Source organism: Thermobia domestica, chromosome 6, assembly GCF_964235325.1.
Source record: "Thermobia domestica chromosome 6, izTheDome1.hap1.1, whole genome shotgun sequence".
NCBI classification, from domain to species: domain Eukaryota; kingdom Metazoa; phylum Arthropoda; class Insecta; order Zygentoma; family Lepismatidae; genus Thermobia; species Thermobia domestica.
Window position 1 is genome coordinate 98861918 of NC_137459.1, and position 144179 is coordinate 99006096.

Here is a 144179-nt window from a genome sequence, read left to right on the forward strand (position 1 = left end):
ATACGTAAGGGCTAAACACGTACTTACGGCTACAGTATGGGTCAAAAATGAGTTCCTACTAATTGTTCCTAGTTGTGCACATATTGCAACTAGTGATGGAACTTACAACTCAAGTCACGAGAATGATCCTATTTAAGATGTCACCTCACCTAAGAAACATCTGAGATGCTGTATATTTTTTCCCTTTCTATGAAAAGTTTCGACTATATGACTTTTTCTATCCTTCTATGGTAATAATAATAATAATAATAATAATAATAATAATAATAATAATAATAATAATAATAATAATAATAATAATAAACGGATAACAGAATTACAGTACCAATTAATAAACGTTACCTTTCCATACAGAAAAAATAATAATTGCCACGACTAGATTTGACCCTTGATAGCTGCAGTAAGTGTTTCCTGCTTTCACATTTTTTTTTTTTTTTTTAGAAAACGTCACAACCGGATTCTCAGGATTATTCCACAGTTCCCGTAAACATCTATTAAGATTGTGAACATTATTACACTTCGAAACTATATTCTAATAACCATAAGTATCAGAAATCTTATTATACAGATTCTCCGTTCTTCTGTGAATTGGCATCAGATCAAAAGCGCTTTCTTCAGTTTCTTGCAATTAAATCAGAGTGAGAAGATTAGGTTCCGCCTCATCCTTTAATGCTCTATTCAAATCGGAAGAGTTTCAAATGACAGTTTATGATTGTTTCGTCATTTATCGCCATGAAACAAAAATGGAACGGTATTTATTCCAATCGATTCATTGTCTCAAAAGAACATATCTTCATACCGTCCTAAATAATCTTTCAATAACAAACGTACAACATGATATACCACAATGAGAAGTTCAATGTTATGATGAGCTTTTACGGGTAATTTTCTTCTAAACCGTTTAGGCTAAATTGTTCGCATTTCATAAATAATAGCTTATTAACAACCTAAAATTCGTAAATTATTTCTCTTGAATTAATCCACAAGAGATAGTTAAACCCTAGGGGTTGAGTTTTGGAACAATTTTTCTAAAAATTATGTTGATTTTGTTCATATCTTCTAAATAAATACTATTGTGCAAGTAAATAATACAAAGCATGAACAATACTCTGGGTATTTTTTGTCTATCCATTAAAGTAAGTTATCTATTAAAGTAAGTTATCCACTAAATTTAAGATTTAGGGCTACTTAAATGGGTAAAGCAGTATTTTGACCTTTTCGACTCTGTATTTGTTAAGACATGTTACAATATCCTCTTCTGTTTTTAACTGTAGATGAAATCCCCAAAAACAAAGCTGAAGCTTCGTCTGAAAGAAATGGACGTTGGAGGTCGGTGTACTCGAATTCTGGCGGAACTACTGGGGGACGTATTTCATCACCATATTACGCCTCAGATGTAAAAAGCAAAGGTAAAAGTAAGACCTTCTTCTATATAAGTAGTCTAATCTGTGCTTACTACCCTTTCGTGAGAGATTGATGGTTATAATTAAACTAATTATTACCCTTTTGGATACAATAATAGAATAAAGTATTATAAAATTTATAGTGTATTTAAGCAAGGTCAGACTTATTGTAACTCGTTGACAAATTTCTTTTATTACTTTATAGAGCAAATGTGAGATTAGAATTGCAGGTGATCAGCTATAGACCTGAATCTCTTTATTTCCAACAAAGAAATGACGAATGTCTATGTTAAGAGTTCACAATTCCTATCTGTTCTATAATTCCAGAAATTATTGTACAGGTACGCTGTGCTACTTAGTGTAAATCAATTTTATACTTCTTTCGACAAATAACTTACGTGTATTGTTTTATCGTTTTCATGGAGTAGTTTTATGCTGTTTGAGAGTAATTTACTAAATAGAAGTGCATGTCTTCAAGATACCGAAATCCGTAAAGGTTTAGACTATATTTTGAAATGGTTATTTACTTTTTGAAATGCAATCGGTACTCGGTATGTTCCTACTTCAACTCTCTGCACTAAATGAATGCTCTATATACAACTTACAATTTTATTTTTTAGAAAACTAGCCACTTATTTGTCTGTTGGAAATCTTGTACATGTTCCCTCCTTCCGTTTCCCATTGGAAAGCCTAGTATTGTTAGCCCTTACTGAAACTGAAATGTTTGTGAGGATTTGAAATATTTATTTCAAGCCCAATGACTAGAATAACTTACGTGCCGTTACTAATCCGTGGTGTTACTGTAGAAATATTTCACTTCCAGATATCAATACGGGATTTTACACAGTGGCTATATATACATATCAAAAAATACAAATACAGCGAGAAGACAATTGGTCAGAGGTCAGGAACCAGTGTATGGACATGGTCAACATGGCTTCCGTGTCGAGAGACATAAGTTGGTTTTAATGGTCATGTCTCCAGTACTAATTATAATATTTTGATCTTTTAACATACTACTTTAAAGATATTGAATTACGCAGCAAGAATGCTTCAGTACTTTCTTTTCTTTTGTAACACGAATGGGGAGGAATTGATAGAGGCGAAAACTTTGAAGTGAGTAGTATCAAAGGAAAAACGCTCTCTGAAGTGACTTTGATAATATTTTTTGAGACATTTTGATAACATGAATTTTTAGAGATAATAAAACCGTGATGAAAATGTTTCCAAGTCGAATTTCCTTTACTTTCACCGAAATTCAAGATGACGACAAAATGTCTACTGCGTATTTTTTTTTTCAAAATAGATTTTATATTGTCGTGAGATATATTATTTCGTAGTTTTTTTGGGTCAACATATCAATTTTTGATCATCCAATTGCAATTCCAGCGCCGGAATTTGATTATCTGGTGATTTCGTTCATATTTCGTAAATAAATATTTGTGCAAATAATACAGATCATAAACAATAGTGTGAAGATGTATGTATTTTGATACATTATGAGATATTTTATTTTGAAGTTTGGGACATTTAATTTAAAATTCAACTTAGTGAAAAGCATAATCATATGGTTAATGTTGAGTCACATTTCAATTTATTTTGTTTCCAAGTTCATTTACTTTTCCTACAAGGAAGTTTTCTTGTTGTGTATTATTTCTTTCTTACACACGTAATTTCTTAATTAATAAAAGCAGCAGATTGTTTCCCCGTCCGCATTCGTATCTCTACACATTTTGTTAATCTATGTAGTATGCACTTTTAAGCAAGCCAGAAGAAACAGTCAATTATCTAGGATATTAACGCAGAAGGAGCATTGAACAAAACCGTTGGGAGAGTTTTGAAAGAGCTAGTTGGTATTGGATTTGAGACGAGTCAAGATGTAAGAGAGCGAACTACAATTTTGAACATACCAAAAGTAAATCTTTGCTCTAGCTTAGAGAGCATTTCTCTCAGCTAACGTCGTATAGCTGTTGACTACAATGGGCTGTTTACTACAAAGCAATTCGATTCTAACTGGATTAATCGTCGTTGTAATATTGGTTTTCCTGCTTGGACTTGGCTGCCTCTTAACTCCCGGCTACTTTGACGCTCAGCAGACCAAAGAGATTAATGAGCGAACGCCGATCTATCGAAAGATCGAAAGGATTCATCTAGGAAGGAACGCCGAGGTCTACAAGTAAGTACTAGTAGATTAACCGATACCAATCGCTATTCCCTTCTCATCCACTTCAACCCTCTTTTGACATCACAATCTGTCTCTTTTGTATATGTTCTATTTTATTTGTATGGAACCCAGATCAGATCCCGTACTTTATGCTCTACCGAATTTAGTATTTACAAAATCTTGGGCGCAATTTGTCAGTTCTGACATCCCCAAATGTACAATTTGCTAACACGTTATCTGACAAGGGGCGACTGGACAATAATGTGAGCAGAATGTTTCGTCTATAATTCATAAAAGTAAGTTATCTCACTAACTTAACATTGAGGACTACTTAAATGGATAGAGCAGTATTTTGACTTTTCCCTCTCTCTCTCTATTTGTTAAGATATGTTACAGTATACTTTTGTGTTTCTGATTGTAGATGAAGTCTCCGAAAACGGAGCTGAAGCTTCGTCTGAAAGAAATGGATGTGGGAGGTCGGTGTACTCAAATGTTATCGGAACTACTGGTGGATGTATTTCATCATCAAATTACGCCTCAGTTGTAAAAGGGAACGTTAAAAGTAAGAGCTTCATCTATATAAGCAGTCTTCTCTGTGCTTACTATTGAAGGTTGTATTTAAACTAATGAGTATCCTTAGGAACATGTTAATCTCCTAGAACTGCATAGAATAAATTATGATAAAATAGTGCACTTAAGTAAGGTCTGACTTATTATAACTTGTTGACATCATTTCTTTTGTTACTTTTTAAAGAACAAGTGTAAGATTAGAATTCATGGTGGTTAGAAACAAACCTGAACCACTTTATTTACTACAAATAAAAGAGAAATGCATATGTTTAGTGTACACAATTCCTAACTATCTGTCCAATAATTCTAGAATCACTTTCTATACTGTAATCTTTTTGCCATATACCATTGACTTTAAGTGACCCCAAAGCTAAAAATGCAATGGTGACAAATCAAATAATTTGACAGGCTATTCCACTGGACTACGTCGACCAATCCATCGACCAGGAGACACTTTATTCAGATACTGACAATCCTGCAGTCCATAGTGAGGTGGCTCCTCATCATGCTGGTAAAATAAGGGAAAGCTGCCATCCGTGCCGACACTGAGGGAAGAATGAGTAGTTGTAGCATGCCCAAGTAACACTCTGTATTTTAAGTACCAGGGATAACAAAGGGCCAATGACATGTGCCCCAGATTTCTGCTCACACCATTATTTTCCCTGCACCAACTATTGTACACAGGTTTGTTCACTCCTGTTGTCTGGGGATCAGTAGCGTAGATTTTTAGTGTTTACCTCCCACGTAATATAAAAATGTGCTTCACTGGTGTGTACCTTAATTGTTCCACTACCCACTAACAAAATTTATCTCTCTCAATTTGGTCATCCTCCTAAAGACGTGCTGCAGCTGCAGCTTGTAAGCGTTTCATTTATTTGTCTTTAACACCCTCCAAATGGTGGTTTGGCTGACGTGGCATTCCCATGAAAATCGGCGTGTGCGGCTCTGTGGAAATTGAACAAACGATCCGAGTCCTGCCGTAGTTGTGTCTTAGTTAGTGGGAATTCTGGGCCTACCGCATGGTGGCCTGTCCTCAACTGTACCAATTTCTTCGAAGTAAGTCAGTAACTATACCACTGCAAAGTGCAAAACTAAAGCATGTTGGGGATGCCTTTCATTGGAATCACGAGCTACAGCACGAGCACTTCTACCAGCTCACATCTTGACGATCTCGATCGGCTTTGGCTAATGGCATAATGCAACGCCTGGATATAAGAAAGAAATTTGAGTTTCAGATCATTGTAACTTCAAAGTTATTACAGTGATATGAAATTTGTTTATAGCATTGAATTTCTCTTAAAAGTGTAGCTCTGTTTCATATATCACATGATGTCATTTCCGTTTCAACTTTTTGAGCGAGATTCAAAATGACAACCGTTCACCTGACATGTACCATAATGTCTCCCCTTCTGCCTAACGTGTAGCTACAATTACTAATACCGGCTATCAACACTGGCTTTCGTTTTATAAGGGAGAGTAATTGACTTTTGGTTCATCCTGTTTATTAATCGCTCTACGTGTTACCAAATTATACGAAAACATATAATATTAACACTAACGTGTGTTGTGGAATTTCATGGTCTAACTAAAGTCTGTAAGCAGATCTTGATAAAAAAATTATTGGAAGCTCCCAAAAAGTATGCACATTGAAACTTAAAAACAATTATTAAAATCTATACCTCTATGTTGAAATTATGTATGAATATGTACACAATGAAGTCAGTTATTTATGATATTAACACTATCAGCTATTGAAGAGTTTCACTGTCTAGGTCTGAAAACTATTGTTTGATCCTTATGAAGTACGGTACTGGGAGTCATGGCTAGATAGATAGATCATTACGTTTCCTCAATGATTTTCAAATTTCTATTTGTTTGTAACAGTCTATCATTAGAGTAGTTGCTAGCAATCCACGTATGTTAACACCGTCTGAATAGAGCAAATCGGATCGATCTGGACCACAGCTGGACCAAAGCTGGATGAAGACCCTGAAAAGTCCCCTCTGTTTCCCAGGGCCTCCTGATAGCAAGGACACACGTTTTCAGTGCCGCACGATACGTGATGCCACCCATATCGTCCAACTATGGAAAATCGAACACCCAGAAAACTTGTTCTCTTTTATGAGCACTTTTTAGGAGTGTATTTATTCCCTTTTATGAACACTTCACTCAACTCTTATTTTAACACAGCAGAGATTACACAAGAAAGGCTACAAGCATGTTTAACATAGCAGAACTGATAAAAGAGTATGGCCCTTTTTAAACCACTATTTAACATAGTACAGATTACAATCCCTATTTAATACAGCAGAGAATATGAACCAGTAGCAACAGTGAATTTGTTCCCTTTTATCAAACCTTATGTCACATAGCATAACTTACACATTCACCAACTACTACATGTCCCAAAAGTACTGACCATAGAGGTCAAAGATCAAATATTTAAACCCAAATAACTCGCAAACGGGGCCACATATTGAGGTGCTGTTTCCACATTTAGTAATAGGTCATCAACTACTACATTTCCCAAAAGTATTGACGATCCAGGTCAAAAGTCAAATGTTTAAACCAGAATAACTCAAAAACGGAGCCATATATTGAGCTGCTGTTTCCACATTTAGTAATAGGTCACCAACTATACATGTCCCAAAAGTACTGACCATCGAGTTCAAAGGTCAAATATTTAAAGTTAAATAACTCGCAAACGGAGCCACATATTGAGGTGCTCTTTCCACATTTGGTAATAGGTCATCAACTTCTACATGTTCCAAAAGTACTGATCATAGACGTCAAAGGTCAAATATTTAAACCAGAATAATTCGAAAACGGAGCCATATATTGAGGTACTGTTTAGACATTTAGTAATAGGGCACCAAGTACTACATTTTCTAAAAGTACTGACCATCGAAGTCAAAGGTCAAATATTTAAACCCGAATAATTTGCAAACGGAGCCACATATTGAAGTGCTGTTTCCACATTTACTAATAAGTCACAAAAAACTACATTTGCAAAAGTATTGACCATCGAGGTCAAAGATTCAATATTTAAACCAGAATAACTCGTAAACGGAGCCACATATGGAAGTGGTGTTTCCACATTTAGTAATAGGTCACCAACTACTACAAATCCCAGAAGTACTGATCATTGGGGTCAATGGTCAAATATTTAAACATAAATAACTCGTAAACGGAGGGACGGATAAATTTGTGTGACCTATTCAATTTTGTACCAAGTAGACGAAAAGTGAAGAAGGGATAAATTTGAGTGACATATTCAATTTTGTGCCAATAAAAAGTGCCATTTTAACTAGCTCAGAATTTCTATACCTTTTGGTGCTATTCAAATAAACGTAGGAATAAATTTGTACTAACCAGAACAAGCGAAAAAGTGCCCTTTTAACTTACTCAAAATTGTATATCATTTTATACTGCTCAAATAAACGAAGAAATAAATTTCGATGACTATTTAGTTTTGTACCAACCAGAAAAGAGTGAAGCATGAATAAAATTTGAGTGGACTGTTTCCTTTCGTACCAAGTGGAAAAAGTGAAGGGTCATTATGGCTTTTGTATTATTCAAATAAACGAAGGAATAAATTTGTCCTTACCAGAAAAGGCGAAGAAGGATCATTTAAACGGACTCAACATTTTATACCTTTCTGTGCTATTCAAATAATCGAGGGAATAAATTTGAGTGGTCTATTTTATTTTTGTATCAACCAGAAGAAAATCAAAGAAGGTCCATTTTAACTAGCTCAGCATTTTATACTTTTTTGTACAATTTAAAGAAATGAAGAAATAAATTCGGTTGCCGTATTTCCTTTTGTACCAACGAAAAGAAAAGGCGAAGAAGGGCCATTTTTAACTGGCTTAGAATTTTACACCTTTTGTAATATTTAAACAAACGAATGGTTAAATTTCTGTGAACTATTTAGTTTTGCACAAAACAGAAAAAAGCAAAGAAATACCATTTAACTAACTAATATTTTTTGTGCTTCACAAATAAACAAAGGAATAAATTTGTACCAACCAGAAGAAAAGCGAAGAAATGCCATTTTAACTAGCTGAGAATTTTATAACTTTGTACTACACAAATAAAGGAAGGAATAAATTTAAGTGGTCTATTCTATTTTTGTATCAATCAGAAGATAAGGAAAGAAAAGTCCGTTTTATTTAGCTCAGGATTTTATACCTTTCTGGAGGATTCAAATAAACGAAGGAATAAATTTCAGTGGTCTATTTTTTGTGGCGCTAGATTTTGTACTATTTTGTATATTGTTGTGACACATAAAAATGCACTATATAAGGAGATTTTGCCTAATGAAATTACACTAAAAATAATGTTAATAGCCGTTTGTCTTCCGTACTAGTAAGGTTCCCTGTTTTATATATAAAAAAACAAATAGACTTGTCCTTAGGACAATATTCATATTCATATCGTATTTATTGCATTAACTTGAGAGGACATCCAAAGCATTACAATCGTCAGATCTTAAAGTTACAGATTAAAATGCTTACCGAATATTTACAAAAAAGGTCAAAAATGGATACAGAATAGTTACAGATATGGATACAGAAAAGAAAGAAAAATATATATATAGATAGATATAACTGTAATATATTATCTTATATATATATATATATATATATATATATATATATATATATATAAATTCTCGATTGTAATTAAAATACAATACAAAGAATAACGACTACAACACAATAGATAACTACTCGTACTATACATGTCTATTCATTTTTCTCATAGTTCTTCAATGCTATGTTATTTTTCACTTTAACTGCTTTGTAATTTTGTAAAACTCTTCTATATTTTATATTGGATTATCTAATAAGAGTGATTGAGGTTACTTTTAAAAATACCCAATTCGGCATCTCTCAGTGCTTTCGGAGAGAGTTGAATAATTTTGCGGATGTGCCAATTAAACTCTTTTGTGTTTTGGTATAATTGTAATACACTGTCATTATATTATTTTTGTATCTTGTGTTATATGAATGATGCTTGGAATGTTCAGGGTAGTTATCTCTATTCTCTTTTACATACATTAAACATTGAAAAACAAAAACAGCAGGAAGACCCATTATTTTGAGTAGCTTAAAGCTAGGTTTGCAGTGACTGCGAGAAGGAAGACTGCATAACAATCTGACAGCTTTCTTTTGCAGCTTTAAAAGCTTATAAGTGCTACTAGATCCACCCCAAAGGATAGTACCATATGATAGAAAGCTGTGGATTTGGGCAAAGTAAACAATTCTTAAGATTTTCAAACTAACGGAACTTCTTAATTTTCTCAACATGTATATACCCTTTGTTACACTAGCTGCCGTGATTTCAATGTGATTAAACCAGTATAATTTTGAATCAAGTTCAAATCCCAAAAAATTTAACTTTAGAATAGTTTTCTGTGTAATCTAGATTGCTATATGTAATATTAATCAATTGTATTTTACTCAGGTTTAAACACAAAAGCTTTGCAGTACACCAATCCTCAACTACAGTTGTCATATCTTCGGTTAATTGTTCTCTTTCGAAAACTGATTTAGAACTTACACAGACTCCAAAGTCACTATACTAACTACACTAACAATACAAATGTTAAGTAACTCATTCGTAATGTTCCTTTTTTTATTTTATTTAAAGTGCATTAATATTGAGAAGCTTACATATCTGCAGCAACTGAAATAATAATAGTTTTGAGAGTTGAACAATACTGTTCACAGTTAATAATTCAACACTTTTTATAGATGGTGTGCAACATTGCATTTTGAAAACTTTTCTTTTACTTTGTGAGCTGATTTTTACTTTGATATGATCTCTTCTCAGTAACTGCATCTAATTATTCTATTCTGGTTTTCCTTCTGTCTTTTCCTCTATCAGCACTGTGACCCGAAATGACCAAGCATGCTGTTTCTTCTTTTTTATTATTATTGTCGTATTCGTCGTTCTTCATTACTTCTTTTTTGTACGTCTTAATCCCTTAATAACACTAATTGCTAGTCTGTTCTACAGAATTAGGTTAAAATTGAATGTATGACGCTACTCTCTTCTAATTGAATATTTTTCGTCTGTAACCAATGGCAGCTCTGGTTGGTTAAATCTCACGTTCAAATATTTAGTTCGTGACCGGGAAACTTTGTACTTTAAAGTCGCCATTAGTATTTTGTCAATCTATACTAAATGTAAGACCTAATTCACTAATAGAAGGTCCATTAACCATATAACTATGAGCCTTATTTAGTGACGGGAGAGGCAATTAAAATTTATTTAGCAATGCCACTTTAAAGTGGCCCTTTCTCTGGGTGCCACAACAATATACAAAATAGTAAAAAATCTAGCACCACAAAAAATAGACCACTCAAATTTATTCCTTCGTTCATTTGAATCCTCCAGAAAGGTATAAAAAGCAGAGCTAGTTAAAATGGACCCTCTTTGCTTTTCTGCTGATTGATACAAATGTATTCCTTCGTTTATTTAAGTAGCACGGAAAAATATAAAATGCTCAGCCTGTTAAAATGGAATTTGTTCGCTTTTTTCGTGGTTGGTACAAAACTAAATGGGCCACCCAAATTTATTCCTTCGTTAATTTGATTAGTACAAGGTGTTAATTATTTCCTTTTTCTGCTTGCTACAAAACTCAATAGGCCACTCAAATTTATTCCTTCCTTTATTTGAGTATAACAAAATGATATAGAATTCTCATTTAGTTAAAATGAACCGTCTTTGCTTTTTTCTGGTTAGTCAAAAATTTATTCTTTCGTTTATTTGAATAGCACAAAAAGGTATAGAAATTCTGAGCTAGTTAAAATATAGCATTTCACGTTGGTATAAAATTGAATAGATCACTCAAATTTAACCCTTCGTTTACTTGGATAGCACAAAAAGGTATAAAGTGGTAACTAGTTAAAATGTAAACCTCTGCTTTTCTTCTGATTGGCACAAAAATGGATTACACCACTCAAATGTATTCCTTCCTTTATTTGCGTAGTATAAAAGTTATAAAATTCTCAGTTAGTTAAAATGGCATTTCTTCGCTTTTTCTTCTGATTAGTACAAATTCATCCCTTCGTTTGTTTAAATAGTACAAAACGTATAAAATACTGAGCTAGTTAAAATGATTCTTCTTTGCTTTTTTCTCGTTCGTACAAAAGTAAATAAGCCACTCAAATTTATTGCTTCGTTTGTTTGAGTAGCACAAAAAGGTATAACATGCTGAGCTAGTTGAAATGGTCTTTCCTCGCTTTTTCTGTTAGTACAAATTTATTCTTTTGTTTATTTGTGTAGCACAAAAATTCTTAGTTAGTTAAATGGTATTTCTTTGTTTTTTTCTGTTGGTACAAAACTAAATAGTTCACAGAAATTTAATCCTTCTTTTGTTTAAATATAACAAACGGTATGAAATTCTAAGCCAGTTTAAAATGGTCCTTCTTCGCTTTTTTCTCGTTGGTACAAAAGGAAATAGGACACCCGAATTTATTTATTCATTTCTTTAAATGGTACAAAAAGGTATAAAGTGCTGAGCTAGTTAAAATGGACCTTCTTGGTTTTCTTATCATGGTACAGTGCGAAGCCAAAAACCTGCAAAATGAAAGTTTAAGTTCATTGTGAAACTACGCCTAACAACATAGGCCACCAACCTAACGTCTTTGTGGCACTGATCACGCCAGCATAATCTTCGGCTTTGTCCCCCTGCATACTTCATTTGGAGCAAGAAATGCATAGACCACGTGACTACAAACAATATTTCTCACAAGATGGGGTAATAGAATGAGGTCTTTTTCATTTGTCTTCTCATTTTACATCCTCAGCTTTAAAGAAAGAGAAAGAGAAAGAGGTCAACGTGATAAAAAGTAAATAGAGGAATATGAGATATACAAAAGAAAAGAAAACGTTTGCATATATTGACAAACGACACATGCTCTTCAAAGTGGACCACCACAAATTTTGTTATGAACCATATGTAATAACTGAGAATCAGCAAACCACAAATACATAATTACTCATAGTGAGTGTTGTACTACACATATTTGTTTAAACAAATAAAAATGATCGCAGAAAGCTGAAAATTTCTTTAAAAATTTCAACCATAATTGAAAGAAGAGATTACTTCTTTGTTGCTTTTCTTCGTAGCATCCATCTACATGGAGAAAGAGAAAGTGAGAATATCTTAAGAGATTCGCACGTATACAACATCGGAAACTGCTAAATGAAAAAATACAAGCTTTGGATGGGATTCGAACGCAGAACAATAGCATTCGAAGCTCCACATTCTACCGATGTAGCTATTCTGACACTGATACACTGTTCCTCCATCATTACCTATGAAAGATGGAATGGAGTCTGCAGAGAACTAGGTCTACCATGTCCATGACAGACCGCCTATACCCTATATCTAATTGGTACTTTAAAAAGCTAGTTATACACGTGCATAGAAAAGTAAAATCAAATGAGTAGTTAGTCAAAATGTTCTTGGTGTCACCTAATTACAAATCACTTTGTCTGTTTCACTCTATCTCTGACTATATAAATTGAGGAAGAAGAAAAAAATATGAGAGGTTGGACTTGCAGCAACAGAAATTCATACAACTGAAAGATTACTCATAAGATTATTTTTGAATACAATATTGTTAATGCAATTGAGTTTGAAGTACATTCTTGCTGACGCCTTAATAATAACACATCTGGCTATATACAAAAACGAAAAGAAAGGTGAGAACACACATTCTAGCGACGAGTAGTGGTTCTGTTGTATGTCTCCGGTATCGGTATATTCATCCGATTTACCTTATTACAATTATCAAACTATTGACAAAATTCCATACTCGAATCCTAAACATTTTATCGTGATTGTCATTGTATGTTGTGGAGTGTATTAATCCGTATAATAAAAATACATACTGAAAAAATAGGGTATGGGACTGAGTTTCGAACACGAGTCTGTAGAATGGAAAATTAGTCTTTTAATCACTACTCCACGAAGGATACATTCCGATCAACCCCAACGTTATCAACATATTCTAATGGTGAAAGTATTGCATCGATACTCAGGAAGGTACGCCTACATATTCAGATATTTGATTGCAATTAAGTAGCACTGAAAAGGTCTGGGAAGGGTGTAGAAAGTATTGAATTTAATATCGGACATTGTCGCCATTGACTTTCCTTACGTCTTCTAATCGCCGCCCATTGAATTAACAAGGCGAACGATGAAAATTGGAGTGCAACAAAGTCCCCAAGCTTTTTCAACTTGCTCACATATAGATTCAGCTGTTCGCGGTGGATTGTCCGACCAATCTTCACGAAGTATTCTTACAACAGCAGCCCACATGTTTTCAATGGGATTCAGATCAGCACCTCGAGATACCCATTCGACTTGCTCGAGATCAGGTTGCCTGTGGATTCATGATTGAACCACAGCTGAATTATGCACGGAACTATGGTCCTGTTGTAGCTGGAGTATATCGTCACCAACATGTGCTTTTATTTCAGGAAGCTTAAAGTCGAGAAGGTTAACATAATTTTGACCATTAAGCCAGCCTGTAATTCGGTGGACATCACCTCCACCTGCAGCCTTGCATATTCACCCCCCAACAATGAGTCGTGACATGACCCATTCGAGCTGAACGGGCCATATATTGGAGATCAAACCGTCTTCCAGATTGCCGATACACACGTGTTTGACCAAAGTTTCCAGTGGAAATATTTTCTCATCTATAAAGACAACAGTGTCCCAGTGACGACCAATACTTAGCTCCGCAAACGTCAGTCTATAGAATTTGTGATCTTCTGTCAATCTATCTTTAACACCATCCCAAAAGGCCTTAAGCCTGCCACCCGAAGTCGCCGTCGGACTCTAGTTACATCATTTGGAAAGGCGGTTGACTGTTGTAATTGTAAAACACACATGAAAGGCTGTCGACAGCATTGATCAACTAATTTTTGGTCTTGTGTCGGTGAGGAAACTCGTGGCCGACCACTTCCAGATTTTCGAGTTAGACTTCCAGTTTCCTCATGTTTTTTCTACCACCTGAACGCTGTTTCACGATATACCCTAATCGGGCGCCTGCTTCAGAAACACTCAACACCGCATGTTCAATAACAGCGATAGTACTTTCATGTATGGAATGATCATATTGCGCAATTCTTACACACTAAAGTAAAAGTGCTGGAAGGAGTTTGAATATAGGATAATGCATAATATTGCTAAACATGATGTCGTATTATGAAAGGCATGCGCAGAGCAAGTAGATGTGTCTGTAATCAACTGTTGTTACACGCAAAAACACTCACTTACTGTTAGTAACAAAATATTTTCCAATTTCTTAAGTCCAATATATTAGAATATACTAGCAGTTACTATCTTTCAAGAACATAACTTCCATCGAGTGGTGAGCGTAAATACAAATTCATAATAGCTTCCTAGTTTACTTCCATCAAAACCCCCGAAGCACTTTACAGATTTAATCTGATTTATTTGTGGAGTTCAAATATATATAAGATTACTACTTGTCCGGGAATATTGTTCAATCTCGTCTAAAACAGTTCTATTCTATTATTCGCCATTCGTATGCATTATATGATAAACAACAAAACAGAAACAAGTAAAGTGCAAATACTCTACATAATATTTATCAAAACGCTACTAGAGAATTAAGATATAGCGGAGCGATTTAGTAGAGTAGTTTACTGCCTTCACCTTCTCATGTTCAAACCCATTTGAGGTTTGTCTTTTCTCTGTTTTTTTTTCGTGTGCTTTCATAACAAACTTTCTTTCTATAATTCCTATAAACTATGATTTGTAAACCCTAAACAAAATACACATGTGTACTGTAATATTCTAATCTGGATTTTTATGCTATTCTCTTCTTTTAACTAGTTGAATGTCGTATACTTTTATAATTTCGATTAATGTATATTTCCAGTAAGTTAAGAATCGAAGTGAGAATACTGAAATCTGGAGCTAAAACCGAACCTATACGACATTGAATTCTAACAAGTAAAACGATGTGATCGACAGTTTAATATCAAGTTCTCTAATCCCTTTGCGACTAGATACCGCCACATGGATGTATTGATTTTACAATAAATTCTCTTTAAGTAATAGTTTGCACTACTAAGGTTTCATATCGATTTATGTATTTTGCTGATCAGTTTCTTCTTTTGCTTAAAAATTTCTTACCAACGCTACATGGTTGCTTCAATTAGCGGCAGAAGCTCATATGGTTCGGATTCCATGTTAATAAGTAGGTCTACGTCTCATATAGCCTCGCTGCTGAACGGACGTTAAACTCAAAATCATAATCAACTACTACATGGTTGTTGTGGGAAAAATAAGTAACTTATTATGTTGCATAAACCATATTTTTCACTATTACTGAAACAGTAAGAAAACAAAACAACGTGGGCATTTGCGACGTATTTACAAATTAATATTTGTCACCTAGTAAGCAATTTAGAAGAAACCTAGTATTCAATACATTAAATGTATAGCACAGTTGTGAACCTTCTTTTCGGATGTATATGAAATCATTTGCTTTGTTCCCTCTATTCTCTCTCTCTCTCTCTCTCTCCTTGATATTCAGTTTCTTCCAACTTCTATTTTTGCTTGTTCTTCCTCTTCCCACCTCTGTATTTTTTCTTCTTCCTCGATTTATATAGTCAGTGATAGAGTGAGACAGACAAAGTGATGTGTAATTAGGTGGCACCAAGAACATTTTGACTAACTACTCATTTGATTTTACTTTTCTATGCACGTGTATAGCTAGCTTTTTAAGTACCAATTAGACATAGGGTATAGGCGGTCTGTCATGGACATGGTAGACCTAGTTCTCTGCAGACTCCATTCCATCTTTCATAGGTAATGATGGAGGAACAGTGTATCAGTGTCAGAATAGCTACATCGGTAGAATGTGGAGCTTCGAATGCTATTGTTCTGCGTTCGAATCCCATCCAAAGCTTGTATTTTTTCATTTAGCAGTTTCCGATGTTGTATACATGCGAATCTCTTAAGATGTTCTCACTTTCTCTTTCTCCATGTAGATGGATGCTACGAAAAAAAGCAACAAAGAAGTAATCTCTTCTTTCAATTATGGTTGAAATTTTTAAGAAATTTTCAGCTTTCTGCGATCATTTTTATTTGTTTAAATAAATATGTGTAATACAACACTCACTATGTGTAATTATGTATTTGTGGTTTGCTGATTCTCACAGTTATTACATATGGTTCATAACAAAATTCGTGGTGGCCTCCTTTGAAGTTCGTGTGTCATTTGTCAATATATGCACTCGTTTTCTTTTCTTTTGTATTTCTCAAATTCCTCTATTTAGTTTTTATCACGTTGATCTCTTTCTATTTCTCTCTCTTTAAAGCTGAGGATATAAAATGAGAAGATAAATGAGAAGAACCACATTCTATTACTTCATCTTTTGAGAAATTTATGATTTGTAGTCACGTGGCCTATGCATTTCTTGCTCCAAACGAAATATGGAGGGGGACTAAGCCGAAGGTTATCCTATCGTGATCAGTGCCACAAAGACGTTAGGGTGGTGGCCTATGGTGTTCGGCGTAGTTTCACAATGAACTTAAACTTTCATTTTGCAGGTTTTTTGCTTCGTATTGTACACTCCGCATCAAGAAAATTGCGACAGCTAACTCCATGCAGTTAGGCCACCCAATATACACCTTCTCATCCCATAATCGTGTCAGGTAAAGAGAGCCCCTCTCTCTTCTCCTTTGTTCTCTCTCATACTAAGATTAGCTAACAATATGATCACAATTCTAATTTCAAACTGCGCAAGTATTAGTTTCGATAAAATGAAATTACAAAACCGAGACGAAACAATATTCTAGTCATGAGCAAGTGCAAGACCAAGACCAAGACCCGAGTGGTCCTGGTGTTGCACATCCAGTCTTTTTCTTCGTTTTGCATTGGAACTCTTGGTCTTGGTCTTGCTTGCAAGAGCCTTGCAAGTCTTGCTTTTAAGAAATCTTATGCTTTTTGTAGTTAAATTTTACTCTGAATATAAGGGATAATAAATTCTACAATGCGCCAACAGCAACGGAAATAATATATATGTTTCTAAATGTAATATAGTTTACCTTCGTGTAAGTATGATGGTAGTGTCAACATAGGCGATGACCTTTATTTTTTAATGGGTGCCCATACTCCACTACTAGTTAGATAAATCACAACGTTATCTTTTTATATTTTTAACAGATGCAATATTCCATTGGTTCCCACATTGGCAGGCTACCCCTAAGGGGCATGAAAGAAAATCATTACGGGATAGATTACTGAAATACCATGAATTGCAAAATTATTTTTAGATTCTAAAGTCATCAGATTTTTTTTTTCAACCACGATGAGCTAATCTTTGTATTGGACAACTTCCAATTAAATATTGAGATTTTGTTTTATTGATTCCAATTTGTATTTTATGGGACAGAAACATTGACATTACTCAAAAGCGGTGAAAAAATAATTGGAGGCTTTCGAAACGTATGGAGAAGAAGTAAGAGAATTAGCTTGATTGAACGGAAATTGAATGAGAAAGTGTTAGAAATAGTAGCAGAAGGGGAAAAAAGAAGAACTTTAGATGTAATTAAGAGGAGGAAGAGGAACTGGTTGGGACATTGGCTGAAGAGGATCTGTATTATGAGGGACGTGCTAGAGGGTATGATGGAAGAAAAGAGAGGGAGAGGGCAAAGAGAGGGAGAGACTGTAGTTGAAGGACCATTTTAACTAACTTAAAATTACAGAATCATTTTATACTACTGAAATAAACGAAGGAAAAAAATTTGGGTGTTCTACTTTTTGTACCAACCAGAGAAAAACGAAGAAGGACCAATTTCTAGGATTTAAATGAACAAAGAATAGATTTGTACTAACCAGAAGAAGCGGAAAATGACCATTTTAACTAGCTCAGAATTAATAAAATTTTGTAACATTCCAATAAACGATTCCAAGTATTAGTTTCGATAAAATGAAATAATAATACCGAGACGAAAAAAGATTCATAGATGTATGTAGAGAGAAACTGAAAAACACACAGTGACAAATTGAAACCAATGAATGTCTGTTACACAGAGATTCAGAAATGAGGCAGAGAGAGAATGAAGAGGAAGGAAGAAGAAGAAGAAAAAGAAAAGAGAGAAGAGATAAAACTGTGGAGCTCAAACGTAGTAAGAAAAGAACCTAACATTATTGTTCCGTTTCCAGAAATCCAACAGTAATATAGAAATAACGTTTGTTTCTACATATTTTTTCGAAACTATTCGAATACATAGAGGATGCTTTAAACATTAATTATGTCACTTTCACAATGGATAGCATACCCAATTTTAAGTAGAACTGTAGATCTCCGAGACCCATCCAGGATAATGTCAAAATTTAACACACATGCTTCGTCACCGCGTAGTTCGTTTGCAAATTCGGTAGTGTTCATTAGACGTACTGATCCAAAATACATTCTAATATAACCAGTAGATAGCGTTGGTCATATCCTCCATTTCAGACTACTAATGCAAAATGAACAAAAAAGCGATACGAAAACAAAAAGAAAGAAATAAACAGAAAATTGAAGTATTTTTTCCTATTCCTTGCTTTTCTTCTATCTTTCTTTCTATGGCGGTATGAAGAAGACAATTCCTTCACAAGATGTGTCCAATCCAATTGGCCTTCCTACGAAGGTTGGTGCCTAGAAGTGTCCTCTTCTCTCCTATCCGTTTTAAAACATCTTTGCTTTTTACTCTTTCTGTACATTTCATCTTCTTCATCTTCCTCCAGCATTACATTTCAAAGCTCGCTGAATATTTTTTCTAACTTACGTAATGTTCAAATCCCTGAACCAATTCAATACTCCATACATAGCACTTCACCAACTTCTTCCCTTGTCCAATATTAAACCTGCTAGTCAAGATCGAAAAAAAACATTTAAAAAAAACAAGAACAAAACATTTGTTTAAAACATGACAAAGATGATCAAAATATTTTACATATGTTTGAAAACACAAACGAAAAAAAATGTTTTAAACATTTTGAACAGTTTAAAACACGGTTTTAAACATATATTTCAAAACTGTGTAATAACTTATTTGTTAACACTATTTGCTCCTTACTTGCAACCGACCTTTTCATTTATTTTATCCTGGTTAAAACTATACTGTGTTGGGATTTAGAATATTTCAGTATAGATTAGTAATTCTCAACTTATGTCATATCACGACCTCCTTTTATTACACACTCTTGCTAGTAACTCTCATAAGTACTTTCTTGATTATAATAAGCTTTTTAGGTAGATTTTAAAATCTATATACTATGAAGATTTCACACTATCTATCAATATAAATGGTAAAACAAAACAAAACAAAACAAAAATTCTTACCACCCTTGTGTGTTGAGAACGGATTGAGAAAGAATGAATAAACTTGGAAGTGGTCTAATACATCAAATGGTTCTATGGCTGCCATCTTTGATTGATATTCGACATTTCAAATGCAAAGGGATATGTTACATGTTTTAAGGCTAGAATTTTACCAGAATACACTTGTGCGGTTGTTTCAGCCCTGAAACAAGTCATTTCGGAATCACTGCTTCTCAAAGTTTCCTAATTATGCCCTTAGGGGCTAAGCTCGCGTTTCATGGAGGCGGGTGAGATTTTAGTTGCAAAATTTGATTGCTATTTCAGAACATTGATGCTAATAAAATTATTTTAAAATAACAAATTTTCGAACACTAATATTTGAAGCACACTTTCTGTGATAAATTTAGAATATTTTTTGCAAGCCTATGTAATCGGTTGCTTTTCTAAGTTAATAATTTATTGAACAAAAGTAATATGTTTGGCATTGAGAGTATAACGGATCCAAGTCCATTTTCTATAAGGTTCAGTTTTGCTCAGCAAATGAATTTTATTTCATAGTGAAATATCTTACAGTCAAGAGTCCGAAATAAATGTAACTAAAACCAGGTGACAGGGCGTGGGATATTTTCATATGACAGATGCTAGACAGAAGAGCCAGTGGGGCAATTCTCGCCCTGAATTGCAGATTTTGGGGACAGTAAGGCAGTTTTAGTAACCTTTTGATAAGCAATGTCCAACAGAACAAATTTGAGATCCTTACACCGAATAAATAAGGATTTCAAACTTTTTGGTGGATTTTGCTCACCAAAAGGTTTCTTAAATCTACATTACTGTCCCCGAAATCTTAAATTCAGGCTAGGGGGCAAATGACCTCTAAACGGACGCGCCTCTCTAGCGGCAATCATATAAAACTCTATATTGCACCTTGCCACGTAGTTTTTCTTTCTTTCATTTCGGATTCTTCCTTTCTCTAAAGTATTTATGTATGGAGACTGAGAAACAACATGTACTGTATAAACGCATGCCTGCGATATTTTAATTTCAGAACCGCAATTTAACGAAGAACTTTTTTTTTTCTGAACATAACACAAAAACTTATTTCTGTGATAATTCTTTTATTTACTTTTTGATATCTGTTCTACAAGTAGTCCAACCTTCAACTACGACACGTTAACTGATAAGCATTTAAACAATACAATAAACGTTAAAACAAGAGAAAAAGATACAAAATAAATTGTACATCATCACAGATACAAAATAAATCGAAATGCTGTAGCCACGAGAATTCAAAACATTCACATGGGAAGAAAATAGACTTCTGAATGAGAAACACTTTTTGACAATATTTTTTCTCTGGCAATTTTTTCTACAAAAGTAAAATAAAAAATAAAAATATATTTAAAACAAGTCTTAAATATACACCCGTTTAAAACAAAACGTTTAGAACTTATATAAAAATTTTTTAAAACAAAATCAATTGTTTAAAACAAGTTTTAATCATTTGTTTTAAACATTCCGTTTTAAACAAAACAATCCTGCTGCTAGTTAAGAGTGGTCTTTTCTTTTTGATTGCTTCTTTGGCTATGGCAAGTCTTGATCTAATATCTTTGGTGTAGTAAGCGTCTTTCGTCAAAAAACTTCCCAGATACTTGCAATTATCGAACTCTACAAGTTCTCTTTGTTCTCCCCTGATCCATAAGGGTGCGTTTCCACGGTATATTCTCATGACTCGATTTCTAGATGTTGATTTTCATCCCATATAGTTTTCCACTGTCACTTATGTTCTCAATCATCACCTGTATTCCTTCTTCCATTTAGCTATAAAAACCGTATCATCTGGATACGTGATTTTGTTAGTGATCTGTCCTCCAATCTTGAAATATCCAATTCATATTAATGTTTCCTTCATTAAACATTTGCTATAAATGTTCAATAATTGGGACGACATTCTACATCCTTGTCTGACTCCCCTTCCAATTTCCGCACTCTTGGTTTTTCCTTCATTCAAGTGCAACTTCACTCGTTGATCAATATACTGGTTGCAAATGAGTCGTCCATCTATCCAGTTAACCCCAGTTTCTTTAAGTATTTTCAGAAGTTCGGTCCAATTGACCCAGTTGAAAGCTTTCTGTCAGTCGATGAATCACAAACACAACTTTTTCTTTACGTCAAGAATTCTTTCTGATATATTTCTCATCAATCCAATAGCATCTCTTGTGCCTTTTCCTTTCTGAAATCCAAATCAATCTTCCTCCAACAACTGTTCTATCTCACTTTCCAGCTGCTTGTTCAGTACGCGCGCAATAAACTGAAACATTGAAGTCGTCATTTCCCCTTCGTTACCATGGTGATCACCATGTTTTTTTTTTTACTTAACAAATGCATGAAGTGACAGGAATACTATGAAGCATATTGCTAATAAGAACACACAGTTAATAAGAATTTTAGAATATTTTGAGGACAAAGTTGGCAGGAAAAGATACAGATTAAGAATATTGGACAACTATTTAGGAAATTTGCGAGTGAAATCTAGTAATTAACGAAGTAACATATAAGGAACCTTTTTCTGCAGGGGCCACATCTATAGATAATTTGATAAGATAGAAATTGCATAAGTAATGCCAGCGCCATTACCACATAATGCAAAATGAACAAAATCAACTATATAAAATATAAAAACTCAAAGGTACAGACTGACGAGCGGTCGGCATTATGAAAATGGAACAAATATACTATTTTTCTACAAAGAAAAATAATTGAATACGTTTAAAATAATGTTAATTACATATATTGGCGCATTTAGATATGTTACGCCCACCCTTTAAACTATGAACACATAGTTGCTACAAAATAACGAAACAAACAATCAATCAAAAGAAAGGACACAAAGCTTGTAACCATATGCATTCTGAGAATTTTCAATCTGGACCAATTTTTGATCCGTTAACATGCATAAGATCTCTCCTTATATTTCCTACTGATAGTACAACCAGAAAACATCCAATTATGAGTGGTTCAGCATAAGTTTTAAACACTATTTCTGTAGACCTATACGTTTGGAATGTAATGTGTGATACTGATGGCACTAAATAAAAATGTTCCAGAATTATTTAAATTTAACATCCGATAATAAATAAGCTAAGTATATTTGGACACTTAACGTAACCTTCAAATGTATAAATCACAAAATCTTCTATATCAGAGGAAACATTTCACTCTCAACGGTCGACATATTTTAACACATTATTTACCGAATTGCTTGCTTTTTCTATGTTTTCGTAGTTTCATTCATTTGTTTTTTTTTAAAACATATACAAGTGTTTTCTCACTCTAATGTTTGTAGTCCAGAAGTTAACACGTCATTGTTTTCACTTTGTACTTAGGTTCTTAGCTCATATTAACGTGTGCTACAAATTTCTAACCGGAATGATTTAGTATCTTAGAAACTTTTTATATTTGGGAGCAGAGCGTAGCTCATCTGAAATTTGTAACACCTTGTATTTAGACAACTCGAGGATGAATTTAACAAATCGTCTTAGGATAAGAAATGGAATACTCAATTACTTTTGGATATTTTCGACATCACACCACACCACAAGCTATTAGGATTCGAAATGGTCTTAATTATAGAAATCTACTACATCGTAATGGCACAGAAACTTAACCATCATGGTTATCTAACATCGCAAATAGATGCAGTACTCACAGGTAGTTCAGCTCAGTTCAACTCCAAACGATGTCCTTCCACTCTCCAATCTTAATTATAACTCCCCGATTCTAGTCTCCGTCCTCAACCAGCACAACCCCTTTCCGGGATTCAGGTGCTTCCTGGTTGTGGCGAAGAGCTTAGCTCAGGTCTCTTTCTGCAATCTCTTACTTCCTTATTTCCGTATAGGAAAACTTCCTATAATTGTGGTGTGATGCCGACGTTATCTGTTTTTATTTTTTTTTCTAATCAGTATGACTATAACTTCCTTGTTTTATGATAAACAACATAAATTAGACAAACACATGTAAGGATTTTGGGTACTTTACATTACCCCTGTCTCGAAATTTTGAGCACGATTCTATGTGCCAAAAAGGAAAAAAAAAGATTACTGTCCACCTGTATAAACATAAAAAGTAAATAATAATTAAGTTCGTCCATTATCTTCGAACACTCTGTATATATATAGAGTTTTCTTTTTACTCGTATGTATGTATATATGTTCCACCACCAGCATTGTCCGTCACCAATAATATGAATATATGTTGTTTGTATCACATGAGTATTCTGCTGACAAGGTAATATTACAATAAATGTAGGTTAATGTCACTGTATCCTGTCTGTAAGAAAGAAAAAAAAACACATTGTTACAAAACACTTCGCACTCTGAATGAAACAAAACACTCAGTTTATTTCACTAGTTATGTATGAGTTTGTGTTTTTCGTCATCTGTTCCTTCTTATACTGGAATACATGTTACTTGGAGGTATGTATTCTGTCATATGTATTTAATTGTCATTATCACTGAAGTCCTCACTTCGATAATTGGTAGTAGTATTTAATCCTTTGAAAGCATAGATTCCTCAGGATCCTGTTGTTCGGCTCAGTCCACATGGTCCATTGTTGATATCTGGCATTGAAGATAAGGCATCTATGGGGAACTGCTACTGTTGCTGTTCTTTTGTTGATGATGTTGATATGTTGTTGTGTAGGAGTGATTATTGAGTGTCTTTGTTTATGCGTTTAGTAAATACATTTATTTACAGATATTAAGACAAGCACAACTGTTAAGTCTGCACCATTACTTAGAAGTAGTGAAATGAGTCCCTTTTTTAATGTTTGAATAACACGAAGTTAGAAAAAATCATTGACATACCATTAACATTAAGAATTATAGCAGGCGTAGAAGGCTTAATTGTTGGATATACATTTAATGTATCATCATAGAGGTGTATCGAAGAACAATCTGGGGTTACGTGTCAATCTGTTTTTGAAGAAACATATTTGACAGATCGAATATGTGAATTTGAAACGTTATTTGGGGTTAATTTAATTTTGAATAATTTGTATATTATAAATGACAAAATTATTAAAATGATTATTAAAATAGTAATTATTGGGATGACGAAAGTATATGATTGCATTGTGGAGCGTACCTAGAAAGGCAAAAGAAAAAAAAGATTCAGAAAATGAAGTTGTTACTTGGTTATTCTTCTTTGAAATATGCTTAGCATAATTTTAATAATAACCAAATATTTCTTTCTTTCTTTCTTTTTTTTTAATTAACTAGTTTCTTTGAAGGATGTTTTGCATACCTGTTGCCTAGTAATCTGCTGTGAAGTAGACTCTACTTGAAAATTTGCTTCGCAAAATTTATATTCATAGCCTACTCACGTTTCAATAACAATATTGTATTTCATTGTTTATTTCTTTAATCATTTTCAGGCCTGTGAATATGATTACTTAGTTCAGTTACTATCTTATTTAGCTTGTACATTTTAATAACTAGAGCTACAATAAGAATTAGTAATAGAAATCCTACTAGTATAAAAATAATTCCAATGCTATAAGTAATATGAGTATCAAAGTGAGCCCATATTGGCATAGTAGGGTTCACTGTCAAATTCGATAGTTGAGAAGAAAGGTTCTGTAATTTATCCAAGTAAAATTGGTTTCCTACATCCCATTGTGAAAATGAAAGATTTATAGGTAACTCTATGTGATGATATGTAACTTCTACGGTATGTCTACTATCTAAGATTATTTGATTTGCAATCACTGAATCGAACGCATTGTAAGATAAGAAATAAGCTCTGTGTTGATCGTCTGAATAATTTGAATAAACCGGTGTTTGGACATTTCTAGAGACAACATGAACAGTTGTTAATGCTGAAAACAAAATACCTACTGGGGTGTATAGATAAATAAATTTGGAGTTTGTTTGAGATGCTTTTACGGTACATGATTGCGTTGTATTTCTATACACCAGATCAGTTATACATCTAGAAACTGGTGTAGTTGATATTTGAGGCGTATCACATAGGAAGAGATAGCTTTTCCAAATGCATTTTTCATGAGAAAGAGGATAAAGTTGTTTTTCATTCAAATAGGCCATTTCTGGTAGTTCTAATTTAATATGTTTGTCCTGATGTAAATAACCTAAATTTGAAATCTGGAATAAGGGACGTACATCCGTAGGTAAAATAAGGGGTATTTTTAAAAGTACTGTTAGAACTTGCAAATCCATATTATATTCTAAAAGTGTCGTATGAGTAGTCGAATACAATAAAGCTAGGTCCTGTTTGAAAATTGTATGTTTCAATAGACTATGCTGTTCAATTATTTGCTTTGCATGGTCCGTATCTAGTATGCGAAAAGAAAGAATATTTTGATAAACATCTGCAAAAGTTTGAAGAATTCCCTCATGAAGCTGGTATGTAGTCATAAAAGCCATTAGACTTGCTTCGTGGGTGAGAAAATTGCAATATTGTGTGGTCACTGCCAGTTTCAAAGATTCAAAAGATCCTTGAATGGCGAGAATGACGTCATGCTGAATTGAAAGAGCTTTATTAAAATTGGTTTTCATTTGTTGAAGTTCGAATTCCATGATTTTGTCATGACGTTCAAGGTTATCTACTACGTGATTTAGACGATGTAATTGATAAGCGTTATAGGAAGAAAGGGCTAAGCTTCCTAGTCCTAGTAACGAAGCAAATAAAAATCGTTTGTTTCTTTTAGACTGGCAAGAAACAGAATTATTTTCCGAAATAATAAAATGACAAGGGATTAAATTTAATATCTTTTGTCTAAATTCGGTATCTGTTTCTTTAGTCGATTCTAAATATTGGTGGAATCGCGTGCATGAATTCCTTTTGACCGTGTCGAACTGTAAATCAAAGTGAATGTTCAACGGTTGATAGATATATTGGGAAACATGAATGCTAAGTCCCCTTTGTGCTAATGCTATGCCCAAATTTCCAATGGTGAATTGCGATTTCTGTGTCAAGGGGTCTTGTTGTGCTAGTGTATGTTGTACTGTCATGATGGTTATTAAAATTAGTAAATTCATATTTGTGGACCTGCAACAAAAGGAGAGAAAATTTTTTTTTTAGGCTAAAGCAATGTATGTTCGTAGTATACTTTACTATATAATAACGACTAATTAAAAATAATATGAATAAATATTGAAAAAAAATCTTTGAAGATTTTTTTTTATTAATGCAATCACTCTAAGTTTGTTGAATGTCTATAAATAGTAAATTCTCTAATTTCCTATATCGCGAAATAAGAAAGTTTTCGGCCTAACTAGCTTATCAAAGAAATAGAATAGTCCCAGGAAAGAAAAATAAGGGTATTGATTCCTTTGTGTTCGAAAAGGAAAACCGTAAGGCACTTACACTCACGGTGTCCGAAGAAGAGAGACTGTTATCGCGCAGTCTATTCGCACTTGCTGAGTGAACAAAAGAAATCAATACGAAAGGCTTTCACCAGAGTGACCTAATATCCCTATTCTAGACTAACATATGATCCTCTTCTTTTCCAATGTACCATCTCGATATTCGTCCAGTGGTTCTTGATTTCGCTTCTATTGGTGGTCATCTTTCGTTGATTGAAGATCTGGTTGACTCTCAAAGTTTCGGCGTGGGAACATCTTAAGTTGATAGTAGAAACTTGTTTCTTCTTTGGGCGTCGTCTGTGTCCACCGGCGTCTATGGGTGTCATCTAGCGTCTTCGCTTGTCCTTTGGTGCTGATATTATTCATCATGTTTCTTAGTTGTATATGTTGAATTGTTTCCATAGATGCAAATCTTGGAGAATTTTCTTCGTCCAATGTGTTGTGGAGCAAATTGCCTACTTTCCAGGCTAATGGGTGTTTATGTCTCAGCGTCTTCTTCTCTTACTGATGAAATCTTCTTTAAAGATCTGATGTCCACTTCATCACGTTTGACGTTATTCTTCTTATTTTGATATTCTACGACGATTTTGTTCGCACTGTTAGTGAAACCTACAACTGTAGCTTTCTTGTCATATTTGTGACTGAACACTTCTGGGATCCCTTTCTTTTTCTGATGGTCCTTCACTAAGACAACATCCCCAATCTGGAATTCTGCTTGTTTGTTTTCTTCAAGAAACTTCTCAAGTTGCTTTTGATAATTCTTGATCATATTTTGATAAGCCTCTTCTCTTATCATTTTCAAAACTTCAATGCGGTCTGCATTTTCGATGTTTTGCACTGGAGTCTGAAATTCATTTTCCAACAATGACCTTGGCTGATAACCATGTAGCAAAAAGAAATTGCTAAATTTTGTTGTCACGTTTGTAACATTATTTGACGAAAAGGTGAGTGCTGGTAAAAATAAGTCCCATGTGTGTCCTTTAGACGATACATAGTGTCGTAACGCTTGCTGAATAGTGTCTGCTGTTTTCTCCACCAAACCTAAAGATTCGTGCTGATTGACAGCTATGAAATTCAATGTGGTTCTCAACCTTTCTGAAAGTTCGGCCATTATTTTACTGCGGTGTCCGGGAAGTCTGTCCAAAAAAATTTTCTCTGGCAAACCATACTTGAGAAATACTTTCCGATATAACGAGTCAGCAATTGATTCTGCTGTTAAGTCTATTAAAGCATCTGTTACAATATACCTAGTACAAAGATCACATGTGATGAGAATGTATTTGTTATGCTTTTCAGACATTGGGAAAGGGCCTACCTGATCGATTTGGATAGTAGAAAAAGGCTGTGATTGAGCATATGTCTGTGGTAACATTTTTGGAGGTTTAGTGACTCTCTTATTTAATAAACAGGATGGGCAACTTCTAACCTTGTTTCTAATGAACGTTTTCATGTGTGGAAAATAAATTCTATGCAATGCATAGTTATATGTTCTCGTTTGACCTTGATGAGCAGAGGTTAATGGCGACTTATGAATCATATCAAACACTTTGTTTTGTAACTTAAAGGGAATACATAGTAAACGTTTGGCTACGTTTGCAAACTTATGTATTCGGTAAAGTTTTCCATCTACTAATTCATAGCATTTCGACATTCGTACTGCATTGGTGTTAGATGGAACTTCACCCGTTTCTAAATATTTATAAATATCTCCAAAGAATGTGTCCTCTGTTTGATAGCGGCCTATATCCTGTGGCTCTGTGAAATTCACTAAACATTTGTCTTGATCGATATTTTCTACTGAAAGATCTCCCGGCTGTACGGGAAGTAGTGTGTAACGGCTAAGTCCGTCAGCTATATTGAGCTCACTTTTTACATGTATTGGCGTGAATTGATAATCTGATATATATAAATACCATTTCAAAAGTTTTGGTGGCAAATTCTTACTGGTCTTCAGAAATGTTAGAGCTCTTGAATCTGTCTTCAGATAAAAATGTCTTCCAAGCAGGAAGTAACGAAATGCTCGAAATGAAGCTATAATTGCTAGAAGTTCAATTTCTAAAACACTCAATTTTTTCTCTGATTCTGTTAACAAACGAGAGTAGTATGAGATAACATACCATTCACCTGAATTTTCATCATCTGTCTGCAGCAAAATTGAAGAAATTGCTGTCCTTGACCCGTCAGTATATAAGCACAAGGGTTTGTTTTGATCGTACGGTGCAAGAGCGGGGGCTGCTAGCAATTTCTGTTTCAAAAGTTCAAAGATTTCTTGATGTTGAGCGGTCCATTCAAACCTTTCTCGTTTACGAACGAGCTTTTGAAGCGGTTCCGTGATTTCTGCATAATTGGGCAGAAATTTCCGAATATAATTACAAAGCCCTAAGTAGGATCGTAATTCTTTCGTATTTTTAGGTGGAGGATAAGTTTCAATAGTTTTCAAAATTCTGTCTGAAACTTCAAACCCAAATTTTGAAATTTTGTGTCCCAACGCTATGATTGTTTTCATGAGAAACTGTGATTTCTCTACCGACACTCTTAAACCATAGATTCTCAGTCTATGCAACAGTTGTTCTAGAACTTCTACAAATTTCTCTTCAGAATTTGAAAATAGAAATAGATCATCCACATATAAGGCTATATTGTCGGGCTGTAAATTAGCTAGTACAACTGACAGGAACGTATTAAAATAAAAAGGCGAATTTACATAACCTTGTGGCATACGAAGGTATTCGAATTTTCCAAGATTTGGAATGCTAAATGATGTAAATTTCCTTGATTGAGGCTCTAATTCTAATGTGAAAAAGGCATTAGAAATATCCAAGTATCCGTAGTACAAGTGTCCTGACATAGTTGACAGTATTTCACTGACAGGAGGTAAACTAACACTATGATATAAAACTCGTGAATTCAATTCTCTCAGATCAATAATCTTGCGCAGTTTTCCTGACGGTTTCCTAAGAAACATAACCGGAGAATTATAAGGCGAATTGGATCTTTGTATCACCCGTTGTTCCAATAACGTATTTATAAATTGCGTAACTTCCGATTTCAGTGCACGTGGAATTGGAAATTGTTTGCGTGAAAACGGAATTTCTGTGTTAAGTTCAATTTTACATTGAAAATGTCTTGCTTTTCCGATCCTGTTAGGATTCCACGTAAACACATCAGCAAAGCGGTAGCAGAGGTCTATTACTTTTTCTCTATATTCAGGACTGGCGTCTTGACCAATATTTAATTTAGAAATTTCGAATAACTGTTGTCCTTCCCGTAATAATTCCTCATCCACATAATTTTCATCTATTGATTGACAACATTGATTTGACTCTTCAATTTGAACGTCTTCCGCTTTTCCGATTACAAAATTCTTATGAAGAACGACTTTTGTGACTAAAGGGTTAATAATTTCAACTACAGGTTCGTTTTTATTTAAAATAGCTCGCGGCACTAAAATTCCTAGTTTCTCAATTATAGACATGTCTGGCTCTAAAATCACTTCTTGACTTGATTTCGAATTAATACATTTAAGTGGAACAATTATTCTTGTCCTTGGAGGAAGATACGTCCTCTTATGAATGACAAACTTTGGATCATATGCCTCTGTCAACAAACAAAATATTGGCTCTGAAACCTGATGACCCGTATTACTCTGTTGTTGTGTGTTACGAGGAGGCTTTCCATATCTAAACAAAGATAGCATCTTATTAAGGTAATCAATACCGGCGTTATGAAAAATAAAGAAGTCATTTCCTAAAAGAGCTTTCGGACCAAAATTTTCCACTATTCTAAACCTGTGATGAAAGGATCGACCGTTAATTAGAAATTTGATTATGGCTGTGTGTTTCAGCTCTATAGGTTCACATGAAACACCAACAACTTTCGTAATTTCCTGTGACAATTTAGTTTTAGGAGATAGCAATGATTTATCTAAAATTGATATTGTACTTGCCGTATCTGCAATTATTTTTAATGGTTTCTTTCTCAGTTGAATTGTAAATCTAACCATGTCCCCTTCAATTTCTAATGGAGTCTGTATCTCTTCTCCCTGAACATTATTTTGTTTATATTGACGGTGTATACTAGTATTATTAATATCTACGGGTGGGCCCTTTTTCTTGTTATCTGTACATCCACCGTCTGCATGTACAGACGTTGTCAGTTTAAATTATGAGTTCCCTGTACCTGATTCATTTGGGAAGGGTTTTGTACAGGAACATAATATGTTGTACCATTACTTTGCATGTGATGTACACCCTGCATTTGATTAAAACTAGGTACTTGTTGTACATGAGGCACAATAGTATGATGACAACAACACTGGTTGTTATGATAATTTGCGCGTCCTGATCTAAAATTACCGCGACCACCACGGCCTCGAAAATTGTTATTTTTCCCTCTAAAATTGTTGTATTGAGTATTGTTTCTACCCTGATTATTCTTAAAATTGCCTCTCTTACTACCTCGAAAATTATTTCTGTTATTCTGATGGGATTGATAATTATTTTGCGCACAGTTGGTGTTTAACTTTTGCGAATCTGAAGAACCGCCTTCGATTCTCAGCGACAATTTTTCTATTTCTTTCTGTAACTGGCTAATGGAAGATGTAACCTCGCTACTTTGAGATGATGATGAATGTGTGTTTGTGTTCTGAGTTTCCGAGTGTTCTGCTCTGTGTTGTTGTTTCTCTACTAATTCTCGAATTGATTTCCTTTTATTTTTCCTGTGCCTATGTGACGTAATCTCGTCCTCGGACTCGGACGAAGAACTGTCAGTAACCGTAGATTCTGATTCAGAATCAGATAACGAACACCTACATTTCCCTTTTCTACACTTCTTCTTATACGCTTTCTTAATACGTGCATCTATTTCTCTCTTTTTCCTATTTCTAATTTTACATTCATTTGCTTCTAACGTATAGAGAGCCTGGATAAACGCATCTAAAGTGTCAAAAGACTCATAACCTAGGTGTTGAATATAGTACGGTTTCAACCCTGCTGTAATGATTGAAATGATCTGCTCTTCTGTCAAAGTCGGAGCATGTTTGTCTACCATGGATAAAATATCATAAACAAACGACTGAATGGGTTCATGCTTTTTCTGAATCCTATTCCGTACGGTAGAGAAAAAATCTACACTATCTCTAGCATTCTTGAAACATTTAATTATCTCAGCTTTACAATTCGCGTAGGTTGTTTCATCTGTAATGTTCTTTCTCTTTAACAAAGTTCGCAATTGTTCTTTTAGTTTCCCTGGAAACGCGGTGATTATCATTTGTTTTGCTATTTTATCAGTCCAATTATTTAACCGTACACAGTCATCATATTCATCAAAGAACTGCTGTATCGTGATTTTGTGTGGTTTAAATTTCGGAACTGGATAATGGGAATTGTATACATTAACAATAGGATTTTGAGCTCCCTGACCTTCACTGTGTTGTCCCTGCATTTTCTTAGACTTATTGTATTTCCGTTTTAGGGGAGGGATTTTTACTTTTATTGGAATCTTTTTGTATCTTAACGTTCTAAATTGTCCGTCTGAATGTTCTGTATCACTGCTGGAAGTATTATTCATATCCTATATACGAACAGAAAATAAACCTTCTCATTGCGGCTAATTTTGCAACCTAAGCAAAGTACACTGACCATTAGTTTGTAAATGTAGCAAATTCCTATATGACAACAAGAATCTTGGTGTATTGTCCGTTTCTTTAGTAACAAGAGGAAATGAATCTCGCAAGACTATATAGCATTATAACAACTGACGTCTGTAATTTCAGAATACTATGAGAGAGAGAAAAAAAACATGAAACTCCTTTTACTCAACTTGACAAACTGATGTTATCGTCTAAATAATTTAAACTACGCGTGATACGCTACATTCCCATATGTATGAGGCATCGGAATCAAGCATGATGTATCTAATTTAATGTAACTTGAATGGCCTATAAAATAAGCGAGATCTCCGAAATCGAAACATATGTGGTAAATGACCATAATCTAATTAATGTTGTCCGGAATCTTAATTTTACCCATAAATGGATAAAACCGGATGCTTGCACCATAACGTGTGCTACAAATTTCTAACCGGAATGATTTAGTATCTTAGAAACTTTTTATATTTGGGGGCAGAGCGTAGCTCATCTGAAATTTGTAACACCGTGTATTTAGACAACTCGAGGATGAATTTAACAAATCGTCTTAGGATAAGAAATGAAATACTCAATTACTTTTGGATATTTTCGACATCACACCTCAAGCTATTAGGATTCGAAATGGTCTTAATTATAGAAATCTACTACATCGTAATGGCACAGAAACTTAACCATTATGGTTATCTAACATCGCAAATAGATGCAGTACTCACAGGTAGTTCAGCTCAGTTCAACTCCAAACGATGTCCTTCCACTCTCCAATCTTAATTATAACTCCCCGATTCTAGTCTCCGTCCTCAACCAGCACAACCCCTTTCCGGGATTCAGGTGCTTCCTGGTTGTGGCGAAGAGCTTAGCTCAGGTCTCTTTCTGCAATCTCTTACTTCCTTATTTCCGTATAGGAAAACTTCCTATAATTGTGGTGTGATGCCGACGTTATCTGTTTTTATTTTTTTTTCTAATCAGTATGACTATAACTTCCTTGTTTTATGATAAACAACATAAATTAGACAAACACATGTAAGGATTTTGGGTACTTTACAATATTGTTCATAAAATGAAACTACGATCACCATGGCAATGAGACGGATGTGATGTCACACTATTTCAGTCTATAATCTTTTCATAGTGGGAAATGAGGCTAATAGCTCTGTGATCATTGCACTTCTTTGTTTGCTTTTCCTTGGGTAGTGCAATCATTCTAACATCAAGAAAATATTTTAGCCATTCTCCACTAAGGTAGATTTTGTCAGTACTTTCACTGCATTGTCTCCTAATGCCTTGAGCAATCTGCTGGTATGTCACCCTCTCCAGTGGCTTTCCTCCCTCGCATGTCTTTGATGGTTTGTATAAAGGTAATCAAGAAAGTTCTATCGCTTTTTCACACACAACCTTCGTGCATCGATAAATCACTTAAGACGTACCTGGAAGACAAAAAATAGCCCCTATCAACATCAACGACCTTCTGCCAACATTCTGGAAGGTCATGGATTCTATCGCGGTAGAACTTAGTGGGTCGTGAAGCCAAAAATGTATCAAGTGCATTTTGCTCATCTACTAGGAATTTGAACTGGTGTCCTCTAAGTAAGGTGATTGTTCTAGGAATGGAACAGGTGATAATCGGACAGTGCAATGTTCGGGAAGTATGGCAGATGCGATAATATTTCCCATCCAGAACGTAGGATGATGCCCCAGGTCATCCTAGCCACTTGGGGCTTAGCGTTGTCCTGTAACAGGAGGACCCCTTTGAAATTCAGAAGTGCTGGATCCAGAGTTATGAGGTTTTCTTAAACACGGCTCAACTGCTGACAGTACACAGTTGTATGATGCTCTGGCTAGCTGATAGCAGTTTCCGATGCACGATGCTGGGAGCAGTTCACCAAACACACTGGAGGATCTTCTTCTGGTGCAGTCGTGGCTTCGTCTCCTTTGGAACCGGTTCATGGGGTGCTAAGAAATGATGACGGCGCCGTGGACCTTCGTACAGAACCTGTTTCTCATCACATGTCAACACCCTGTCCAGTAATGCCTCTTTCCTCAGACGAGACAGCAAAAAACGCAGGTGTCTGCTGGCGTTACCTTCTGGCCCGGAGTCAAATCATGTGGGTCCCATCGTCCCAGCTTGTAGTGCTTCCCAAATTGATGGAGGTGCTGCCGAATGGTTTCTCCACTCACACTGAACTGTAGTCCCAGTTCATCACATGTCTGGCCACTGTTCCCCTCAATTGCTGCCTGAAGATCTTCATTTTGTACATGTGTTTTTCTTCCGGCACGTGGTGCGTCTTCGAGTGTTTCGTCACCGTCCTTAAACTTGTTAAACCACCGCTGCATTGTCCTCGTAGTCACGACAACCTCACCAAAGACTTGGTATATGTCTTCCGCCCTGCTGCAGCGGCGTTTGGCCCCAGTTTGAACTCCTACAGCATACACTCCCTTATGACTCTCTGTGGAGGTCCTATGTTCACTATATCCTTACGCAAGTTCATGGTGTAACTGAACTGCCACAACCAGGTAGTATGTTGGATATACCCACACCAACAACTGACCTTCGACTTATCTCCATTCGCATTCAACTCACGGTGTGAGGGCCAATTGAACACATACCTCCACAAAAAGCGACAGAACTTTCTTGGTTACCTTTATATTACTTCACTTTTCAATCTACTGGGTCCTTTTTCTTCATCTTCCACCTCTTCCTCTCCTTCGATTGCAATATCTTTTGGGCAGTTCTTCTGGTCATACAGATCTTTTATGTATTCCCTGCAAATTCTAAGGATTATTTAATGTTCAGTGACTATATGATAAAACGATTTGTTGATCTTCGATTCCAACGTGTGTATACTTTTGTTAGTTTTGCACCTAGTTAAGTTGAGTTGATATTAGTTTAGTGTCCCTTTCAGCAGCGAGGCTATATGAGACATGGACCTACTGATTAAAGTGGAATCCAAAGCACATGCGCTCCCGCCGGGATCGAACCCGGGTCTCTCACGCCAAAAGCGCGTACGCTAACCGCTTAGCCACGAGGGAGCTCAGTTTTTCTCCGAAGTCTTATACTTTGTGATACATCAGATCATATCTACCGAGCCAATGAAGTTCCATTATTTCTTCACACATTTGTTCCATGTACTTTTCTTTGGCTTTATCAATCTTTCTTCTCAATTCATTATTCATCCTTCTGTATTCTTCTATATCCGTGGTTTTTGTCCTTCTGCGTTCCTCTGTCTTCTTAAGCGTCGCTTCAGTTATATCCGTGGTTTCCTGCCAATGTTGTTGTGGAGTGTGTCAAATAGAATCTGTTTGACTTTTCCCCAACTATTTTCTACAGTGCCCACCATATTGCCCATTGCACAGAATTTTTCTTCAATCTTTTCTTTCGCATCACTGTCCATACTTCTTAGTCGCTCTAAGTTCCATTTTCGATTTCTCCTACCATTTTCCTTAATTGCCTTTAACCAGGTTTGTACTTCCGATACTAGCAGATTGTGAGTCTCAAAAGATATGGAAGTAGCGCAGCCTTAAAAAATTTCTTCAAAACAGGATATCTATTCCGATATATTTACGTGTGTTTCCTTCCGATAATAATTCAGCTCTGATGAAGGATGAATGTTAAAAGAAGTCACTCAAACAAACTGTATATTTTTACGATAAACCTAATTACTCATTATTCCAATTTCTTTGCTAGTGCTATTGAGAGTCGATGAGACATATTTACATATCCATACTACTGTTTCTGATTAGTGAGCGCTTGAAATGTAAACTAGAATCAGCTTATTTCTCGCAAAAGACACTTCAAACCTGGACTTACTGATTTCAGATATTGTTATTTAGTTCTTTCACTCAATAATAATAATTTTTCCTTTGTGTTTGTGCTTTCTGTTTTTTAACAATTGCAATGTTTTCATGACTATACCAAGCTATTATCACGTGCAACTCACATTACCTCTCACCGTGTGCGTGGGTTTTCTCGGGGTTCTCCCATTTACTCCCACTTTCCTCGTTCCCCCATTTTCATTCATTATTCCATCATCACCGTCTCATTTAGCCTAGCCGGCATAACGTGGGACGTAAAACTCAAAAATTTCATTTCATTTTCACATTACTACTCACGAAACTACCTGAACGTCATGGCATTTTATGCACTTAATTTGTATATCCACAAATTATATACAGTGTAAATATTATAGCAGCATAGTATGGACCAATTCGCCTTGATTTTCACTTAGATTTTAACCTCTATGACCTATATGAACTTTATAGCAAACTATCACGAATATACCTTACTATATCCTGTTAGTTAAAAATTATAATATCGGACCAAGATAAGGAACCCAGCGTGTATATACTGCATTTGTATATTATATATTTTAATGCTTAATTTTTTGAAGAATAATACGTGTTCTATAGTTCCGCATTAGAACATTCGCTACCGAAGACGTGCCTCGTAGAAAGTATACCAGATTAACACCATATTAGTAGCATTAATATTTTGCTTTAAGAGAAATATTATTATTGTGTTTCAAACAAGTAGTGTTCAATCTTAGTAAAATTTGTTTGAAAAGTATTGCAAAATAAACTATGTTATGCTCCGTTTTATTATCATTTTTGGAAATGTTATCACATTGACGTATGTTTCAGTTTCAGGTGACATTAGCATGCATTCCAAATTTAATACTGTGGAAGAAGGCGTGGCTAATGATACGTTTAGAACGGAATCTGATTTCTCAGCTGAGACAAAGGAGCAGGAGAAAGAATATGAAGGAATTAGGAAGCAGATTATCTCCAACGTAGCATTAAATATTCATCCCGGAACTTTCAGCAAAACGAGCAGAGTTGACATAGTAAATGGAATAATGGACAGTAAGCAAAGATTTAGAACGTTACATTACTTAAAGCAGGCACTTTTTCAGAGAAATATCCATTTTTTCTTATGAAAACATCAGGAGTATTTAAAAAGTTGAAATAGTAGTATTAGATAAACTATTAAATTAAAAATATGTGTATTCAGATACCATAATATTATATTAATCTCCTCCAAAGTAGTCACCTTAGGCTATCACAACATACCTTGGAATACCTCTTTTGGAATTGTGCTCAGCTTGTCCGTAGCATTCACCATGATGTCCTCTTAGCCTGAAATCTGGTTCTCTTCAGGGGTATTTTCAGCTTGAGGAGAAAAACAGAAATCACATAAAGGCTTACCGGGAGAGTAGAAAGCCTCAAAAACATAAGCATGCTGCGTTTGACACACACAAACAGACACAAAATATGTATCAAATGCTTCGTCCCAGAAGCCTTGAAGCCTATTGCTTCGTCTCCAAACGTCTGCCAAATCTCGTTTATCGTTTGCACTTGTGATTTTTGAAGCTTGAAACAAAATTTAATGTAGTAGCATTGTTCAAAGTATTCAGTCATTTTGTCAAAAATGAAATTTCGGCGTCGTTCACCTACACCCCTCACTCATCGGCGTTCTTCCGGCCGGCAACTGACTGGTTTTACCGGCTGAAAACAGTAATAAGAATAAGAATTGGAATCACCTACATAGTGCGTCAAAGCACGCTTTCCTGCATACATTGTTTATGCCAGGCAAAGAAGTTAGGATACTTTTTGAACAAACATCGTATACTAGTAGAAATATATTTCATAACACCAAGTAGGAATTTCCCAAGCTACGCCAATGTTGGTATACAAGAAAGTTATTGATTGTAAGTGGAAGCGAGCCCATATGATGCTAGAATATCCCGAACATGTTATGCAGCATTAATAACAACTATTAGAAATTCCTAGAGCTACTCCAATGTTTGTAGGCAACAAGGTGACTATAGGTAGAAGTGATCTCAACATGGCAACCTAGAACATCCCGAACACGTTATATAGGGTTAAGAACACTTAGCAGAAATTTTCCCATGTCGTAGGCGTCGGAGAACCACCGATGGGCAACTAGAGAAATTTCTCCAAATATTAACGACGACGCAGCGATGACCCGCGGTGGCCACACTTCCGTTTTGAAAATTATATCACCAGCGGCCCACCAGCGTCAGAGACGCAACGAAACGCCAATGAACAACAAAATTACTCCCCCAAAATATGTTAAATCGCCTGTATGCGTAATTTGTTACATTAAGGACAGTCTAAAAACACTTTTAAAAAAGTAAAAAAAAGGCGATTCTAGGTGTAAGTGATCCCAACATGGTGCCCTAGAATATCCCGAACATGTTATATAGGGTTCACCTTGATAGTACGTGCTACCACCAAGAGCGACCAGATAAGGAGCTGCTCTAGTATGTAACCGTTCCCACAGATGCTCAGTACTAATTTAGGGTCTAGTATACGACGCTCGCAATGCACGTTTTTTAAACTGAATGATCACCAAGTCTAGTAAGTGTAAGACCATATGTGCTCGATAAGGCTTAGGTAAGAAGACTTAGCAAACAAGGAATGAAATGAAATCTTTGGGTTTTACGTTCCATAAATATGCCGGTTAGGCTAAAGGAGGCGGTGATGTTGAGCAGTGAATGAAATGGTAGAATGAAGAAAGTGGAAGGAAACGGGAGAACCCCGAGAAAACCCACGATCACGGTGTTTGCCCACCACAAAGTCAACACGGCGCGAGCTGGGATCGAACCAGGGACCCCAAGCACTGGAGGAGGTGAACGCTCTACCACTGAGCCACCGCGCTCCCTTAGCAAACAAGAGTAGAACATCTATATTGAATACAACACACTGGGTTCCCCTGAAGGTATAGTCACAAACTGTCCTGTTGGAAGATACAATCCAGGAAAATATCAAAATAGTATCAAAGTAAAAGACTGTAATGTCACGAGAGCACGACAGTCATATTGTTATAAATGAGTACAAGGGGCGAGCGATATTCATAGTTTATTACTACGGTATAAACCAGAATGGTACGTATGTGTTGTGTAAACTGAATGTAAACACATAATGGACTTTCTCACTCTTTTGCAAGTGTACGAATTGGCACATGACCATGACTGTGTCCGAAACAGAAATTATAACTCTCCTTACAGAACAATCTAATTACTACTGCAATCAGTCCCAAAACCAAGTAAAACTTTCTCGGTGATAAGTGAGTACCAGAGTTGATCGGGCGAGAGAAACGTATGATTTCAGACCTGATTTCAACAGTCAATGGTTTAATATTTGTATACTCGCATGTAAATCAACAATAACTTTTATACCACTGAAAGTTAACCCCCTGTTATTTAGAGCGGCCCTAACAGTTTGTCTGCCCATGTGCTTGTTGGTGCGTCGCAAAGACATTGGAGGAATATATATTGCGGGAGCCCTCTACGTTTTGTCTAGTATACCACTGATGGATCAACGACATATCATAATAAATTCAAGTAGCAATCTTATAGAATGACTACCTAGCCTGTCGCGGCCTTGCTATAGGTCTACATTCGAAGTCATTTTATTATACAATAGGCGTACGTTAGCGTCATTCTGGTATTAGACACACAGATGGTGTTCAAGACAAAAAGTACTCGTAGTCTTGTCTGACAACCTTCAATCTGATAGCAGTATGCATTCTACAAACAACGCGGTCCGCTTGCTGTCTAGAGTGACGGTGATAAGACCTTTAAACTGAGATCTTCATACTCTTAAGTGCTACGACTATTCTTCAAATCGGACAATGTATAAGGGGTATAGTGTTTTCAGCAGTGTACATATAATATGTATACACAAAGATAAATTTTGAAAATTACATAGTACTCAAATTGGAAACATTGGCTAACATGAAATTAATTGAACCACTATTTATTACAAATCATAACATATAAATAATATTGTGTGCCTACTTCGCCTACTTTTTTGGATTGAATTTATTATTGAATGGCGTATTTGTAGTTTTTAAAACAAAATTCGCCACATTCAAGATTCATGTCATTACATTTGGCAGTTCAAAAGAAATACGTTATAATAATGAAATGGAATTTTTGCCTACACGATACATTGAAAAACGATTCATTAAAGCCATTATCATTGAACTGTTTGTTAGTTTTACTTTCGGCAAATATTCTTAGAATAGTGCCCTCCAACTCTGTCATTCACATTCCTTGTGTATAAAACGTCTCAACTGTCCCTTGAAATTTTTTCACACATAGAGGGCATTTAAAACAACTTTTTCAGTTAACTGTTTAACTTTTTCGTTTGAAAACAAAATAAACGATTTAAAATTTTCCAATACAAATTTTTTTAACGAAATTTTGTTTTGATTTTTTAAACGACTTTTCTTTTAACATCTTTTTTAAATAACATTTTAGTTCAATTTTTTTTGTTAAAAATTTTAGCGTAAATAATTTATATCGATAAAATTCTAATTTGAAAATTTTCAATTGCTACACTTGTTTATCTTCAAAATATCTATTTGCTAAGCTTTTTTGGTTTAATATATATTTTTCCCAGAAAAGAATAATTTCAAATTATTGTCTGCAAAAAATGTAGTTTATAAAAAAATTGTGTACCAAAAAATTAGTTTCAAATTTTGTTCGCTTAAATTTTTCGTTTATCATATTTTGTAAACACATTTTTGTCTAAAAGCAAAATAAAATTTATTTTTAAAAGTACACGAAAATTTGTTTGAAAAATACACGAACAATTCTTTACACAAAAGTATTTTTTGAAAATTTTACAAAAATTGTTTCGAAGAATTTTACACACAAAAAAAATCGGTTTGACAAAGTTTGCACCAAATATTTAGTTATAATAACTTACACGATGAAATCGTTTAAAATTCACACAAAGAATTTAGTTTGAAAATTTATGTGTGTTGAAAAATTACAAACCTAACGAAAGAACCATTTTAGAGAATGAGACTGTTACTATGAATAATTCTTTTAGCATACAAAATTTAACATAGATCTTTAGGTTTTGTGATTAACTGTATACTATGGACCTTCCATTACATCTGCAGTCAGGTATTGCAGTCAACATAGGCAAAAATTCAATTTTCTACATGTTAAGGGCCTTCACTACAGCAAAATTAAACTACCGCTAATTTTAGAGTTTTTCTGTAATATCTTTAAAACAAATAAAAATATTCGAAAAGCAGAAACGTAGTGAACTAGACAATTTGATTTTGCATGTGATCCGTTTACCACAATTCACCTATTTGCTTTTGGTATACCGCTATTTACAGTACCCGTAAATATTGCTACAGTTGCAAATCGAAAGTACATAGATAAGTTGTGGTAACGGTATCACATGCAAAATCTTATTGTCTAGTTCACTACGTTTCTGCTTTTCGAATATTTTTATTTGTTTTGAAGATATTACAGAAAAACTCGAAAATTAGCGGTAGTTTAATTTTGCTGTAGTGAAGACCTTTAAGACAGGTACAGGTAGTTACTTGTTGAAGCTTGTGACACGGTTTTAGCTTACTACAAAAGATGTAGTGTGATAAGTATGTTTGGAAACAAAACATTCTGTTGGCTTCAGATACTAAGCCGTAGGACAACATATCATGTGATAAGAAGGATGGAAAAGGCATGTGATGAAAAGTAGCTCATGAGAAGTGACGATACATGGTAGATGTGAAGCATAATAGGCATGCACATTTAGTTCAGTTAGTCACTGGAAGCTTGTGCCTGAAGAAGATGACTAGTGCTTTATGGAGGACCAAAACTGAAAGTTATATAGAATTATATTAAGCACAGTTGCACCTTCGTAGTCTGGATAAGAGTGAAGTACTTATTCATAGGAATCATATGTAAACTTAAGGATGGCATTTTAGACACCAATACGGTTCATATGCTATAAAATAGCATTATCTTCATTCAAATGACCATTTTTATCCACCATTTTAACATCAAATTATCAAAAGTATCCATTTTCTTTCAAAACTGAACTTTTACTTCAATCACAGTAACCTTGTCTAAGCATGACGTCACACGTTGAAACCACGAAAGCATCCCTTCTCGTTCGCTACTTTTAAATACATAAGTCCTTCACCTTCTTCCAGATTACACAAGGGATAACCACAGATGCATCATTTCTCATTCTCAACTTTTCAAGACATAAACTCTCGCTCCAAACTACACAATAAACTACGACTTAGGCCATGTAAATGACAACAATTATTCAAAGCGATTTGCCTGTATATGCATACTCGCGTGTCCTGGAAGATGTAATTGAAACAATAAATCGGATTCGTATGTTTGTGCTTCACGTGACCTAGGAAATCTGACTAGCAACAGCCAGTCAGAGTTATTTGCTTGTACCGTAGGCACCCATATGTTAGTACGTGAGTGGTGCAGGGTTGGCCACCCATCGCCTATTGGAAGAAACAACATGGGAACGTAACTGGCTCTCAATAACCGTGAAAGAGAGCGAGGTATACCTTTATAGTTACTAAACATCCATCATAGAGGAAAAATAACTCCAATAACCCTGAAAAATTTCAATTTTTGACAATTTTTTAACTATCCAAGATAACGAGCTAGGACTACCAAAACTACCAAAACTATATTTATAATACACAAAACCCCTTCCAAAATTAGGAAGTCACATGACGTTGTGACATACCACGTCAGTAGTGTCAATGACCCAAAGATCACGTGACTGTGGTGAATGATCGAAGGTCACATGACACTACGACTTCATACCATATGAACGGGATCAATAACCTAGGTCACGTGATCATACCCCGCCATTTTCAGCCACTCAGGAGAAATGTTTTTGTTACAATGTGGAGTTCATACGGTATTAAATACTAAAGAACTTTGAATGTGCGTTACCTCGTTGGTCTCATTTGTGTCGTTAGTGTGGTAGGAGATTCCAAATATTTGAAAATTTGGGAAACTGTAGCGTCCTTAGTATGCAGCAATGAGTAATAAAATTTGGTAGTCTAAGTTTTCGTTCAATATGTAGACTTTGTCGGTATGGTGTCATATACCAAACTATTTATTCCTAGTGGTGTTCGATTCGTACATAATTTTACTATTTTTAATCTATTGGTTTAAACATTACACAGTTGAATCAAAAATTAAAATGAAATGAAATCTTTGTTTTACGTCCCACGGTTATGCCGGTTAGGCTAAAGGAGACGGTGATGTTGACTAATGAATGAAATGGTGGAATGAAGAAAGTGGGAGGAAACGGGAGAACCCCGAGAAAACCCATGCACACGGTGTTTGTCCACCACGAAGTTCACTTGGCGGGGGCTGGGATCGAACCCAAGACCCCAAACACCAGAGGTGAACGCTCTACCACTGAGCCACCGCGGCCCCTACAGTTGAATCAAGTTGTTAAACTCACTCTACATATATAAACTTAATCGAAACATCTGGAGTTGAAAATATGTAGGATGTCTGGCTTGGCAACAGTGAGAGAGTGGCCTCAGCGCCAGGCTTCTGCTGGTAACGTGTTAGGGCAAACTATATACTACATGAAGAACAGTAGAGCGGTAATATCAAGTGAACTGCCAGGCGGTGATAATGTAAAATGTGCGATCTCTCTGATTTTCAAAGAGAGCACATTGTTGGCGTTCGGTTAGATGGTGCGAGCGCGACGAAAGTGCAAAATGTGTTAGATACGCCGCGAGAGATAGTGACCAAAGTGATGACGGCTTACAAAACTAACTTCTAAAGCACATCGGTGAAGAGGAACAACGGACGGAAAAAACCCCCAGTGACAGGTCCAGCCCAGCATTAAAGCGATTGCCACTCAGAACCGGTGTACGACTATGATGCAAGTGCCGGAGAAACTAACGCAACACCTCCCACAGCCTGTCGACAATTAGAATCTGCTGCGAGTTGCATAACATAGGCATACAAGGTCGGGTTGCACGGTCGGGTTTCACGCTTTAGCACGAAACATATGGTACCAAGGTCGTGCAATATGGACTGCTGATGACCAGAAACGTGTGAGGTAGTCGGATGAGTCACCGTGCATGTTATTGCAAACCACAGGCCTGTTTGTATGTAACAGTTTCCCAAAAATGCGTATGATACGCAGTTTCTCCGCCCAACCGTGAAACACGGCGGCGGATTTGTGAAGCTGTGAAGCCCAATATCCTGGTTTTCAGTGACTCCTCTGATGACTCTCATCGGTCGCGTAACTTCCCGTATTTATGTCACCATTTTATAGAACTATGTGCATCGTACGGTCCAAATGTTCTCTCCAGGCAATTACGCTATATTCCAGGATGATAATGTGTCCATTCACACAATTGGATCTATCGAAGTGTGGTTTCTGGAACATCGAGATGAAATTAAACACATGCTCTAGCCCGTCCAATCCCCTTCTGACCATAATTGAACATATATGGGACGTTTTGAAGATACAAATTCGACTCAAAAATCCGCCTGTGTTCTCTCTCACGGAACCGGTAAATACATTGCACGCGAAATGATGTAATATTCTGCTAACTACCATTTAGGACCCCTATGACTCCATTACATGTCTTATTAGAGCTGTTCTTAGGTTGAAAGATGGTCCAACCCATTTCAACCTGGAAAATTGCCCTATTCAAATGCATCTATTAAATTGATAATTCTCTGTGTGTATATATATGAGGTGCGTGTGTGCTTGTGTGTGTGTGTGTGTGAGAGAGAGAGAGAGAGAGAGATAGAGAGAGAGAGAGTCCATGCGTTTGTTTTTTGGTACTAAAGCTTTTTTTTCAGTTAAACAAGTTCTAATGTGTTTCATTTCTCTTTTAGGTAATCCACTTGTGTATGAATATATAGTGGTGAATTTACCTCAATTTTCTGATAATGACACAGTCAGGTATTTACTGAGTAACAATGAGCCTCTTGCTTCAAGTGTCAACGTAAGCCCAATCTATAATTTGTAAGTATGCTCCTAAACTTTAAAGTCTTAAACGATTGTAGGAAGATGGTCTATATATATACTGTACCTAGATTGTGATCATTCGTAACTTAGCGGTTAGCGTACACGCCTTTAGGGTAAGACATCCAGGTTCAATTCTCAGCGAGAGATCATATGATTCGTATACCACATTAAGAGTAGGTCCATGCCTCATATAACCTCGCTGTTGAAAGCGACACCACACTCAAAATGAAATGTACACTATATTTTTTTAATTACAAATTTCGAGTATTCATGTCACTATATATAGGAAAATTCAGAAACGTTGTTACTTTTATTGCAGAATATCAAGAGGTTATATATATATATATATATATATATATATATATATATATATATATATATATATATATATATATATATATATATATAAATAAACTTTAGTATAGATTGAGCTACATTCAACGATACAGCCAATTCTCTGCTTCTCTTTAAGCTCAATGATTGTCACCTGTTATTTGTGAAAATCCATATACAAACCGGAAGTCACAAAAATCGACCCAACTTATAGAATTTATACGACAGATTATGCCACACATCAGTGGGATGACACCTGCGTGTGACTAGCAACTTCCTCAGTCTATTGGTTGAAGTAATATCTAGAGACGACAGTGTACATTGTACTGAAGTAGAAGCGAGTGAACAAAGAAATGGAAATGTCTGGACGTCCACATTAAAGAGTACGAGTTAACCAAAACAGACGACTGCATCCTAACCAAGATGGCTGGCTGGCCTACGAGAAAGCAATTTTTCATATTGCTGAGGTGATGCGAGTAAGAACATGCTACTAAAAGAGTTATAAGAGCGTTCCACCCTTAGATTGCAGTACAGGAGTAAATGGCAATGATTTTCCTTATGCCCATGAGGTCCTCCGTGGCTAAGCGGTTAGCGTACGCGCCTATGGCGTGGGAGACCCGGGTTCGATTCCTGGTGGGAGCTCATGTGGTTCGGATTCCAAGTTAATCAGTAGGTCCACGTCTCATATAGCCTCGCTGCTGAACGGGACGCTAAACTCGAAATCAACTCAACCTTATGCCCATTGTTGCCAAACTTAGCCTGAATTTTAGAAATAGCTTTTTCTGCTAGATATGGATAGGTTATTGTGGAATATTGTTTTCTCTATCAAATAATCTGTTTTTCTCATATAAAGAAGAATTTTCAAGTATTGAAATAAATTGAAATAGTGGAATCTTGCTAATGACAAATTCTAAAGTCGCGTTAAATATATCACATCATCTGAAACTTATACAGCTATTAACACCATATTTGGTGCCAATGTTGGAAAAGTTTGCATTCAAAAAAGTTTTTGAATTTTAAAATAAAAAAATAAAATGTAAGAGAAAGTGCATATACTATTACAAAGCAATATCTAAAAAGTTGTGGGTCAGTGGTACAAGTCGGTCAAGATTTCTGAATGGGCCAGTGGGTCGAGTTTTCTGGGTGAGCCAGTGGGTCGTGGGTCAACAGATGTGACCCACTACGACCCACCACCCACCTTGACCCACTCTGACCCACCGACCCACTCTGATTTACCGACCAGGTCTACCTACTGCATTGTAGACAGCATCTGAACAGTATATTTTTCCACAGTCGACCATAGGATCTAAATACACGTTTCTGATTGGTTGCAGTTTGCGATTGTCCAAACCTGCTGGTGTATGTATTATGTATTATACCTAGGTAGTAACAGAAGAAAATTATCACTTTGTTGGAATTAAAGAAGAAGAAAGTTGAAGAAGCAGCTGAGCTTAAATTAATATCATGTTAGTCATGGTGGAACAAATGGAGCCTGCGGGGCTTCTAACGCGTTCTTACTACAAAAACAACAACAACTACTACTATTGCTCTCACTGCTGCTGCTGCTACTACTAGTACTTCAACTACTTATACTATGGACTCGTCCTACAAAACTGCACGCGTAACGTAAATAAATCACTTTTTTGAGTATTATTTATCTTACTTTAGTGAAAAAAAAGTATTATGAAAATTTAATAAAAAATAAAATATAAAAATTAAACAAAGTTTCCCTGAGCCGGGTTTGAACTCACGCCAAAAGCGGTTATAATTACTAACCAATTGAGCTAGTAGTCTCGGTCAAGAAGAGCGACAGTAACAGGTGTTTGATTTCTGCTATATTTATGATACTTGGCGAGAAACGGATAACTTGAACTAATCAGAACACTGAATTTGGTTCCTATGGCTAGGGTAGAGATTCATTTAAAAAGTATGCTTCTGAACACCGGTGAATTTGTCGACGTTTTACTTTCAAGGCCTCTATTACCCTTCCTTTTACATTTGTTAATATTTACTTAAATGAGATAAGTACCTCTAAATGAAAAAAGAACTTAATTCATTTTTCGATATTGATATTTGTAATTGTAAAAATAGCAATATGACTTATACTACTACTTGGCTTTCAAGATACACAGCCTGTGTGTTTTCAGAGGAGCTAACTACTGGAAAAATACATTTTTAAATCACTGTAAAATCTAAACTATTATACAAAAATGAATGTAACTATGTGTGCCTGATCATCACGGCCAAATCGGAAAGTCAAATGAAATGACTTTTGGTATATAGTTGGGCCTTAATCCAAACTGGGATGCAATCATATCACTTTCATTATAATAATATCCTAAGAGAGTAGTGGGGATCCGATTTTTTACGAAAAAATTGAGTATCTCACAAGCCGTTAAACTTACGAAGCTAAAATTCAGTATACTAACTCTTCATTGAAATTAAACAGAACGTCTCATAGCATTTTAAAAATTCTTCTTTATGAGAGGAGGCGGCATTTCATATATATGAAAAATTGCTAGTGGGTTGGTTTATAAAAATAAACGAAAACGATCGATATTGGTTGAGAAACAAAGTCAGAAACAAATTGCCAAACAAAAAACACAGTGCATCGCATCATATATTCATATATGCATACCATGCTCTTTCTACTAGAATAATTGCTGAAGCTAATGTCTTTTATTTGTAGCGCTTAGGGCACAGGACACTCAAGCAATAAAGTTGTGAGAAAAATAGATATAAAATATATAGTGTAAGCTTAATTACACGGAAAATTTAAATTTGGAATGTACGTTGGTTTACTTATTTTAATATGGAACTTCCAAATTGCATGCATTTTTCCACTGAAAAGTATCGATAATTCATCAAGGAAATAATTATAGCATGATAATTTTAATTGAAATTCATCGTAATTTGGCCCATGACATACACTTTACAATTTCTAATATCGCAAAGTTCAGATCCACAGTTATTGTAACAGAGCGGTGTTTGAGCGATTGACCGTAGAAATTCAAAGCGCGATTAGCAAGAATTACACAACCTGGTTTCATCACAACTATAAACTCTTTAGTCAGTAGAGAAGGGACCGTGGATCATGTGTCAGGGTTGCTGACAATGTGTTTCGGTGGTTGGTGGGTAGCAGGAGGCCGGTGGGTCATAGTGGTTCATGGTGGGTGTTGGTTCAGAGTGGGTGACGGTTCGTGGTGGATCTTGGTGGGTGGTGAGTCAGTGGGTCGTGGGTCGAGTTCACATTGACCCACGCCATCTCGGCCTCAGATAGTTCAGGCTCGCGGTTCCGTGTTCGATTCTCTGTGGGAGATTCTTTCAAATTGTATATGTCCTCGATATATGTGTGTTCGTGTCCCTGTCGCTCACGGTTACTGGAAATACTGTAAAATGAATATTACTAAATATAATAGAGACAAGTTACTTAGATATTTTCGGTGAAACAGAAGAGAAAGTAGTCTAAGGCACCTGGTTCCAGTTAATGGTTCGAATTACTCGTAAAACCAGCTTTTCCTTCATATCCTTGCGTGCTTTTATGTCTATTTTTGTTTTCTAATTTAAATTTGAATTCTCACGACTATAGTATTTTATCATTACCGAAATCAGAGTGTTTCGTCGTTATCGTAAACGTGTACAATTTGCTACATACACGAGTGTTTTTGACTGTTTTTAACAGAGCAGTCTTAGCGTAGTGGCGTGAGCATTCGCTTCGTAATTCAGGGGTCCCGAGTTCGATTTCCTCTGCGGTAATAAAGGAAATTTTTATCAACTTCAACATTCATATTTCTGAAGGGTAATACAATGAAAAATACTCAATTTCTTTCGGTCTTACAACTTAGAGTGGAAACGGCTTTCTTCACAGGGGAAGTACTTCCAATATGACTTCACATGTCTGTCTACAACCTTCATGCGTACTGTTTGATAACGTAACGTGTTTAGCAAACAATTCATGAATACATAAGGGTCATGCTTAGGACCTAGTTTGAGTCAAAACTACGTCTGAAATGATATTTTTTCCTAGCAATTATTCTGAACGTCTTCCACTATTACCCCTACTGCTAGAAATAATAATAATATTTTCGTTTGCCATTTCCAGCACGTTCCATATATCCGTTCAACCAACATTTGAAAGTACGAACTATTCTTCTTTACAGTCGCATGTATATTTTGTTAAAATATCAATATAGCGCATACATAATTCAAAGTCTTTTATCCAAAAAAAAAGCGTGTTACTACGTATCGTGTTACCATGTACCCCTCGTTTCCTTTTGAACACTAATCCTTCAAGAGTATCTCGTATCCTTTCTTTTACTTTTCCTGTCAACCTCAGTAGGATTGTTTACATTGCAATAGAACGTAATATTGATGTTTCAAATCTTCAGTAATAATAATAATAATAATAATAATAATAATAATAATAATAATAATAATAATAATAATAATAATAATAATAATAATATAGAAAACAAATTCCGTATGAGGACAGATTGTATTAAAATCTGTAAAATCAACCCTAACATTAGGCAAAACTTACAAATTATTCTGCATTGGGGACCACCAAAACCACCAGAATACATCCGCTACGTACGTCCCTACAACTAGTTAAATGCTAAAAGAAAGGTTTTCAGTCAAATTTCATGCGGTAAGTAGGGCTACTGAAATCATAAGAGCCCAAAGAAAAATTACGTTTTTAAGTTTTACGTTCCATGGTTATGACGGATAAGCTAAAGGAGACGTCGTTGACGAGAATGAAAGAAATAGCGGAATAAAGAATGTAGGAGGAAACAGAACCCCGAGAAAACCTACATACACGGCGTTTGTCCACCACAATGTTCACTGGGCGGGAGCTGGGATAGATAAACTGACACAAGCTGCAGAGTTGAGCAGGCTACGATTAAAACAACCATAAAGAAAGCGCTCAACCTTTTTGGAACAGGGTTAACCATTAAATTCACAAAACTTCTGTAATAATAATAATAATAATAATAATAATAATAATAATAATAATAATAATAATAATAATAATAATAATAATAATAATAATAATAATAATAATAATGGTATTAATATTTTTAAACTTGTCCTAAAATTAGGCAAAACTTATAGAGAAGTCGGGATTGGTGGAGGGTGTTCGGACCCCCAAGGACACACCACTGAAACTACCTAAATTTTAAATGAAAGCGTTCCACTTAAGTTTCATGTAGAACGTATTCTATTGTACATTTTAAGGAAAATAACTGGAATAAAAGTAACTGAATATCACTGAACAGTAAGGCATACAATAAACTAATTTTTAAGATATGCAGAAGTAATTATAAAAGCTTTGCTAGAAAAACCCTACACAGACCATAATAAAATCAACGAGCTCCGAAATACAAGATAACAAAATAGCCTATAAGATTCAGTCTACAAAGCAATTGTTACTTAAAGAATGGACATACACTATTTCGAGAATCAAGATAAGACGAGAAATGTTTACGATACTTTTCGTCTCGTTTCGGTTCTCATCTCCAAAGCGAGACGATAATTTGAGTTAGCCATGCCAAGTCTCGAATGTAAAATGTTAATTCTCGTCTCGATTTTGTTTGTGTTGTTTTAGAAACGAGATTAGAAGTTCCTCTTCTCCTGGGCAACACTAAACAAAACCGAAATATTCTTGCCAAATGTCACGTTTCTGCTTGTAATGGTATGTCCTGAGCGATAATAAGCTCCTAACTTTTAATCTACTATGAGATAATAATAATTATTCTAACTATTATTATAACTGAAAATTTGATAGGTCAAGTATTGAAACATCCGAGTATTCAAATATCTTAAGATATAAAACGTGTGTCATTGCCGATCAATCACCACCAAAAGTTCTAAAGTAAAAAAAGTACTGGTCGGTCGTATATCTGATTCGATTTAAGATTACTGGTCGACTGCCTTGACCACGGAACTACGATTACTGCGCGGTAATTAATTCGTCTTTGGTTTGTTTGCAAGTATAACATACACGTTGTATTTGAATCAAAATAAAGGAGATTTGTATTTTGTTTATAAAAAAAACCTGTAATGTTGATAATCTAGGGAATACAATGATATAATGCCCTCCGTGTCCTCAGTTACATATTCCTGTGTTTTGTCAATCAATTTGACTATTAACAAGCTACTGTTTTGAGCGAACATAAAAGCTCTTTATTTATTGGAGCCAGAATAAGTAACTCTTTAGATGAGGGGTTAGCGTTGTACTTTCCTAATTCCGCGTTCCGGTTTCGATTCTTGCATTCGCCTTTCGCACTTTTTAAAATATTTCATTTACAAGGCTGAGCTCCAGTTGGATGCTGCTAATTGAAACATAATCTTCAGTGGAGAAATTCAGTGATGATGTAATCCTGAAAATAAAGGAAGAAAAATGAATGTAGAAAACGAGTTACAGAGTTAATTCTGTTAATGGTTCCATATTTGATATTATACGTTAATTTCGTGCGTTTTTAAATTGTTGTTTTTTTGACACTTTATTATTTTTTTTATCTCCTTGTGTCTCAATGTGTAAATTTCCACAAATCAGGAACTCTGTTATATTTGCAACCTAATGGGAAATACGCTTAGTACGGATAAGTTCTCCAACTCGTTTGAGTGTTATCGAATTTTGCAATTTTAATATTTACAAATGAATTACTGCATACCAGTATTTAGCATTTTCAAAAGTCTTTTAACGAATAATGAAATCGACAAGTTCTTCTTTCGAAGTAGTATTACTCATCAATCAATGGCGCCGGAACCTAGGGGCTCCCAAAATTTTCACTGTCGGCTGGGTTCTTGCCCGAAATGATGCATCCATACTTTAATTAATTTGCAGATAGGACTACTGTTAATAGTTTCAAAACTCAGCGCAAGGCTTTGTGTTTACTAAAAAAAACCTACTATGTATACCGCAAAATGTATCGGTATATTACTTGATACACATATATGTATAGTCATTTAAAGAAAGTTAACTTGTTTATACAATCCCTCATTTGAGTTAGAGGTTGATAATCCCTCCAAGATTATTTAAATCCCCCTACTGTTATCTTCTCATCGGCGCCTCTTGTGTCCGTATATTTTTTCTGGTACTGTGCTGTATACTGTGAGTACAAGTATGCAAAGACTCCCTTTTGTCATTTCGTCAGCCAGCGTTTTGCCTCACTCCTGCACGAAAACACTCTTTTTTACGATTTGTTCTTTTAACAGGTGGGAGCAACTTTATGCTGCTGTTCTAGCTACTCTACCAGGCATAATTAATCTTGGAACGTTCGTAGTTGTGTTGCACAACTCACGGATTTTGTATCTCACGAATGTATGTGGCCCACTGTACATTGCGTGAAGGAATGATCAACTATTTTATAGAGTGACACTGGGGCAAGATAATATTTATGCACTTTTATGCATCGAGAGATCGACTTATTATGCTTAGTGCTAGATTTTTGGCATGCTTGTCTAATTGTTAGTGTCTGTTTACTCGGAACCACTAACATCTCAGGCTACTATTGGTACATGGTAGCGTCGTTAATTTATTGAGGAGTGCCAACGATTTCTGTGCCAACATTTCTAGAGCGCATAGACGTTGCATGTGATCTCAGCGAACGCATTCTAAAAACTTACATTGTCAAGTCTCAGTGGCGAAATTAATGTTGTTATTGCGTGGATCGCAATTTAGTACAACACTTAACCTTGTTTACTCTCGTTGCCAGAAGCAGCTCCTGGGACTGCTACATCGGAGAAGTTCTAGAGGTGAACGTCATATTCTTCTTCAGGCAACTCTGGACTGCATCTTTCACCATGACAATGCCTGGCAACATGTGTCCCCGAATATACAAGCCTTCTTCAAGGAACGACGGATACCGCTGCTTCCCTGATCTGTAGTCTGACATATCGCACATATAACAGGTGTTAAAGTATTTGGTGGACAACTTGCTCGTCCCGGTCCTCGAGTAGACAGCTTTGATGTCCTATAGACACAAGCAGTGTGGGATGCTATTTGATCCACGGCTGTTTGATTTGATGTTAGAACGTATATTGGCTCTGATTGCAGTACGTAGATGTTTGATGCAATACTGTTTTATTACGTTCAGACATGTTTTATGTATAATATTGCGTTTGTCAGGAGAAATACAATCTACTGCTCTTGTCTCCAAACATGGCAATATCTCATTGTATGCTTTTCTCCTTTCGCTTCTAATCATTCCCATCTCTCTTCCCACATGTTTAATTGTTTGACTACTTTCGATGAAAAGAGACATAACATTGAAGAAACCTATAGGAACTCAGAATTACTCAACTTATCGGAATCAAAGGATTCAATCCAGAGAGGAACAAATTCTTGTTTGGAGGAATCAAATTGGAAAACCAAGGAAATTTGAATTGCTTAACATTGCGAAGTCTAAAGATTAGGTCCACATAAAAGAATCTTTCATGGGAATGGATCGAAATGAATCAATTCCGCGTAGAGAACGGAACTACCTATCACAACTCAGCTGTCTACTTAATGTGCTTAACTTAATTAGAACTACATAGAATGTGATTACCATTGTTCTACTGCAACTCTAAAAATAGTAGGGTCGCGGTAACTCAGTAGTGAAGCGATTACTTCTGGTGACTGGGTGTTTGGTTCGATCACATCTCGCGCCAAGTGAACTTTGTGGTGGACAATTACCATGTGCGTGGGTTCTCTCGGGGTTGTCCCGTTTCCACCCACTTTCTTCATTCCACCATTTCATTCATTTCTCATCATCACCGTCCCCTTCAGCTTAGCCGACAAACACGTGGGACGTAAAACTTAAAGATTTTTAAAAAGAAGTGCCATTACATGATTATTAGATAATATTGTATAATGATTATAATATAGATAAATAATAGCAATTGCTTTATTTTGAAGTGTAAATTTCAGAGAATTTAATACGTTTTTCTAAAATCATCAGCAGATCAGTAGGTAACTTGAAAATTCAGTAGATTTACTGAAATATCCATAGGATTGGCTACTAACATGCCCACTTGTGTGAACAACTGGTATTGAATACAGGATTGCCAACAGTAAAGTGTGCTTGTAGTCGCTCAGACTTTCAGTGCAGGTGACCGAGTAAAGCAAATAACATCCAGTGTGTGCTTTTGTCTTCCTCCCTCTGTCTAATCTTTACGCAAGACAAATGACCAAGCAGTCCATGCCTATTTCAACGTATTAAAATGTGTGTAAAATGGCTGATCAAGGTGAATCCAGCAAAAGGGAGAATTTGGAAAACCCGGTCAGTCAGTACATGGAAATTCAAATATTTTGCAGTAGTATGTGATGATGGCGGTTCATGTCTGTTGTGTAATGTATCTTCCATACCGAAAAATATAACATTGAAAGACTATAACTTAAAACAGGAGGGCGAATATGCTTCACTGGATGACGAAGTTTTTAAAGATTTTGGGAGACCTTAGATTACTGATATTTCTCAGTTTTGCTATCAGCGATTTTTCTAAAAATGCAGTACATAATCGGCTATCGTGCTTCTCTCCTCCTATTAATTATAACAGTAAGTTATGACTAGTAAGACTTCTAGTGCCTTATGCAGAGTCGTTTTGACGTATGATTAGTGTCAAACTAAAGGTCTGACAACTGCAGGAAACATGTTAGTATAACTCTTTAGTATGGCACTAATAATGGGCGGCGATTAGGGGGGCAAAGAGGGGCAGTTGCCCCCCACTTTTTTGGTGTAACCCGTTTGTGTATATAGTTTAATTTGGAAATGTAAAGTTTTTGTATGTATGTATGTTTATAGAAAAAAATGGTGCTATATAATATTCGCCGTTGCGTGAGTACGTGATGGTTATCCTCCCGTGGAGTTAAGAAAGCTGCAGAAATTCCGTTTTAATTGCCACGGAAAATAACCCAAAAATTAACCTATTGCAACAGAACAATTTCAACACACTTTCACTTCTTATAAGGATTCAATATATTAATCAGCCGCTTTGAATTTTAAGACGTTCAAGAGCAAGGAATCAAATCTCTGTTTAAGAGTACAAAGGGCTAGTACATACTTGCGTTGGTCTTGTCAATTTACTTAATAAAATATGAAATACGATATAAGGTATTTTAACAAAAAAAGATAGTATCCTATTAGTTATACAACCTCCCGTCAAGTCTCGCCCCCACTTTTAACGTCCAACGCCGCCACTGGCACTAATAATGCGTCAGAATGACTATACATACGGCTCCTAGTCTTCAACAACACACACACAAAGTCACCAAAATTTGAGTATTTGCACGAAATTTCTCGGAACGTTTCTCTTAATTAAAATAACGGCAGGACAAAGATTCATTCCTTTCTTATCAGATCATTTCAGCTCCATGACGATAGGATGAATATTGTTCATATGTACATAGGTTGGATAAAAAGTACTGGCAACCCTGCCGGCACGCGCCAGTCTAGTGACGGAGAACCGCGAGGTGGCAGCACCGGAGAAGACAATCTCAGTTGAGGAACTTAGGTGAGTGGGAACGCTGTTGAGTCAGTCAGTCAACGAGAGCAGTGGCGTCAAATTGCTATCGCGAGTGGAAGCGCTCTAAACACAATGTTCACTAAACATGAACAGTGTTCGTGGATCAAAATTGAAGTGGCACGTGGTCGTAGTGCACGAGAATGTTTTCAGGGACTGCGGGAAGCCTGTGGTGATGCAGCGTTGCCGTACCGCACCGTAGCTCGATGGGTTAAATTGTTTCGTGAAGGCAGACAGAACGTGGAAGACCGCCAACGTTCTGGACGACCTCCAGTGGACAACATGACAATTCAGCTCCTTGCATCCTTGCTGGACGTGGATAGACGGTGGACTGCGCGTGAGTTATCGGCAGCGGTTGGGGTGTGCCATAAAACTGTGCTTCACATTTTGAACGACATCCTGGGTTTTCGCAAAATTGCAGCACGTTGGGTTCCACATGTCATTACCGAGGTGCAGAAATGGTACCGATATGCACTAGAGTAGTAGAAAATGGATCGATCTAGGACAGCATCAGACAATTCACAAGCCCCTGGGAAATTGAGCACCTTACACCGTGAGCCCACGGTCTTTTACGACGTCCATTTTAGGGGTGAATTTATTCCCTTTTATGAGCACTTTTTAGGGGGTGTATTCGTTCTCTTTTACGAGCACATTTTAAGGGGTGAACTCGTTCCCTTTTATGAGCATATTTTCCAACTCCTATTTTAACATAGCAGATAACACAAAATTGCGAACACATAGCAAAGCATATAACACACAAGACTACGTAACACATAGCAGAGCAGATAACACATAACAGTACGTAACATAGCAAGGGTGTACTCGTTCCCTTTTATGAGCATATTTATCAACCCCTATTTTAACATAGGAGATAACACAAGATTACGAACACATAGAAGAGCTGATAACACATAGCACTATTTTAACATAGCAGAACATAAAACTACGTAACATAACAAGGGTGTACTCGTTCCCTTTTATGAGCATATTTTTCAACCCCTATTTTAACATAGGAGATAACACATAAGATTACGAACACATAGAAGAGCTGATAACACATAGCACTATTTTAACATAGCAGGACATAAGACTATGTAACATAGCAAGGGTGTACTCGTTTCCAACCCTTATTTTAACATAGCAGAAATTACACTGAGACTACGAACACATAGAAGAGCATAAGACTACGTAACACATAACAACCTCCATTTTAGGGGTATACTCGTTCTCTTTTATGAGCATATTTTCCAACCCTATTTTAACATAGCATAAGACTACGTACACATAGCAGAGGTGTATTCGTTTTCAATCCCTTAGCATAAGACTATGTAACATAACAGTTACTAACATACAGCAGAGCAGATAACAAACACAACCACCTCCATTTTAGGGGTGTATTCATTCTCTTTTATGAGCATATTTTCCAACCCCTATTTTAAGATAACAGAAATTACATAAGATTACGAACACATAGAAGAGCAGATAACACATAAGAGTACGTAACATAACAAGGGTGTACTCGTTTCCTTTTATGAGCATATTTTCCAACCCCTATTTTAACATAGCATAGAATACATGGAGACTATGAACATACAGCAGAGCAGATAACAAACACAACCACCCCCATTTTAGGGGTGTATTCATTCCCTTTTATGAGCATATTTTCCAACCCCTATTTTAACATAGCAGAAGTTACACCGAGACTATGAACACACAGCAGAACAGATAATACATAGCACAGCTAATAAAAGAACATGGCTTATTTTCCAACCCCTATTTTAACATAGCAGAAATTACACTGAGACTATGAACACATAGCAGAGCAGATAATAAACACAACAACCTCCATTTTAGGGGTGTATTCATTCCCTTTTATGATTACTTTTTCCAACCCCTATTTTACCATAGCAGAAATTACATAAGATTTTTTTTCAACCCATATTTTAAGACAATGAATACCTATGTAACATAGCGATTCGATACGCTCTTTGAACCGATTTGGATGAAATTCGGCATATGGGGTTTTTCGACCATGCTGAGTACGAATATCATACTTATTTTTACCTGGGTCTTACAGTTTATGTGGGATTTGCCCTTTGTATGACACTTAAAACCCAATCACTCGAAAACGGAGCCACATATTGAGATGGTGTTTCCACATTTAGTAATAGATCATCAACTAGTACAAGTTCCAAAATAATGACCATCGAGGTCAAAGGTCAAAATACTTAAAACCTAATAACTCGAAAACGGAGCCACATATTGAGATGGTGTTTCCACATTTAGTAATAGATCATCAACTACTACAAGTTCCAAAATAATGATCATCGAGGTCAAAGGTCAAAATACTTAAAACCTAATAACTCGAAAACGGAGCCACATATTGAGATGGTGTTTCCAAATCTAGTAATTGGTCATCAGGTACTACATGTCCCAAAATTAGTGGTCATCGAGGTCAAAGGTCAAAATACTTAAAACCTAATAACTCAAAAACGAAGCAACGTATTGAGGTGCTGTTTCCAAATCTAGTAATAGGTCATCAACTAGTACATGTTAAAAAGTACTGATCATCGAGGTCAAAGGTCAAAAACTCGAAAACGGAGCCACATATTGAGGTGCTGTTTCCAAATCTAGTAATTGGTCATCAATTAGTACAAGTTCCAAAATAATGACCTTCCAGGTCAAAGGTCAAATATTTAAACGCAAATAACTCTTAAACAGAGTAACGTATTGAGGTGCTGTTTCCAATTCTAGTAATACGTCATCAACTATTACATGTTCCAAAAGTACTGACTATCGAGGTCAAAGCTCAAATATTTAAGCTTTAATAACTTTAAACAAAGCCTGTGTGACCTATTCAGTTTTGTACCAAGCAGAGAGAAGTGAAGAATGAATAAATATGATTGGTTTACTTCGAGAAAGACAGCAAGGATATGCCATTTTAACTATTTAAACAAACGAAAAAAAAAACGAAAAATTATTTTAACTAACTCAGACTCTTATACCATTTTGTACTACTCCAATAAACGAAGGAATACCAGAAAAAAAGAAGTAAGGAATGAATAAAATTTAGGAGCAGTATTTTCTTTTGTACCAACTGGAAAAGAGAAGAAGAGCTACTTTAACTAGCTCATTATGTACTGTTTAAACAAACGACAATTGACCATTATGTAACTTTTGAACTACTGAAATGTTCTATTTTTGTATTAATCAGAAAAACCTGAAGAAGGATCATTTTAACAAGTTCATAATTTCGAAGTTCTACTTTTTATACCAACGAGAAAAAAATGAACTAGCTGAAGATACGAAATAATAAATTTAAGTGACCTATTCAATTTTGTACCAATAAGAAATGGCATTTTAATTGGCTCAGAATTTTACTACTCAAATAAACAATGGAGTATTTAGTTTTGTACCACCGAGAAAAAAAAGAAATTGCACCATTTTGGAGTATTCAAATAAACAAAAATCAATTAAACGAAGTAATGGATTTGAGTGAGCTATTTAATTTGAAAAACCGAAGTTGAGTATTTTATACCATCTTGTATTATTTCAACAAACAAAGGAATAAGCAAAAAAAGGATCATTTTATATCATTTTAAACTAGTCTAATAAACGAAGGCATAAATATGAGTGAGCTATTTAATTTTGTAGCTGAGTATTTTCACGAAAGAACAAAATTGTACTAATCAGAAAAAGCGAAGAAGACCCATTTTAACTAACTGAGAATTTCTGTACCTTTTTGTACTATTTAAACAAACGATGGAGCAAATTTGAGTGGCCAGAAAAATCGAAGAAGGTACCTTTATATTAGCCCAATGAACGAAAGAACAAATATGGGTGTTCTACTTTTTATACCAAACAAGGAAGAACCATTTTGTACTACTCAAATAAACGAAAAAATACCAATTTAACTAGCTCAGAATTTATATACGTTTTGTATAGGTGTCCTACTTTTTGTACCAGCGTGAAATGCCTTTTTAACCAGCTCAGTAGTATTCAAATAAACAAAAAACCGAAGAAGAATCATTTTAACTAGCTCAGAATTTCTGTACTTTTGTGCCATTCAAACAAATGAAAAAAAAAACTAAATTTGGATGGAGTATTATTTTTTGTGCCAAGCAGAAAAAGGAAAGAATTTGTACTGACCAGAAAAGGCGAAGAAGGATCATTTTATACCTTTATGTGCTATTTAAATAAACGAAGGAATAAATTTGAGTGGTCTATTCAATTTGGTATCAACAAGAAATACCACTTTAAATAACTCAGCATTTTATACCTTTTTGTGCTATTTAAATAAACGAAGAAAGCGAAGGAGATCCAATTTAGCTAACTCAGAATTTTATACCATTTTGTACTAATCAGATAAACGAAGAAATAAATTTGTGTGACCTATTCAGTTTTGAAAACAAACAGGAAAAGAAAAGAATTAACATTTCGTACCTATCAAATAAACCAAGGAATAAATTTAGATGGCCTATTTAGTTTTGTACCAACCACGAAAAAAAAGCGAAGAAGTTCCATTTTAACTAACTCAAAGAAACGAAAGAATAAATTTTGAGTGGCTTAAGCAAAGAAGGTCAATTTGTACCTTTTGTGCTATTAAAACTGAGTGACCTATTCAATTTTATACCAAGTAGAAAAAATTTTGTTTGCAATTAAAAAAACGGAGAAGGTCTATTTTATGTACATTTTGTACTACACAAATTCTACTTTCTGTACCAACCAGAGAAAAACAAAGAAATACCATATTCTGCTACTCAAACAAACGACGGAATAAGCTCAGAATTTCTGTACCTTTTTGTGTTATTCAAATAAACGAAAGAATAAATTTGTGTGACCTATTCACTTTTATAGCAAGCCCCTTTTAGTTTTATACGAACCATGAAGGTCCATTATAACAAGCTCGGTATTTTTATACCATTTTGTATTACTCTATTTCATTTTTGTAACAATCAGAAGGAAACAGCTCAGAATTTTATACCTTTGTGGTGTTACACTGAAGTCTCAATTTTTCCGGTCATTAACTACATATTTGAACGTAAGATTTAACCAACCAGAGTTGCGTTATACATTGAATTTTAACTTAATTCTGTAGAGCAGACTCCATAGCAATTAGCGTATTAAAGAAAACTGATGAAGGACGACAATCGTGACAGCATGCTTGGCCATTTTGAATCACAGCAGAAGAAGAGATTATATCAAAGTAAGAGAAGTTTTCAAACTTCCATGTTCCATACCATCTATAAAGAGTGCTGCAGATATTTAAACAACGTTACGAATGCGTTACCTAACAGTTGTATTGCTAGTATAGTGTGGGTCCTACGGTCCTGCTTATTGCTCAACGATTCAATTATTTTTTTAGACTTTCCTTCCTCGTCTAAGTTCAAAAAGACAAATATATATTTTTGCATTTATGTATTTTATTATAATGGAATATAAGTTTATGGAGTATATTTGGAAAATAATAGAACATACATCATGATGTTATAGTGCCTTAAAAACATATTATTAAACACGGAGAATGCATAGAATGTTTTTATTGTAGATATATAATATTATTTATTTGATTGGTTTTTGCTGAAGAGCAGAAAAATGACTAGCATAGAAATTGCTTATGTTTCACCTAGAGAAAAAGAAATTCAGCGTGAAAACGAAAAACCTATACTGTTAATCCAGCCGTCTGACCCCGATTTGCCAGATGAATTACGTGATAAAGTGAGAATCATATATCCAACACAAGAAATAGAAGAAGTGTATTATTTTAGACGCTATAATAGATATAATGATGAAATACTGCCGGAAAGTGATGATGACAGTGTTTCAAATATTATCTGTTTTGAACTGGAAGCTAATGAGTGCGACTGTACTAGTGAAACTATTAGTGATACATGTGTTATACAATTATTTAATGAGTATACACCAAATTCAGTATTATTATGTGAAGCATGTTCTAAACATAATGAAAATGAAAAAGATCACAACTGTTTGCTGCAGTATGATTACGAATTATTGCAAAAGGTGTGGACGATCTTAATTAAACTTGAAATGAAAAAGAAAATCTATAAACTTTATATAAAGAAGCATTTTAAAGGTTGTAATATTAAGAACACTTATACTTTGGAGAAAAAATTTAATCTGGTATATGAATACATTACACAGTGTGATTATTATATCAAAGAAATAGTAGAAATGTTTTTAGAAAAAGATAAACAATTATTTAATTCTGTAAATGAACACTGAGACACTGTAGCATATGTATTTGATTGTGTAAGAATAGAAGAACTTGAACTGTTAAATGGATCAATTTGTAGTATTGTAATATTACAAGAATTGGACTCTGCCAACTGAATTGTCAGTGAGAGTCAATTTAAATTGTTCTGTGGATGACACAAAAATATACAAAATGTAACACCACAAAGTTATAAAATTCTGAGCTGTTTTCTTCTGATTGTTACAAAAATGAAATAGAGTAATACAAAATGGTATAAAAATACCGAACTTGTTATAATGGACCTTCATGGTTCGTATAAAACTAAAAGGGCTTGCTATAAAAGTGAATAGGTCACACAAATTTATTCCTTCGTTTATTTGAATAACACAAAAAGGTAAAGAAATTCTGAGCTTATTCCGTCGTTTGTTTGAGTAGCAGAATATGGTATTTCTTTGTTTTTCTCTGGTTGGTACAGAAAGTAGAATTTGAGTAGTACAAAATGTACATAAAATAGACCTTCTCCGCTTTTTTAATTGCAAACAAAATTTTTTCTACTTGGTATAAAATTGAATAGGTCACTCAGTTTTAATAGCACAAAAGGTACAAATTGACCTTCTTTGCTTAAGCCACTCAAAATTTATTCTTTCGTTTCTTTGAGTTAGTTAAAATGGAACTTCTTCGCTTTTTTTTTCGTGGTTGGTACAAAACTAAATAGGCCATCTAAATTTATTCCTTGGTTTATTTGATAGGTACAAAATGTTAATTCTTTTCTTTTCCTGTTTGTTTTCAAAACTGAATAGGTCACACAAATTTATTTCTTCGTTTATCTGATTAGTACAAAATGGTATAAAATTCTGAGTTAGCTAAATTGGACCTCCTTCGCTTTCTTCGTTTATCTAAATAGCACAAAAAGGTATAAAATGCTGAGTTATTTAAAGTGGTATTTCTTGTTGATACCAAATTGAATAGGTCACTCAAATTTATTCATTTGTTGATTTGTGTAGCACAAAAATACTCAGCTAGTTAAAATGGCCCTTCTTTGCTTTTCTTCTGATTGTTACAAAAAATGAAATAGACCACTCAAATTTATTCCTTCGTTTATTTAAATAGCACATAAAGGTATAAAATGATCCTTCTTCGCCTTTTCTGGTCAGTACAAATTCTTTCCTTTTTCTGCTTGGCACAAAAAATAATACTCCATCCAAATTTAGTTTCTTTCATTTGTTTGAATGGCACAAAAGTACAGAAATTCTGAGCTAGTTAAAATGATTCTTCTTCGGTTTTTTGTTTATTTGAATACTACTGAGCTGGTTAAAAAGGCATTTCACGCTGGTACAAAAAGTAGGACACCTATACAAAACGTATATAAATTCTGAGCTAGTTAAATTGGTATTTTTTCGTTTATTTGAGTAGTACAAAATGGTTCTTCTTTGTTTGGTATAAAAAGTAGAACACCCAGATTTGTTCTTTCGTTCATTGGGCTAGTATAAAGGTACCTTCTTCGATTTTTCTGGCCACTCAAATTTGCTCCATCGTTTGTTTAAATAGTACAAAAAGGTACAGAAATTCTCAGTTAGTTAAAATGGGTCTTCTTCGCTTTTTCTGATTAGTACAATTTTGTTCTTTCGTGAAAATACTCAGCTACAAAATTAAATAGCTCACTCATATTTATGCCTTCGTTTATTAGACTAGTTTAAAATGATAAAAAATGATCCTTTTTTGCTTATTCCTTTGTTTGTTGAAATAATACAAAATGGTATAAAATACTCAACTTCGGTTTTTCAAATTAAATAGCTCACTCAAATCCATTACTTCGTTTAATTGATTTTTGTTTATTTGAATACTCCAAAATGGTGCAATTTCTTTTTTTTCTCGGTGGTACAAAACTAAATACTCCATTGTTTATTTGAGTAGTAAAATTCTGAGCCAGTTAAATTGCCATTTCTCATTGGTACAAAATTGAATAGGTCACTTAAATTTATTATTTCGTATCTTCAGCTAGTTCATTTTTTTTCTCGTTGGTATAAAAAGTAGAACATCAAAATTATGAACTTGTTAAAATGATCCTACTTCAGGTTTTTCTGATTAATACAAAAATAGAACATTTCAGTAGTTCAAAAGTTACATAATGGTCAATTGTCGTTTGTTTAAACAGTACATAATGAGCTAGTTAAAGTAGCTCTTCTTCTCTTTTCCAGTTGTTACAAAAGAAAATACTGCACCTAAATTTTATTCATTCCTTACTTTTTTTCTGGTATTCCTTCGTTTATTGGAGTAGTACAAAATGGTATAAAAGTCTGAGTTAGTTAAAATAGTTTTTCGTTTTTTTTCGTTTGTTTAAATAGTTAAAATGGGATATCCTTGCTGTCTTTCTCGAAGTAAACCAATCATATTTATTCATTCTTCACTTCTCTCTGCTTGGTACAAAACTGAATAGGTCACACAGGCTTTGTTTAAAGTTATTAAAGCTTAAATATTTGAGCTTTGACCTCGATAGTCAGTACTTTTGGAACATGTAATAATTGATGACGTATTACTAGATTTGGAAACAGTACCTCAATACGTTACTCTGTTTAAGAGTTATTTGCGTTTAAATATTTGACCTTTGACCTGGAAGGTCATTATTTTGGAACTTGTACTAGTTGATGACCAATTACTAAATTTGGAAACAGCACCTCAATATGTGGCTCCGTTTTCGAGTTATTAGGTTTTAAGTATTTTGACCTTTGACCTCGGTGATCAGTACTTTTTAACATGTACTAGTTGATGACCTATTACTAGATTTGGATACAGCAACTCAATACATTGCTTCGTTTTTGAGTTATTAGGTTTTAAGTATTTTGACCTTTGACCTCGATGACCACTAATTTTGGGACATGTAGTACCTGATGACCAATTACTAGATTTGGAAACACCATCTCAATATGTGGCTCCGTTTTCGAGTTATTAGGTTTTAAGTATTTTGACCTTTGACCTCGATGGTCATTATTTTGGAACTTGTACTAGTTGATGATCTATTACTAAATGTGGAAACACCATCTCAATATGTGGCTCCGTTTTCGAGTTATTAGGTTTTAAGTATTTTGACCTTTGACCTTGATGATCATTATTTTGGAACTTGTACTAGTTGATGATCTATTACTAAATGTGGAAACACCATCTCAATATGTGGCTCCGTTTTCGAGTTATTAGGTTTTAAGTATTTTGACCTTTGACCTCGATGACCACTAATTTTGGGACATGTTGTACCTGATGACCAATTACTAAATGTGGAAACACCATCTCAATATGTTGCTTCGTTTACGAGTGATTGTGTTTTAAGTGTCATACAAAGGGCGTATCCCACATAAACTGTAAGACCCAGATAAAAATAAGTATGATATTTGTAATCAGCATGTCCGAAAACCCCCATATACCGAGTTTCACCCAAATCGGCTAAAATTGTCATAGAAAGGGCGTATGCCACATAAACTATAGTACCCAAGTAAAAATAAGTATGATATTCGTACTCAGCATGGTCGAAAACCCCCATATGCCGAGTTTCATCCAAATCGGTTCAAAGAGCGTATCGAATCGCTATGTTACATAGGTATTCATTGTCTTAAAATAGGGGTTGAAAAAAAAATCTTATGTAATTTCTGCTATGGTAAAATAGGGGTTGGAAAAAGTAATCATAAAAGGGAATGAATACACCCCTAAAATGGAGGTTGTTGTGTTTATTATCTGCTCTGCTATGTGTTCATAGTCTCGGTGTAATTTCTGCTATGTTAAAATAAGGGTTGGAAACGAGTACACCCTTGCTATGTTACATAGTCTTATGTGTTATCTGCTCTTCTATGTGTTCGTAATCTTATGTAATTTCTGTTATCTTAAAATAGGGGTTGGAAAATATGCTCATAAAAGAGAATGAATACACCCCTAAAATGGAGGAGGTTGTGTGTGTTATCTGCTCTGCTGTATGTTAGTAACTGTTATGTTACATAGTCTTATGCTAAGGGATTGAAAACGAATACACCTCTGCTATGTGTACGTAGTCTTATGCTATGTTAAAATAGGGTTGGAAACGAGTACACCCCTAAAATGGAGGTTGTTATGTGTTACGTAGTCTTATGCTCTTCTATGTGTTCGTAGTCTCAGTGTAATTTCTGCTATGTTAAAATAAGGGTTGGAAACGAGAACACCCTTGCTATGTTACATAGTCTTATGTCCTGCTATGTTAAAATAGTGCTATGTGTTATCAGCTCTTCTATGTGTTCGTAATCTTATATGTTATCTCCTATGTTAAAATAGGGGTTGAAAAATATGCTCATAAAAGGGAACGAGTACACCCTTGTTATGTTACGTAGTCTTATGTTCTACTATGTTAAAATAGTGCTATGTGTTATCAGCTCTTCCATGTGTTCGTAATCTTATGTGTTATCTCCTGTGTTAAAATAGGGGTTGAAAAATATGCTCATAAAAGGGAACGAGTACACCCTTGCTATGTTACATACTGTTATGTGTTATCTGCTCTGCTGTGTGTTACGTAGTCTTGTGTGTTATATGCTTTGCTATGTGTTCGTAATTTTATGTGTTATCTGCTATGTTAAAATAGGGGTTGGAAAATATGCTCATAAAAGGGAACGAGTTCACCCCTTAAATTGTGCTCGTAAAAGAGAACGAATACACCCCCTAAAAAGTGCTCATAAAAGGGAATAAATTCACCCCTAAAATGGACGTCGTAAAAGACCGTGGGCTCACGGTGTAAGGTGCTCAATTTCCCAGGGGCTTGTGAATTGTCTGATGCTGTCCCAGATCGATTCATTTTCTACTACTCACTAGCCCAAGAATTGCTGGACTGCCACCAGAGGGAGAGTGACAATTTCTTAGGTAGGATCGTTACCATTGATGAAACCTGGGTTCGATCGTACGAACCATGTTTGAATCGCCAATCCAACGAATGGAAGCATCCCGGTTCCCCTCGGCCAAAGACTGTGCGCCCTAGTCAGGGAGGAGTGAAGGTGATGTTGATAGTGGCGTATGATATCCAAGTTGTTATCCTGCACCATGCTGTACCAGCAGGGCAGACTGTGAATGCGCCATATTACTGCACGTTCTTGCAACACCATCTGCGTCCCGCACTTCGGAGAAAGCGACCTGATCTTTTGGCACGGACCCCAATCATTTTGCACGACAATGCACGCTGTCACACAGTTACCGCCGTGACGGACCTTTGACGTGGCTGGAACTGGGAGATTCTGGAACATCCACCACATTCGCCGGATATGAGTCCGTGCGATTATGACTTGTTTTCCAAGATGAAGCAACCACTTCGCGGACAAAGATGCAACACCAGACAGGACATCCTCAATGCCGTTGGGCGGACGCTGCGAGACATAGGCAGAGAACAACGTGCTGATGAAGTACGGCGCCTTCCATACGTGTGGCAGAAGGTTGTAGACATGGGGGGTGATTACATTGAAGGAATGTAGAACGTATTTTCCCTTCTAATACAGTCATTTGTAAATTATAACAATTGTGCCATTACTTTTTATCCATCCCTTGTATATATATATATATATATATATATATATATATATATATATATATATATATATATACATAGATAGATAGATGAATTGGGATCGAGCAAATTAGCGACGTATAAAATAGAGTTAGTAACAGAATTTTATTTTTGTAGTGATGAACGTTAAAACTTATTAACTTCGACTACAAGAAAAATTGTTTTACCTATTTCACCGAAATAATTATTATTTTAAGTTTATTCTGTCTAATTTGTAGTACCTTCGTATGCACTATATGCACTATGTATATATATTAGGGATGGCCAGTTCCGGAATTTTTACTTTTCGGAATCCGGAAAGTAAAATCGGAAAATTCCGGATTTCGGAAAAATTCCGGAATTAAAAAATCCGGATTTTGGAAAAATTCCGGAATTTGAAAAAATCCAGATTTTGGAAAAATTCCGGAATTCAGAAAAATCCGGGTTTCGGAAAAATTATTTTTTCTTTTTGTAATCCTAAGAATTTTGTTCAAATGCACACGAACAAATTTCCTTTTTGTAATCCTAAGAATTTTGTTCAAATGCACACGAACAAATTTCCTTTTTGTAATTCTAAGAATGCATGATGCAAGTTAAGCTGAAACATCCTAAAGTATACACTAATCAATCTTTCCATGGTTAATGAGATCTAGTCCAAAAGTACGATGTACTCCTAATATTTAATTTTTGTTTTACTGTGATATTGTCCAGAGGTAAGACATATATCACACTGAGATAAACAACTTGACATAATGAAGATGTTATTATATGTAGTTTTCAGAAAAATCGTGAGAAACGAATTTTTATGAAGTTAAAATATGCGTCGCTTGTTGCCAGTGTGATGCAATTGATAACTTTTATGCTGGAATAGTCATTATTATTATTATTATTATTATTATTATTATTATTATTATTATTATTATTATGATTATTATTATTATTATTATTATTAATCGTTTATGTACTGTAAAAGAAAAATATGAACCGTTAAATAGTAGATTTTATCTGTTGTTTTTTGATATCTTCTAACAGTAATAACAAACTGCTTGTAAATACGCAATGATTATCAAGGACAATGGCATATTAATGTAAGGACTACTCTGCAGACTAGCAATAAATGACAGATAAACAATAGTTGTAAAAAAAGGTAACTAACTTGGGCACGTCAGGGGACATCCACATTGCCCATTATATTCGCGAGAATATAGGGACGCATTGAGACTCTAGCAAAGAGCGTGGTGTTATCATGTTCGTTTGGCTAATTTTAATAAGGTGAGCCTGATATATAAAGTTGTTAAAGTCATATTATTACTCCAAGAACCGTACGATGGAGGCATTAACTTTAATATTAATGGCACTAATGAACACTTACTTGCTCTAACGGTTAACCTCATTTTTGAGATGATTCTTAGAAGTGGGCGTGTTGGCATGCAGTTAGAAGACCTATATCCATTATTTAAAAAGCACACATTATCTGTGGAGTACTAACGATTTGCGTCACTATCGAACACTAACGTAGCACTGTTTAAAGTCGAAATTGGGGTCTGCCATAAGTGGCTTGTCAACTTCACGGATATTATATTTTCCTTGAATGCGAGAATTTTGCGCCCGGGAAATTTGCGCCCTACCACAAAAATAAAGAAAAATGCGCCCTCAATATATTTGCACTGGGATGTTTGCGCCCTACAATTCAACTTATTTTTGTATTGTGTAAAGCAGAGTTTCCCAACCGGTGCGCCGCGGCACACTGATGTGCCGCAAATGGGCCGCTGGTGTGCGGCGAGGAAATCGAAACAAAATTATTAATTCCATTGCAATCAAATTGCAAGACATTGGGAAAAACGTATATTTGTATTTCATATTACTATGAACCTCTACTATGTATCTACAATTTTAAGTTTCATACTCTGTTATTATTCCATATATTTTTAATGTTAAAAAAGTATTTCTTAACATTGTTATCACCATTATTGCTTCTTTATTGTAGCAGACTATTTCGTAACTTGAAATTTTAAAATATCATTCAATCCCTTCGACAAAGCAAACATACATACAAATTACCTACATTTGTGTCTTTAAAGTAAAAGAGATTTGTTTGTTCGTTGGTTATTTAGTGATCTTCCTTCTTAGTGAATGGTCGGATACAGTTTTCGAAAGAAAAGTGTATTTTTAAAAACCTGAGTCCTATATTTCATTGTAATTGTCTTCTATTTTTAAATTACAATGTAAAATATGCATAATGATTCACGACGGGGGAAAACCAGTAAGCCCTAATCTTGCTTTCTTCTCTCTGAAAAGGACATCAGGAATCACAGAAAAAAATTACCACGGTATTTTATAGTTACAAATAAATAATAATAATAATAATAATAATAATAATAATAATAATAATAATAATAATAATAATAATAATAATAATAATATCTATATGAGTGCCCCGATAATTCAAGTTACACCTGTAGTGTGCCACAAGTTGAAAAAGGTTGGGAAACGCTGGTGTAAAGTAACTTCCACTCACACTTGAACTAGGCTTGCCTCTCATCGTCTCAGTGAGTTACTCCATCCGTTATAATATTCCGAACAAATGAAAAAATAAAATTTTAGTTCACTAAAGGGCAATCCATACAAATACAATTTTTCACTATACTACAAAATTTACAATAAAAGTATAAATGACTGATATATAATTATTTATTAATATAATCAAAGAGTATAATTTAATCTACAAAAGGCTGTTTGGCTCTACCCAGATATCTCTGTTCACAACCCTTGCGAGTTGTTTGGCTTTTCAGGACACAAAATACAGAAAAGAAAATGTAAAGTGAATGTAAAATCAGTTCAGTAATATTATCAAGAAAACTATGTACAATGTGTTTACTTGCTGGAATTACCCTTCAAACACACAATTGCGTTCAGTTGTTCTTTCAGAAAAAATGTTCCGGGGGGCACACTTAATATCCGAAGGGAGGGTCACTGGTGGTACTATTCTATTTATTATTATATTATAGGCGTGTTATTTTGGTCTTCTCCGAGGGGGCACTCTTGAGAGCTCTGTGGAAGCCAGTGTTCCCCCAAAATCATCTCTGGAAGAAGCAGTGATTGCATTGATCCGTTGTGTTCTTTTGGCTTATATTGAAGTTTATTCTCCCCTTATATAGCCACAATGAAAATAAATCACAAATGGCATGGCTATGGGGGGAAGATTGTTTATGCTGTAATGTCAGCCCCTCCGAGCAAATGCGTAAGCTCGAATAGGTTCTTTTATTTCGCAGGGCTCAAACTTCCCGGTGGAGGTACATCGCAGGCGCAATTTTCCCTGTTCTTGAGGTAGGGCGCAAATTTCCCAGGCGCAAAATTCTCGACACCGTTCGAATGACCTCGGAAGACTATATCTTTTTCAATACTTTTTTATATTCTTTTACTCGAGATTTCTTCATGGCTTCTTATTAAAATACTTACTAACATATCCTCATTTCATTGTCCAAACCAATCAATATAGGCATGTTGTCAGTAAAATATTTCTATTGATCGAGCCCCTGGTGTGTAACCACAGTATTTCATATCATCCCCCCATTAGAAATCTTGGCTAAACGAACCAATATATGTTGCCAATAAAATAGTTTAGAATGATTGAGCCCCTGGTAAATAACCACAGTATTTCGTGACATACCCCCCCTTCTTATTACCATATTCTAGCTACGTGCCTGACTCAGCTAATTCTCTACATTCATAGCCAAGCACACATTTTCTAAAGCGGAAAATACTCTCTAAATACCTAAGCTCATTATTTTCAGCAGATGCACAAATTGGGTAACATTCTATCTACATGAATGTTATATATATGTCGATTATTGGAAACCGCTTCTCGCTATCTATTACCATATTTACAATATAATGATTAACGTTAAAACCGGAAATGGTTGATTCGTACCGCTTCCGATTTGAATATTACATTCATCAGGGAACTCGATTCTTAACTATTGACTCTGTACATCGTGGCCAAAATTGATGGTAATCCATCAGATGGTTCTTGAGACTATTTGTTTCACTGACGGACAGAATGAATATATGGCTATAGAGTTTTGATAAACTAAATTAGTTAATGAGTGACGATGGAACAAATACAAGAAAGGGAACCAAGAGTACAACCGGGAAAATTTTCGAACACAAAATTAGCCATCCAAAACCCACATGTCCTGGGTTAGAATACCATAGATGAAAACTCTACCACTGAGTCATCAATCACCCGTTTATTAGTTTTATTAATTATTATATTAATATAAATTAATGAATGCCTCCTTACGTTAATTATTGAACAATTACATTGTATACTTCGTAAAGTCAAAAATTATAAATTTGTATTTACTGTACATAGGTATGTTGACAATAAGCGAACGTTATTATAATATTTGTTTAGATTTCTTTTCCTTCACTGCCTTTCGTCTGGCTAAAAAGTAGTTTGCAGCGTTTTGGAGCAGCTGCAGGTGGGAACACGATGATGTTTGAGACATACCGGCGACGTTTTTGTGTGTGAAAATAAGACCTTCCTCATAAAGCAGTAAATAAGTGCAGTAGCAATTGTCTACGTAAGTGATAAACCGACATATCCAAGTAGAAGAAAGCAATACAAGTATATATAGGCCTATTCATTACAGTATTTTGTTTTTCTTTTAACAGCCAATAGCTAGGGATGGCCAATTCCAGAATTTTTACTTTCAGGAATCCGGAAAGTAAAATCGGAAAAATTCCGGATTTTTTCTAAATTCCGAATTTTTTCTGAATTCCGGAAAGTAAATTTTTCGATTCCGGAAAACAAAATTTCCGGAATCCGGATTCCGGAAAATTTTGGCCATCCCTAATATATATATATATATATATATATATATATATATATATATATATATATATATATATATTTGCATATAATATGTGTATATGTTTTTTATGTATGTAGATAGATAAAAATATCAGACAACTAGATATGTATCCACAAAAGTTATCCTGGTGATAAATGAACCCAATAAATTTCTACAAATTGGAAGAATTTCATTGTCAAAGAAATAGAAAAAAATCACTGGTAGTGATGTCTTTGGAAAAGACGAAATTCATTCGGTTGAGTTCTGACCCCTTAAGCCCCTATTCTACAAATGCTTCAAGTTCGAAAATGTTATTATCCTAATTGTTTATCTTCATTTTTAATATTCCCAGTAGTTTGTGTGTGCTTGAGTGTCCCTTCACTCATTTTATTTTGATTCCTTCATTCTCACCATTGTGATTAATCCGATTGGGTAGGAAAGCATGATTAACCAAGCAAACTCATCGTCGTCAAAAAGCCGAACACGTAGACTTTGACCGTTTCTGATTTTGAAAACATTGGTGTGTACACTAGCATTGATTACTCAACACCTTGTATATCACATCGTCATTAACAAATAATATATAATAACTTCCTTTAAGTAATAACTAGTTGTGACTCTTATTGAAACATCTGGGTTCGAGCGAAGCGAGCAAGAAAATCTTTACCATTTTTTTCTTTCAAATCGACAACAATATTGATTTAATAGTGTGCCAATATCTTTTCGGAGTGACGTATCGTTATTCATTTCCAAAACTTCCCTTTCTTCTTGCTCTCAAACTCCTGCTAGTATACGTGGGAACTCATGGGGTGTTTCGTATGCTAAGATAAGCGCAAATGAAGTCTGAGTGTATCCTCATCGCCAAAAGTGCCTTTACATCGCCATGACTGGTATGTGACCGCGCAGTACTCCAAGAAAGGAATGTCTGCATAAGAAATTGTGATTAATTTTGAAGAGTTTTTATTTTGACTAGAGAAATAACGTAGGTATAGGGAATAAAGGCACAAATTTGAAGCATCAGTGCACTGTAATCTCTGAAAAGATTCGTATTCTCAGTTTTTCTCAATTTATTGTTTTATATGTTAAATTCATAACTGTTAACAACTGTTACTAGCGCTTTCCACTCTCCAGGAATTTACTACCACATGTTCGCAGGACACTTTTCTAAGTCCTTAAGGTGTGCGTGAATTATTTCATTCGCCTCATTGTCCTAATTTGAGAATGGAAACTGATTACGCTGAACGTGAATATCTTTCGAAGTCGTCAAGCAAGGGCCGTAATAAATGTAAATAAGGTTCTTATTATTATATAAAACACAGAATATTTATTCCGTGTATAGCACAACATAATAAGTTACTAACCAACATGATAATCACTAACGCCCGCAGGATTTTCTTCCAACGGAGGGGGCAAAAGTCCGATGTAGAGTTTTTCGTTTTAATGTCCTATATGTATTAAGTTAAAAGTCACAACATTTATCATTGATACCGTATATCGTCTTATTTTTTTAAATCACAGCTGTACCCTATTAGTCAGAACATAGGCCTATATATCCAGACATGATGTAGGGGGAAGAGAAAGAAAGAGATATTACCAGTGTTGTAACTAATTTTACTGCGCCCTGGAACATCGATTTACTCATACCAGCCCCCTGTCCCACGCATTTCAGCTGCTGCGTTATATATATATATATATATATATATATATATATATATATATATGGTACCATGTCAGAAGGGCCCGACAAAAGGGCGAGGATAGGAAGGCCCGAGTGAAAATGACCCCGGTCAAAAAGCCCCGCGACAAACGTGCCCGAGTCGAAACTGCTCCACGACAAAAGGCTCCGAGTCAAAACGGTCCCTTGTTAAAAGAGCCCGGGTCAAAAGGTAGTAGCGAGAAAAGAGCAAGAGTCAAAAGGGCACTATGTCAAAAAAAGGCCCGGGTCAGAAAGGACCCCGCCTCAAAATGGCACGGGTGAAAACGGCCCCGCATCGAAAGGGCCCGGTAAATACAATTCCACGGCTAAAAAGCCTTAGATCAGGAGAGGAAATCTAAAGAAAGGAAGAGATACGAACAGTGGTGTAACTAATTTTACTGCGCCCTGATCGTTGATCATCTATTCACTCATACCTTCCCCACTGCCCTCACATTTCAGCTGGTGAATATATATATATATATATATATATATATAGTTCTATGTTAAAAGGCGCGTACAAAACGGCGAAGACAGGAATGCCGGAGTCAAAAAGGACCCGCGACAAAAGGTTCTGAGTCAAAACGGCCCCGCATTAAAAGGGCCCGGGTCTAAAGGTCGTCGCAAGAAAAGAGCTCGAGTCAAAAGGGTCCTATGTGAAAAAAGCCCGGGTCCAAAAGGACCCAGCCTGAAAAGGGCGTGGGTAAAACGGCCCTGTGTCAAAAGGGCCTGAGTCGGGAGGGCCCCGCGACAAAAAGATCTAGTTAAAAATCACGGCTAAAGAGCCTGAGATCAGGAGTGGAAATCAAGGTAAAGACAGAGATATGACCAGCGGCGTAACTGATTTTACTGCGCCCTGGATCGTTGATCATCTATTTTTTCATGCCTGCCCCCTGCCCACGCATTTTAGCTGCTGAATATATATATATATTTGGTCTAGGAATTAATTCGTGCGGTTTTACAAAAGATGGCGTAACTAGCTTATTGTCCCATAGTTTCGTTGATCCAAACATGCGTTGAAAACTACTGTCATTGAGAATCTTGTTTAGTATATGTCAGTTGCTTGAAGCGGAAACAACAACATTTTTTCTTCAACTGAAAATGGCGCATTTTGTGCCTGATAAAGTGTTTTTGCGGGGAGTTATTCTTCATTGCTTTAACATGAAGAAAAGTGCTACCGCAAGTCATCATATTTTAGTGGAAGTGTTTGGTGACCATGCTCTAGCTGAGCGAACGTGTCAGAAGTGGTTTGCACGGTTTAAAGGTGGTGATTTCAGCTTGGAAGACCAAAAGCAATTTGGACAGCCAAAAGAATTTGAAGATGAAGAATTGAGAGCATTGCTTGATCAGGATTCGTGTCAAACGCAGGACGAACTTGCAGAAGCATTTGGAGTTGAGCAAACAACAGTTTCCAAACGTCTCAAAGCCATAGGAATGATTCAAAAGATGTCTTATTGGGTTTCACATGAATTGAAAAGAAAGACGTTGAAAGAAGAAAAACCGTTTGCGAATTGCTGCTTCAAAGACAGAAAAGGAAGGGATTTTTGCATCGAATTGTAACTGGTGATGAGAAGTGGATTCATTACGAGAATCCTAAACGAAAAAAGGCCTGGGTGAAGCAAGGTGAACCAGGTCCTTCACAACCGAAACGAGATATTCATTGTGCAAAGGTTATGCTGTATATATGGTGGGATTTGAAACGTGTGGTGTACTATGAACTTCTGAAACTTGGTGAAACTATTAATGGACACCGCTATCGACAACAATTAATGCGTTTGAAGCAAGCTCTGGCCTGAAAACGACCAGAATGGAATAACAGGCATAATAAACTTATTTATCAAGATGATAACGCTCGACCACATGTCGCAAAACCGGTCAAAACCTATTTGGAAAATGTCGGATGGAAAGTGTTACTCCACCCGCCATATTCACCAGACACTGCTCCGTCTGACTACTACTTGATCGATTGCATGAATAACGATTTGAAAGGACAGCGGTTCACTTCTTCAGAAAATATCGAAAAATGGATCTTTGATTAGATTGCGTCAAAAGATGAGGAATTCTTTCGACACGGAATCCGTAAATTGCCTGAAAGATGGGAGAAAGTAGTGGCTAGCGATGGACAATATTTTTGTTAACGTATTCATTTACTTTGTTTTTGAAATAAAGCTTCAATTTTTATTAAAAACCGCACGAATTAATTCCTAGACCAAATATATACATACTATTCTATGTCAGAAGGGCCCGCAGAAAAGGCGAAGACAGATATGTCCGAGTCATAACGACCGCGCGACAGAAGGGGCCGGATCAAAAAGACGGGTGAAAAGGGCTCGACGACAAAAGGAACCTAGTCAAAAAGGCCCTGCGTCAAAAGGGTCCGAGTCAAAATGGACCGCGTCAAAAGGGTTTGGGTCGAAAGTGCCTTGAGTAAAATAGGCCCGAGTGAAAAAGACCCCGCGTCAAAAGGGCCCGGTAAATACGGTTCCACAGGTAAAAAGCCTGAGATCAAAGCAAAAGTGGAAATCATGCATACACAAGGGGATATGTGCCCCCTTGGTAAGTTGAAGTGTTTGTGCAAAATAAGGAATAATGTCTGTAGTTATTAGTAACAAATGGGTAATTTAAATGGTAATATTTATTTTGTTTGGTTGTTGATTGTCTACTAGATTTTATTCTCTCTCTCTTTCGTTTTATGTTACCCAAGATAATGGGGGTGAGGTTTACTGTATAACCCGAGTCCTAATTTTAATCTTGGGTCTCTATTTCTTCAAACTAGTATCTTATTCCCTTATTCTGAAACATGAAGAAAATTTCGTTAATTGTATTTAGTCTAATTTTAATTTTTTCCCACTTTTCCATTGTCGTCGTTTTGTATGCAGTACTTTCCAGCTTGTCTTACAATAGCTAGGTACAGTTGCTCAATGCAAAATAAGACTTGTAAGGCATTAACCAGTGTAGTCACCATTGATCCAAACATTCTTAATAAAATTAATCTATGTATACTGTCTATCTTGGTTTTTATCTTAACGTTTTCCAAAGTAATGGATACTCCAAATTCCTTTCACATTCTCATTCCACCATATCTTCCATCATCATTTACGTGCCTTAGTAATTGTCTCTCTTAGCCTAAAGAGCATAATCGTGGATCGTTAAACTGAACTATTTTATTTCATGTTTCATGGGTTGATTACAGTTTGTCCATGGGTCACCATTAAGATACGTTGTAATATTATTCTATTATTTGTAAGGAATGAGTCTGTGGGGCTCATAATTTTCGAAAGGCTGAGAATTACAGTTGTAGGTTGATTGTAAGAAATATTTGATAAGGTCTAGACATTAATATGTGAGGTTATGTATTGGAAGACCCTTCATATTAGCATAATTCACACTACGATTTAGCATGAATTTCCAGGTCTTTTGTTCAATACTTACGCAGTCAACAATAGTGAACTAAATTGTGTCGATTGCTTCACTGAGTCAGTAACTACTTCTTAACCTATAAAATTCAGTGAAAAGTATTTTAAATTCGGATAATTTCACACAGGAACTAAATGAAGTATCCTTAACAGTGACAATACCAGCTTTAATTAATTAGGTGGGAGTAAGCGGAAAAACCGAAAAAATCGAGAGACAGCAAAGTTTTGTATACGAAAAAGGTAATTTTATACTACTTCACCTATATCATAATACAATTTGTCTGCAGGGGACAGGCGTCGACACATCTGACGGATGCTCGTACTCCTATTCCCCTCTGGTGTTTTCGCTGATTCTTAACTTTCACATAATTCGGGGCATCACAAACGTGTTAGGGCATCGCGAACGAAACGTGTGTATGAAACTTCTACTAGGAGAACTTATATAAAAGTAAGGCGGAAAAGAAAGAGAGGTAACATACTGTATATAATAAAGTTAGAAGTTCGTATGATAGTAAGTTCAATAGTGAAATACAAAGTGTGAGTTTTGAATATATATATCCTAACATAATACATATTTATTTTTCCATAATATCTTACGAGAAGTTAAACACCAAAAATTCCCTTGCATACTCCACAGTGGAAAGACAAAAAATAGGGTAATTATGATGGGACAACGTTGTATATATAATTTCACATTATGTAATAGTTACGAACATTCATATATGTGGATTCTGTCAAAGTATTCTAATGCGAAGTTTTTCTTTCTTTTCAGACCTACACACAATTAGATTGTGATGATTTTGCGCTGTCCGCGCTAATTGTTAAGCGTTGGTTACATAATGTAATTTTTATTGACTTAAGCCACAATCTTACTAAAGTCCGCGATAATCACTGTAGTCCTAAGTGTTGGTCTAATGACTGGCGCATGCGCCTCTTCTGCATGAAATCTCGGGTTCGCATTCCACTTTAAACTGTAGGTCTACCATCTACGTCTCATATAGTCTCGGTTTTGAAGAAGAAAGCCAACATCACATTTTGTTTGATTTGGCTTCGTCTTCCTTCCAATTAGATAACCAATTACATAGGGCTGATCTCAAAACAGATTTGCAGTGCTGTCTTCAATTACTTTACGAGACTACTTTACGAGACAAGAGGAGACGAGAAAAACTTTTTATATCATCGAGATGAAAGAGAAATAATTCTTCAAACACCGAGACAAGACGAGAATTCTATAAAAATTGACGAGACGAGAAATTCTTATTTCTCGTCTTTCTCGTGGGAAACCCAACTATATTTGGGATTGAATTATGGTCTTTCATATCAAATGTAAAGGCTGCACTACTGACTATCAATCTTCTCCCTCCTTAGTGACACGAAAGACTTGATTTAATTGCCGGTACGTTTGCGTAGTGTTGCTCACAAGACGAGACGAGAAATACAGTTTTCTCCTGTTGTCTCTTAAATCAACTGTTAGATTTTCGTCTCGTTTTGATTCTAGAAGAATTATTTCTCCTCCCATTCTTTTCTCATAAATACATTGGGGATAGAAAATTTGGCAATGTACAAATTCAGTGTTAAAGGTGTCGGGAAGAAACAGATCCATATCTATCGATTTCGTCATGTGACTTATAGTTCACTCTATATCTATCCATTTGTGCATGCCTGATTTCCACTTTTTCTTTGATCTCAGGCTTTTTAACGTGGAACCGTATTTAACGGCTCCTTTTCACGTGGGCCTTTTTCCACTCGGGCCTTTTTGACGCAGGGCTCTTTTGACTCTGCCCCTTTTACCGCAGGTCCCTTTTAACTCGGGCCTTTTGTCGCGGGGTCATTTTGACCCGGGTTCTTTTGTCACGGAGACCTTCTGACCCGCGCCCTTTTGACGCGGGGTTATTTTGACTTGGGTATTTTGTAGCGGAGCCGTTTCAACCTGTGCCATTTTGAGTTGGTCTCCTTTTCACCCGGGCTCTTTTGATACGGTTCCGTTTCGAATCAGGCCCATTTTTCGCGGGGTCCTTCTGCCCCAGCTCTTTTGACGCGGAATCATTTTGACGCAGGGCTTTTTTGGCTCGGGTCCTTTTGTCGTGGGGTCCTTTTGTTGCAGAGACCTTTTGACCTGGGTCCTTTTGTTGCAGAGACCTCTTGACCTGGGTCTTTTTGAAGCGGGGCCGATGTGGCTCGGGCCCTTTTGACACAGGATCCTTTTGTCGCGGAAACCTTTTGAACCGGGCCCTTTTGACGCGAGGCCATTTTGACTTGGGCTCTTTTTCGCGTTGCCCTTTTACCTCGGGTCGTTTCGTCACAGGACCTTTTTTCTCGGGCCATTTGGAAGCGGGGACCTTTTGACTCACGCCCTTTTGGCGCAATGTCCTTTTGAGTCGGGCCCTTTTGTCGAGGAGACCTTTGGCCGCAGGACTTTTTGACTCGGGCCCTTTGTTTTAGGGCCTTATTTTTTCCGGACCCATTTGAGCACTGCCCTTTTGACACTGGCCCTTTCGACGTGGGGATGTTTATTTCTCGGGCCCTTTTTTCGCGGGGCCTTTTGACTTGGATTTTTTGTCGCTTGATCCTTTTTAACCGGTCCATTTTAACGCGGAGACCTTTTGACTCGAGCCCTTTTGACGCAGAGACCCTTTGTCTCGAACCCTTTTGACTCAGTGCATACCGAAGATACCTCGCGATCAAGGTCGAGGTTTAAGTCGCGGTCGCTACCTCGAGTTCAAGTTGGGATGGATGAAGGGCACATATAGCGAAGAGGTCCCACCCTCGCTGTGCGTTCTCAGTTTGAGGAAAAATATTACTGTAACGCGTGTGGAATTATTGCATAAAAGCCACTGCTAAACGACATTTTGGAATTGAAAGAACCAAACAGTTTATAAATAGGGATGGACGCGGGACAAGATATGAGAAATGCCAAAGTCTCGTCTCTTGTTTCGCATAAACATTCAAGTCTCATCTTTTGTCCATCTCTATCAATAAATCAAAGACTTTTACCTTTTATTCAATTTTCTGTGAAAAATACCCTCTTTCAGCACTCAGGAGAGAAATCATTTCCCAGTAAAATTTAAAAAACACACACAGAAAAAAAAAGACATGTCTTTAGGTTTCGAGGTGAAGGGGTATTAACTTCAACAAACGAAGTTTCATTACTGCAATTCCATTATACGACGTTTCCTCCCTATCGATACGTTCCTGCCTTTACAGGTGTTTCTTCACCTTATATCAGTAACGAATTTAGAAGAAACCCTTCTTTATTAATCTCGGAATTGGGAGAGGCGTGGAGTTTTTAAGTATAGATATGATTAACAATAGTTTCTTCTTCTTCTTCTTTTTTCGGGGGCGCGGTGGCTCAGTGGTAGAGCGTTCACCTCTGGTGCTTGGGGTCCCTGGTTCGATCCCAGTCCCCGCCAAGTGAACTTTGTGGTGGACAAACACCGTGCTCGTGGGTTTTTTCGGGGTTTTCCCGTTTCCTCCCACTTACTTCATTCCACCATTTCACTCATCTCTCATCATCACCGTCTCCTTTAGCCTAACTGGCATAACTGTGGGACGTAAAACTGAAAGATTTCATTTTTTTCTTCTTTTTTTAGAAATTCCACAATTTACGGACTTCAGCCCGAAAGCCCCTTACTTTGACCGTCACTGTCTTGTATAATAATAAGCTACAGTATAATTCTCATATAAATTTGAATAACTTATCTGACATTTCCATTCCAGTTGCTATTTTCTTCCATTCTCTATTTAAAACGTGCCTATTATAATGTTTGTGTTTCTTATCCCATATTGCTGGAACATTCCTTACTAGTTCTGTTAATATGTGTTTCATAATCAAATTTAATAGTGCAGCAAAACCTCTCGAGCATAGACTTACACAATCCTCTGCAGACGAAATTCTAAATAAATTCCAAACTTTATTCCGTACAGCGCTTCAGGGAGAACCAATGAGAACACGAGCCACAGCGATGCTTCCGCTGAACATCAATGTAAAAACAAACTCGGTTGTTTATCATTGCGACTACTAATTCACCCTCGAGGTCGACCTCTAGGTCGCGATGTAGCGTACATCTTCCGCATGCGCTTACTCATTTGAATCCATGGGTTTGTGCCAGTATGGAGGGTGCGACCGCGACTTAAACCTCAACCTCAATCACGAGGTCTCTTCGGTATGTTCGTACCCTAAGCCACTCTCTCAGTTCAATGCCATCCCCGATGATATCGGTCTGCTACATGAAGGGGGCGCAGGAAACGAGATTTACCTACCTCTGCAACAGACTGTATAGACTAGGGACCGGCAAATCTCTTGTAAGCACAGCAATACATTTCTTTTCTTTTCTTTTTTCTTTTTCTTTTCTTTCCTTCTTTTTTTGTAACAGCGCTTTCAGCCCCAGCATTATAGTGCTACACTCAACCGATGAAATCCTTATAATTGGTAATATTGACTAGGTAATTAGTTTCAATCACTGAATCCATAAAAGCTTAATCACTTGTTAACATTTTCTATTGATAAGAATAATTTAACAAATCGGAGTGTGACATTTGTTATATGTACGTATTATTCACATAAAAATGTGTAAAAATCATGCAGATGCAAACTACATGAGTGTTTATTAAATATCTCTTTCTTATCCTTTTATCTTCTTTGCTTGTCATATATTTTGTTTGCTTCTATCTTTAGGTTTATATTGTAATGCGATAACCATATTGTAAATCTGAATATGCACAAATAATTGTGACAGTATCTAATCTAATACCACTGTTTTCACGTCCTTTGTGCACGAGGAACATGAATCAATTAGGAATATAGTGAAAACATTTTATCTCTACTTTAATTGTGTTGGGGACTGCAGTAGCTCAATAATAGTGCGTTTACCTATGGAGCGTGGAGTCTTTGGTTTGATCCCAGTTCGTGCATAGTAAGCTTTGTCATAGTCAAATACCACATGTTTGGGTTTTCTCGAGTTCTTCCGTTTACTCCAACTTCATTCATTCCACTACTTCATATTTTTAATTTCTGGACAAACTTTGAGTGCAATTGATTTGATTTGATTTTCAGTTTAGCATTTCTTTCAGCAACAAGGCTACATGAGACGTGGAACTGCTGATTAACGTGGAATCCCAATCACATAAGCTTCCGCCTGGAATCAAACCCGAATCTCCCACGCTAAAGACGCGTACGCTAACCGCTTAGCCACAAGGCTATTCGAGTGCAATTAATAGTAGAAAATAGAATACTATTGTATTAATACAATAGCCAGTACGCGTTGTAAGAAAAATAGAAATAATACTTTTTAAAAGAAAAAATCCTTTAGTCCTACATCTCAAGTGACAATTTGTTGGAAACTAGGAGCAAAATTAAAGTTTTTTTTAAAAAATTTAAATTAATTTTACCCTAAAACAGAAATATTAAAATTAAGATACTTACAGTTAGACACTTACAAAAATATTATGAAGAAGGAGGTTGTAATAATAATTACCTCTGTCAAACGAAGAATTCGAACATTCTTGTGAACAAAGTGAAATCTATAGTTTCATGTAGTGATTCTTCTCCGGAGTATCGCGACAGACTCTAGTGTTACGCAGTGGTTTCATCTTCTTTTTTTTTAAAAAAAAATAATAAATTCTAAAATTCCGCAATATACCTTATGAAATTGAGCTACGCACCGTATAGGAATCTTTGTCATAGGGTGTGTCATGAAATTTTAGAATTTAAGAATAATGAACTATGTAGTAACTAGTTAAAATCAATTTCGATACAGACTGTTACATCAACACTTGGAGCAGTAGCAATATCCTTAGCACTACATAAAATCACTAGTTTATAAAAACTTACAATCTTACACTATTACAGATATAATTTATATTTTACTAATAAAAAATCAAGCAAGTGAATTACAATGTAGTGGTCGATCGGGAAAATGTACTGTCACCTATATACGGTTGGAACCTAATGGTTTAAGGAATCAAAAGATCCATGAGGCAAAAGTCTGTCAAGGTATTCATAATCTGCCAATCCAACAAGAACTCCTACAATCCACCTCTCGTTGATCTGCCTGTATATGATAAAATAGCTTCATCATAAATTTCCTTGTGTTATCGCAGTTACATGATTGGCCTTCGCTCTTTGCGTGCATGGGATCCAGATTTGATTCCCGGTGGAAACTTACCTGATTCGGATCCAGCATTAAGCTGTAGGTCCACGTCTCATATAGCTTCGGTGCTGAACTGGGCGCGAAAATGTAAGGTAGTCAACCATCCAAATGATCCAAATACATTTTCCCCATTAAAAAACAATAATTCCAGAAAATGTTTACTCTATTTCCCTCGCAACTTCAGAGCTAATTAAAAAGTGTTTATTGCACGCTGTAGATAGCCCTAATGACCTGTCATCGCACAAAAATAACACTCAATGTAGTTTTGCGTAGTGATGATGAAGCCACAAGTTGACGTTCTCTTTTATGTTAAATCCCATTAAAAATTCCAAGACTCCCATAAAACTAAATTGACATGTCAATTGTACTGCGGTTTCCAGTTTTGGATTATGTGTAACAAAATACATCGAATCCATACCCTGGGGTCTGCTGAACAAAACTTTTGTTTTTGTATAGTTGTGTTATGAGTATCCCCCTATCCAAAATCGCTCAAATTTTAAGGCCATAACAAAAAATTGACACTATCGATTTTCCTGGGGTTTCGATATTTAAATTGTGTGTAACAAAATATATCGAATGTATGTGGCTGTAAAATTAGAAGGAAAATGTTTTTGCAGACGCAATTGTTTGAAAACTATACACAAAACAACACTAATTTAGTGTTATTAAAGACAAATTCATAAAACAAGCTACGATATCACGTAGTTGATTCGACCACTATCATTTTAACAATTTATTCCAAAATCTGCTGCAGCTGAAAAATCAGGGGGCATTTGTCCAAAATTTAACACAACCGGGAAACACAAAGCAATTGTGTCGAAATAACATAGCCCTTTTTTACTTTAAGAAACATGTTTCTAACATCGACGTAATAATGCACATAAAACATTTACTCTTTAATTAAGATATTAAAGACATCAATGTTGCTTGGGCATTCATTTGCACGATTTGGTTATTAAGATTTGAGTCTCGTTAGTTCATAGCACTTTGGAAAACAACACTGGCTCGCGTAAATAAACAACAACGCCCTCTGGGAGAATTACCCAAATCATATTTGGTTTATTAGATTAGAGTTTAGTGTCTCTTTCAGTAACCCATCCTATATGACACGTGGCTCTATAGCTTGACGTGGAATCTGAACCACATCTGCTTTAGGCAGGAATCAGGCTAGATGAGGGGTTTAGTGAGAAGGTGGCCTTCTAGTTGTATGTATTATTTGTCGCTTTGTGTTTGAAGTCACATGTTCAACAGCTAGCATACACAACTTATGATTTTACTTTTTAATTCCTTACTCTTTGAAAGAAAATTTGTAACATCAATTAAGTTGAAACTAACGATTATTTTTAATAATTAACAATTAAAATTAAGAGAAGATAAAGTGATTGACTAAGTTAGAATTAATTGAATTCTTGTCAACTTTTTTTTTAAGGAATTAAAAATTTAACGATTAAATTCCAAGCTTGCATGACGGTAACTATTGTATAACATAATCTTAAATTTAAAAGCTTCCTATTTAGAGAATTTAGAGACTGCAGTTTTATTACACTATCTTTACCATTGTGCTTAAATTCTATACTCTTGGCAGAATAGTCCTCTCGTAAGATAATATAAACAATGGTCTTTGTTTCACAAAGTAGATAACTTTTTGTAAAAGAATAATTAACCTATTAAAAATAACTCTCACATCTTGTCTCGAATTTCACAAAACGTATCTCGTCTCATGATCAAATTTAACGCTTCAAACGAAAAATTAGCTTCTGAGCAACTTGGGTCAAAAGTAAACTTTCTTCGAATTTGAAATATACAGGAAAAGTTCTCAGCAAGATTCTCTAGAACAAATAAAGGCAATCAAAAATGCTGGAAGTTTTGGGAATACAAGCTCGAATAATATTTCCTAGCTTAATCATTTTTTTATGGAAACGGTACAAGACAACCCAATTCGTTCTCTAATCTCTTTATTGTATGGACAATTTCAAAAGTGCATTACTACCTGCAATTTTCCCTTTCCTGCAATAGTAGGCAACCCCTAAAATACAGTCGTTCGGGTGGTTGAGAATTAGATAGGCGTTGGACCAGACCTCACTTTTGTTGCAAATATAGCAGTGTGGCAAACTGCAAATAAGATAATAAAATAAATTGTTAAGAATGACAACTTTTTTTATCGTAAGAGCAATGAATGACATAAAAAGTTACAAAAGGTTCTTACTTAAGCAGTTCAAGCAAGACGAAAGTTAAGAAATAGATATCAGAGGAAATCAAGTTCTCTGATTTTTCAATAAAACGATCTCGCAAAAGAAGAAAAAGTTACATAATGTAAAGGATTAATCTAAAAGCCTAACAGCAAAAAAGTAAACATCCACACTAAGCGGACAGAGACACAAACACAGAATAAGGAACGCTAGTGGCGTAGCAGATTTCCGGCCCTCATATGCAAGATAAAGAGATGAGGCCCTAGTTGTAAACCCAATTTTTTATAATAATAATAATAATAATAATAATAATAATAATAATAAATGGGCGCAAAAATTTAAAATCAGGCGCAGTCGCCAATCCAGAAACGATGGTATCTCTCAGTATCTCTCACGTACAAATTATGATTGGTCTCACCCTGCTCCCGCCAAGGCTTTTGGTTTAATAAAGAAAGAGATTACATCAGGGTATAAAATTTCAAAACCACGTAATTAAATTCAGGGTAATCAATTTTGAATTGGACAATCCATATACATGTTAGAAATATCTTAACTAAAAATTTTGCGTTTGTGTAACGCGCTCTCTCTGCACTGAAGTACCAGCTGTCAATTGCAGTGATAACGGTATCTCATGCAAATATCTATTTTTAAAATACTTTATATATTTACTTATTTTGTTATTTATTTATTTATCACTGATATCGTGACGTGATTGGTTGATCTATTCTAGGCACTGGGCTGTGCCTCCAGCTGTTCTAGTTTCAGTGTACGAAACGATCTGTCGCGTTGGTGAACCAGGAAGAAAATCATTTCCAATTAGGGTGAAAAAAGAGGGGCAAATTATAAACGCTGTAAAGATTTCACTTTCCATGTCCATTGTGAAAATTTCACATTCGGTGTTTTCTCTCAATCAGTGACAATTATTTTTGTGCGAAACAAACTGTGCAGCCCTCTAAGTTTAGATAGTTCTACTTAACACTATTCGCCAGCTTGCAAATTCTAGTCGCGACCTGGCGCCCGGAAATTTGGGCCCTGATAATAATAATAATAATAATAATAATAATAATAATAATAATAATAATAATAATAATAATTATTATTATTATTATTATTATTATTATTATTATTATTATTATTATTATTATTATTATTATTATCAGGGTTGAAAGAAAAACAGTTTTTTTTAAAAAAAGAACAAAACATGTGTTTAGAAAATGAAAAAAATTTTTAAAATGTTTTAAACTTGTTTTAAGACACACAAAAAAACATGTTTTAAGCATTTTGAACAGTTTAAAACATGATTTTAAACATATATTTCAAAATCGTGTAGTAACGTTGTATTTGTTAAAATTTCTTGCCCTTTACGAGCAACCAGTGATGTTATTCTGTATATATACGTACACGTCATTCTATATATATATATATATATATATATATATATATATATATATATATATAGAGAGAGAGAGAGAGAGAGAGAGAGAGAGAGAGAGAGTAGATGCAGAGGTAGATAAATAGATATAACTTTCATAGGAAACAAACCGTACAAGGTAGACAAAAGCAATTTTTTTACTGGATACCACAAGTGACAAGATGTGACAGCATCCTAATACAAGGTGGTGTGTCGAAATTAGGAAGAAATTGGGAAGAAAAGTTACCCAACATAGATGGTTATCAAAAAGTATTGGAAAGACCTTAATATAGCAATGGATCAGCAAGTGTTGATAACACTGTATGTATGCGTTTCAAATACACGTAAATCACCCTCATCACTATACTCATGTATCCCATTTTTTCATTCTTCATATCTGAGCATTTGAGATTAAGAAATAAATCGCTTATACTTTGTTGTACGGAATCATTTGTTTAACCCTTTTGCTGTCAGAATTTTTGAAAACAAAGATTGTTAAGCTAAAATTTACTGTTCCTGGGTATAACTGGGTAAAATTTACTATTATGTCTGGTTATACCAAACGGTTCTGCGAACTCGAAATATTTGGCAACCAGCTGAATAGGAACCGGCTGAATAGCACCACTGCTTGCAACCGACTTTTTTCATTTATTTTATTCCGGTTATGACTACACTGTGTTGGGTACAGAATATTTCAGTATAAAATAGTAATTCTCAACTTTTTCATATCACGACCCCTTTTTATTACAGCCTCTTGCCAGTAACTATCATAAGTACTTACTTGGTTGTAATAAGCTTTATAGGTAAATTTTAAAATCTATTTACTATTGAGATTTCATACAGTCTATCGATATACATAGTGAAATAAAATTCCTCAGCACTATTGTGTGTTGAGAACGGGTTGAGGGGGAGGATGAAACTTGAAAGTGGTCTGATACATCAGATGGTGCGATGGCAAGTATCATTGCGGCCATCTTTGATTGCAATTCGAAATTTCAATTGCAAAGGGGTTATTTTATACGTTTTAAGGCTAGAATTTTACCAGAAATACGCTTGTGCGCTTATCTAGCCCTAAGACAAGTCATTTTGGGGTTACTGTTTCTAGACGTTTCCTACTTAAGCCCTTAAGAGCTAAACTCACGTTTCGTGGAGGTAGGTGAGAATTCAGTTGCAAAATTTGATTATTATTTCAGAACACTGATCTTAATAAAATTATTTTAAAATAATAAATTTTCAAAAAGTAATATTTGAAGTACACTTCACGTTGTGTTAACTTGAGAATATTTTCTGCAAGCCTATGCAATTGGTTGACACTTCACGTTGTGTTAACTTTAGAATATTTTCTGCAGGCCTATGTAATTGGTTGCTTTTTTTTCAAGTCAATAATTTATTGAAGAAAAGTAATATTTGGAGCGTTCAGAGCACAATAGATCCAAGTCCATTTTCAATAATGTTCAGTTTTCCTCAGCAAATGAATTCTATTTCAAAACGTAATATCTTCGCACTCAAGAGTCCGAAATAAATCAAACTAAATCCACGTGAAAGGGTGTGGGATAGTTCCATATGACTGCCATTACACAGGGGCGTCAGTGGGGGCAACGGGCAGCCTACCACGAATCCCAGATTTTGGGGACAGTAAGGCAGTTTTAGAAACCTTTTGATATGCGAAGTCCAACAGAACTAGTTTTGGGGCCTTACACCGAATAAATACGGATGAAATATAGATGATCGAAACTGCAAAGTTGATTAGGTCCAATTTCTATAATTTTAAGTAGGCCTGAAACTCGAAAGTAGTGAAACCTTTGGAATCCTAGGCCAAAAAATATACAAGAGAGCAATTTAGGCCTATAGTTCCTTACGGTCAATAGATATGGTGATCAAAGTCCGTATTTGTTCGGTATAAGGACTTCAATTTTTTTCTGTGGACTTTGCTCAGGAAATTTACATTACGCTCTCAACATCTGAAATGCAGGGTAGGGGGCGGATGACATCTAAACGGACGCCCCTTTCCAGCAGCAATCATATAAAACTCTAGATTCCACCTTGTCATGTAGTTTTTCTTTCTTTCATTTCTGATTCTTTCTTTCTTTAAAGTATGCAGGTATGGAAACTGAGAACCAACATGTACTGTGTCAACGAATGCCTGCGATATTTCAGAAGCAGGATTTAGTAAAGAACCCTTTCTTTTCTGAATAAAACACAAAAACTTGTTTCGATGGTAATTCTTTTATTTATTTTTTAATATCAATTCTATAAGTAGTCTAACCTTTGACTACGACACTTTCTCGCAAGTTAACTCATAAGCATTTAAACAATACAAGAAACGTTAAAAACAAAGGAAAAAAGAGGCAAAATAAATTGTAGATCACCACATTGACCTGCTTAGCCACAAGAAATCAAAACATTCACATGGGAAGAAAATAGTCTTTTGAAAGAGAAGCACTCAGGCTCGTAGCCAGCCTGATTTCTTATGGGGGGGCAGAAGTGGATACTGAGGGGGCAATGATTAAGACATGACAACATTATAAAATTGCATAGTTATTTATTATTTACAGAATCTGTAACAGCTATAGTTTCTTTTATGCATAATATCCTGTATTGATAATATTACAGTACACAAATTCAAGATTAAGTACATTGATCATTAACACACAAAGATTTATAAACAGGATATTTTGACATAGCCTTTTTTGTCACAACACTCCAATTAACTTCTATTTTATAATGACATCATTATATGTTCATTAGAATTGATTTATATTTCTATCTAAATAAAAAAAATATTTTCCTTTACATTCTCATTTTGTAGAAGGCCAACTTGTTTGTTAGTTAAAATTTAGCATCTATTTTTTCAGTACCGAGGCTATAAAAAAGCGAAGCTTGCGGTTTAAAGTGGAATACAAACCACCACATTGCTCTCGATTTCAAGAATTCCACGGATATCAAACCCCGAGATCACCTTCAAACACGCGCGCTCTATTCACTAGACCAGCGGTAAGGGCTATTTTATAGTATTATTTTGCAAATTATTAATTTCTCGTAAGCCTTTACTGCAGCTTTTTGTTTGTATTAGCTCCTAAGAATGATGAGATAAAAACTACTGAGACCAAAGCACTTGCATTTATTAATAGAAAAACTTAAAAGAGAATATTATTATATATGTATAATCGAACGTAATTTTTTTTTGTTTCATTTGTGTGTGCTTAATACGAGCTCTTTGCGAGGTACTTTGTTTCATATTAATTAAAATTGAAGTATTTATTTTTTACACATTAGAACAAAATTATATTACATCAACTTTAGATTATATCAATACAAAAAAAGTATATGTTTTATTGAACATTTGTACTCAATTTTCTACATTCCAAAATAAGAGAGACATTACAGTTTATTTATATTCACAACTAACGTTGTGGACTATGACATTGTTGTTTGGAAGTGCACCTGATATTCTTGGATGCTTGTCGTGGTTGCAATAACATGGCATGGTTTCAAACTCTTGAAATGGGTAAAGGCAGTTGAAGATGTTTGGTACATCTAGCAAAGAAAGATATAAATTTACACATAAATGGGTAGAATTTGCAAAGTTGAATTTAATTTGGTAATTATAATAGCAAGAATTTCACTGGTTTCGTGTCAGTTTGAAAATTCTCTTCAGCGTGTTTTTAGAGGGGGCAAAAAATAATTTACATGGAGCTGTGCCCCCTCCAGCCCCTCCGTGACTACGGGTCTAAAAGCACTTTTGACCATTTTCTTTCTCTGGCAGATTTTTTTTACAAAAATAAAATAAAATAAAAATAAACATATGTTTAAAACAAGTCTTAAAAAATAAACGTGTTTCAAACAAAAAGTTTAAAATGTATCTAAAATTTGTTTTAAAACAAATCAATTATTTAAAACATGTTTTAATAATTTGTTTTAACATTTTGTTTTAAACAAAACAATCCTTATTATTATTATTATTATTATTATTATTATTATTATTATTATTATTATTATTATTATTATTAATAAAACCTCGTTGCCTTTTCAAAGTCTCTGATGCTGGCTAAGAGCACGTCTGGATATAGTGGTCACATGTGTACATTTTGTCAATGAGCAGTCCCAAAGGCAAAAAGAGATTTTAAAAACTCCGAGAGAGAGAGAGAAAAAAACTTGTGATCAATTCTAGGTCAAAGTTCGAAACACTTGCTTTTGACAGCTACTTTTTGGTTTCTTTTTTTCTGGAACCTGAAAAATACTGGCGGCTAAGAAGTTACAGTATATAATACCGCAAATTTACAAGTGTGTTTATTTGCATTGCAATTTGTGGCCATAAAAATTGTCATTAGAAAACATTATTGTAAAAATTAAAAATAATTTTTATTTCTTCATCCATCACAAGTCTTAGGGGCCTCCTATAACTTGACCCTGAACATCGATATCGAAAATTTAGGGTATTGATATATCAATGTCGATATATTTGCGATATCGAATGTTGATATGTCAATATCAACACATCGACATATCGCACAGACCTACATCTCGGAAATGATGCAATAATAATAATAATAATAATAATAATAATAATAATAATAATAATAATAATAATAATAATAATAATACGAATATATAGAAGATGATTGAAGCATTTATTAAGTTACTTTCAAAATGAATACGAAACTTGACGGCCAAATAAAATACTCAACTTCCAATAGAACTGTAAATCTCAAAGAAACATCTAGGATAATGTCAAAAGTTTGACAATTGCTTTGTTTTCGCGTGGTTCGGTTGCAAATTTGTATCGTGTTCATTGGACGTACTGATCCGAAATATATTCTAATAAACCCACTAGGTAGGTTAGGTCATACCTTCCATTCCAGACTACTAATAGAACTCAACAAAAACTCAACAAAATGAAAGAAAGAAGGAAAGGAATCGAAAAAGAAAGAGAAAAAGAATTAGTGATACTATATTACTAAATTTCTATCAGAAACACCCTTACAGATGTCCAAACTGTATCATAATGAAAAGTTACGAATGTTCAAAAGGAAAATTGGATGTTGCTTATAGAAGTAGCAGACCTTGCATGTTTCAAATTTCAAATGTGAATAAAACACATTGGATTATAGTATAGAAATAAATTTTGTGCCAAACCAATAGAAATAAAATGTTGTTTTGAAATAACCAAAGAGGGGGACATTTTGTAGTCATCTCCGAAGATTTATCTGTTCCGAAAATCCAGTGTCGATTTCATCTATTGCGGATATAACATTGTAATTCGCACAGTTGCAACCATTATTTTATGTGAAAAAACGATACTATCTGGCGGGGAATCGAACCGAGATTTTACATGTGGAAGTCTTCGACGATTACCAATACTCCAAGGATTGCTCTACCCAATCTTTGTTTAACAACTGATGTAGTGTTATCTTCTCTTTCTGAGAAAGATAACACGAAAAGTGTATACTGCAGATCAATTAAATATTTCGAGTGTCTGGTAATTTCCTTGCGCTTTCCTAACAAATATTAGTAAATCATCTCTATCATAATAGAGGTGTTTTATTCCACATTCTTGAGGATTACTCATCTAGTATGAGAAGTCGATTCTTCACAATCACTTTGTTTTAAAAAATCAACTTCGGCGTGAGTAGGATTTGAATCGAGGTCGGATAACTATACTGTTTGTAAATCCGCTACGTTACCCCTACACTATCATGCCACATGAAACTAAACCAAAATATTACTCACTTCAGCTTTGGAACGAACGTGTAAGATTATTTACACCAAAAGGTATCGGGCCAGACATAAGTAATTTACCAGATAATGCTTCTTAGGATCCTAATGCAGAGTATGAGAATTAAATCTGTCATATCTGTAGTTTGGTGTGGAGAAGAAACTAAATTGTGAGCCAACGGTTTAGGAACAATTCATGATATTAATATAAACTATGCCACAGATTATTGACTTATACCATCATAAAAAATACGAAAGACGTTTTGAAACGTAGAAAAATAACGTATAACTTTATAAGTGGAGGCAACGATACCTAACGTAAACACACTAAAGACGGATTATTTACATCGTAGTGATCATGGTTTAGTGGTCAAGTAGCATCGCCAGTAATCTTGAGGTCCTCGGATCGAATCCACGTCGGGAAATATTTGATTTTACTTCAGAATTTTTGGTGGCGATTGAATGGCGAAGACACACGTTTTATCTTCAGATATTTGAATTCTCGGGTGTTTCAATACTTGAACTATCAAAGGGGCCGCGGTGGCTCAGTGGTAGAGCGTTCACCTCTGGTGCTAGGGGTCCCGGGTTCGATCCCAGCCCCCGCGAAGTGAACTTTGTGGTGGACAAACACCGTGTGCGTGGGGTTCTCCCGTTTCCTCCCACTTTCTTCATTCCACCATTTCATTCATTACTCATCATCACCGTCTCCTTTAGCCTAACCGGCATAACCGAGGGACGTAAAACTTAAAGATTTCATTTTTGAACTATCAAATCTTCAGGAATAATAATAGTAATCAAAATAAACTAATAGTAATAATTATTATTATCTCGTAAAAGATTAAATGTTAGAAGCTTATTATCGCTCAGATCATACTGTTACATGCAGAAACGTGATATTTGTCAAGAATATTTCGGTTTTGATTAGTGTCGCCCAAGAGAATAGCAATTTCTCATTTCCTTTCTGAAACAAACCAACCAAAATTGAGACGAGAATTAACATTTTATATTCGAGACGGTACAAGGCTAAATCAAATTATCGTCTCGCTTTTGAGAAGAGAACCGGGGCGAGACCAAACATATCGTAAACATTTCTCGTCATATCTTGATTCTGCATTCTTTAAGTAACAATTGCATTGTAGACTTAATCTTATACTCTATTTTGTTACTTCGTATTTCGGAGCTCCTCGAATTGTGGTCTATGTAGGTATTTTTGTAGCAAAGCTTTTATAATTAACATTAAATCTCCTAAAAGTTATTTTATTATATGCCTTACTGTTCAGTGATATTCGGTTATTTTTGTTAGTTATTTTCCTTAAAACGTACAGTAGAATTGTTTCTACATGAAACTTTAATGGAAAGGTTTCGTTTAAAATTTAGGTAGTTGCAGAAGTGTATCTTGGAGGTACGGACCTCCCTCTCTGAAATTCCGACTTTTCTGTAAGTTGTACCTAATTCTAGGGTAACTTTAAGAATTTTAATACCATTACTATAATAATTATTATTTATTATTACTAAAAATTTGTGAATTTAATGGTTCACCCTGATCCACATAGCTTCCGCCCAGTGGGCAATGTGCTGAACAAATTCCGTGTGTGTAGGTTTTCTCGGGATCCTGTTTGTTCCCACTTTTTACTCCACTATTTCTTTCCTTCTCATCATCAACGTCTCCTTAGCTTAGAAACACAACGATGGAACTTAAAACTTAAAAACATTTTTTCTTAGTGCTCTTGTGAGTTTATAGCCCTACTTTCCACATAAAATTTGCCTGGAAACCTTTCGTTTAACAATTGGCTAGTTGCGCGGACGCACGCATGGGGTATGTTCTGGTGGTCCGGACAGTTCCCTCTAATCCCAACTATTTTATAACTTTTGCTTAATGTTAGGGACGATTTTACAGATTTTACATCTGTCCTCATACGAAATTTGTCTTCTATATTATTATTATTATTATTATTATTATTATTATTATTATTATTATTATTATTATTATTATTATTATTATTATTATTATTATTATTATTATTATTGCTGAAGATTTGAGACCTCAATATTACATAGTATTCCAATACAAATAAGCATACTGAAGTTGATTGGAAAAAGGAAAAGAAATTGGTTTGGACCCTGGCGGAGGATGGATTACCTTATGAGAGACAATTTGGAAGGATTTGTGTCGAAAGGAAGAGAGAGGGAAAAAGAAGGTATCAGATCCAGGACAATATGAGATGCCTTAACAGAAACTAAGTAGGATTTGTCTTCCTCACCATACATAGTTACGGTCTTTGTTTGGGTAAAAGACTTTAGATTATATATGCGTTATTTGATATTGATACAAAATATACATACAAATATAAGAAAGAACCTATTTACAAATTTTGGTTGAACGAATATATTGAACGTGTTGGAAATGGTGAACTAAAATATTATTATTATTTCTAGTAATAGTGAAAGAATTTGGAAACAATTCCACAACTCTACGAAACATTTACAGTTCAGACACATTTATGAGTCATACTGGGCTCTAAGGATAACCCTTATGTATTCACGAGTTGTTTGCTAAACACGTTACGTTCTCAGACAGCACGAATCAAGGTTGTATACACGTGGCCTCAATGTTGTCAGTATTTCCCCTGGGATGAAAGTCTAACTTGTAAGAACCAGAGAAATTGAATATTTTTCATGTTGGTATACATGAGAAGTATCAACATTGTAAATGATAAAAAATGTCCGTCGTTACCTCAGCCTGAATCGAATCTATGACTCTAAATTTCAAGATAAATGCTCGGGTCACTACCCTATGACTGCTGTGTTAAATAATAGTCAAAAACACTCGTGTATGTAGCAAATTGCACACGTTTACGTTTCCAGTATTTTATTAACTATGAAACACTGTGATTTTGGTCACGATAAAATAATATAGTCCAGAGAATACAAATATAAATTTTAAAAAGACATACAAACACGCAAAGGCATGGAAGAGAAAATGGTCTTAAGAGTAATTCGAACTCTTAGCTGGAATCTGGTGCCTCACACCACTTTTTTAGATTCACCGAAAGTATCTCCGTAACTGGTCACTATTATACTCGGTTATACTCGTTTTACAGTTATTTTCAGTAACCTTGAACAGCAGGGACACGAACACAGATACACACATGACATTTAAAATTTCAAAGGCTCTTCTACCATTAATCGAACTCGGGACTGCGGCCACTAAAGTATCTGATGAGTGGGGTGCCTGATTCGTTCCCAAGGCAAGTAAGCTTGAGATGAACAACGTTGTGCTTGTGGGTTTTCTCGGTACACTCCCTATCCTTCCCATTTCTTCTTTCCACCAAGTCCTCCATCATAATTCAATTGTTTTAATCATGGTCTTCTTCAACCTAAGAGGTATAATTGTGAGACATTAAACGCAAAGATTTCAATTAAGTTCGTTTTAAACGATTAACTGAAACCAAACCGAACCGAGGAAGTTCTATTTTCTATTGCTCATTAACGTATTCTTACAAAAATATATAGGGAGAAAAATATGGAGTATCGTAATTCCATTCAAAAGTGAAACAGCACATTCATAATAACTTAAAATGAAACCAATTCATATCTTTCGGATTTTTCCAAAATATTATGGATGTTCTGGAAAAAGCCAGATTTCAAACAAAATTGAACCAAATTACGATTCTGTTTCTGAAATAAATCGACACATTCTGTTTCAACCTTAAACCGAACCCTAATCGGTTAACCTGGTTTAGAACACGGCTAGTGACTAAGTTGTAGCTGATGTTCCTATTGTCTCGCGAAATCAACTGCAATTATGTAAGGCAAATTTGGAGAAAAAACCCTATTGTCCCCTATTTACGCCCATACGTATATTTATATACAACCATAATTCGTATATTTTTCTACACCACTGAAACAACATGAAGTTTTCAAACTATTAATGTGAAATTTTTACAATTTTATTGAAAAATACCGGAATGTTTTAAATTTTAACATCAAATGAGAGAAAGTCTATCTTTAGCCCCTCTTTTTAGCGTAAACACAGAAGTTCATTTTCCTTATAGTAGATTAATTGGTAAATTTTTGAGGCGGTCTTCTCCAATAATTATTGGTAAGGAATTTTGGCACATGAGTATCATTGCTACAAAATACAATAACACTCATCCGAAATGATAGTATAGTCGTCTGGAACATTATTTTGGGAAAGACTCCTCTTTTGGTGGGCAAGGGGCAAAAAATGGTTGTGGGTGAAGTGTTACCAAAACTCCAAATTGAATTTTGGGAACGGCAGTAACGCCAGCTTAATCACAACTGTCACGTAATTAATGCCCCGATGCTCCTTGCATGTGCCAGTAAATGATATGGGGCTACAGCCCCCTTCAAATAATAAGAAAAAAATTACAATAAATATCCTTAGCAAGGACTACCAGAAAAAGGTATATTTGGATCAATTTATATGAAATTCGCTGTTATTGTAGTAGAAAGGTGTGTATATTTTAATATAGGATGTTATTTTGGTAGCAAAACATGTTGGGTGAGCACAGGGGGCGAAACATGATGTGAATCTTTATATGAATTCCAAATTTTATTTTGGAAATGCCAGTTAGCATCAGATTAATGACAAATTTCACAGAAGTAATATTCCGATTCTTCTTTCATGTGCCAGTAACTAATATAGTGCAAAAGTTCCAACCAAATTTCACATAAAAAATCGGCATAAATATCTTTAACAGCGACATACAGAAAGAAACATTTTGGTCAATTAATGTGAAAATTGCCGTTCTTGTAGTAAAAAAGGTGTGTGTTTGTGAAATTTTGATTGCTGTTTTGATAAAGCAGCGCCTTAGGGGGTATAATGGGCGAAGAATATGATGGTGAATCTTTATAGAAATCCAATTTTTATTTTATAAATGAGATCCAGCGTGAAATTATTTTAACATATTACAGAATTAGTACTACGATGCTCCTTGGTTCTGCCAGTTATTAATAAGGGCAGTTGCCTCCACCATTTTTCAACATATCAACAAGATGACTTAGAACAGAAAATTGTACAGTGTGGAGGGGATCACTAGAGATAGGTTGGATAATAATAAGGTTTATAATAATAAATGTAAACTTTAACAGTAAAGTTGATTATTATTATTGTTTGCATACTTTTGAACCCGTAGGGCAAAATTACTAAATAATATGTTATTATTTCCGTATTTTTTAATGGATTTTATGTTATTTCGGTTATTACTGGGCACTAATTTGTCTATAGGTCATCGAATAAATTAATTTCGTTGTTCATTTTCTTGTAAATAACCTTACAACAACAAGCTGGTTCGTTCCAAAGCTAAAGTTGGTAATATTTAGGGTTTAGTTTCATGTGGCATGATAGTGTAGGGGTAACGTAGCGGATTTAAAAGCAGTATAGTTATCCAACCTGGATTCAAATCCTACTCACGCCGAAGTTGTTTTTTAAAACAAAGTGATTGTGAAGAATCGACTTCTCATACTAGACTAGCAATCCTCAAGAATGTTGAATCAAACTCCTCTATTATGATAGAGAAGATTTACGAATATTTGTTGGGAAAGCGCAAGGAAATTACCAGACACTCGAAACATTTCATTGATCTGCAATACACACTTTTCGTGTTATCTTTCTCAGAAAGAAGAGATAACACTACATCAGTTGTTAAACAAAGATTGGGTAGAGCAATCCTTGGAGTATTGATAACCGTCGAAGACTTCCACATGTAAAATCTCGGTTCGATTCCCCGCCAGATAGTATCGTTTTTTCACATAAAATAATGGCTGCAACTGTGCGAATTACAATGTTATATCCGCAATAGATGAAATCGACACTGGATTTTCGGAACAGATAAATCTTCGGAGATGACTACAAAATGTCCCCCTCTTTGGTTATTTCAAAACAACATTTTATTTCTATTGGTTTGGCACAAAATTTATTTCTATACTATAATCCAATGTGTTTTATTCACATTTGAAATTTGAAACATGCAAGGTCTGCTACTTCTATAAGCAACATCCAATTTTCCTTTTGAACATTCGTAACTTTTCATTATGATACAGTTTGGACATCTGTAAGGGTGTTTCTGATAGAAATTTAGTAAGATAGTATCACTAATTCTTTTTCTCTTTCTTTTTCGATTCCTTTCCTTCTTTCTTCCATTTTGTTGATTTTTTGTTGAGTTCTGTTAGTAGTCTAGAATGGAAAGTATGACCTACCCTACCCAGTGGGTTTACTAGAATATATTTCGGATCAGTACGTCCAATGAACACGATACGAATTTGCAACCGAACCACGCGAAAACAAAGCAATTGTCAAACTTTTGACATTATCCTAGATGTTTCTTTGAGATTTACAGTTCTATTGGAAGTTGAGTATTTTATTTGGCCGTCAAGTTTCGTATTCATTTTGAAAATGACTTATTGATTGTTTCAAGTACCCTCTATATATATATATTTTATTATTATTATTATAGTATCATTTGTCGCATCTATGCCTGTGCGATATATCGATATCATTGATATCGTTAGTAACATATATGTATATCCACATTCGATATCGCAAATATATCGACATTGATATATCAACATCCTAAATTTTCGATATTGATATTCGGGAGGTGAGGTATATGGGGCTCCTAACACATGCGATGGATGAAGAAATATAACTTAATTTTTACAATAAAGTGTTGTAATAACAATTTCTTTATGACCACAAATTGCAATGTAGGTAAATCATAAATCCACTTGCAAGTTTGCAATGTTATATATTGTAACTTCTTACCCGCCAGAACTTTTCTGTTTCCAAAAACAGAGAAAAAGCACCTGTCTAAAGCTAGTGCTTCGAACATTGGCCTGGAATTTATGTTAAGATTTTTTTTCTCTCGGAGATTTCCATCCCTTTTGGCCTTCGTAGCTGCTCATTGACAAAACGTACACACATGACCGCTATGTGCACACACGTTCTTAGGCAGAGTCAGAGATTAAAAGGAAACAAGCTTTTATTATTATTATTATTATTATTATTATTATTATTATTATTATTATTATTATTATTATTATTATTATTATTATTATTATTATTATTATTATTATAACAACAATTCGGTTTACAATAATGATAGGCAGGAACGAGTTCGAGCGAGTTTTGTTTGAAACTCGGCTCGACTCGAAACAGACATCTTTGAGCTCGACTCGAGAACTCGTCTCGAAAAATTTCCTCCAACTCTACTGGAAACTAGACTCGAATTCGGGTCGAGTTTCGAGTGGAGTCAAGCCAAAACGAGCCGATTCGAGCTGAACCCTGCGTGTAGTTTCAAGTACTCTCTTCAAGTATCCTACATAGACAATATAATTGTCAATGGTACTATTACTACTGCTACTAAAACTTTATTATTATTATTAACAACATCATGTATAACCATGAAACGTAGGCAGTTTGTATCTGAATACTGAAAACTATTGACTGTCTATCTCAGTCCTGGAGAAGTCTTCAAGATTCAAGGACATCAGTCACTGTCACGGTTTTGGGTTTGAGTTCTGGAGGAGCAAGTATTCGGGCTCGAGAGAAAAGTTGTGAAAACTTATAGGGCCCCGGCCACACATGTTCAAAACTTCTTAGCCCGGGTCTAGGTTTGTCAGTGGCTCTAACGGCTCGGCTCATAGCTAATTTACAATTGAGTCGAAAGGCGAAGTGACCCAACCAAACCGATCTAGCTCAAACCGATAGCTCATCCTATCCGAACCAAATTGATCTGATTGCTCACCCAACCGAGCCAGCTTGAGCCATCGACTCAGTTGAATTGAGTCGAACCGAGCCGATGGACTCGTTTCAACGAAGCTGGCTCGAGCCGATGGCTCACATGAGCTGAATCAGTGGCTCATCCCAACCGAGTCGGCTCGAGCCATCGGATCAATTGAGCCGAGTCGATGGCTTGTCCCAACCCAGCCGATGGCTCATCCCAAACGAGCCGGTTTGATCAGTTCGCTTAGCTGAACCGAACCGAGACGGTTGACATCACTACCCGGGTTGTGTTTCTGCTTGAGCTCAAGAATTCCACCGTGCATGTCTCAGCGTTGATAGTAAGAACTACATACTATATACTTATATTAATCCTCACAACATTTGAGGCTGTCTCGTTATAAAAATCTGCTGTCGCCTCACTATCGAGACGAGACGAGACACGCTAAAATACCCCACAAGATGCTCTAAAAATACGAGACGAGATGCACCCCTGTCGTGAGCAACACTATAAGTTTTCTACATTACTGCTTGCATTTGTCATGGCTTCCGATTTCCAGTCTACTCAGGCCATGGTCTCAAAACGAGTTAAAACGATCTTAAGTAGCGATCCATTTATCAAAGTCGACTCGACTCGAAGCTCAACTTTAAAACAATGACTCGACTCAGAACTAGACTCGAGAAAATTACCTTTTACTCGACTCGAGTTTCGCGTCGAGTCGAGTTTTATCTCAACTCGTGCCCATCCATAGCTTACAACTAGGTTCCCGTCTCTTAATCTTGCATGGGAGGTCTGCAAGTCTGTTACGCCACTGGTGTCCCTTATTTTGTGTTTGTCTCCCTTTCCGTTTCGTCTGGATGTTTGTTTTTGTGCTGTTAGGCTTTTATATTAAGCCTTTACATTATGTAACCTTTTTTCATTTTTGTGAGATTTTTTTGGGGGGGGAGGAGAGAAACTGCTTTCCTCTTATATCTATTTCTTACCATTCGTTTTGTTTGAACTGCTTAGGTAAGAACATTTTGTAACTTTTTGTCACCATTGCCCTCACGATAACAAAATCATCATTCTTAACAATTTATTTTATTCTCTTATTTGCAGTTTGACACAGTGCTATATTTGTAACAAAATTGAGGTTTGGTTCAACGCCTTTCTAATTCTCAATCACCCCAATGACTGTGATTTTTGGGTTGCCAACTTTTGCAGGAAAGGGAGAATTGCAGGTGGTTATGCAGTTTAGGAGTCGTGTTAGTATTTTTATGTAGAAAATATTTTCTGCTCGATGTTTATATCCTTAATAGATCTACATCTTAGGAGTTACATTTTGTCAAAAAAATTTTGTGTAACTCATAAATTAAAAGATATTTTTGTAAAAGTCCACACTAATTAAGATATTTCGTTCCACTTTACATTAGAATTATATCTTAAATGTCAGGTGCTTCAGTTGATTGAAACACCTAATTAAGATTACTATTTCACTTTCAGGAAATACGCTCATCTTGTCTACTTAAACAAGGCTGAAGGGGAGAAAATGCGAAAACAACTGAACGGTCTCGAATACTCAGGTCAAACCTTGCGGGTATTCGACAAAGAAGAATTTGTTCATAACAAAGAAGACCTGAAGCTAACTTCATTTTGATTACCGGAAGAGTTGTATTTTGGTTCTAGTTCCTTTCGCATGCCATTAAATTTGATAAATGTGTTGTGCACATATGTAACCGTTATATTTAGTTTGCTCATTTCATCAAAGGGTAGACTTTTTAGATGCATTTTAAAAATAAAATCATGTTATGCTTCATATATTTGAAGAAAATCGAGCTAGTGTTCATGCTATAAGCAATGTTATGATGGAACGATACAAATTAAATATTTCATGTACATCAGACATGTGTATTGAAAAAAATTTGAACTGTTGTAAAGTATAGTATTGCAAGTCCCAATAAAGTGAGCGTTGATTTTTAAAGAAATAAAGAAACGAAGAAAAAGGTACATTCTCAAAAATCATATTATTTTGAAAAGTGTCAGTGAAAAACAAAATTTGATTGTTTGTACTTAAATGGCAATATGAAATTTAGTTCTACTGTTAGAAGAAGACATCAATTTAATATTGATATGATCAATAATTTACTATGAAGTCAAAACTGCTAAGATAGTATACATTATCTAATTTTGCTATTTAGTTTTATTCTAAAGTACAGCGTGGTCCACAATTCTTAATACAGTGGATTATCTTGGAAACAAACATGATTAAAACAAATCTGACTACCGGAGAACGGACTTGGGTAAGGGAACTACCGATTGATGCATGCGTGGTGAATGGCGGCTATTTTTATAGCCGCCATCTTGGATCCTAGGTTATCTTTTTTAAATAGGAAGGTAGGCATGTCACACATCAAATAACACTGTTTTCTGCATTGGAATGCAGTCCCGCAAGCAGAAAAGCGTTATCATGTTCCGTTTGAAAGTCATGACTCCCCAAATTTGACGGTTTTCTGTTTCCTTGCACGGAGAGCAACATGGCACTAACGTTGCAAGAAAGACGTGACGCCCAAATTTGACAGTTTTTTTTCCGATGCAGGTAGAGTGATATGCCACTGTAGAAGCAGGAAAGAATTGAGATCATCCTAATGTCCGGGCAACGATGCAGTCGTGTGATTGCCCAGAACTTTAACGCGCACCACCCCGAAAGACTTGCTATAAGCCACAAGACCGTTAGATATCTCATTAGGAAATTCAGTGTAACTGATAATGTTGCCGACAGACCACGATGAGGTCCCCCACGAACCGCAACAGATGAGGAAATATCCACAATGGTGCTTGCTGCAAGTGTGAAAAGACCGAAGCGTAGCACAAAATAACTATCTGCGAAAACAGGCGTACCACGTGCTTCCGTGATGAGGGTTCTCGATCCGAACAAGTGGCAACCCTTCAAGTTGCAGCTTGTCCACAATCTCTCAGAGGATGATCCAGACCGGCGCATGGAATTCACCAATTGGGCTTTGTCACAATATGACCAAGATCCGCATTTCCCAGCCAGTGTTTTCTTCACAGACGAGGCAAACTTTTATTTGGATGGGGAAGTGAATCACCAGAACATGCGATATTGGTCGGATGCAAACCCACATACGATCAATCCCTGCAAAAGGGTTACTCCTGCTCATATCATGGTGTGGTGTGGCATATGGAACACGTCGATCATAGGACCCTTACTCATTCCTGGTACCCTAAATGGAGTGCCGATATCTGGACTTGTTACAGGAGTTGGTGTTTCCGTTGCTTCTCGGGCCTGATCCCACCTTGCCGCGATATTTTCAGGAAGATGGTGCCCCACCGCACTATGCGCTGCCTGTGCGGGAATGTTTGCATCTACATTTTCCTGGAAATGCAGATGCAAACCGGTCGCCGAAGCCCTGTGGAGCGGAATGCCCTGTCGCCGGACCTCACTCCCTTGAATTTTTTATGGGCACACTTAAAAAACCTGGTGTATCCGGAGAAGATTCGGAATGTTGCACGCCTACAGGGACGTATTCAGAACACCTAAATAGCATCACCCACGCTGTGTTCTTATGGGTTCAATATACATGCAACATTTGGAGCACATCATGTAGGTGGGATTTTGGGGCGTCATAACTTTGGAACGGGACATGATAACGCATTTCTGCTTGCGGGACTGCATTCTCTTACAAAAAGTAATGTTAATTGATGTGTCGCATGCCTAACTTCATATTCGAAAAAAAAAACAATCTGGATTCAAGATGGCCGCCATTCACCACGCATGCATCAATCGGTAGCTCCTTTACCCAAGTCCGCTCTCCGCTAGTTAGATTTGCTTTAATCATGTTTGTTTCCAAAATAATCCACTGTACTAAGACTTATGGAGCACTCTGTACTAAAAAAAAAAAAAAAAAAAAACTTTCTAGTTAGTGGGAGAGAAAATATTTTATTATTCAGCTCTGCTTACTTTTGCTCATAATACGAAAAATCTTTGAGATAGAATTTGAGTGTAAAATGTTTAAGTACAAATAAAGTTTGTGATCTCATTCTACATTTGTTTCCATAAGGTAGTGCTTTATGTATCCAACTCTAATATGAAACTTTATGAATAGTTTTGAAGAAATCCACATCAAAATCGCCCATGACAAACACTTTACCATTGTATATCGTAAAGATCAGATCAGCCGGCATTGTAACAGAGCGGTGCTTGAGCATTGAACCGTAGAAATTCAAACTCCGATTAGTAATAATTTCATAGCCTTGTTTTATTACAAGTGTAAACTTTATACAGTAGAGAGGAGAGCGTGGTCATGGGTCAGAGTTGATGACGATGGGTTTCGGTGCGTCGGAGTTGCTCACAATGGGTCAGAGTGGTTCATGGTAGGTGGTGGGTTTGAGTGGGTCAGGTGGTAGTGGGTCATTGTGCCTTTTAGGTCACGGTGAATCACGATGAATGGTGAGTCGTGGATTAAATTTTCGTTGACCCACGTCATCTCTGGACAGTCATATGTTTCTTTGCACATTTCTTTCTTTCCTTCGACCATGTGGATTACTGTCCCGCTGTTGGAAATTCTCTCGAAGGGATTGTGCTGTTTAACATACAGATTTTATTCGAACTAAATAACCGATTCCGATGCCATATTGTTCCAATTTGGCCTATTCGCAATGCAAATACAATAAACAAACCAACATTTATAAGGTCACCTAGGTGACCGCCAGAGATGGCTTGGGTCAATGAAAACTTGAACCACGGCCCACTGACCCACCGTGACCCACGACCCACACACAAACCACCCACTGTGACCCACGCTTACCTCTGACCCACCATGTTCCACCACCCACCGTGACCCAATATGACCCACACTGACCCACCACCCACCATGAACCACTCACCCACCAAAACACATCGTCAACAACTCTGACAAATGATCCACGGCCTCTTTTCTACCGATTAAAGAGTTTACACTTGTAATAAAACCAGGTTGTCAAATTCGAACTAACTTGCCTTTGAAGTGGGTTCAATTCCCGGCGGGAGCTCATGTGGTTCAGATTCCACATTAATCAGTAGGTCCACGTCTCATATAGCCTCGCTGCTGAACGTGACGTTAAACTCAAAATCAACTCAACTCAACTTAAATTCTAACTAATCGGAGCTTGAATTTCTACGGTCAATCGCTCAAGCACCGTTCTCTTACAATAACGATGGATCTGACCTTTGCGATATAAAATGGTAAAGTGTTTGTCATGGGCAAAATTACGATTAATTTCAATTAAATTATAATGGTATAATTATCTCCTTGTTGAATTTTCGATACTTTTCAGTGGAAAAAACGGATGAAATTTTTAAAGTCGCAAATAAAGGTAAGTAGACCGACGTACAGAAGCTTACATTACAAATTTTTCTCACAACTTTATAGGTTGATTGCCCTGTGCTCTAAGCACTCCATATAATAAAGACGCCTCATCAATTATTATAGTAGGAAGTGCACGGCAAGCACATATGGATATATGATAAGAAGCACTGTATTTTTTTCTCATTTTTTCTGAATTTGTTTCTTAACTAATATCTATTGTTTTCGATTATTTTTACAAACTAAACCCATTATCAATTTACCACATACAGAAAGTGCCGCCTCTCCCCATAAAGAAGAAGTTTAGAAAACGCTAGGAGACGTTCTGTTCATTTTTAATAAAGAGTTAATATACTGAATTTCAGCTCCGTAAGTTGAACGGCTTATAAGATACTCAAATTTTTCGTAAAAATTCGGATCCCCACTATCCCTTAGGATATTATTATAATGAAAGCAGTATGATAACATCCCAGTTTTCATTAAGGCCTAACTATATACCAAAATTCATTACATTTGACTGCAATTTGGCCGTGATGATTAGCCACACATAGTTACATTCAAATTTTTCATATAATAATTTATATATTACAGTGATTCAAAAATGTATTTTTTCCAGTAGTTAGCTCCTCTAAAACTCACAGGCTGTGGGTCTCGAAAGCCTTGTAGTAGTACACGTGCTATTGCTAAGTAAACCCTCGTTAACACGAATTCCAAGGGACTGAAAAATCAGGAGTTCGTGTTAAAAAAATTCGTGTTAACCGTGGACCCAAATTTTATTATTCGAATACATTTTCTCCATACATACGCACTACAGTATACAGACTATACATACCACTACAATATATTATGTATGTCATAGAAAACACTAGAGATGGTATCGAGACGAGACTGAGTAGTCTCGATCTCGTCTCGGTTCCAAATTCGAGGCGAGACCAAGGCTCTTCTCCGTCTTGATACCATCCACAGAATTGTATCGAGACGATTCTGAGAGTTTCGGTCTCGTCTCGATTTCGAAAAGCACGGCTTGGTCTCAAATTCGAGTTAAGATCGAGATCGAGACTAGTTTCGGTCTCGGTACCGTCCTCTGAAAAGTGAAAACACTACAGTAAACTTATTATCCTATCTTCGAAGATTTAAAAAAAATCCATGCAGAAAATCCAGGTCAAGTTATAAAATTGATAACTCCGCTAGCAGGTTGGGTAACGCTAGTAACGGAGAGGTATTTATGACTGCTGTCACCAGTTTGGAGTTACAGGGGAGAGAAGATGGTTTGTCTCGAGCTGTCGCCAGCAGCTCGTCTGCCAAGCTCCTGCATGTTCAGCGCTTGATGGAGGGCAGAATCACCACCTCAGAAGAGAGGAAAGATACCTGTGTCTGGGTTTTCTCTTATTTACAAGGCAATTTTCGTCTGTATAAATACAGCATGACAAAACTGATCTGGAGTGAAATCTGAAATAAGAAAAATGATCTAAAACAACAACAACAACAACAACAACAACAACAACAACAACAACAAAAAGATTGAAAGTTCGAGTTAAACGAAAACCTTTACTGACTCAAGGGATTAAAAATTAGTTCGTAATTCGTGCTAACCGAAGTTCGTGTTAAGCGATAAAACTTCCTATAAGATAACGTACAGCGATGCCAGGACCGAAATTTTGTTCGTCCTAACCGAGTGTTCAGCTTAAGCGAGTTCGTGTTAACGAGGTTATACTGTATTACAATTTTAATTAGCAATATCCAAAAACGTCTCAAGTTCTTTTTTCACTTAGAGATAGTCAACACAGGTAAATAAACAGAAACAAATGAAAAAGGGAAATGGAGGCCTTGAGAGTAGAAGGTAGACAAATTGACCAGTGTTCAGAAGCATATTTTTAAATCACGCTCGACCCTACTTATAGGAGCTAAATACCCGGTTCAGGTAACTTGGATTTATCTTTTCTCGCCACGTAGCAGAAATCAAGTGACGGTTACAAGCGATCTTTGTGGCCGAGTGTACTAGCACAATGAGCTTGTAACTATAATTACTTTTGGTGTGGGATCAAACCAGGGAAAAGGAAAGTTTTTTTTTTAGTTTTTTTTATTTTATTTTTAAAATTTTCGTAACACTTTACCCATTAAAATAAGGTGAAAATAATACTTAAAAAGTGATTTACTTACGTTACGTGTGCAGTTTTGCTATACGAATCCACAGTATAAGTAGTAGTAATAGTAGTAGTAGTAGTAAGAGTAGTAGTAGTAGTAGTAGGAACGTGTTAGAAGCCAAGCAGGGCTCATTTTCTTCCACATTCACTGCCATGATATAAATTTAACCTCAACTGCTTCTTCAATGTTCCTCTTCTTCAATTCGAACAAAAGGAAAATTTTCTTCTATTACTACTATAATACGCAATATATACACCAGAAGGTTTGAACAATCGCAAACTGCAACCAATCAGAAACGTGTTTTTAGTTTCTATGGCTAGGGTCGATTGTGCAAAAAATATGCTGTTCAGAAGATGCTGTCTACAATGCGGTGTGCAGAGTGGGCCATGGTAGGTGGCGGGTCGCAGTGGGACACATGCTGTTGACCCAGGACCAGCACAGAAAACTCGACTCACTTGACCCACTGACCCACCAAGCAACTTAACCACTCCAACTCTGGTTAACGCTTCGGCGTCTGGAGTAAACAAGTTTTGCCAGGACATCTTTTTTTAAAATATATTTTTATATGTTGATATTTATTATTATTAATTACATTTTTGTATTTTTCCAGAATTATCTTAGATTAGTGACTGTGGTTTAGGATAGATTATATAAAGTCAAATATGGTTATGTATCTTTACACTTTCGTTTCTTTCTTTCATATATATTCCTATCTGTTCACGTAGTCCAAGAATAGGCATACACCTCTACATTGATCAACTATAACATTCTAGTTTATTAGTTTACTTGCTTCGGCTCCTCTGAGCTTAAGATGTAAGTAAAAACACATTAAACAACAAATAATAAAGAAATAAGTCTACCAGATGGATAACAATAAGAAAGTATATAAATTGCATTGAGCTGAGCAGTACTGTACTGTATACCTAATTTTGGGCTACCCTGTATGTTATTAATAATTTAGTTCTTGCATTCATTATTAACTAGCTGAAATACCCTCTTTTTGCATGGGTAAGATAAAATTTCTATGTAAACAAACTGAACAACGAAACGAAAATATATCGATCATTTTCTACTACTTTTACACATCCCGGTAAACGCCCCCTTGAGACCCCTGGTTCGAAATTTAAAAGAACGCCTCTGGCCCCCAGGCGATTGGGCTGTATTTCGAAGTAAACGCCTCAGGAAGAATCACCATTCATTTCAGCGACCGTGAAAAGTAAGGATTTGACACTAATATGTTTTATTTTGGATTAACGTGTTTCGATAGCCCCGGAGACCCCGGCCCACATACAATGGTATTCGATTTTGGAAGTCATCGCATCGAAGTGTCACCTCTGATTTCAGCGACCGTGAAAACTATGGATTTGACACTAATATCGGTTATTTTGGATTATTTTTACATGTCTCGGTAGCCCCTCTCTCACTGGCGACCCCGGCCCGCATACAATGGTAGCTGATTTTGGAAGTCATCGAGAATGGAGGTGTCACCATTGATATCAGTGACCGCAAAAACTATGAATTTGGCGCAAATATCGTTCACTTTCTAATATTTTTACATGGCGCGGTAAACTTTCCCTCCCCTGAGACCCCTGGTACAAATTTAAAGAAAAAAACGTTTCATCCTGGTCTGGGGCCTAGACAAAAGTATCCGTGATTAAAATTTAGTAACTTTTTGTCAACTTGCCTGATCCCCAGGCCGCACACAGATACACAAACTCTTGTTTCATACACACAACAGTTAGAACCAACAGCATTCTTTCCCATAGAACTTTGCTACGTTGCTTCCACCCAGTTAAACCTTCTAGTAAGTGCCGGAGGCATTAGTCGTTTATACGTAAACACGTCTGTTGATTCTGCCTTTTCTGTCGAAGTAATCGGTCGCGTGTACTCCTACTATAAGCTATTTTGTTGTTGAATTGATCTTGAAGAACCAACAAATGGCTTTTTATGGAGTCACGAGTCGCTTTTGTCAGTGAAGTTGATATACAGCAGAAATGACTTATGCATTATTCACTAGTTGTAAAACAGAAACATTATGTTGGTTTTACCTGAACACCTACAAATCTGTTACAGCAAGAAGCCTTCCCAAAACTACTTCCAATATCTCATAAATTTCATGACTAACCTTTTGAATTATACACAAGAGTATCATTGATATGTTAATGTAATAATATTTATGGAACCAAAGACAAGTCTTAAACTTCCAAACTATAATGTGCATAAAAGTCGGAAATCTTATGGAGTGGTTTCATCCGTGTGTCTGTCGACAGATATCAGAGGAAAGACAGTAAGTGATATCGAGAAATGGTTTTCTGCCATTGATTCTGCATCCAAAGAATAGGTTCCAACTCATACGTTACTCTATATTCAAGCCAGAAGTGGATCAAATTAGCTATTCCCGGTTCTAACATTTAACCTATAGATGAAAAGGGCAACATACAGGGAAAAGAATTTTTTGTACACATTTGCGTGCGTATAGTCAACGTCATGGTCATCCACAATACTATACTAAAGTTGAAATTTTTTAAATTTATTATTACTTCCGGTTTCAATACCAGTTTCAATTTTTATCGTCATAACATGAAACGGTAACATAGCGAAAAATGATTTTTGAAAACGAGTTACCATCTAGAGACAACATCATGTGTATCCAAAATACTCTACTGAAACCATAATTGGTTGCAATTTACTATTACTTCCGGTTTCGAGTTCCGATTTCCGCCTAATAGAAATAGTAAATCCTTCAAGGTGTGGTCTTTTGCGTTTACTTCAGTGTCCAAAGAATAGATTTTATTTCCTCCGCTAACCTTCTACACAAACGGGATTGGTTCAAATTAGCCATTTCCGCTTTCAACGTTTGTCAATATGCAAAGAAAATGATAACATATAGTGAGAAGCGGTTTCTGCAAAACGACTTAGAGTCTAAAGACAACATATCATGACTATCTACAATACTCAACCAATTTCGGCTGTAGTTAGAATTTACTATAACTTCTGGTTTCAATAACGCTTTCAACGTTTATCCCCATAGAACAAAAACGGCAGCAGATAGCGAGAAACAGTTTTAGGCAAAGGATTCAGCCTCTCAACCAACGTATCGTTACTATCCATATAACTCTACCAAACCTGGAAATTGTTCTAATTTACTAGTACTTCCGCTTCCAATACTGATTTCCGTAGAGCAAAAATGGTAAGAGATATTAAAAGTGGCTTTTACAATCGATTCATCGTCTCAAGAATAGCCTCCTCCTTCTCCCTGGCACCTTTGATCAAAGGAAAATTTGTTAAAATTAGCCATATTCTGTTTGAACGTACCTCGCCATAGAACGAAAACAGTAACAGACAGCGAGAACATTTTTGTGCAAACGATTTAGAGTCTCAAGGGAACATACCATAATTATTGTCAATACCCTATCGCAACAGGAAGTGGTTCAAATTAACTATTACTTGCTATTTCAATTCTTTTTTCAATAGATCAAAACAATAGGAGATATTAGCCCTTTGGCAATCCCATGGTACAATTTGTACCATACGGGTGTTTCATGGTACATTGCGTTATAACTCTCCTATTTGAGCTTTTTCGTCCGGGTTTTGTTTGTTTGTTTGTTTGTTTTTCAAGTCCAGAGACATTGTAGAATACCTTAAGTATGGTTTCCACCTTCCTGCGTCGAGACATAGCAGGTGATGACGTCATAATTCTAAAATATATATTTTCTTTTATTATATTTTGGCGGGTCTATGTTCATTATTTTTTGGCGGGCTTATTTTTGCACGTAGAAGATGGAAATTTTGCACAAACATTCAGTCCACCGAGTAGTATGTACCAGATTTTTTTCAAATTTCTGCGTTAAAACAGGTGGGAATCCAGAGGGGCAAAAATTTGAAAAAAGGGAATTTTCACCAAAAAAATCCCTTTCTTCGGAATTTTCCCGCCTTAGATACGTGATGGTGACATGTCAATGGTACCGCCTGAAAGGCAGTTCTATTCTGAAGCAAATAATGGGCGAAACATGACCCTAGGGTAATTAGGGAAGTGTCAGGGAATTTTTATCAAAATATACTTCTGTATAGGGGAATTTTGGACATTTTCGGTATTATTTTTGCGGGCTTATTTTTGCACCTACAAGATTGAAATTGTGCATAAACATTCAGTCCACCGAGGAGTATTTGACAGAATTTTTTCGTATTTATGTATTAAAACCGGGGGGTACAGAGGGGCTAAAAGTTGAAAAAGGGAAATCTCTACCAATAAATCCCTTTTACGGGATTTTCCCGCCTTAGATACATGATGGGGACAAGTGAATGGTACCGCCTGAAAGGCAGTTCTATTCTGAAGAGAATGATGTGCAAACCATGATCCTAGGATAATTAGGGATGTCTCAGGGAATGTTTAAAAATATCCCTCTGTATACGGGAATATGGGACATTGTCGGTATATATTTTTTTGGCGGGCTTACTTTTGCACTTGGAGAATTGGAATTGTGCATAAACATTCAGCCCACCTAGTAGTATTTAACAGATTTTTTCAGATCTCTGCGTTAAAACAGGGGGGTCTAGAGGGGCTAAAAGTTGAAAAAGGGATATTTAGACCGAAAAAATCCCTTTTTTCGGGATTTTCCCACCTTAGATACATGATGGAGACACGTGAATGGTACCGCCTGAAAGGCAGTTCTATTCTGAAGAGAATGATTGGCGGATTATAGTCCTAGGGTAAATAGAGATGTCTCAGGAAATTTTTCACCTGAGATCATGGTGTTTTACGGTAATTTGGGGCATTGCGGGGATTCTTGATAAAATTTCTCCCGCCCTTAGTATTCAAGATAGATACTTGAAATTTAGCACACGCATTTAGGATACCAAGTGCTATTTATCCGATTTTTTTGAGATCTCTACTTTCACACAGGGCCGTTCCAGAGAGGCCCAAAGTGTGAAAAAAATCCCTAGAAATTTTCTTTTACATCACTTTTCCCTCTCCTGGTATATGGCATGAACATGCAAGTGGTACCGTTTGAAAGCCAGCTCTATTCTGAAGAGAATGAGGTATGAACCATGATTTTAGGATAAATAGTGACGATGCAGTAGCTGCTTGACTGAAAGTCTACGGTAAAAATACCCCAAAAACCCAGGATCCGGAAAGGGTTAGGATACGCCTTTTTTTACGATCAACAGGAAGTGATTCAAATTAACTATTACTTCCTATATCAATTCTTATTTCCAGAAATCAAAACAATACTAGACATCAAGATACGGCTTTATTAGCATCAATTCAGGGTCCTAAGAAAATGTTCCTCCAAGAATTCATCATCCCAAGAATATTTTCCACCAATCTCTATTTAAACCAGAAATAGTTGAAGTTAGCCAAGTTCGGTTTCAACGTATATCGCCATAGAACGAAAATGATAACAGGCAACGAGAACCAGAGTTTTGTAAACATATCATTATTATACACACACTATCATCACTCTACCAACCAGAAGGGGTTCAGTTTACTATTATTTACGGTTTGAATGCCTTTTTAACCCATATCGCCATAGAAGAAAAGTGGTAACAGATAGCGAGAAGCAGTTTTATTCAAACAAATCTGCCTCTCAATACAATGTATAATGACAACAACAACATCTGTTAAAGACGGAACTGATTCTATTTATTATTCTTTCTGGTAGCAATACTATTCCGCTGAGGTCAAAAATGCTAAAAGCCTATCAAAATGTTTTTTCTTGCGTTCGATTCATATCTTAAGAATAGGTTTTATTTTCCCCTTTAATGTTCTATTTAAAAGGGAAGAGGTCAAATTTACTATTACTTCCGTTCTCAATACTGATTTTTATAGAGGGAGAACGGGGAATGGTATCAAGATGTACCCTTCTGTAATTATTTCAGCGTTTTAAGAATGGAGTCATCCGAGAAAAGGAAATTCTGTAGATACACAACACTTCACTTTTGTATTCACATTATCGCGAAGAAATATGATCATTTCTTGCAGTCCAGTGTGTTGTCGTCGGCAGAGCTCTACACTGTAGACCTTAAAGTCGCAAGTTTTTCAGGAAAACAGTGTTCATTTATTATTATTATTATTATTATTATTATTATTATTATTATTATTATTATTATTATTATTATTATTATTATTATTATTATTACTAGAATGACAAAAGAAGGAAAGAAAAGACAAATAGTCGAAGCTATTGATAGGAACAGAAAAGATTTACTTTATGTCAGATTCTTTTAAGGTTTACACATGAACGTAATAATATTATTGCATTTATGGATAGCCAGATAGAATTATTGTTTTACGAAATCAAGAATGGAGTATAAATATTTGTCAGCTGGTAGCATTAATGAATTTTGTTTCGCTCTTCTTCTAGATAGGTTGAGTTGATTTTGAGTTTAACGTTCATTTCAGCAGCAAGGCTATATGAGACAGGACCTACTGATTAATGAGGAATCCGAACCACATGACCTCCCGCCGGGAATAGAACCCGAGTCTTTTGCTGGATAGGAAGGTGAGGTGGCACCATGAATAGAATCATTCTTGTGACTAGAGTTGTAAGTTCGATCACTATTTGTAATTTGTGTCATTCCTTTCATGCTTTATCAACGTTGCATGTAGCGTTAAAGCTAATAATAAATTATTGGCGAAATCACGTGTAAAATTTGAAGACCGAGTTAGTTGTGTAAATTCGCATTCAGATCGAGGTAACGAAGCCAAAGTAATGTGCGTATGTCTCTCCTCCGGCCATCCTCCCTCGTAGAGTATTCGATAGCAAGGTAGTCTGAAGATCTTGTAGTCCACGAATTGATTCCCGCGCACGAAGAACTATTTTTATTTCTTGAGCACAAGTAGAAAAGGCAAAAAAGGGTAGAGACGTTTGAAGTTTAAAGCTAACATGTAAGACCGAATCAAAGGTATGGGTCATTACCTGATTTGTTTAAAGAAACAATGAAATGGAAGAACGTTGTTTTGTCTGTGTCTAGGAATGGAGTATTAATAAAAGAAGAAACTACACTTCTGTCCAGAATTTCTGTCGTATGTCTTTCAAAATTACATAAATAGAAACAACTTTCTTTCTTATGATAGAAAGTGTTAAAGTCTTCTTAGAAATATGCAGAAAAAGGAAACATTTCTGTAAAAAAAATTCCAAAAAAGAAACATTCCTGTATTTCCAAAAAAGAAACATTTCTGTAGAACATTAAGAAATAAAGAAGTTATAATTAATAAAAGAAATCTCCAAAACTAATTCTAAGTTCCATTTTTGTAAGCGTGGCAAACGCGCGGTGAAATTTACAGAGAGAGAGAGAGAGGGAGGAACTTTATCCTTTATTAGAAATACAACGTAAATCCTTCACAATCTTAGTTACTATACATATTGCACAGCTCTAATAATAATAGGTATTAAATATTTTATACGTAAACAAACAAATAAATAAGATACAAAATATGCGAAACAATCAGGCTGCCTGTGGTAGTGTTTCCTGATATGCATCTACTAAGAGAATGAAACTTAACATGCCTTCTTAGAGTATACGGTTAGCGCGCGCTCCTCAAGTGGTTTGTTTTTATCCACTGTCATCAATTAGAATCCCATAACCTACGCTTTTTTTTTTAGAAAAGCTTGATTCTGTCAGTTTCTAAAACAGCAATGTTTTGTTCTAATAATGTTGCTTTATATTATCGTCTTCATTCTAGTTTATTTGAATATTTTCAAATAATCCAGAATTACGTCCACCATTCCCGGTTTTGGTAGAGTGTTCGCTATTGTCATGTTACGTTGCTTTGAAACGCTGAATCATTTGCAGAAAACCTTTTGTTGTTATCTAATAACCATTTTGTTCTATGAATATATATAAACTTTGAAACCGAAAATGATTAACTTGAACAACTTCCGATTTGAACAGAGGGTAAACAGAGGACATGAAACCTATAATTGGAACGGTGAATCGACTGCAAGATCCGTTGACTCTTTATCTCTTACCGTTTTTCCTATGATACCTGTCGACAGACGGACGGACGAACGGACATAGCTGTGCTATAAATCTTTAGATACTTATGCATAGCACAGTTTGAAAGTCTCATACCTGAAGTGAAACTGATACCTTTGTGCATTGAATGCCAATTTTCAGTATAAAACACTAGCTTGTGCCAGCAATCAAAACTGGATAATAGAAGTTCGTCTGTGGTGAATAACTTGTGAAAACTGTCATTTCTAAATACATTCACCTATATTTGATTTGTGTGATAGACTTCAGGTAGAAAGGAAAAGATTACTTTATTCGTATTAAAACTACTGTGCTAAACACAACACAGAACACGTAGACACGAGCTACAACTACACACAGGTAACTGTCTAAAGGAAAGACAGGTTGGCACAGCAGTAGTGATAGCCGACAAAATAACACAAACAAGCATTGAATCTCTGAACAACCACATTCAAATTCGGATCAGCTGCGAGAAGCCAATTGTATACATATGGTAGCATATAGTACGATCGCAACAATGATGATTGAAACAATGAAATCTCTGGACAATACTGAAACGGAATTATTTAGTTTAATATTCCACGTTTATGCTCTTCAGGTTAAAAATGATAGACAATTAATAAGAGTAAATGAAAAGATAATTATTTTTGTGTTCTGGCGGGAATAGAACCCGGAACCGAATACACCAAAAGCGCACGTGCAACTCGCAAGACCAACGGGAAGGGTTTAAAGATAATATTTTATCTGAGGATGAAAAATTCCATTCACAATTATTTACAGTACTTTACTTACAGTCATTTACCTCTAAAAACAAAAAAGAATAAGCAATCTAAGTTTTACGTCCCGTAGTTAAGCCGACTAGGGTAAAAGAGGCGGTGGTTATGAGAAACCAATGGAATGGTGGAATAAAGAAAATGGGCAAAAACAAGAGAACCCCGAGAAAACCCACACACACACGCTGCGTCCACCACAAAGTTCACTTGGCGCGAGCTGCGATCGAACCAGAGACTCTATGCGCAGAAGTGACCGCTCTACATTTCTTTAACTTCCTGACTTATTCTCTATTTCAATCACATTTCAGGACTCATAGAATCGATAGAGACATGAACTCAGAAACATGGAGCACAATTAAAATTCTTCCCTTCCTACTACATAGGGACTCGAAAACCTCACGATCGTCAGTCTAATAATGATGTCAACCGGCTCGGCTCGGTTCAACTGAGCCAACATCTCGAGCTGGCTCGGTTCGGCTCAGCTTAAGTGAGCCATTGCGTTTTATTTTAATAGCGTTTTATTCAGGTGATTCTTTTAGTTTTTTAATATAGTTGTGTGTTTCCATGCTTGAAAGTAAAATCGTTCAGCTTTACTTCCCATAGATATAACGGCTAGGCTAAGGGGAGACGGTGATGCAGAGACGTAGCCAGAGTTCTGAGTTTGGTACACTCTTTATGCACCCAATGTTAAATGAAAATGCAACGTTACCATTTACCTGGACCCACAACATAACTGAATGAAGTTAACTGTCTTTCGCGCTAAATAAGAGTATGGTGATTGGGGGCATGTTTGAAATGGGATCTGGCCATCGACATATTACTGTAAAAAACAGTATCTTCATTCACTTATGTTGTGGATCCAGGTAAATGACAGTAGTGAATAGTTCACTTCATCCCCGTGGGAAAATTTTCAAAAATGTATCCACGGGAACGTTTCTTAAGCGCTGTTGCTAGGCTGGTATACGTATGCTAATACTGTTGGACGCCTACCGGCTGTAGAATCAAGATGAAACATGACTTTTCGTCTTCTTCTTCTTCTCATCGTGTATTGGCTAGTTATTTGAATCCTTTCGGTCCTCCTGCGAAGAACGTAAGCGGAATGTGTGTGTTTGTGTAGATCATTCCGTTAGCAGCTGTGGTGCCCTTTACAAAAATTCGTGATTTATAGATTGACGTACCATTTCGTATTGTAAACTGTGAGATAATTACAACGATATATGGTGGAAAAGCATATGTAACATTTGAAGGAGGCGAAAAAGTGATTTTACCAGGACGCTGTGCTGAAAAACTGGAAGCAGATAATGGTGCATTATTTATTTATTTATTTAGAAAACAACACAACAGGCTTAATGCCTAATTATAGTGTCGTATAATACACACATAGACATGTATACATTTACCCGTACAATTAAGCAATTCACTTCAAGTGTCAAGTACTCGGTAATAATCCTGTTTCTAAATACATATTCTGACATACTGAATATATCTAATACATCAGTTTTATGACTTAATTCATTGTAGGAGTCACACATTCTCCACAGCGGAGATTTACTGAGAATATTTGTTCGTGCCCTTTCACAGAAAAATATACCAGTATTCTCTGGTCTTGTTCTGCCTGTTGGAACGCTCAGATATATTTTCGTGAGTAGCTCTGGACAGTCAATTTTATTATTTAATACTTTATATAAAAATAGTAAATCAAACATGTTTCGTCGATTCGTCAACGTTAGGAAATTCAAACTCCTTACTAAGTCCACGTAGGGAATCTGTTTGGGATAGAAAGCTGTTTTCTTGTACGTAAGCATTTTTAGAAATTTAAATTGTATGTTTTCTATTGCTTGTAAGTATTTATTTACATTCGGTGTCCAAATAACGCACGCATATTCAAATCGGGACCTTACGTACAAATTATAAAGTTTAATGAATGTTGACTCGTTTCTAAACTCTTTACCCATTCTATAGATAAAACCGAGGTTTCTGAATGCAGCGTTAGAGATTGCATCGATGTGATGAGAGAAGGTCAATTTTGAATCAAAAATTACTCCTAAATCTTTAGCTGAATTTGGTTTACATAGAGATATGCCATTAATTATATACTGATGATTGATGGGATTTTCTTTCCTTGAGAACGATAAAGACTTGCATTTAGAGATATTCAAGTATTTACAAAGTGGAAATGTATGTTTAACATATAAAGGAATGAAGATTAATATATCTGGACGTAACATGCACGATCTTGAATTTACTGAGTTGGTATATTCATCTTGAGTGTATGGTAGCATGTAGAAACAAGATGAAACATGAATTTTCCTCTTCGTCACCTCCCCTACATGCATGCGCAGTCATCTGTATCCATAGTGCCGTTATTCTGTGTTGACCAGCTACTAGAGTAACGTATCTTTGAGTGCTTGTGGATCAACTATGGATACCAAAAAAGAGTACTTGTTAAATGTGGAATAAGGACTTAATTCAATGAAAACCAAATTAATTTGTACTGGACTGGATAGTGATACATTTCAGCCAGTGATTCGTGTTGGTAAAGGACTTGTGTTTGGAGTGGACTTGTGTTTGGCAGAGTGGAAAAAAACTTGTACATTTGACCCCGTTTGTTACGGACTATTTAAATTTTCATACTCAACCTTCGGAGGGTATCAACGAAGTGAACGTCTGTTCATAAAGAAGAAGAAAATTGATTTATACTGAACAGTGTAGTTATAAATTCAAAAATAAAAATATAGTGAAAATGAAATGTTTTATTTCTGTTTTGTGCTCGTTTCATACACTTCAATAGTGTACTAATAGTGTGATTTTTATTAGTGTACTAATGTTTATTATGATAAGAAAATCCTTGCATATTTTTACCTGTATACTATAAGTGTTAAATATAATAATAATAATAATAATAATAATAATAATAATAATAATAATAATAATAATAATGAATTCAAATACTTGAAATGTTTGTTAAATAAAAGTTAGTATTTGAAATCATTATTATTATTATTATTATTATTATTATTATTATTATTATTATTATACAACTCTGTCTTAATTATGATAGGTCTTGTTTATTTTGAAAAAAAGAAACTTTAAAATATTTAATATTAAATTTTAAAAATAAAGTCCTATCATAATAATAATAATAATAATAATAATAATAATAATAATAATTATTATTATTATTATTATTATTATTATTATTATTATTATTATTATTATATTGAATCCACATACTTGGTTTAATTTACAAAAGAATAAGCGATTAAGTATTTGAATTCAATATTATTAAGTTATATGATAACATCATTGAATTAAAAAATCAGTTCTAGATTCTTTTTAAAACATAGTATGAAATTCTTTAATTCAAAGAGTTTAAAATATGTTTTATTATATATTTATTTAATTACATAATTGATGATAAAACATATTTATTTATTAGAAAATGGAAGAGAATAAAAAAAAACATTTGTTTTCAAAGAAAAAAAGAAGAATACAAACTATTTATTTTTGATGATAATATTTACACAAGGAAAAAGAAGGTAAGTATAGTACATCTTTTTTTAAACTTCATGTTCACTGTGCAAATTAATTTTAAAAAGTCACAGTTCTTTGATAGTCTTTTTTTTGACCATTTGATGAACTTCATGTTCACTGTGCAAATGATTTTTAAAAAGTCATTGTTCTTTAATAGTCTTTTTTGACCTCTTGATGATGACTCCACAGATGACGTATATAATGATGATGATGATGCTGGTGATGATGATGCAACGTAGATAGAAGTCATACTGTAGTACAATGATGCCGCCCATACACACGCTTGCGATCCTTTACTCTCTGCAATGAAAAAAAAAATTGAAAAACAGCTTAAAATTTATTTTATCTATAATCATGAACAAATAAAACTACAAATGATAATATGTATACAAAACAAGTTATAATAATAATAAAGCAGAAATGACTACCTGCAGTAATAGAAAGAATTTAAGGTTTATTATATCTATAATAAAAAAGTATCCAAAACAAACGAAGAAGAAGAAATAACATCCATAACAATAATAATAATAATAATAATAATAATAATAATAATAATAATAATAATAATAATAATAATAATAATAATAATAATGAAGACATGAGAATATGTATACAGGAGAAATGGTTACCTCTAGTAGTAAATACAACAATCGGCGGTTATTTTCCTCTGGAGTTGATGAGAAGGTATAATGAAATTCGCTTAATTACTTTCTTTAGGTTTAAAGCAAAGGAATAGGTATGAATAATGTCCACATAGGGGCGATTTTACAATTTGAGTTTGTTTTTTATTAAACGTATAAGAAAGTGAATTTATACGTAGAAATTGAATATGTTGCATTACATATGGAGGAAATCCAAATGTATCGAATTAGTGGGTACGTCCATCAGTATTAATATATACGGAAATCCAATGGGTACCAATTTTATTAGCGGGATCTGTATTTATGATGTAAGCTGCAGGTAATGGAACATGATTTGGTAACTCATTCGCTGCATATACGCCAATAAAATGATTGTGAAATAAAAGAACTTGTTTGAAGTGCATGCAATAAATCTATTGTGGAGGACATCATGTATAAAATGTAGACATGTACACCTTGTCTCAAAAAGGTTGAGCGCATTCTTTATTGGTGTTTTGAGGCAAAAATTTTCTAAGTCCAGCTTCGGGTATCTTCGGGAAAAAGTAAGCCAGGTTCGAACCTCCAAGCCAGCCTTTGCAATCGGGAAAAAGTTTGCAGATGTGTTTTTCTTCTTTTAAATATAATAAGACTTGTTACCAAGTGTTTAAAAAAGCAACATTGATTGAAATACTTAATGATACAATATTTCGAAACCTTTTATTAATGTGAACACATGCTTGTTTGTCATTTAGCTCTCTATACGTAATGGAACATTTAAATACGTTAAAGAATCTTTCCATATGTAAAAGAATGTTCAAAGTTAAGAAATAGAACATAATTATCGCCTGAGTACTAAAATAAAAGTCAAAGTAGAACAGAAACAGCGTTTGTAATGGATATGAATGTCATAATTATCTTGAGATCCGTTATACATCGCTAGAAGCTTAGTTCTAGAAGTCCTTGTGTTAGCTCATTGGTAAGCTGTCGGATTTCAAATCATAAGGTTCTGAGTTCGATTCTCATCTGGGTCTATACTTTTTTTTAAAATTATATTTTCCGCAATTCATGAAAAATTATATAAAATAATTACATTAAAATACATAAGTTGTTTATATATAACATAATAATTGCAGAACATAGTAATTATTATGTTTAAAATATAACATCTGAGATAATTTTCACAGTAGGTCGGTATTATATATGAGGATGTAAATACAAGTTAAGAAACTCGTTCAATAGCAATAAATAAATCATGTAGTGTATTTATTTGCAGCTATTTGTCATATAGAGAGTAATTCTCAACATTCATAATACAGAATGTCATTTATGTTCTTGAAAAGTTATTCGATGCATAAACAGAGAGTATAAACAGAGAATCCAAAGTCGGAACGCTCGCAAAAAAAAATCATGAACCCCAAAGGTCACGTGAGCAGACTGGAACTGTCCTTATGAAGCATGCCACAGCAGAAAGTCTTTACATAGATTTTCAATTCAATTCCTAATATATGCTTTTGCAATGTGGTAGTAGTGATGCCTTGAGTCGCCCTCTCTCGCTCGCTCGCTCGCTCACTCTCTATTTATACAGAATATAAAAGTGGATTTATGTGTGTGTTTCAACATAATTCTGATATATCTAGAGCAATTTTAACTATATTTCTTACAGTCTGGAAAAAGAGTACTGTCGGGATACATATCAAAAATGCTAGAAACGGGTCGATATTAGTATCGAATCCATAGTTTCGTGGTCGCTTAGGTGAATAGCTCTACTTTCAATTCAAGTCCAATTAAGCTCCCATTAGCACCCAGGGTGGTTACGTAGCGACATAAAGATATCGAAATCAACCGATATTAGAATCGAATCGTAAGTTTTCAGCGCCGCTAATGGGGCGTTTACACTTAGTCGATTTGCGTTTGATTCAGTTGAATTGACGTCACTTTCAACTTAATCGACCGTGTAAACGGGACTTCAACTTAATCGCTTGCTGATCGAAGGCGACTAATCGACTGGCAACTGAATTGAAAGACGTTCTATTTTCTGTGGTTGAAATAATTGAACACATTCATCGATCTGATTCGGCCTAGTTGCTTCGATTTGTCGGCAAATGCAGCGAGTCGATTTAGTCGTGCGACTAAATCGACCAAGTGTAAACGCCCCATAACAGTGCAGCATTTCCCATTAGTCCACATTAGTCCCATTGCCTAGAGGGCAACATATTTGCAGAGTGCAAATTTTAAAACTTGAATAATATTTTAATTTTTTTCCGTATGAAAAAGTTAAAAATCATGAGCAAATATACTATTTCACGAACAATCCTCTTTTACTATTCTAATATGTTTAATAATAGCGTAAGAAATGTAATAGTAATTCAGAACATGCTTCACAGTTGTTATTTTTTGTTACATAGTTGTAGCTGTAGCATGTAGTGAGTGGAATTTAACTGTAATAAATTCACTAGTTAACCATATTCGAATTAAGTTTTATTTTTAAGTTCGGAATGAAGGGGCGGAGAAATATGTAGTTATTGGGGGCACCGTGCTTTTCTACATTTTACTTTCAAGATCTCCATTTTTCTTTTGTCATTTGTTCCTAATAAAAAAAAGTTCAGTCACTTTTGGATTGTCATAGGATAGTGGGAGTTGGATTTTGGGTTGCAGCCTGTGAGATTCTAGAGGAGCTAACTGCTTGAAAAAATATTTTTGAATCATCTGTAACATATGAAATAAGGATATGTATCATAAAAAATTGAAAGTAACTATGCGTAATCATCACGGTCAAATTGCAAAGTCAAATGAATTGACGTTTGGTATATAATCAGGCTCCAATCCCAACTGGGAAGTTGTCATACGCGTGTCACTTTCATTATAATACATATCCTTAGGGGGAGTAGAAGTCCGAATTTTTGCGAAAAATTTAGTATCTCACAAGCCGTTCAACTGAAAGCTGAAATTCAGCATATAACTCTTTATTAAAAATAAAGAGAATATGCCCTGGCATTTATTAAAATTGTCTTTTATGAGCGGGGGGACGGGGGTGCATTTTCTATATATTGGAAATTGGTAGTGGGTTTATTTGTAAAAATAATCGAAAACGATTGATATTAGTTGAGAAAAAAATTGAGTAATGCAAACTAAAGTTCTTTTTGAATTTTATACCCACTGCTTTCTATTTATAATTGCTGAAGCTGGTGTTTAATATATGGAGCGTTCCGAGCATAAGGCAATCAAGCCATAAAGTTAGAGAAAAATGGCCATAAAATTTGTATTCTAAACTTAATTACATGGGCATTTTCAATTAGTACGGCATGCTTAATTATATAGAAAATTAGTTTCTCTCCCTCTCCTTTTTTTTTTTTTTTTTTTTTTTTTTTACGTTCGTCTACTTTTCTTTGATTCGAAACTTTTAAATTTCACCCTATTTTCTACTGAAATGTGTCTGTAAGGCAACAAAGAAATAATTACATATGATAAATTTAAATTCATTTTAATTCGGAAGATGAGAAACACTTTGCCATTATATATCGTAAAGGTCAGACCCATCAGTATTGTAACAAAGAGGTGCTTGAGCCAATGACGGTAGAAATTCAAACTCCGATAAGTGATAATTTCACAGTCTTGTTTTATTACAAGTGTAATCTCTTTAGTCAATGGAGAGGAGGACGTGGTCATCGGTCAGAGTTGATGTCGATGGGTTTTGGTGGGTCGGAGTTGGTCGCAATGGTTCAGAGTGGTTCATAGTTGGTGGTGGGTCAGAGTGGATCACGATGGTTGATGGGTCAGAGTGGGCCAATGGGTCATTTGGGTGGTGGGTGATAGTGGGTCATGGTGGGTCGTGGATCAAATTTTCATTGACCCACACCATCTCTGGTTAAAATTGTACTAAAGATAAGAGGCACCAAAGATGCATGTCGGCTATTATGCTCAAATTTTGCGCATGGATAGTACTTCACCAGAAAGCAATAAATCTAAAACGGTTCACGGTATCATCTCCTAGAACTCGAGATGTAGGGGTTTGTCTGATTGGCTAAATTAAGACGTCAATGATTTATCCTTCAACAACCAAGCTTTTTATGATCGTTTCCGTGGGGAAGTCAGAAGAACGCGTGTCTAGTAATCGTAATATTGATAGTTCGCGTCCACCCCGGGGTATTTGTTTTGTGTTTTATTGATTCACCTAAATATAAACAAATCACACATATAGGCATTTTAACATATTTTGGGAGAGTAATTTTGTGGTTCGTTGGCGTTTCATCGCGTCTCTGCCGCTGGTAGTAAAGTTTTCAAAATGGAACTTGGACCATCACGGATCGTCGCTGCGGGGCCACCAATTTCTGGCGAGAGGTTAATAGTTGACCATCTGTAGTCCACCGACGCTTACAGCTTAGGGTAATGAACGATGTCCTTGCCTTGTAGACTTCATGACTACCGACGTCGGCAGTCAACTGGCTTTTAGTATTCCTTTACTAACCATCTATCGTTCATGTTTGTACACGGTGTTGTCATAATAATAATAATAATAATAATAATAATAATAATAATAATAATAATAATTATTATTATTATTATTATTATTATTATTATTATTATTATTATTATTATTATTATTATTTGTAGTAACAGTAGTATAATTGATGATAGAATAATTATTGTCTATGTATTGTCTAGGTAGGACTACACACAGGATTTGGCTCGTTTTGGTTCGACTTGACTCTAATCCGAGTCGAGTTGGAAGATATTTTTCTCGCCGAGTCCAAGAGTAGACCTCAAAGATGTCTGTTTCGAGTCGAGTCGAGTTTCAAAGAAAAGTCGTTCGTGCCCATCCCCACTAATGAGAGCTTAATCGTAGTTAAGCGAAATTGAAAGTCTCACTATTTATCTAAGCGACCCCGAAAACTATGAATCTAATATCGATCATTTTCTAGCAATCTTTTATATGTATCCCCCTCCCATTCACCATAGGTAACCCGACAGCACTCTTTGAAACTATAAGAAATGTGGTTAAAATTACTCTAGGCCAGTGCTTCTCAATCCAATTCCTATCACGATCCCCTTTTATCACACGCTCTTGCCAGCGACCCTTTTATAATTTGTTTTATAATAAGCTTGTGTGGGATTTTTAACATACCTATTTCTATAATAGTAGAATCCATTTTTTTGTTTATAGTGAACAGTGCCATGGAAAATCATTGCCCGGGGCGAGAGTATAGTACGATGTCACCGTATATATGAGTGACGTCGACAGACTAGCTACGAAGCGCCACCATGGTTGGCACGAAGCTCAAGAACATTTTCAAAATAAACCCTACCTTTCCTTAATTTTGAGCACATTTTATTACGTTTTTCCTTCTATTTTACACATGTGCACATGCACTTTCCTAACATGAGTAACACACTTCCTCCGAAATGTGTGGCCCCTTTTTTCGGCGCCCGGCACTGACAGTGGATACAGTAACTGTAATATGTATATTCCCAACAACGAAGGTGCTGGTTCAAGATGGATGTTAAACTCCTTCATTGAAGAGGCCATTAACGTATCCGATCTAAGCCCACAACTTCTTGACCAAATAATAGAATGATCATGCGACAAGTCTTTGCAACAGGTTTTCTGTAACGAAGACTTGGACAAGTTCTGCCTGATGAGGAGAGAAGAATATCCTGGTCTGGTGATTGCTGCTTTAAAAGTAATAATTCAATTTGCTATATCGTACTTGTGCGAAAGTTTTTTTTTTTTTTTTTTTTTTTTTGGTAAACATTAAAACAAAGATAAGAAATCGCTTATCAGTTGAAAATGGCTTGATAATGTTCGTCATGAAGATTGAACCGGGCATTGCTGCACTAGTGAAATTATACCATGCTTAGGTATCTCATTAGGTTTTAATTTTAATTGTATTTCAATGTGCAGGTTTTGTTTCATGTGTATTTTTCTAGTATTTCTATATACAGTTCTCATTAGTTTTATATCATACATCTTTGATTTAAATTCATTTTTAAACAACACTACTAACTAACTAACTCTATGGCCTATGGAACCCGGAGGTTCAATGCCCCGTTCACAAAAGCTCTCCACTAACTTCTATCCTTAGCCAATTGGATCCAGTTTCTACTTTGTATTCTTATCTCAGCGAGATCCATCTTAATATTGTCCTCCCATCTGCGCCTAGGTCTTCCTAATGGTCGTTTTCCGTTTGGTCTTCCAGTCAAGACTTTGAAAGCGTTTCTACTTTCTTCCATTCTAGCTACATGACCTGCCCACCTAAGCCTCTAGACTTGACGACCCTAACAATGTTGGGTAACCGTATAAATTATGTAGTTCCTCGTTATGAAGTTTCCGCCATTCCCCATTCCCGTTCCTCTTGGGTCCGAATATTCGTCTAAGGATCTTGTTCTTAAATACTTTCAGTCTATGTTCTTCCCTCAGAGTAAGCGACTATGGTTCGCAACCATACAGAACAACAGGCATGATTATCGTTTTGTATATTTTAAGCTTCAAATTTCTCGACAGAATTCGCGACGACAAAAGACTTTGAACCGAATAGTAACACGAATTTTACACCCTTTGAAAATGTTCAGTAGACTTATTTTTTATTGTTCTTTACAGTGTGTATAAAAAATAAAAGTATGCCTATCAGAACAAAATTAAAAATAATATTTAAAAATAATTTCTGGTATTATATTCTAACTATATTTATCTCTTCCGCCTATATTCGCGATCCCCTAGGGTCCGCGACTCCCAGGTTGAGAAACCCTGCTCTAGGCATACATGAGTTATGATGGAACATACATACATACACTTTTATATGTATAAATGCAGAAAAGAGAGAGTTGAGAGAGAGCGATTAAGGAATTACCGCTCTCAATCTCTTCACTTTACTTTTGCGATTCGTGAATTTCTTACGTGACAGTTTGGGGCTAGCTAGTTTTTTGTCTTGAATCACGATCCGATTTTCGATATGCTCTACCTAAATGCTGTAATGCGAATATTGAGAAGTTATCTGCGATGAAAGTAGCTGCAAATAAATACATTACATAACTTATTTATTGCTATTACACGATTTTTTAAATTTGTATTCAATATTCACACATAACACACCGACGTTCTGTGAATACCTCAGATGTTATATTTTAAAGATAAGAATTACTTATGTCGTGAAATGTTATGAATATATATATTCAACTGATATATACAACTGATGGTATGAATATATATATTCCATTGATATATACAACTGATGATATGAAAATATATATACAACTGATGAATTGTAATGTAACTATTTTACATAATTTTCATGCATTGAGGAAAGTAGAATATCATAAAAGAATCTCACCTGAACGGGTATCGAACTCACGATTTAAACGCTCGGTGGTGTACCACTGAGCTAACATGACCGCTTTTCGGAAGCTGCTTCTGAAATATAACTGAGCTCATACGTAAATGCTCTTTTCCGTATGGAAATCACAATGACGAAACGAGAGTGTGAATACATAGTCTCGAAATATTGTATCATTAAGTATTTCAATCAATGTTACTTTTTTCTACACTTAATACCATTTCAACATGTCTTATTATATTTAACAGAAGGAAAAACATATCTGTACATCTTTTCCCGATTACTAAGGTTGGCTTTGGAGGTTCGAACCAGCAGCTTTAGTTTACTGTTTTCCGAAGATACCCGAAGTTGGACTTCGAAAGTGCTCGTCTCAAAACAGCTATCATCATATCGCTCAATCTGTTTGGTATATGGTATATGTTTTTATACGTGTAAAGTCAGTATAACAATTCATTCTTTAAACAGCTTTTCGTATGTATTAATATTCCTTTATAAAAACTGTTTTTAATATTATTATTACGGCGCACCATTTTCAGATTTCTTTCGCGAGTCGTTGACCAAGTCGTTCGCCACCAGCGTTGCCAGACTCACAGCTCGGAATTATTCCAAAACCTGATTGAACTTATGCTAGATTCGGTCAAATTATGCTAGATCCTCATAATTACTAATTCAGGAGTTTAAAAAACGAAGTTGAGATACGATAACGTAACTTAAAATACACAGAGAGCAAGAATGCATGGATAGAACTCAATACTTCACGCACCAAAATTTTAACTCAACTAAATTACTGCAGTCGTTTGCCAGACTCAATGGCGTATATATCGTATAAATGAATGCAAAGTTTTTGTTTACATATTTTGAAAGAAAATTACTTCGCAGCATAAGCGGAGTTGGGAATCGTCTGCTGGGGAAGGGAGGGGGCAGATTTTTGGTCGGTCTCGGAGCTGTCATTTCAGGAATAAATATGATCATGAATTCAGAAATAAAGATGGTGAAGTTGTCAAAAAGTTGGGGGGAGAATGGCCCCCATAGCTCCGCCCATGCCTCGGAGTTAAAGGATTAGAAAACCCTGGGTGGAGCCACAAAAAAAAAAAGCCCAAAGCCGTTCCGAACTTACTTCGGAAAATAAGACTGCCTGTATGGTTTACCGAGTGTATGAATCAATGGAAGAGGATACATTTCTGCCGTTCTTTTTCTTCCCACGACCAACTTCTTTCTCATCTCCAGGTTTTATGGCTTTTTGATAAGTTGCTGAAATTGTGCTAGATTTGGGCAGGATGCTAAAAGCAAGATGCTAGATGCTAGAGACATGCAAATTATGCTAGATCTAGCATCATTATGCTAGATCTGGCAACGCTGTTCCCCACAATAGGCGGGTCGTGCAAGTAACCAATCACACGTCAGGTACTAGATTTTACCTATTGCTTCCTTCTCACAGCTCAGAACATTGGTAACTATGGATACACGTACAGCAGTAATTACTTTATGGGAGTTGGAAGGTTATTCTGCAACTGCAGCTAGCAGGCGAGTAGGTGTCCCGGCCTCTACAGGAAGGCGATGGATTCGGAAATATGGTGCTACAGGTCAGACTGATAATTTACGATCTCCTGGTCGTCCGCATGTGTCAACCGAAGCCCAAGATGCGAGATTAGTAAACGAAGCCCGGTTAGACCCACTAAGGACGTCTAGACAGCTAAGGGAAGTTTCTCTCTTTCTTGGTAAAAAGCATACAGCTCTGCGAAGGCTTCGTCATGCTGGGTTACGTGGCCGTGTTGCTGCCGTGAAGGAAAAACTCTCAGACGACCACAAAATTTACCGTCTCGCGTTTGCACAGGCGAATGTGGGTCTCAATTGGGAAAACGTAGTTTTCTCAGATGAATCCATATTCACAACATCAAAGGAGGGACGCCGTTTTGTGTATCGTCCGAGAGGCACCCGATATGACCATGGATATGTGGCTGCTTGCAATCGCAGTGGCCATGTATCTATTTTATGTTGGGGTTGGATTTCCAGTCGCGGTGCAGGACAGCTTCATAGAATTGAAGGACATCTGGACAATGCTCAGTACTTAGACATTATCAGTAATATCATGGTGCTATCTGTACGAGTATTTCAGCCTGATGGTGTAATTAAGTTCCAGCAATACCAGTCGCCAATACATACTTCCCGTGTGATTCAGGAATGGTTCGCAGGGCATCCTGAGATTGATTTAATCGACTGGCCGCTCGTGGAGCAGACCTCAATCTCATGGAAAATATGTGGGCAGAAGTGAAGCGTACTCTAAGGGAAAGTTGGCCTGAGGCAGATCCACCAAGAACTCAGGGTGACCTGTGGCATCTTCTTTCCGAAGCATGGCTGGAGGTAGGGGAAGGAGATAGATTTGTCACCCATGTAATAGATTCCATGCCCAGAAGAATGGAGCGTGTAATAAATTCAGAAGGGTCTTGGACACAATATTAATGTCCCCGCCTTAACTCCCGAAAACAGCCCTTTTCAGGGCTACCTAAACGCTTCTGAAAATATTTCTAGAAGTAAACCACTCCTTGTATCCGATTTCTGTGCAATCCTACTAACAAAAGAATGATTATTAGCTGTAGGCTTTGAACTCAAGACCTCTTTATTGGCAAGTCCGTACTCTACCAGTGAGCTAACATGAACACGCAAACCCAACCTGAAGAAACACGACTTTCAATTTCTGGTATTCGATGACAATGATGCTCATATACTTGGCAAATGTTGTATTCAACTTGGGATATTCCGCAACACACACACACACACACACATAAACAAAGCGAAAGAGAGAGAGAGATGAATATACAAAAGCATATTCAACGTATTCGAATGAGACTCTAAGTAACGACATTCCGTTCTAAAGAGAGTTTGTGTTTCTTCCCGTGACGTTAAGGGGATCGGGAAAAGTTATGTGTCTTGAAGCAGGATACGACTTTGGATACTCTGTTTATACACTTTCTATATCCGTAGGAATATATTGTATTTCACGAATGTAAATGACATGCTGTAATGAGAATATTGAGAAGTTACATCTGTATGACAAATAGATGCAAATAAATACACTACATAACTTATTTATTGCTATTGAACGAGTTTCTTAAGTTGTATTTACATCCTCATATATAATACCGACCTACTGTGAAAATTATCTCAGATGTTATATTTTAAACATAATAATTACTATGTTCTGCAATGATTATGTTATATATACACAACTTATGTATTCTAATGTAATTATTTTATATAATTTTTCATGCATTGCGGAAAATATAATTTAAAAAAAAGGACTAACCTAGACGGGATTCGAACTCTCAACCTTAAGATTTGAAATCCGACAGCTTACCAATGAGCTAACGCAAGGACTTCTAGAACTATGCTTCTAGCGATGTATAACGAATCTCAAGATAATTATGACATTCATATCCATTACAAACGCTGTTTCTGTTCTACTTTGACTTTTATTTTAGTACTCAGGCGATAATTATGTTCTATTTCTTAACTTTGAGCATTCTTTTACATATGGAAAGATTCTTTAACGTATTTAAATGTTCCATTACGTATAGAGAGCTAAATGACAAACAAGCATGTGCTGACATTAAAAAAAAAAAAGGTTTCGAAATATTGTATCATTAAGTATTTCAATCAATGTTGCTTTTTTAAACACTTGGTAACAAGTCTTATTATATTTAAAAGAAGAAAAACAAATCTGCAAACTTTTTCCCGATTGCAAAGGCTGGCTTGGAGGTTCGAACCTGGCTTACTTTTTTCCCGAAGATACCCGAAGCTGGACTTAGAAAATTTTTGCCTCAAAACACCAATAAAGAATGCGCTCAACCTTTTTGAGACAAGGTGTACATATATGTTACTATATTTAAATAATAATAATAATAATAATGTACCTTTAAAAATCTATGATGATGTTCCTCTGATAATTGTAACGTATATCCTGTTTCTAAATATATATTTATATTAGTACTACAATTATTTTGGAAGGATATTAACACGTTACACGCGCACCTGCCTCCGCAAAGACAACTTAAACGTGCACGCTGGAAGGAAGGAGAATTTAATTCCCCCACTAAAAAATAAATTATGGTTAGGTTGGTATAGTTCAAGTAACTGAACAAAAGTGGGAACTTATTAAATCCAATAGCTACTAGTAAAAATACTCTCATAGCACGCCAGGTAAACTAAGCTCTACATTAGTCAAATAATAGAGTTAAATCGGATATTATCAACTTTATATCTGTAAACTCTAACAATATAATTAGTTGCCAAATTTTGAGAATACAAAAATAACACAAAATGAATTTAATTTAGATCACAAAATTGAGAACTCAACTATAAAACTCATTATCATTCAAATATCGACCAGCGATAGCAGCATAGAAACAACCACAATGTTAAATGGCGTACTAACTTGCCAAGAGAAATTCTAGAAAATAATTTACTTACAGTAGGTATTCCAGTTATAAACCAAAGCTTTCACAGCAATAAACTCACATATTCACAATTTATCAAATACACTACCAACACTTAATTTAATTTAGAAGCCAATTAGGTTGAAACATGTTGAATTTTGACACCAAAGGTAAACGTTTTCCTTCCAATTTGATAGCTGCCTGTGATCTGACGATCCCAGGTAGCGCTGCACATGAACAAACTTATCATTCCAAAAATTACCACCAGAGGTCATTGAGAACCATAGCTTTTCTTGAAATGATTTAAATCTCAAATTAGGATACTATTATTATTACAATTCGGTGCAAAACTTGTTATCTCGTTTTAATAACAGAAAAATCGAGGATAATTACAATTTACAATTATTATTTTAGAAAATTCAAAACCTTGACCATTTAATACATATTACACACATCCGGCCCTCCCTAATTAAAAAGTTAACCTTTTTAATATAAATGTTCCTAAATTATAATCCATTTAATAAGCAATTGCCATAAGGTAACTACTCATAATATCTCCGTTAGTTGATTTGAATCATCCACTCCATCATTCATACCTAACCCCTAAAAAGAAAAAGAAAAAAAAGAAAAAGAAACGAACTAAACAAAATCAAATACTAATAATAACGAGAATCATCCATCGCCATACAAAATACATTCACTCATGGACCTCTACTTCTAATCCATCACCCGTTAATAATTATGGCAATTAACTCATTAATAAATTATAATAATACAGCCTAAATTATTTTTCAATATTGTCTAATATCGGATAGATTAATTTCAAATCTTATTCCTCATAAGCATTATCAAACTAATTATCAATACTCAAATTAACAAAATTTAGCTGACTCGGAAATGCAGAATTGATTTTTTTTTTACAGATATTGGCTCTCCAAAACATCCATTTAGGCAATAAACAATAAAAACATACTACTTACATACAGCTGACAATTTCTGCAATAATTGACAATATCCGAAACCAAACTTATTCATGGACACATACATACATCAATGGTAGTCGCGACAATACACAAAACACGGCATTGCAGGCCTGCAATAGAAATAACAATTACTATTTGATCAAAACAAATAATACACAAACAAATACACAACCAAACTAAAACTGTGGTAAGCGGTAACACTCTGACTGAGATACTCTAAATTAGCCGGATTTTTTTTTTTATGTTGCAGTTATATCTCTTCTCTCTCGATATTTTTTAGTAAGGGCTACATGTGACCTACGAACATCATTAGGATTAGCATCAGATCTAATTTGAACACTGTTCTGACCCAATAATTTGACCAATGTGTATGGGCCCTCCCAACGAAAAGCCAAGCTCTTATTAAACTTGTCCACCAATGATGACTTCACTTGCGATTTTATTAATAATTTATCCCCCACCTTATAATCAACAGGAATTCTCTTTTTATCATATAACGCCTTCCTCCTCTTCCACGCTAACTCCATATTACGCATCGCCGATGCCCAAATTTCACCTTTATTCTTATCCACAAATATTTTATCCACATTCCACTTAGTGTCAAGAGGGTCACAGACATTATACCCGTATACTATATCCACTGGACTACACTTTAGTTCTGTGTGGATCGAATTATTGAGTGAAAATTCAATTTCGTGTATGCCCTTATCCCACTGTTGTTGTTTATCATGGAAAAATATCTTTAACCCATTTTTCACAGAACGTATGTATCTTTCACTCAAATTCGAAAACGCTGCGTAAGGGGAAATCCTGATATCTTTGATTCCTTGACTATATAAAAAGTCCGTGAACAATTTAGATACAAAAATAGAGTGACAATCATGGGCGAAAGCATGTATAAACCCATGCCTACACATTAACCTATACATCTTATTTATAATGCTTTGGCTGGACAAAACTTTAATAGGTTCCAGATAAACGAAACGTGAACAGCCATCTACTATAATTAAACAATAACGTCCTGATTTTGATCTTGTTATTGGCCCAATTACATCTCCATACCAAAGACCGTTTACAGTCTTTTCATATTCTGATACTAGCAACCCCATCTTTTTCCTATTTTCGGCTTTTGCTAATTGACATTCTTTACAAGTGGTTACGTATTCCTTAATATCTTTCAAGATACCCGGCCATGTATAGCGCGAGGCTAATTTCCCAATCGTACGGCTCACCCCTCCGTGACCACCGGGCAAAATTTGTCCATGATAGAATTCCAACAATACTCTCCATAAATTTTTGGGAACAGAAACCTTATAGGGATTCTTATATGCTTTTGTTTTCTTACAAAGTATTCCGTTTACCAATTTATAACCTTCTACCTGTTGTTTGCTTTCCAATTTTTTAATTATTTCTGACAAAAAGGATCTTTATACTGATGCTCCTTAATAGATAAAGATGCATAGGGCATATCCCACATATTTACCATACATAGGTTTTGCATTTCCTCATCACTAGATTGTACATTCTCAATCAATTCGAAATCATGGGTGTTATATACTCTAGAAATAAAATCAGATGTTACATTTAAATTTGGCGATATGTGCTTAACATCAAAATGAAAGGCAAACAACCTATGCAATAAGCTACCATATTTTTTTACACGTTTAATATTCTTGAGGGCATAAGACAAACTTTCATTATCTACTAATAATTCAAATTTATTATGTAAATAGATTTTAAATCGTTCTAGAGTATCCACTACTGACATCAATTCAAGCAAATAAATGGGCTTACTATAATCATAAGGACGTAATTTTCGACTGAAATATGCTACAGGTCTCAAGTAGCCTTCTGAATCGTACTGTTGGATCACCCCTCCAAGACTTTTTAATGATGAATCGCAACACACTATAAACTTTTGGTTTAAATCGGGTAATTTAAGTACAATGTGGGATTCGAACATTGCCTTGATATCATCTAAGGCTTTTTTCTGGGCGGGTCCCCAATGAAATGCCACCTTAGGAGATCTCAATTCATTTATTGGATGCATTATTTCATGAAAACCAGGCACGAACCTTGAGTAATATTGCAAGAATGAACATAAACGCAACACCCCCGACGATTTTTTGGTGCTGGTAAGTTGCGTATAATATCTAGGCGAGCAGGATCCATTTCAAATTTATTATATTCAATAATATGACCTAAATAAAAAATTCTGGTTTGAAACATAACACTTTTATCAAGTGACAGCGTAATACCATTTTCACGAAAAATATTCAACACTTTTGTCAACAATTTCTTATGCGAAACAATATCTTTAGAAACCAGTACGACATCATCAAAAAACCACTCCAATCCTTCCTCTTTTAAGGGATATAACAAGTCTGTCATAAGTTTTGACAACAAGTAAGACCCCACAGATAATCCGAAAGGTAAATAACGAAATTGAAAAAGGCCTCTGTGCGTCAAAAACGCAGTATACTGGCGCGAATTCTCAGATATCTTCAGTTGTAGATAAGCTTTACGTAGATCGATCACACTAAAGATACGCCCTTGAGATAATTGTGCAATAACATCCTCAATAAGCGGAGTATATTGAGAATTAACCAACAGTCTGTCATTCAAACCTTTGTAATTGACTACTAATCTTCTTCCCCCACTCTTATTTTTAACTAAAAATGCAGGAAAAGCCCAACAACTATTACTTTTTTCAATAATGTTCTGTTCTAACCAATCATCAATAATTTTATCCATCTCCTTCTGTTCACTACGTGAAATCGGATATGCTTTATTTCGAATAGGGGTTTCATCAGTCACTTTTAATTCATACTCAAAGTTTTTAACTGTTCCAATACGATCACTGAAAACGTCAGAATAATTAGCAACCAATTCACTTACATACCTTGGTAAATCAGGATCTTCATTCACCAACTTGGGATCGACCAAAACCTTGGTAGCCTGCCTATTAGGAGTTCTCGTATCCTCTCGTACATTGGATCCATCCCCCTGTGTACCAGACTGTTGAAAATTATGTACCATCGCCCTGGATGTAGCTCTGCTGTTTGAACCTGTTTCTGCTTGCACACCATCGCGAGACGCCTGATGTTCCACAAACCATTTAGAAGTCGAAACCTTATGGGACCTGGAATGATTAGTTTCTGCGGCAGAATCATTTTTCAAAGGAGTAGGGGTATTATTTAACCTTATTGGAACTTTAACTTTTCCACCATCTATTATAAATTGTTTCTTGTTAATGTCTATTGCTCCTTTAAGAAAACTAATTCCGTCTATTCCTATAATAAACTTAGGTGACAAGTTTTTATGCAAAAAGAATTTAAGTTTGTAAGTTAAACCACCAATTTTTATCGGTAGAACAACACATTGATCTAAATAAAGCACTTCCTTTCCAATCCCCACTCCACGAAAAGTATCTTTAATATATTGCACTCTCCAGTTAGTGTTTTGTTCCCATTCTTTAAAAGAGTCTATATCACAAAGATTCACTGTACTGCAAGTATCTAAGGCTCCTTCTAACTTTCGTCCCAAAAAATACGCATCGATAAATGTAGCTATAGGTTTCCTATTATCCTCGGTTGACGTTCTATTCATCAAGGCCGCCTGTTTTTGTTGTTGCTTTTTATACATACAATTTATGACTTTATGATCCCCGCCACAAAAATAACATTTTATTCTCTTTTTACACTCAATAGAAAAATTTGACCCGCACATTTCATCATAGACTAATTTTGATCTTTCATAATTCACATATTTAACAACTTCCTCATATAGTTCTTGATAAGTTGATGGAATATTATATTTAAAGATTGCGTATCTAATATCTGGTTTCATACCCTGTAAAACATTCACTTTAATACCCTCTTCATTTAGAGTGCCTTGAAACACCACATAAGCATCATAAATATTGCTGATATATTCTAATATATTTTCATTCTTGCTCTGAATACGTTCAACAAACAATCTATTTATTTCTCGTAAGCCTAATGGTGTCAACAGAGAAGTTCGTAAGGCACGACATACCTCCAACCAGTCATTAACATTGCCCAACAACTTAAGTAATTCTGTATTTAATAACCCAGTAGTTTTTCCAATAGCCAACATCATAATACATTCTAAGGGAAACAACCTCAGTTTATTAATTTTATAAACAGAAAGCAAAAACTGAAAGAGTTCTATATCTTTGCTTCCATCACAAAAGGGTATATTACGAGCAAAATCGTTTAAAGATTTTTGTGCGGAATGAGTAACAAGTTTTCTTAAATCTGTTCTCAAAACAGAAGCATTAGTATTGCATGTGAAATTATTTACAACCGATTCTGAAGGAAATATCTGAGTTCCAGCCAAGTGCGAACGAATTGCTCGTATTTGTGCTGATAAGCTACCACCAGCTGTTGGAGGTGAACGGCCTTGACCGCCGACTGCTGTTTGCTCGTGGCCACCAGACACCCCCGGGCGACTAGGCGAAGTCTTAATACAAACATTATCACTCTGATTTTTATTGCCACTTGCAATAACAAATGAATCATTTTCTACCGTATTATTCTTTCCAGCGTCACTCAAAACACCAGGATCACTAGTGTGATTTTCCACACTAGGATTTGTCAATTGAGTTTGGTTAATTACTAAAACTCCAGTATCACCATTTTCGAAATGATCAAGTTCAAGACGTAGGTCATGATTAACAGGTCCGGTCGCCATCTTACGAACCACTCGGTGACGCTCAATACAATTTTAATTACTTACTATTTAACTATAATGCAACCCTTTTACAGAATAATCCGGCTCTATCTATCACATAACAAGAAATAATAACATATTTCACATTCCCACTCACCAACTGAGATCACAGGCAGCTATTTAGATTTGTAACGTATATCCTGTTTCTAAATATATATTTATATTAGTACTACAATTATTTTGGAAGGATATTAACACGTTACACGCGCACCTGCCTCCGCAAAGACAACTTAAACGTGCACGCTGGAAGGAAGGAGAATTTAATTCCCCCACTAAAAAATAAATTATGGTTAGGTTGGTATAGTTCAAGTAACTGAACAAAAGTGGGAACTTATTAAATCCAATAGCTACTAGTAAAAATACTCTCATAGCACGCCAGGTAAACTAAGCTCTACATTAGTCAAATAATAGAGTTAAATCGGATATTATCAACTTTATATCTGTAAACTCTAACAATATAATTAGTTGCCAAATTTTGAGAATACAAAAATAACACAAAATGAATTTAATTTAGATCACAAAATTGAGAACTCAACTATAAAACTCATTATCATTCAAATATCGACCAGCGATAGCAGCATAGAAACAACCACAATGTTAAATGGCGTACTAACTTGCCAAGAGAAATTCTAGAAAATAATTTACTTACAGTAGGTATTCCAGTTATAAACCAAAGCTTTCACAGCAATAAACTCACATATTCACAATTTATCAAATACACTACCAACACTTAATTTAATTTAGAAGCCAATTAGGTTGAAACATGTTGAATTTTGACACCAAAGGTAAACGTTTTCCTTCCAATTTGATAGCTGCCTGTGATCTGACGATCCCAGGTAGCGCTGCACATGAACAAACTTATCATTCCAAAAATTACCACCAGAGGTCATTGAGAACCATAGCTTTTCTTGAAATGATTTAAATCTCAAATTAGGATACTATTATTATTACAATTCGGTGCAAAACTTGTTATCTCGTTTTAATAACAGAAAAATCGAGGATAATTACAATTTACAATTATTATTTTAGAAAATTCAAAACCTTGACCATTTAATGACATATTACATAATCCACTTCTAAGAGAGATTGGAACTCGCCATATGTGATGCATGAGACAGGTGCTGGTAGATGATTCTTAATATGAACTTCCAGACGAACACAACCATGTTTGATGAGATTCCAATGCTGCACAACGCAGGCTTCTCCATTTTACATAATGTCGAAAACAAAGATAGTGTATCCTTGAGGAAAGGCATGGCGACGAATCTTGTTGCCATGATTGGAAAAGTGAATACCTGATCCACAGAATAAGATATGATATGAAGAAACATAGAGCTTGTTTCGAAATTTCGTTGTAAAGGTTTTGAAGGTACAGGTTTTTCATCAATGTATAATATGAAGAAATTGATGTCAAAATGTTTGAAATGAAATGGATTTGAAGATATCGTTCCTGTATAGGCATCATTTTGAGTAAACGCCACAATCACTCGAGTTGGTAATACTCCCATAAATTAATTATCGATTGTTTTTGATTGAAGATCCTTTGGAATGACGAATCACTTCATTTGCACTCTTGTGAGAGGATATTTGGCTGTTGTTGATTGTAGAAGCTTGTTATGTGCTAGTTTTATTGTAGGACTAACATTAATCTTTTTAATATGTAAAGCAGCGTCTAAAATATTCACTTTACCCTCAACAGACGAATCACTAGCGATGAGACAAAAGTTTGGTTTTGCAGGAATTAACTTGATGCGTAATTCTACTCCTTCGATTAAAAATTTATCCTGATTAAAAATGTCACAATGAAGATATCCCAGCATTTCGAATTTTGCACTTTTTTGTTAATTATAACGTTTTTGAAATCCTCTATTACCACTAGAAGTTGCATCCATATGTCCAGCAGTATCTTGAAACCAGAATGCACATTGAAGATGAGTATTTTCAGCACAATCATCATAATTTAACAGTTTTTCGATGTATGATCGACATGGATGATTATGAGATGGAAATGAAATCAGTTTGTTATTTAAATACACTTCCACTTCACTGAACATAGAATTTAAAAAGTCATTAATAGAAGCCACAGCTTTATCACTTTCACCAAATGCTGACCCATCATGCTTAACGATTTGAGCTTCGATGTAAAGAAGAGTTTGTGGTAGATCTATGTGTTCATCACTTGTTCCTGGGATGACAAATTCTATAGGAGCATTCTCAGCTAGTGAACTGATTGGTTTGTATGTAACAACATGATTATCCAATATACTGGTTTGCGTTGGTTTTGTAGAAAAAAATATCTAGTTCACTTTTTACACACTCGCAGGATTCATGATGTAAGAAAGTCATGATGATTTAATCAAAGGTATCGTGTGATAATTTCCTCTTCTTATACGGCTGTTTTTTCTTTGTTTTCTGTGTACGTTTCCTCTTGACTTTCTTCTTCTTGCGCTTGATGATGTGTAATGAAGAAGGGTTAAAGATGGAATGACGTGTAATTCTTCTTTTCCTTCCTTGATATCCAGATCCTGGCATAGATTTCTGTTCTTTAGCTTTTTCTTGCAAGATGGACTTCGCTTCCCATTCGATGATGAAAGAAATAGTTAATAGGTTGTTTATTAACGATGACATCATTAATAACGTTTGCTTCAGATTTTAATAATTTCTTTCCTATTGTTTTAGTCCTTGTTTTACTAATGGCATGACAGAACGAAATAATCCTCCAAGGAATCTTCCAATACCATGTCCAACTTGATAAGGTGATCCAACATAAACGTTTCCAGTTCCAGAAAGAGCTTGTTTTTGATAATATTGTAAATATGGATTATTCATATTTGTTGATGTTGACGCACTGGTCCAAATGTAGTTTAACGCGTACAGTTCCGAAAGTGAATGCCAGTGGAGAGCCTGTACTATCTCTTATATCTATTTTGATATGTTCAAAATGCATTTTCTCTATAGGCACATATGGTGGAGGATTAAAAATTTAAATAACACTACTTCGAAATGTATGATTCACAGGATTCATATTTATAATACGTAATATTGGTGCTATTGTATCTCCAACAAATACGAATTGAATTATATCACAATATACAAACATCGTAAATGGAAGTCCTAAACGCAAATTTGAAATTCTTTGGCCTTGTTGCATATCCTTTTAAGCAACGTTTGGATCATATACCAACATCGCAATAACACTTGGTGTGAATGCAACGTCTACATCTATGTCTTTATGAAGACGTCGTATGAAACAGGTATTACTCTCACCACTGTAGGAAATATGTAAATTTGTGAATCTGTTGTGCATATGAATTATCTTTATCTTTTCTGAAATGTCAGTGTAATAACGTACAGGAATAGTTACAAATTTCCATTCATCACTTTTTGCAGGTTTGTAAAAAAAATTATTTTCTTCATTAATATTTAATATTTGAATGAGGATAATGAATCTGAACAATAGCTACTTCTCACTTTCCACGGAATTCCTTTCTTTCGTGAAGTTAGTAGTGTATGTATGCGGAAATACGTAGGAACAAACTATGGTTCGACCAGGAATGCATAAAACTAGCAGAGAAGAGAAAACAGGCAAAATTACGCTGGCTACAAAATCCGAATGAAATAACTACACAAAATTTCGCAGATATCAGGCGGGAAACTTCCAAAACTTTTAGAACAAAGAAACGCGATTTTCTGAAAGCTAAAATTAAGGAACTTGAAGATAATAGTAAAAATAAAAACATCCGGGATATGTATAAGGGAATTAACGAATTTAAGAACGGCTATCAACCTCGTGCTTATACATTAAAGAAATCTGACGGTACAGTTCTCACTGACACGGATAGCATCTTAAATAGATGGAAAGATTTCTTTGACGATTTGCTTAACACGCAACCAGAAACTAGTGTGCGTGGAGAAAAGGAGATACACACCGCAGAACCGTATATTCCAGAAACCAACCGAATAGAAGTAGAAACCACTGTAAAGAAATTAAAGAAACACAAATCTCCGGGTGTAGATGAAATTCCGGCTGAGTTAATTTTAGCTGGAGGCGAAAAATTGTGGAACAAGATACACAAATTCATTCTCCTTATCTGGAACAAGGAAGAATTGCCACAAAAGTGGAAAGAATCTATCATTGTTCCAATTCGCAAGAAAGACGACAAAGCTGATTGTAATAATTGAGTTGATTTTAGTTTAGCGTCCCGTTCAGCAGCGAGGCTATATGAGACGTGGACCTACTGATTAACGTGGAATCCGAACCACATGAGCTACCGCCGGGAATCGAACCCGGGTCTCCCACGCCAAGATTGTAATAATTATCGAGGCATTTCTCTTCTGTCAACATCCTATAAAATCCTTTCAAATATTCTGTTAGCAAGACTGACCCCATACGCAGATGAAATTATTAGAGATTATCAGTGCGGATTTAGACGAAATCGATCAACTATCGACCAAATATTTACCATTCGCCAAATACTCGAAAAAAAGTGGGAATACAATATCCCGGTACATCAACTATTTATTGATTTTAGAAAGGCGTACGACTCGGTTAGGAGAGAAACATTATACAACGTTCTTACCGAACTTGGAATACCGAGAAAGCTAATTAGATTGATTAAGTTATGTTTAAATGAATCCCAAAGTAAAGTCCGGGTAGGAAATTTTTTGTCCACGACCTTTTACGTCGAAAATGGCCTGAAACAAGGAGATGCGTTGTCGCCATTATTATTCAACTTCGTTCTGGAATACGCTATAAGGAAAATCAAAGATAGCAACCAGGGCCTAGAGTTGAACGGTATTCACCAGGTTATGGCATATGCTGATGATGTAAATTTAATAGGGGATGATAGGAGAACAATAGAAAGAAATGCAGAGATCTTATTAAACGCTTGCAGGGACATTGGTTTAGAAGTAAATGCAGAGAAAACTAAATACATGGAAGTGCGTCGGTACCGGAATACAGCAAATTATGGATGCGTTAAAATATTAAATAATACTTTTGTTAAAGTGGATAGTTTCAAATATCTAGGATCAATATTAACAGAGGAAAATCATATTCACGAAGAAATTAAATGTCGACTAAAAGCAGGGAATTCGCGTTACTATTCCTTTCAAAATCTCTTGTCGTCGCGAATTCTGTCGAGGAATTTGAAACTTAAATTATACAAA

At 35.5% G+C, this 144179-nt stretch overlaps 1 protein-coding gene across 1 annotated transcript; it reads left to right on the forward strand.

Annotated features, from left to right (window-relative positions):
- The first annotated feature begins 3999 nt into the window (after positions 1-3999).
- On the forward strand, positions 4000-103246 carry LOC145687711 (uncharacterized). The gene is made up of 4 exons (XM_081761164.1): positions 4000-4129; positions 37177-37398; positions 45219-45348; positions 102603-103246. Exons 2-4 carry the CDS (start codon positions 37194-37196, stop codon positions 102754-102756), a joined length of 489 nt encoding a protein of 162 aa, XP_081617290.1. The 5' UTR covers positions 4000-4129; positions 37177-37193; the 3' UTR covers positions 102757-103246.
- The last annotated feature ends 40933 nt before the right edge of the window (positions 103247-144179 follow it).

Coding starts and splice junctions, on each gene's coding strand:
- LOC145687711 (XM_081761164.1), top strand. CDS start 37,194: ATGCATTCCAAATTTAATACTGTGGAAGAAGGCGTGGCTAATGATACG. Junction 37,399..45,218: donor AGTAAATGGAATAATGGACA/GTAAGCAAAGAT, acceptor TTTCTCTTTTAG/GTAATCCACTTGTGTATGAA. Junction 45,349..102,602: donor GTAAGCCCAATCTATAATTT/GTAAGTATGCTC, acceptor TTTCACTTTCAG/GAAATACGCTCATCTTGTCT.